This window comes from Phalangium opilio, unplaced genomic scaffold (genome assembly GCF_054372755.1).
Source record: "Phalangium opilio isolate 3A_F unplaced genomic scaffold, DU_Popi_V2 ptg000093l_1, whole genome shotgun sequence".
NCBI lineage: Eukaryota > Metazoa > Arthropoda > Arachnida > Opiliones > Phalangiidae > Phalangium > Phalangium opilio.
In genome coordinates, this window is record NW_028324198.1 from 2,644,170 (window position 1) to 2,784,919 (window position 140,750).

A 140,750-nucleotide genomic window follows, 5' to 3' on the forward strand; every position below is an offset into this window, starting at 1 on the left:
GGTCTATGTCCATTCCGGCTTCTTCTCCATCGTTATCGTTTGGTTTTAAGATATACGCGGCGATCGGCTAGGGTTACGAGAAACGTCTAACCTCCCAATGGCAGGGCTTCCACCATCGGTTCACGCGAATGCGTTTTTTATCTATTATTATAATGGAAACGAATCGTATATATACCCCAAAATTTGAAGAAAGCGGGCAAGAGGGGTACCCTTCACTTTAAACGTAAAGTTATTTAAAAGGGTAGGACACGTGTGACACGTGATATTATTTAAGCAGACAGTGTCTGTTGCATTTGGACAACCGCCATTTGTTTTTGGAGCGCCTAGAATGTTGTTGCGCAAAGATAGGGCAAAATTTGTATACCCGCGCATTCAAGTTTACTTGCCATATCAACAAGAAAAGTCGAAAGCACTCACGCACTGTGTTTGTAACGCGTAGGAGAATTTAGAAATAAGAGAGAAGCAACGGTTTTAGGTTTTTACCGGCTTTACGTGTTTTTCTCTTCGCATTGAGTTCCGATTTTAATTTTTTTTTGTTTAGACAATATAAGGAAGGAATAGCAGATAGACCAATTTTTTAAAGGTTTGCTGTTAATTTCAACCTCTCACGGCTTATACAACTCTGCTGCTGGAAAACGACCCTTATACTACTTAAGAAACTGTTTCACGTTTTTACCAGTGGGCAGCTGTCCGAATCGAGCAGGGCGGCTGAGCCGCTCCCAAACAAATAACCTTGAAAGATAATAGGCCTATTTCATGTTTTTATAGTTTGACCTTTCAGAAACAGTACGAATCTGTTTGAACGTTGGCCGAATCTAACTCAATTCGGTTTTGGCAGAATTTAATGTGGCCGCTATATATTTATATTGCAGATGTGTAAAATCAGTTTGGTGGAATCTGTTTTAATTAATTAATTCTGGTTCTGTGGGCATGCTTTATTTATATATAGACCAGGGTTGGCACGCTGGTATCCAGACCGGTTTTATCCACCTGGATTAAACCGGTTTAAACCACGTTGAAAAATCCACTGTATTTTTCAAAACATATGATAATAGAGTACAGCGCAGGCACCATAAAGTGAGATGGAAGGAAAAGTTTGACCCACATGTATTTACCTCTTTATTTCATCGAAATGGTCCATTCCCATATATTGTGGATTAGTTTGACGCGCCCTCCTCCCACTGCCCCACCCAAAACTCGTGAGACTGAGTTGAATTTTTCGCAACGCTAAATTGTTGGGTGGGACGGCGCATTTAGAAAAATCTTTATCAGACCCTACCCTATTGAAGATCAGAAAAAAGCCTACCCGCGCCCGACCCTTCCCTATTGAAGATAATAAAAATGTCTACCCAGGCCCGACCCTGACCTATTGAAAATAATAAAAATGTCTACCCAGGTAGATGGTATGATAACCTTACCTGACCCGACCAGCAAAAATTTTAAGTAATTTTCTAGCCCAACCAGACCTAGGATTTTTTCGACCCGATATAGGTCGGGCTGGATTGAAAAATCCCGATTAAATCAGGAGCACTATTCATCTCTAAAGGAAATGCCTATAGTTTTATCAACTTTTTATGTTCAATAAAAATGATTCTCAATCAGACGGCCTAGTAGAAGACAATTATCGCACTAAATGTAAAAAGAAGTGCTAAAATTAAGCACTAGAGAGTAGTTTAAAAAAGGCGGATAAAACCAATAAAATCCAGTTTGAACCAGCAAAAAACCATACCAGTTGCTTTTTCAAGAAAAATCCGGATTTTCGCCAACCCTGATATAGACCGTAAAAATAACACAGTTGGAAAATAATGATAATGTTTATTCAATTTTATTTTGTTTTCTTCTTCAAAGATAATCATTCGGCACATTTTAAAGGAATCAGTGCTAATAATTAACTAATACTACAATTTATACTTAATATGCTACCAGTAACCGCCATTATCGAACACTTCTCTTACTCGATTGGGCATTGACTCATTGTAGGATTGGAATAATTCCTCCTTCAGCTTTAGATCTCGCCAAGCATTTTGCACAGCCTCCAACAACTCTTGGACATTTCTCACGTTTCTGTGATCAATAACACGAACCATTTCCGCCGCATGTCGCATCCCTTAGCAGGCCAATTCATGACCTTCAAATAAAATAAACCCTTAACTACAAGGTCTCAATGTCCAATTGATTTAAATACATATACAAAAGTAAACAACATAATTTACTCTAAATCCATGGATTTCCCTAAGCCTTTCCCATGCTTGGGTTGCGATTCTTGCCGTGTGAATCGGGGCTCTGTCGTGCATAAAGTCGAAGTCCCCGTTCGGAAACCTTTCCAGGATGCTTGGAAGGCCATCGTTCTCCAATAACTCGACGTATTGTTGCGCGGAATTTCTCCCTTGGATGTGAACAAGACATCCGGAGTTAGCTGCCGATAGCCAGCCCCAGCAGTTTACGGAAAACCGACCGCTTCTTTGAACCTCGGTTACGTATGGTTCGTCGAAGCGAGTACCGATTGGTCTTCTAACCCAGATCTAAAATATAAAATATTGACAAATGCTTAAACTATTATTCTAATTACTCGTTAAAAACACTCATTACCTGGCATTGTGCCCAACAACGAAGCCTTTTTCGTCAAATCCGAGAGAGTGTCGATGTAATTGTAACTTTCTATCGTGAACTCCGTCCGCAAGAAGCAACCCAAGTAGAACAGAATGAAAGTCACTCCGATCAGCCTGTTTTTTATTTTCTATTAATTTCGATGGCATCGGGTTTTCAAGGGTTCAGCCTTTCCAAAAACGTCTTACTCGTCGCTCTATCTAGTATAGAAAAAAAAAATGGCGACCGAATGAAAACGGCCGGAAACTTTTGTTCGCGACTGTACTGATAGAAAGGAGCTACGCGGACGTCACGTCAATATTTTAGTCTAAATTGTATAGCTTTAGCTAACGAAGTAAGAGATACAAGGGTGTGATGCCATGACAAAGATTGTAGTAGCAGATTATTTCCGATGGACCCAGACTAGAATATTACAGATGCTTTCACGCAAATTTTGAAACCTATTTGCATATTGCTGGGTTGATTCGATTACTTCTTAAAGTAGTCGGAAGGATCTCTATGAGCCCTTGACGATTACTTTCAAGGATTACTTTTTTGTTCGGATACAACTCCAACAACTCCTAGTTCGAATCCGAAGTTCCGAACTCGGATCTTTATAGAATACTTTTCAGAATGTTTCGGATCTTTCTTAAGTAATCGTAGTCGGACTCGGATGCCGCATACTGGGAGGGGGGAGAAGGTATATCTTTCCTCTTTTAGAATAGAGGGCCGATGCCGTCTTGCCAACTCATTGCTTTGGCACTAGCCAGTCGCCACCAGGCAGGCCGGCAGGGGTAGGCACTCTTACCCTTCCCTTTCCTTTGGTCCTACTGAATACCTCGTATTGTTGAAATATAAAGGGAAAGTTTCATTAAAAAAATTGTTATTTCTTTGGTTTTCGCTCTACTCGGCTTATCAGACAAAATTTATTATTATTGAGAATATTTTTCACTTCAGTTTTGTTTTATTCTCAACTTATATACAAAAATTCCGTTAATTTCTCTCATGTTTCTCAATTTCATGAACTTTATTCTCGGTTTTTCACAGTGAGATTCATCCTTTTCATTTTTATGGTTTTAGTTCGATGTTTCTATTTAGTTTCAAATGGTAATGAAAAAGATGTTTTTCTCCTTGGTCGAAAACTCGAAACTATTGTGTTATTTATTGTTATTGCTAGTGAAAGTTGTTCAGATTCTCTACTTCATGTCCTTCTGAGTGATGAAATAACTGTTGGAAACAAAAGAAGTGATATTTGAAAGTATTTCTAAAACACCGGAATGTTTGTTCAAAACAATATTCATTTAAAAGTGGAACGACATCAAATTTCAAAAAACATCCTAAAATTCAAATTGTGTCGAAAAATAGCGCTTCGAAAACGAAACGAAATTTCGATTGTTCCGCTTCGACATCAACCGAAAGCGAGACCGATGCTCCCCAATTCAAATCACTCAATTTACAACCAACTGTTTCAGGCTTGTTTACCAAGCAGGTAAAAGCGTTTCATCTCCCTCCTGAAAAGGTCAAAAAATTTAGATGAATGTATCATAAGGATAGTGTGTGTCAGGATTACCAACCGATCAGTATTGTTCAAGACGATGGTTTTCTTCAGTTATTGAAAGAGGCGGCCCCTGGCTACAAAGAGCCAACGAGAAAACATTTAAGTAACACGTTAATCCAAAACAAGTAAAAACACGTTTCCGGAAAAGTGCGAAACGATATTCATGCGGCGCTTGCCTTTGGCTTGACTACCTACGGGTCCAGGGCGACAGATAATTACGGAGATCAATTTTTTTTATCTAAAACGAGCTACTCTTACTGCTGAAAATATAACCGACCACTCAGAAAAAAGCCTGGCCAAAGAGATGACCGATTGGAAAATTAATGACCGAGTTAAATCAATGCCAGTGATGTACATGCAGCGGTAACAAAAGAGCTTAAAATGAAATTGCATGGATGCTTCACCTATAAGCTAAATTTGGTAGTCAGAGAAGTCATCAAAGAAGAAGAAATAAATAACATGAAGAATACAGTGAAAGCTATCGTAAGTCACATTAGACGAAGCATAAAATCTGCACATCGATTAGTGGTTACGCAAAAGCAATTGGAATTGCCTCAGCACAAACTTATAATGAATCAATGATATTGAATATCGATGGAATTTCAAATTGGACACGTTTTCCCGTTTTCTTGAATAAAATGCATCTCTTATTGCGACAGCAGAGTCCTTGAATTTGAATTTGAACTTCCCATCTGCTGCCGAAGTGAAAGCCTTCGAAGAACTGGTTGACATTTTAAAAACCGTTCAAAGAGGCCACCGCCATCATGTCTAGCCAAAAATAATTTATCTCTTTACGAAGCTTATGATGAAATAATGGAAAATGCTAAATGCGTGGAAAAACTTGGAATTGACGGTAGGATAAAGGTGAAACTTTTCACAGAAGAGCTCCTTAAGGAGAAAGTCTCGTTTAAAGGACAAACAATTCAATTTGATTTGGATGTAACATCATTTTTAAATGAAACAAATAGCCTTTCAAAAGAAATACACAATCATCTAGTCATGCTTGTTTAAAACAGCAAAATTAGGAAAACCATTTCTGTGTGTGTTGTGAGGCTTTAGCCTTCCGACTTTGATAGTTTAGATGCACACGGAGTTGATCAACTGTAAACCATATGGGAATATTTTGCGACACTCTACGCAAGTAAAAATGATGTTACCTTCAACTGTCTTTTAAAGGAGTTCAGAATTTTCAAGAGGACTGTTTCCACTGAATTTCCCAGCGAAATAAAACAAGTTGGGAAACCAAAATAAACCTCTCCGAGCCGAGACGAATTTACTTTCTAAACACAGGTCCACCAGGCAATGAGAAAAACCGGAAATACATCATTCAAATTGGCGAAATATTGCCAAGGTCTTTAGCAAAGGCTTAAGCTTTTAATAATTTCCTTTGTATCCTCATTAATTCTAATGAGGACCTAAATGTATCACTGAAGGTTGTATTTAACTTTCGGCTCACTCTGAACCGTTAACACCTCCTATAAGAGGAGGCGAAACAAGGTCATTTCTAGTTTAAATCTAGGGTATCTCATTTCACAGACCCAATAGTTTCACACTTGTGGATAGATGAAGAATTAAGACCCATATTATATAATGAATATAAAAAATGCGATTACACTATATATAAATGTAGTAAAGCTGAATTATAAAGTAAACACCAAATTTGAAATGTTAATATCAAAAGATGTTCTTGGAATATTAAGATGAAACAGAGCTTTATGGCTACAGAAGTACTTAAAGAATCGTAATGCCGAAAAATATTTAAAATATTTAAATTTAATATTCTGCAAAAAGGAAATGTTATCGTTTTGTAAGAGATCTTGTCATCCTACTCGCTTTATATTAACTTTGATGTGCGAGTAGTGTTTGGATTCGGATGCAATCTTCGTTACTCGTTCTATATAAACTCTCACTTGTGACATTACATAGAAATAAGTTTATCTTAAATAATTAATTAAATATAAATGATATTAATTATTTTAATCGCCAGTAAATAACTTTAAAAATAGTTAAATCGTTTAAAATAAAGTTGTTCCTATTATCTTTCGAAACTTTGCTAATATTGACGTTTAAAGTGAAGGGTACCCCTCTTGCCCGCTTTTTTCAAATTTTGGGATATATATACGATTCGTTTCCATTATAATAATAGATAACAAGTTGGGAAAGCCAAAATATTACCTCTCCGAGTGGAGATGACTATCACTACCCCTTAAACAACCTAAATATATGCATCTATCGTTTTTTTTAATTCTTTGCAAGTGCAGGAAATCAATTTTAAAATAGTCAATTGTTCAAGCCTTTTCAATATCTCTCAATTGCTGTGGAAACTCTACTATCTCGCTATACCTCAACCGTATTCTTAGTCTACCAGTATGATTTGTAACATTTGTCCATATCAAAGCTGAATCATACCTCGCCACACAAAAAGCAAATGTCCCCAAAACATGGAAGCCACAACACAATCACACATAAGCTAGGCTCCCACTTAACCAAAATAATTATTAAACAGTTAAATACTCACAAAGATTGGCAAAATCAATCTCCTTCAGTAATACGTAGCGCTTCAATATATTATTTTCCGAACAAAATTAATCGAGCAAATTTAACGCTGAACTTCTTCTCTTGAAATTCTATCAAAGAGTGATTCAACTGTTTAAAAAAAGGTTTTTTTCGCAAATAGGGCGCTATCATATCAACCGCAATTCCGTCATATTTAAAAAATATACATTGCCAACACTTTTTTAGACACAATAGTGGAAGTTTTAGCCTCATTTAAAACATGTAAAACATTATCTCATCTACAAATAGCTTACACATGTCTTTTTTACCAATACGTAGCCGTTTGGATTTTTCTAAAGCAATCTTAGCACCAAAATATTTTTTTGAAATAAAATAAATGTTCTATATTGTTCATTTTTGAAAATACATTTTTAAGCGTTTATAATGATTACTCTCTACACCTACACTAATCTTACACAAACACAAGGAGTATAAATCCACTAGTGGAAGCGGTGTTTTTATTGAAAATATATATTTTTAAGCGTTTACCATGATTACGCTCTACAGCTTCACTAATCTTACACAAACAAGGAGTACTATAAACCCACTACTGGAAGCGGTATTTTTATTCAAACGTAAAACAATTTCGCTTAAGTTAATCATCTCTAGGCATCGTTAAAAATGTCTCTATCACTCCTAGGTAACTGTATGCACAGGATTTTACGACATTGTAACTCAAATTCATCTGATTATGTTTTATCAAGGTTAAAGGTTAAAGGAGTAAGATGAAAGGAGTAGAAGCTTATCTGTCTTAGGAAATATGAAATTTTATCTTAACAGTTCGTTAAATCATAAGTTTATAACGAAAAAACGCGGAAGGGGAAAACGAGCAGACAACAGCGATTTTTGGTGGTAGAAGGTTAAGAGCGCCATCTGTCGTGTTAGCCAAAGTTGAACTTACTCTCGAAACGCAATGAGAAAGTGGATAAAATAATGCCATCAGCTATTTAACTGCGTCGATATATTTAACGACTTGACCCATGACATGCGCGTAACACTGGCTTTTATGAATCCTATTTATTGTTGGATGCTAGGAAACTTGGTAGACGTAACAGTCTGTACTAGTACCCAAGCATCCTTCAATAAACGCCTGGCAACATTGTGGTACGCATGGTACAACTAAAAAATAGGATGTGTATTTATCTTTCGACTCACTCCAAGCCTTTAAGCCCTCATTACAGAGGATTTGAAACACTATCGTAATTCCTAGTTTCTCGAATCTCTACGTTCCTGTCCATTATGAACAGTGCTGAGAGAATGATATATCAGAAAGAGCCATTCAAATCGAATTGCCCAAAATATTATCCATATTTTCATTTCATATAACAGAGAAAACAAATTATTATGGTTCTGAGAGGAGCTTCCCATTTTGGTTGTTGTTCTCAAAAATATATCGCAATGCACGGGCCTCGATAGATATAGGAGGCAAAGAAGGAAATATATCACAACGCACGGGCCTTGTTGGATATAGGAGGCAATGAAGGAAATATATCACAATGCCTGGGCCTTGATAGATACAGGAGGCAATGTAGGAAATATAACGCAATGCACGGGCCTAAATAGATATAAGAGGCAATGTAGGAAATATAACGCAATGCACGGGCCTTGATAGATATAGGAGGCAATGATTTAACGACTTCGGTACTTGGGTTTATCTTTAATATTTAAATAAATATAAATATTTTTAATTATTTTAATCGCCAGTAAATAACTTTAAAAATAGTTAAATCGTTTAAATTAAAGTTGTTCCTATTATCTTTCGAAACTTTGCTAATATTGACGTTTAAAGTGAAGGGTACCCCTCTTGCCCGCTTTTTTCAAATTTTGGGGTATATATACGATTCGTTTCCATTATAATAATAGATAAAAACGCATTCGCGCGTGGAAGCCCTGCCATTGGGAGGCTGGACGTTTCTCGTAACCCTAGCCGATCGCCGCGTATATCTTGAAACCAATAACAGATAAAAACGCATTCGCGTGAACCGATGGTGGAAGCCCTGCCATTGGGAGGCTAGACGTTTCTCGTAACCCTAGCCGATCGCCGCGTATATCTTGAAACCAAACGATGACGAAGGAAAAGCAGCCAGAATGGACTGACTGGCGTGCATGTGGAATGGGCAAAGACCTGAAGATGGTGGTGCATAGAAGCTGGTGTCAATGTGTAATTGACGAAGAACAGAAGATGGTGGTGCATAGAAGCTGGTGTCAATGTGGAATTGACGAAGAACAGAAGATGGTTGTGCTTGGAAGCTAGCAAGTACAGACTAGTGTCCATGTCATCAATTTATCTTAGAGCCAGTTTTATGCATAAGCCTTTGCTTTTTTACCTAGCTTCTCATCTGCTGGGAACCACACCCATAGAAAGTGAAACCAAAACTTAAACGTTTATGTATACCTTCAGTTTCTTTGTTTGAATATAAAAGAAGCAAGTGTTTTGGGGCGCTTGGAGTTCAAAAACCTTATATATTAAAGATTTTAAATATTTTTGGTTGTGAAAATAATACTGAATTCCAAAATAGATCTCAATTTGTTTTAATTTGAGAATTTTTATGCGGTTTCAAACATTTTAAGAGAAAAATGTGTCAAGTAATACCCTTTAGAATGGTATGTTTTTCTTTTTCCTTAAAAAATCTGTAAGTGTATATTTTTCATTAAGATTTTTGTAATTTAAGAGATAGTAATTGGCCACATCGAAGATATTAACAATGAATATTAATAAATGCTTTAATTGATGTAAATATTATACTCGCCCTGACAAATTTTACTTTTTGTTAAAACCAATTAGCTAGGCAGCTAATATTTTCATTCGACTAGTCGTGTCATATAGAATACATTGTTTAATATTTGAAATTATTATAATTGACCTGCATGTTACTTGAAACATTCAAAGTACAAATTCTTAAGTGTTGTTCATTGAAAATGTATTAAAGAAATTTCAATACTAGGTATCAGTATCCTTTACTATAAGCGAATGAAGCCTCGAGTTAAGGCTAGATCGTCGCAAAACCGTCGGGCCTCGAGTTAAGGTTTGATCGTCGCAAAAGCGTCGGGCCTCGAGTTAAGGTTTGATCGTCGCAAAAGCGTCGGACCTCTTGCTGACAGGCGGTTAAGTCGACTTTCAAACGTGTTGGATGAGGGTCGTATTACATTCGTGTCGTAACAGTCGGTAAACCAGTGGGCCGTAGTCCCACCGGGCGGACATTTCGATTCTCAAACCCTTACTCTACCAGCCCTTTACCGACGATTTACCGTTCCTATACTAAAAAGCCGCGAAATCGTCGGATTGAGCGCGGCTTTAGGTAGGCATAATGACGCCGACCTATAGTCGGCCAACAGTCGTTTTATAGTCGCCTCATAAAAGTCTGAAAATCGGCGGGCCGTCGTCCCGCCGGGCGGACATTTCGACTCTCAAACCCTTACTCTAACAGCCCTATACCGACGATTTACCGTTGCTATACTAAAAAGCCGCGAAATCGTCGGATTGAGCGCGGCTTTAGGTAGACATAATGACGCCGACATATAGTCGGCCAACAGTCGTTTTATAGTAGCCTCAAAACAGTAGGAAAACCGGCGGGCCATCGTCCCTCCAGGCGGACATTTCGACTTTCAAACCATTATTCTCCCGACTTATTTGTGACTTTTTACCAACTCGTCGGTAACACACAAAGCCGACCATGTAGGCCCTACGTCGGCAGTGCTACTGGGGTAGCAACGAGGTTCAAAGCTCAGCGAGATAAAAGATTATTCGCGAGTAAAACTCTTCATACATAATGATTAGTCTATCTAGCTCTTCAAAACAAAATTCTCCTAGATACGTTGAGTGAAAATGGTTTTCACGTGCACGATGATTCCTAGTATCTGTATTCATTCCTGATATATACGATTCTCTGAGAGGGTTTTATTATCTCGATTGAGCCATGCTGGCATAGAAGGGTTAGTGGCGCGCACGTGACCCCCTTTCCCCAAATCGAAGTAATTGACAACGACAGATTGTGGGACCAAAAGGGTTGTGAAGAAAAACGGCGGGAATTGGATTCATCCTATCACTCTAGAAGCGCCCTCTATGAAATCTCCAAAAACTTTTCTAGCCACACTGCTGGCTGCTGCGCCCATGCTGCGACGCGACAATTACCGTTATGTTCCATACCCCCCTCCCCCGCCCGCAATTCTACATATAGACATTCATGTTTGATATAAGTGTAATCATAAGTTTATAAGATATGTTCCATCCATATGTCTGACACTACTTATACTTCGTAATGCTGCTGAGAGACTTACAGCACGAGGTAACTAGTTCGAGAACGACGGAAGCGAGTCCTAAGTACACTCGGTGGTTAATTTTGCAGGACTTCCATCTGGTCATATTAAGTCTGCCGTCCTAAGCCTTTGACAGCGCCTCACCAGGCGTCGCTTTACAAGAATCTATGACCTACCTCACTCACTACATGACAAGCTCCAGTTTCTAAGTTACCAGTAACAAACTTATGGAAGGAATATATCTTATGAACTAATGGTGTAATATGTTTTAGACTAAGGGTAAGGAAGGTGTAAATATACCATTCGTAATTTGTTCTCTGATATTAAAGTTAAAGTTATGATACGCCTTGAAAACATCAATTTTATAAACCGATAATTGCAATCCTGTTTTCCTGTTTAGTACATTCAAGTCGGAACTGACATATAAAGACGCCAAACTATTCTATTAACAAGTTCGTTGATGAATTAAAAACTATAACTCGATATGCTTACCACATTAAATTAATATTTAGTAAATACACTTTTATGTGCAAATTTTTAACCACATTCGTGTCATAAGTGGGATTAAGTGCGTTATTATTCCATTTACAAGAAGATCCAAAGTTATTTCTTTTCTTTGCTACATTAAAAAGGAAATGGAAAACTTGTTTATCTTTGAAAAATTCCTTTTCATTTCGTGAGGAAAGGAATTTAATTTTCATCTTTCAAGTTAATTAGTAGAAGATTATTTCGCTTATGGCGACGGCTACTGTTCCCGACAAAAACATGAGAAGAAAGTAGAAAGGAACACAGACGCTACTCAGGTCCAAATCAGTCACGCTTTTCAACGGTTTCTCCCACTTGAGCTGTTCAATTCTGTAGTCGAGCTCAAAGTCCAGATATTTGAAAACTTTCGTTTCGAATAAGGGTGCCATGCTGCAATAGAACATTCGTCAAAAACTCCATCATTTTATCATAAAATTCGTTACTGACCTCAGTTGGACGGACTCATGCAGTTGGGGACTGCTTCTCACCCAAGAGGTGTTGAAAATGGTGTGTACGTAGTCGAACGCGACGTCTTCTTGCGAATAGTAAAGTCCTCCTTTGCTCTTGATGACCTCTACGAAACTTTTGATGTCCTTTTCGAAATCGCCTAGGTCTGGCGTGCTCATCCTTAAAAATGGTACCATGGAAAGCATAATTTCAACCGTTAATATCATAGATTTTTTCCCGGAATTAACGGGTTCGAAATCTTTATCCAAAGTAACTGAAAGTTCTTCAAATAGTTTCATCTTATCGAATGCGCCTAGCCATTCCTTAACAACAGGGTCCTGGGTTGCCTGTGGATACGCGACAATGATGTCAGAAGAATTTGTAAACTTAACATACAGATGGATATTCACCGAAATTTGGAGCTGTTCGTATGTTTCCGGGAACATTAATGGTGGAATTCGCGATTTGATCAAGTCCGAGAGAGTGTCGATGCGATTGTAGCTTTCCGTCGTGAACTCCGTCCGCAAATAACAACCCAGGAAAAACAGAATGAAAGTCACACCGATCAGCCACGACGCAACGAGCAGACGACAAGTAATGTGGGGCAAAATGGAGGGAATCGCTGTAGAGAACAAAATCATCCATTTCGTTTTACCATGTGTGATTAAAGCGCCAGCCATCTTTCGTTATGGGGACATAATCTTTGGTAATTGAGTTCCTCATAGAAAACTGGTTCGCTCAAGGGTGAATTGTTATCAGCTGTTTGGGGTGCGCTTAATCGCTTACGTTCGAGGCAGAAGAGCGACGCGTTCTCCCAGACATTTTCCAGAGTTTCTCGGGCCATTTTCTTGACAAGTTTCTTAACGGGCACCGTTTTGTGTTTGTTGGTTACGATGGAGTGAACGATGAGCAAAAGTGACAGAAGCACCAAAGTGAACACAATTAAAATCAGCACCTAATTGAACCGAGAATGGAAATTAATCAATTGTGTGGTGAATGGAATATTTATTGAGAGAAATTTACTGGAGTGTCCATGTTTAAGAAGGACAAGGAAGTGGACGTGACTCTCTTCGGGGGCGCTGAAAGGATTATCGTCTTAGTTTCTCCATAGGGAGAAGACGGAGTGAAATATTCCAGTCGGCCATCGAGAAGTGAGCGTGGCGTGTCCACCGTGAAGATATTATTGTCCTAAAACCATCGTAAGGATTAAGTAGTTATACTTCTTAGTTACGTAATTAACTAAAGCGTTTTAATCAACTACAGTGAAGAATTCATTCGTAGAGTCGATGTATAATGAATTTATGTGTAAAACTGGAACAGGAGACCACTTGACTCTGTAAACAAAGCGACAAAATGAATTAAAATATGACCATAATATAATCTCATAAGTTTTTATAAACTGAATGATTTTCGTTTCTGAGAGATAATTAAGATTACAATTCAAGTATTTTTCGTATATTTTTGTCTGTAATCACTTTTTCCAACGGTTTCACCCGTCTATTAGATTACATTTTGAGTTTTCCACATTTCGCAGACCAATTTTGTCAAAAGAGCGAACGAGCAAGATTCAGTTATCGCGATAAGGCAATTCTTTCTCGCTCGCCCCAATTAATAGTCGTCTAATAGAGTTTCAAATAATGAAATTTACTTCATGTTCAGGGATCGATTTAAATAATCCGCCATTATTTTGAAACAGGGTCTTTTGCTTTTGATTGTATTCCATACCTGACAATAAATGGAAATACAATCGTCATATAGAAAATGGATCAACAATAAGAATGAATGATTATAAACTCACTTCAATTACTGCGTACTCAATTTTAGTCTCATTGGTGAACCTATAATAAAAATCAAGGATAAATAACATTTATGATATGAAAATATAAATTCTATACCTGTATTTGAAATATCGATTATTTCCGAGAAATTCCATTTCGTTCAGCGTCATTTTGGGCTCCACTTAAACCATAACGTGTTAAATCCGAAAGGTGACGACATAAATTACAACAAATCTTTCAAAATTTTCAAGCCATAATCATTTTATATCTTTTCAAGACAATTTCCTACTCTCCTTTGAATACCCTGTTTGGCGTGTAAGATATGTCGAGTCTCGTACCGAACAGAGTTTGCCTTAGGAATCTAAAATATTATCTTAACAGAGATTTTTGTAAACAAAACACTCTCGCTAATGTTTCTGTTGCCAGGGTAACTGAAATGAAACTGCTGAATAAATAATTTATATAAACAATATTTTTGATTAAAAATCAAGTCTAGACTAGAATATAGTTGAACATGAAAATATTTAGTTTGGAAGAGAAAAGGTTTTGTACGGCAATACTTAATATTTCTAAGACTGAATTCTGATTTGCAGGGTCGCGTTACGTACCATTACGTTTGGTCGATATTTCAACAAAGTTATTTATTATTCAGGTAACATTTTGTAGCGAAAATATTTCTGAGATTAAATTCAAACCAAAATTAAGAACAGCGGCTCAAATTGTCAACTGGTGATACAATTATCCGTAAAAAGGTCTTACTTTCCCAGCCGCCATTTTCTAAGATGACTGGCCGGATTACAAAACATCCAGAGAGGCAGAACCGAAGTTCTGTTCTATGAGAAACCAATTTTGAGTAGAAAATGGAACTTCTATGACACACTCTATTTCTTAATTTCAAATTAAAAATATATTTTCATTTAATCTAGGAGGATATAGGGGTGAAGGAGTCTTCGACTGCCCGATTTCCCATTGAAACGCGCTTACAGATTATCGGCCGTGGTTTCTGCCCCGTTCTCTCTCGTTCTGGGAGATTCATAGCCGCGCAACTAGTTCCGCGCACATCGTCATCGGGCGTCGTCTTTTCTTTTGATTTAATTTTTGGTAAAGGCTGTATTTTTTAGTGCTTTAACGGAACATTTATCATTATTTAATTTTTTATTAATTGTAAATTATGGTTCTTTTATAATACTGTTGTAGAGGGAACGCTTTTTTACTCTATCCCTAAACCAAAAACTTAAGTAAAAAAGTGTTTAAGATGGATTAAAGCCTGTGGGAGAGTAGAGTTAACACCCGATAACATTAAAAAATATCATTCTTTCCCCAAATCTCTTACTTTTTACAACGCCGCCTACATATAGGCGGCGTTGCTTCTAAGGCCTAAGCTAGCATGAAAAACCCGCTCTTTTTTGAATTGGGATTTGTATGGTCACGTGATGCGCGTAACCAAGGTCACTAGGTGCGCGTGAACGAATCTCCCATGGGAGAGGCCGAAACCTGAGCTCTAAGATCGGGCAGTCGAAGACTCCTTCACCCCTATATCCTCCTAGATTTAATGAAAGCATGTCCGATAACAAACAGTTATCTCGCTTGGAGGGTCAACTACATCCCCGAGTCTAGTGAACCGATTTAACTTGACCTTTGATCTGTTTCTCAAGTACTGTTTTTTTTTAATTAATGGCTGACGTGCTTACGCTTTTACGCCCTCTGCGGGACGTTTTAGGGAGAAACCACCACCAAACTCTTTACCTCCTAGGCTCCTACCAGTGTATTGGCTAGCCTTGGTGTTCCAAATCAAAAAATTCCAAGCTAGTTTTTCGCGTCATCTATTAATTTTTTATGATTATATTGTCAAGCACTTAATCACTTATAATTATCACAATCAAGGCCTTTAACGATTTAATTAAAATATAAATTTTTTAAACAAATAATTAATTTTTTTTTAACGTCAAAAAATCTTAATTAAATTTGGAAAATATATGGATGTATGCTTTTGGTTTCATCAAGAAAATTGGCGATAGAATGGTATGTCGTCATTTTTGTGACACTTTTAACTAGTAGAGAAAAAGCACATTTGTGGTTTCCGTTTGAAAGTTGAAAGGAATTGCCAAAATCCAACTTGAATTTCTTGCAAATAAGCGATAAAATATATGTAGGCCTATGTATACTTCTTTTCAAATCTAATATGTAATAAATGATTTCTGACAAAAGCATCAATTAATATAGTTGCTTTAGAATATAAATTAAGATTAAACACTTTCGCACGAGTAAAGTTAGTTACAATTATTGTATTTTCAAAGATTAAATTGTAATAACGGCTTGAAGGCATTCGATAAAGCCCTGACCAATAATAATTATTCAAAGCACAATTGATACCGTCCTTAAAACTATTCATGGTTTAAATTCATGGGAATTTTTTGTCGATATTCCCGAGTTATAGAACTTAACCTAGCCTGAGCTTCAAAAGAATTAACAAAGAAATATTTAAATGTATACTATAAATTAACTTTGTTTTATGTATAATAAACTGAACCGATAACTGATATTTTATCTGGGGCTCTAATTCATATATTGTTTTCGTTAATGTTATAAAACAATTAACCATGTAATGTACATAATTCTATTGGGCGACTGAAAGATTTCTTATGACACTAATCATTCTTAGATTCTCAGTTAATCCATTACAGATTAAGTGCGGGGCTTTTAAAGTTAAGTTGAGTGACTGGGCCCTCTATTTCGGCTGTTGTTGGTTTTTGCTTTGAATTTCCCCTTAGAAATCTTGGCGCCAGTATAATCGAAACGCTCATTAAAAGCAAAAGTAACTCTTTTTCATAGAAACACGCAAGCAAAAAAGTTTCGGTTTAGTGATATCGAATCTGGGTGCACGGCAGTGCACCCGCCAAGTTGTCGTGCACTACCAGCAATCCTTTACCCGAAACATTTCAGCCTCATTTTGACCCCCTCGTAACTCGGTACTGGGGAGTAGTACACCACTCATATTTGCACCTCAAGGGCACAGTGTTAATCCTAGGAAGTCCTCCAACTTCCAGCTTTCTACACTGTAAAAAAAAGGGTTCTTCGAGGGTTTTCAATAGAACTCTTACGTCCTAGTTGGAACGCTACAGGTTCCCAGACGTGGATGAAGGTTCACAGTAGAAAAGGAAGGTTCTTAGCAGATCGTATCTTATTAAAAGGGTTCTTGTAATAACGTGTGGGGTTTTAATAGATCCTTGAAGGTTCTTGAAAGAATATTCTGGATCTTGAAAGATCCTTGAACGTTCTTGAAAGAACATTTGGGTTCTTGCGAGAGCCTTCACGGTTCATGAGAGAACATTCAGGTTCACGATAGATCCTTGAGGGTTCGTGAAAGAACATTTCGGTTCTTGATAGATCCTTGAGGGTTCATGAAAAAAATACGGGTTCTTGAAAAATCCTTAAAGGTTCGTGAAAGAACACTGTTTGAAAAAAAGGTGTTTCATGGGTGTTTTTAGAGTGTTTTGTAACTGGGATGGTACTTTCTCCGTAAAAACGTGCTAGTTGACTCTTTTTAGGTATTTTTTAAAGCAAATGGCGATTCACTGGTACTTAGAAACACCTTTAGGTTTAATTAACTCTTCCAGGTGTGCTTTAATCTGCAGGGTGTTTTTGTTTCAGTTGGAAGGTGTTCTATCAATGGGTGCTTAGAAAAACGGCACGGTGTTAATTGACCCTTATTGAAATGTTTTTTAACGGAAATATAAGCCGCGTTTACACGAGCTTGCACAACCGTTGCCAACGCATTGGACACGATTACACAACCGTTTTAACCGAATCAATTCCGAATCGCATTGTTGTTTAATATAAAACTGTTTGAATGGTGGGGATTAACACCTTTGGGCTTTGCTTAACACTTTTTACCTCTCCGAGTGACGTACGTCACGGAGAGGTATAACACCGGCCGTGTCTGTCTGTCTGTGTGTCTGTCACGCCCCACGTGACCGCGTTCGCAGAGAAAACGTGTTCCCAATTTCCGGACTGCATTGACAGTTCACGGAAATTTGGGTTTGTCTCCTCTTGCTATTCTACTTGAGTTCCAACACCACCAGCTTTGGTTTTCGTCCACTCGACATGGACACTAGTCTGTACTTGCTAGCTTCCAAGCACAACCATCTTCTATTCTTCGTCAATTTCACCTTGACACCAGCTTCTATGCACCACCATCTTCTGTTCTTCGTCAATTCCACATTGACACCAGCTTCTATGCACCACCATCTTCTGTTCTTCGTCAATTCCACATTGACACCAGCTTCTATGCACCACCATCTTCAGGTCTTTGTCCATTCCACATGGACGCCAGTCAGTCCATTCTGGCTTCTTTTCCTTCGTCATCGTTTGGTTTCAATATATACGCGGCGATCGGCTAGGGTTACGAGAAACGTCTAGCCTCCCAATGGCAGGGCTTCCACCATCGGTTCACGCGAATGCGTTTTTATCTATTATTACAATGGAAACGAATCGTATATATACCCCAAAATTTGAAGAAAGCGGGCAAGAGGGGCACCCTTCACTTTAAACGTCAATATTAGCAAAGTTTCGAAAGATAATAGGAACAACTTTATTTTAAACGATTTAACTATTTTTAAAGTTATTTACTGGCGATTAAAATAATTAATATCATTTATATTTAATTAATTATTTAAGATAAACTTATTTCTATGTAATGACACAAGTGAGTATATATAGAACGAGTAATGAAGATTGCATCCGAATCGAAACACTACACGCACATCAAAGTTAATATAAAGCGAGTATGATGATAAGATCTCTTACAAAACGATAACATTTCCTTTTTGCAGAATATTAAATGCAAATATTTTAAATATTTTTCGGCATTACGATTCTTTAACTAGTTGTGTAGCTATAAAGCTCTGTTTCATCTTAATATTCCAAGAACATCTTTCGATATTAACATTTCAAATTTGGTGTTTACTTTTTAATTCAGCTTTACTTCATTTATATATAGTGTAATCGCATTTTTTATATTCATTATATAATATGGGTGTTAATTCTTCATCTATCCACAAGTGTTGAAACGATTGGGTCTGTGAAATAAGATACCCTAGTTTTAAACTAGAAATGACCTTGTTTCGCCTCCTCTTATAGGAGGTGTTAACGGTTCAGAGTGAGCCGAAAGTTAAATACACCCTTCAGTGATACATTTTAGGACCTCATTAAAATTATTGAGGATACAAAGGAAATTGTTAAAGGCTTAAGCCTTTGCTAAATACCTTGGCAATATTTCGCCAATTTGAACTATGTATTTCCGGTTTTTCTCATTGGCTGGTGGACCTGTGTTAAGAAAGTAAATTCGTCTCGGCTCGGAGAGGTTTATTTTGGTTTCCCAACTTGTTTCCTCATATGGTGTGTTTTTAAGTTAAAGGTTTTTCAATATGAACTTAGATCGTGAAGGGTGAAGAGAGAAATATCTATTAATTCTACCTGCATTGTGAAACATTCTAAAAATATCCCAAAGATTTTAATAATCAAAATTAATTTATAATTCTTCGGACTACCTTACACTAAATATTAGAAGGAACTCATATTTTTTTTATTTTTAAGTCATTGGGAAATAATTCTCGGAGACTTCAATATGCTGGAATGTCTTCAAATTAGAGGAATTCATAAAATGACTTGAATTTTCCCTTAACACAGGTTTTTACCTCTCCGAGTGACGATGACGTCACGAAGAGGTATAACACTGGACGTGTCTGGGTGGGTGTGTGTGTGTGTCTGTTGTTACACCCACGTGACCGCGTTCGCAGTTTCCAAATCGGAGCAAACGTGTTCGCCATTTCCGAACTGCTTTCACAGTCACGGAAATGGCTCCTCTACTTGAGTTTTCACACCACCATCTTCTGGTCTTTGTCCATCCCACACGGACACCAGTCTGTACTTACTGGCTTCTAATCACCACCATCTTTTGGTCTTTGTCCATCCCATTTGGACACCAGTCTGTACATACTGGCTTCTAGACACCTTCATCTACTGGTCTTCCGTCTATTCCACATAGACACCAATCTGTCTCATTGGCTTCTAACTCTATCGTCATCGTTTGGTTTAAGACATACGCGGCGATCAGCTAGGGTTACGAGAAACGTCTAGCCTCCCAAAGGTGGGTTGTCCACCAAAGGTTTTCGCAATTGCGGTTGTTCTTGCTTTAATCTGTAGTTCGACACCCTTATATACTACCTATTTGAGTAAGGGGAAGCAAACGGCGTATGGTTCATTTCAAACGCCAATATTAGTCAAGCCTCTCAAGAATGTTTAATTGTTCTTTATCAAAACGATGTAACGCTCAATAAAGCGAACAACTAACGAAGAAAATATTTAATATTAATTATATTTATTTAAATATTTAAGATAATCTTGTTTCTCAACTCAAAATTAATACGGAAAGAATTAAAAAGCAGTCTATGTTTTTACCTCTCCGTGTGACGTAGTCCAGGAGAGGTTCTGTAACGGCCGTGTCTGTCTGTCTGTGTGTCTGTCTTTCTGTCCGTTGTTACACTCATGTGACCGCGTTCGCAGTTTGCGTATCGGAGCAAACGTGTTCGCCATTTCCGAACTGCTTTCACAGTCACGGAAATGGCTCCTCTACTTGAGTTCTCTCACACCACCATCTTCTGGTCTTTGTCCATCCCACACGGACACCAATCTCTTCTTACTGGCTTCTAATCACCACCATCTTTTGGTCTTCGTCCATCCCACACGGACACCAGTCTGTTCTTACTGGCTTCTAATCACCACCATCTTCTGTTCTTTGTCAATCCCACATTGACACCAGTCTGCACTTATACTGGCTTCTAACACCACCATCCACTGGTCTTTCGTCTATTCCACATAGACACCAATCTGTATCATTGGCTTCTACTCCATTATCATCGTTTGGTTTTAGGATATACGCGGCGATCAGCTAGGGTTACGAGAAACGTCTAGCCTCACTAAGGTGGGATCGCCACCAAAGGTTTTCGCAATTGCGGTTTTTCCTTACTATTTTAATGGAAACGAATCGTATATATACCCCAAAATTTGAAGAAAGCGGGCAAAAGGGGTACCCTTCACTTTAAACGTCAATATTAGCAAAGTTTGAGATGATAATAGGTATAACTTTATTTTAAACGATTTAACTATTATTTATGTTAATTATTGAAGATTAAAATAATTAAAAATAATCATATTTATTTAAATATTAAAGATAAATAATAAGAGAGATATTATCATCGCCTCCTATGTCTACCAAGGCCCGTGCATGCGATATATTTCCTTCATCGCCTCCTATATCTATCAAGGCCCGTGCATTGTGATATACTTTTCAAAACAACAACCAAAATGAGAAGCTCCTCTCAGAAACATAATAATTTCTTTTCTCTGTATATGAAATGAAAATATGGATAATATTGAGCTCCTTCTTTAATGGTATGAGTCTTTGCCTGTCTATTAATATTTTACGTAGGAGTAATACAATTTTAGCAAAGTCTAGAGAGGATAAACATAAGTGAGATTGTTTCGAAAAAAAAAATACTGTTTCCACTAATGGGTTTATACTCATTGTTACTGTTGTATAGAGTAATCATGATAAAAGCTTAAAAAATTACGAGAGGACAGACCTTTTTTATCCTCTTGTTTTATTCTTAATAAGAATATAAAACATTTAATTTGTATCAAAAAATATTTTTTGGTGCTGAGATTGCTTTAGAAAAATCCAAACGGTTAGGCATTGGTAAAAAAGACATTTGTAAGCTTTTTGCAGAGATGATAATTGTTTTACATGTTTTAAATAAGACTGAAGCTTCCACTATTGTGTTTATGCTCCTTAATTGTTTCACTGAAAACCATCTAGGTGTAGATAACAGCCAGACCAAAAATTTCAAAAATATATATTTTAAATCTAATCAGATACGCCCACCTAGTTGAAAATTGACCTATTAAATTTGCGGGAGCCATTCTTAAGAAGTTTTCTTTGCTTGTAGGTGGTTAATTTATCTACCAGAAAATATTTGTGTTTGGAAGTTGGATATTAAGTCCAATTAAGTGGTTGTAAAGAACCAGAAGGTTTTTGCCGCTTCTTTTAGTGAGTATTCGACTTTTTTATGTAAAATGGAGGAAGATAATGTTGAGAGTAAGGATTAAATGCGGAAGCGCAAAGCGCGGGAAAGGATGAGGGCAAAAAGGTCGACGTTTTCATTGGATACTTAAGTTTATATAATCATCTCGACACGGAGAGGTAATTTTTGGTTTTCCCAACTTCTTGTCTGTGTGTGTCCGTCCATTGTTACACTAGTGCGTCGCGTTAGCAGTTAGCCCTGAGCTGATGTGTTAAGAAATCATACAGAACCTTAATATTCCCTTTTTCCATAATATAAAGTGAATATGTGGAAGTATTTTTCGTAATTACGATGCATTTAGTAGTTTTGTAACTTGAAAGCACAGTTTCATTTTGATATTCCAAGGACATTTTTTAATATTATTATTTAAAATGGCTGTTTATATATTACTTAAGCTATACTACATCTGTATATAGAATAATCCTTGCTTTAGTTATATCAAGAAGAACGCTAAGGCTCACACACTGTCGGTTAAATCAAGTATTATCCGTAACAGGCCTAGTGAACTAAAGAGTAAATAATTGAGGCCCAAGGTGTAGTAAACTATGGGTGCAGATTTTCGTGTCTGTATTGAAGAGACATTAACGGTTCAGAGTTAGCCGAAAGTTAAATACACGCTTAAATAATAAGGTGTAGATATAATAATCGAAGAAAAGATCATGGTGGCAAATAGACCAGTGAAAGGGCTGATGGTAAACGGGTATTAGCTACTGAGTTTTCATTCTTTTTATGGTACGCAAGATTTTCAGTGGCGTTTAGCCACAAATCAGCTTTGGTGTTATTTAACCTTAACACGCATAACACTGGTAAACAGCTGAAGCGTAGACAATTGGGCCTTTGCAAACACATAAAGGTTATATCTCTCCAAAATTTATACACTTCATTTCCTATTCTTTTCGCCATTGACTGATTTCCATGTGTCCAAGATTTATCCTTATTTGATGTAAAATGTCGTCTGCTTTACTATATATATTCGCAATGCTTGGAATACTGCTTCAATAATTTGTAAATTTTTACTTCAAAAAAAGAGAAATATTTCCATATCTAGGTAAATAAGTTTGCAGTAGTAGACCTCTTGACTCGGAGAGGTAATATTTTGGTTTTCCCAACTTGTTTTCATGTAAACTGAATTTTCTTCATTTTCCGCTTGAAAAAACACGCGTGAGTTAAGAGCTTACTTAAATCGACCCGACTTTTATGCCAAGGTATAAAATAAGACTGTGTTACAAAACTTCCAAGAAACCAAAATTTCATCCAATTATACTATATTTTCATTTTAAGCAAAAACATTTATGCACGACGATATATATTAATATATTTTGATTATATTTAATTATATTTAACTATACTTATTATCATTCTTGTTAATAATCTTGATTTTTAATGATTTATTAGTAGCGCCATTAGGATTCTAATAATTGAAGCTTGAGCAATTCACAATGAAATTACCTTTAAACTATCTAGTCCATACTAACGAAAAAACTAATGTGATTTAGCCTATCCTTAAAGTTGTCATTTAACAAGTCGACCCAATGGCTCGTAATAGCAGCCACATCGTTATCTATTTGATTAGCACACAAAAATTCAAAGACCCTAAAAAAAAATCAGAAGTGTCCGACCCCACAGTTAAAAATTCAAAAGTATCCGACCCCACAGTCTCCCCCGACACTTCCACAATTAAAGCCAATAAGACTATGATGTTTCCGACGTAGTACAGAGAAAGAAGGCTTTCGATTTCCTTCACAGATGAGATCGAGAGAGTATCGCGCTTTGTGGAGGTGATGGAAAAAGAGGTCATTTTCCATGATTAAATCTATCCTGATATGAAGATTAATGTGTTATTAATTACACGGTGACAGAAGAATCTCTGATTCTTTTGTCTTACATCAGGTTAACTTTCTCCATGAACTTTGATTGCGAAAAATTGTAGGAAACCGCAAAAGACAAAAGCGTATTTTCTATGGACGGCGAGAAGTAGAATTTGTTTGCATAATTTATTTTATTTTCCATGTGTTGATTTTCAATCAGAAGAAATTGCATTATCAGTGTCCCCGACGTTTCTTTATACGTTGACGAACTGGTCTCATAAAACCCCGTCTTCAATCGGAAGTATTGAGCTTTCTGGGATGGAGACATTGACCTATTAATGAGATTAATAATTCTATTTAAATCATCCAATAATTTTAGAAGCAAAGAAAATATGTTTACTTGATCGTGTTCAATTACCGATCGGTATGTCTCTTTCTTTACTTACGTTTTTGCGAAAAGATCCTAATTCGTCAGTGCCGTCCCAGAACCAGGCGTTACGAAAACCTTTCTTTAGGAGTTGGTCAACAGTGTCGACAGTATCATATTCCTTCTCAGTGAAATCCGACTTCAGGTTGCCTGATATTTCGAAGAAAATGAAAGTGGTAGCGATCAGCCAGGACATGGCTGCTACGCGCCACGTAATCGCTTTCTCGACACGGTTGTTCGCTGTGACCAGAATTGCAAGTATAATTTTACTACAGCATTTAAATTCGAATTGGCTTACGCTCGAAGAAAAGGAGGAGTAAATTCTTCCAGATCATTTCGACAAAACACATGACGAATGCTCGCCCATCTTTGGGCGTGGCCAAAGCCAAGATGATGGAAACTGCCAACAGACTCACTGCCCAAGTTATCGAGAACTGCAGTTCATGTTGAAAGAAGTTATTATTGTATTTCCCTGGAGTATACGGATTAAGTTTATGTTACTTGTCCTTCCATGTTGAGGAAAGACAGAGATGGTTTCTTGGTCATTTTCGGGATTGAAGAGACGATAAAGGTCGATGCTGAATCACAAACGGTCGTGATTCGCCATTTCATCTCCGGGGAATACAAAGTACCGATTTGGAAAGGAAAATAAATCATGTCCATTCCCTGAGAAAAGAATACAAAACAATATGTTACTTTTTTAATTGATCAATTTAGAGCTGCAGAAGGATAAGCCACAAGAAAGTTATATCTATTTGTTAACATTATCAGAAGTCCATTAAACTAGCCAAGGAAGTAAACAATTACAATAGCTGGTATAGCGTACGTCTCTGCTGGGGTAAGAATTCCTTCTAACTCCATGGATAGGGGGTTAAATTTTTCCCCTTTCCTAACTTTGTTAGAAATCTCGACCTCCTCTCTAGGAAGTCTTTCTTGACGTGAGCGGGGCCTACGAACGCTGGATTTCTAAAGGGTAGATTGTTTGCTTTATTAAAAAATAAAAAGAGGTCGTTAATTAGTTTTTTTCAATAGGTTTATGAAGAGCAGAAATATATTACCTAAGGTAATATATTTCTGTGAAGAGTCATAAAAAACTGAATGACCTTGACTGTTCCAAAATTCACAGCCTCATCCCTTCTCCTGATTCTATGCTAAAGAGGGCTCGATTTTACAGTGGAAGGGGGCGTTTTCCGGGCCTTTTAGAGATACAGTGTTATTTTCAGCCAATAGCTATTCTCTCTCAATAGGGCAAATTTGGCGTAAGATTCGCTCCTAAACCGGAGATCCGAGAAAAGTTATCGCGAGGTGGCGATTGTGTCGCCCTTCTTCAGTATTACTACACAAGAGAGGGGAGTCCCAAACCCCGCTTTTGGTTACTTCCTAGGCTAATTTAATGGACTTCTGACATTATACGTTACAGTACTCTATGGTTAGAGTGCAAAAGCTTCTTTTTAGAGGGGGCCACTTATATTCTAGGCGGCATACATGAGGGACCCCGATGTTCGATTCTTGGGAAAAATTTTTTTTGGTTCCTTTCAAATCACAATATAGGTCAGATGCAAATAATTTACGTATTGATCGAACTCAAATTGCCACTCCTGGCTTGCACGTGCAAATATTAACTTCTACTTTGCGCCTGCCACGTTGAAATTCTTCGAGATTGAAATTCTGTTGATTACCGTTGAAATCTCACTCCGATTTCGAAACGTCTGTAAAACTTCTAGAGCTACGGACACGAGTTCGACGCTTCCAATAAAGTATATACATTAATCATAAAACATTTTAAGATGAAGAGTAATAACAGTTTACCTAATGTTAAATCTTTTACGGAAAAACTCCATAATTGAAGCGTAGAAATATTTGGCGGTCTCAAATCTCTCAGTTTCCTAAGCGAAAAACAAAATTTAGAACAACGTTATCGCCAAATTTAATCTTTCAAGAAGAATTTCGATTTTTAGTTTTGGAGCCGAGTTTAAAGATGCTTTTGTCATTGACTAAATACTCTTACCTCAACTACTCCAAACTGCATATCCTTCATGTTGAATGATCTTTCAATTACGGGTGTATGAATTTAGGGATATTATTCAGTGGAACAGAAAAACTGCGTAACGAACTAACGATAAGACTCTATATGCATATTTGAGAGACCGCGGAAGTGTTTCCAGGACTAAATGCGAAACATTCGTGCCAACAACAACCGTAGAAGTCGTATAACTAGCGAAGAGTACGCTTTACCATATCTTTAGATTTAGAATACTCAAAAAACCAAAAAAATACCTATTGTCTTAAAGTTATTTACTTACAGCAAGATATATTTCGTGTACTCTTAATGCGAGAACTCGAATCTCTAAGCGCCTCTCTTTATTTGAATAGTGCGACCAGTAATAGACGTGCCTGAGCCAGTCTTGTATATCTTCCACGTTGCACTTGGCAAAGCCTTGCCCCATACCATTATGCTCTTTTCTCAAATAGAAAGAAACGTTATGAAAATTTAATTTTTTAAAGGCCTTTTCCTCCCTATTCACTTTAGTTCCCTCTTTTTAGCCCAAGGAAACAATCATGACCACTGATCATAGTGAGTAAATATCGATATCGGCTTTAGCCTGGTATCGGCCATCTCTAGTCATAGTTACAGAAGAATCTCTGATTCTTTTGCCTTACATCAGGTTGACGTTCTCCATGAGCTCTGATTGCGAGAAATTGTAGGAAACCGCAAAAGCCAAAAGCGTATTATCTATGGACGTCGAAAAGTAGTATTTGTTCGCGTATTGTATTTTATTTTCAATTTCTTGATTTTCAATCAGAAGAAGTTGCATTATCAGTGTCCCAACGACCATGAACTTTCTCTTGTCCCCGACGTTTCTTGCTACGTTGACGAACTCTTCTCCGAAAACCCCGTTCGCAATCGGAAGTATTGAGCTTTCTGGGATGGAGACATTGACCTAGAAATGAAATTTATAGTTCTGCTTAAATCGAAGCAAAGAAAAAATTATTACTTGCACGTGTTTCTTGGTGTATTTCTGCACTTACCTTTCTGCGAAAAGATACTAATTCGTCCGATTCCTCCCAGAACCAGACATTTTTGAAACCCTGTTTGACGAGTTGGTCGATGGTGTCCACAGTATCGTAGTCCTTCTCAGTGAAATCCGACTTCAGGTTTCCTGATATTTCGAAGAAAATGAAAGTGGTCGCGATCAACCAGGACATGGCTGCCACGCGCCACGTGATCACTTTTTCAACATGTCTGTACGCTGTGATCAGAATTGCAAGTCCAATTTAAAGTGTGGATTTATTAGACCATTTAAATTCGAAGAAACTTACGTTCGAAGAAAAAGAGGAGTAAATTCTTCCAGATCATTTCGAAAAAAGTCATGACGAACGAGCGGCCATTTTTGGGCGTGGCCAAAGCCAAGATGATGGAAACTGCCAAAAGACTCACTGCCCAAGTTATCGAGAACTGCAGTTAATGTTCAAACAAATTGTTATTATATTCCTTAGGAAGATATGGAAGAAGTTCACGTTACTTGTCCTTGCATGTTGAGGAAAGACAGAGATGGTTTCTTGGTCATTTTCGGGATTGATGAGACGATAAAGGTCGAAGCTGAATCGCAAACGCTCGTGATTCGCCATTTCATCTCCGGGGAATGCAAAGTATGGATTTGGAAAGGAAAAAACATCGCATCTATTCCCTGAGAAAAGAATAGTAAACCATATCTTACTTCTTTCACTGATCAATTTAGAGCTGTAGGCCTAGATGGATATGCCATTTTTAATAGTATACGCTTCAGTAATTCATGGTTGGAATGCAGAGGGTTTTTTAGATTCAAGGCTACTTAAATGGGGAGCCCATAATTTACCTCAAGTTCTTTTTTTATATATAAAAAATATTTCTTATCCAGAATTGGTTCATATCAAATCATAATATTAGGTAATGGATTAATTCTCAATTTAGGATTTAATTACTGTCAAAATGCTACTCCTGCCTTATACCTGTAAATATTAACAGGTGGTTCGTGGTAGGCCTGCAGCGCCTGCCACGTTGTTGCGCGAGATTGAAATTCTGAAAATTACCGTTGAAAACTCACTGCGGATTCGAAACTTCTGTAAATCTTCTAGAGGTACGGACACAATTTCGACGCTTCGTGTAAAGTATATAAATTATTCATACAACATCTTAAGATGAAGTGTAATAGATGTTTACCTAATCTTAAATCTTTTACGGAAAAACCCCGTCAGCGAAGTGAAGAAATATTTGGAGATCTCAAATTCCTCGGTTTCCTATAATAAAAGCAAAGTTTAGAGCAACCATTTTGCGCAAGATAATCTTTCAAGAACAATTTCGATGTATAGTTTCGGAGCCGAGTTGAAAGATGCTTTTGTCATTGACTAAATACTTTTACCTCGACTATTCCGAACCGGATATAATTCATGTTGACTGATCTTTGAATTACACCGAATCAAACGGGCGTATGAGCGTAGGAATATAATTCAGTAGAACAGGAGAAAGCGGGCACGATGTTCAGAACTATATGTGCCTATTTGAGAGACCGACAAAAGTTGTTCCAAGACTAAATGCGTACCATTCGTACCAACAACAGCCTTAAAAGCGCATAGTGCACGTTACCAAAAATTTAATTTAGGAACGCTATTGAACCTATTTCCCCACAGCTTTGCTATTTATCTACCCTTAATTTTATCACGATATATTTGCTTTGCATTCATAATTAAATATTGAGACGAGCTTAATTATGTGAAGATATTATTGCCGTTGTGGGTTAAGTACCTTTTATATTTATAATATCGATCCAACTTCGTACGCGCTTGGGGTTGGCTGAAAAGGGATACTGGAGGATATTAAAGAAATCAAATATGTTACGTAAGAGTAAATGCGTCCAGGGATAGATTTAATTTTAGAAGTAGGAATGGAGAACGGTTAGTATTTACTTCAGTCCAACTCATAGCCCAGTATAAAGCCCCTCCCTCCAAGTTTAAATTATCTTATTGGCTCATGCAAAGTACGTTTTGATGACGTTGCTGACCTATACGGCGAAAAATAAGTAATTCGGTTTTACCTCTGTCGCTATGACCCGCCTCTTCTTTCAGAACCCTACGTCCCGTGGAATGGGGTCCGGGACTTTGACGCGCGCCCAGATTACTCTGTTCTCCATTCCTACTTCTCAAATTAAATCTATCCCTGGTGGAATATAATATAATACAACAATTTTTTTAAAGTTCGACATTATTTCTACATTACCTTTAGATAATTTTACACTAAAATACATTACCCTTTAACCTAGTTACCAAATTTATTGTTCAAGTTATTTAAATCATCCAATTAGGGTGGACGCTGGTTTCATCTAATATTTCTCTTAAAATGTTTACTTGCTTGAGATTAGATTTAGCGATCGATTTTTGTATTTCTGCTCCTACCTTTCTGCGAAATGAAGTTAATTCGTCAGTGGCATCCCAGAACCAGACATTTTTGAAACCCTGTTTGACAAGTTGGTCGACGGTGTCCATAGTATCGTATTCCTTCTCGGTGAAATCCGACTTTAGGTTGCCTGATATTTCGAAGAAAATGAAAGTGGTCGCGATCAACCAGGAGATGGCCCCCACGCGCCACGCAATCGCTTTCTCGACACGGTTGTACGCTGTGACCACAAATACGAATCGGTTTTCAAGTATGGATTTATTACACTATTTAAATTGAATGGCGCTTACGTTCGTAGAAAAAAATTAGGAAATTCTTCCACATCATTTCGACGAAAGTAAGGACTAACGGTTGGCCATTTTGATTGTTGGGCGTGGCCAAAGCCAAGAGGAACGACACTGCCAAAAGGCTCACCATCCAAAATATCGAGAACTACAGTTAATGTTGAAATTATATATCTACCTCGAGAACATAGAATAAAAGTTAACGTTACTTGTCCTTCCATGTTGAGGAAAGACAGAGATGGTGTCTTGGTCATATTCGGGACTGAAGAGATGATGAAGTTCGACACTGAGTCATAAACGCTCGTCATTCCACATTTCATCTCAGGTGTATAGAAACTATCGACTTGTATAGGAAAAAACATCACGTCCATTGTCTAAAAAAAATAAATGAAGGTTTTAAATCGAAGCAATTATTATGCTTAAAATGATTTTAAGAACAAGTTTTCTTAAAACGACTTAACTAAAATTAAGTTGTATTACTGACGGTTAAAATAATTAATATCAATGATATTTATTTAATTATTTAAGAAAAACTTTTAAGTAGGTAGATAGCCCTCGTCTCGTCTCGGAGAGGTTTATTATGTTTTCCCAACTTTTTACCTCTCCGTGTGACGTAGTCCAGGAGAGGTTCTGTAACGGTCGTGTCTGTGTGTGTGTCTGTCCGTTGTTACACCCACGTGACCGCGTTCGCAGTTTGCGAATCGGAGCAAACGTGTTCGCCATTTCCGAACTGCTTTCACAGTCACGGAAATGGCTCCTCTACTTGAGTTCTCACACCACCGTCTTTTGGTCTTCGTCCATTCCACACGGACACCAGTCTGTTCTTACTGGCTTCTAATCACCACCAGCTTCTGTTCTTTATCAATCCCACATTGACACGAGTCTGCACTTACACTGGCTTCTAACACCACCATCCACTGGTCTTCCGTCTATTCCACATAGACACCAATCTGTATCATTGGCTTCTACTCCATTATCATCGTTTGGTTTTAGGATATACGCGGCGATCAGCTAGGGTTACGAGAAACGTCTAGCCTCCCTAAGGTGGGATCGCCACCAAAGGTTTTCGCAATTGCGCTTTTTCCTTACTATTAAAATGAAAACTAATCGTATATATACCCCAAAATTTGAAGAAATCGGGCAAGAGGGGTACCCTTCACTTTAAACGTCAATATTAGCAAAGTTTGAGATGATAATAGGTATAACTTTATTTTAAACGATTTAACTATTATTAATGTTAATTATTGAAGATTAAAATAATTAAAAATAATTATATTTATTTAAATATTAAAGATAAACCTCTCGTGCAAAGAGAGAGATTATCATCGCCTCCTATATCTACCAAGGCCCGTGCATGCGATATATTTCCTTCATTACCTCCTATATCTATCAAGGCCCGTGCATTTCGATATACTTTTCAAAACAACAACCAAAATGGGAAGCTCCTCTCAGAAACATAATAATTTCTTTTCTCTGTATATGAAATGAAAATATGGATAATATTGCGCTCCTTCTTTAATGGTATGAATCCTTGCCTGTCTATTAATATTTTACGAAGGAGTAATACGTTTTAGCGAAGTCTAGAGAGGATAAACATAAGCGAGATTGTTTCGGAAAAAAATACTGCTTCCACTAATGGGTTTATACTCCTTGTTACTGTTGTATAGAGTAATCATGATAAAAGCTTAAAAAATTACGAGAGGACAGACCTTTTTTATCCTCTTGTTTTATTCTTAATAAGAATATAAAACATTTATTTTGTATCAAAAAATATTTTTGGTGCTAAGATTGCTTTAAAAAATCCAAACGGTTAGGCATTGGTAAAAAAAACAAATGATATTTTTCAAATCTAATGAGATAACGCCCACCTAGTGGAAAATTGCCCTTTTTTATCCGCGGGAGCCATTCTTAATGAGAATTTCGATGCTAGTAGGTTGTCAATTAAACTACCGGTATATTATTGTTGTTGGAAATTGGATATTAAGTCAAATTAAGTGCTTGTAAAGAGCCAGCAGGTTTTTGCCGCTTCTTTTTGTGAGTATTTGATTTTTGTATGTAAAATGGAGCAAGATAATGTTGAGAGTAAGGATGAAATGCGGAATCGCAAAGCGCGGGAAAGGATGAGGGCAAAATGGTCGACGTTTTCATTGGATACTTAAGTTTAAATAATCTTCTTGACACGGAGAGGTAATATTTTGGTTTTCCCAACTTGTTAAGTCTTAGAAGTAACGTAAAAAGGAAATATTTTTCCACAATACTTGACGATCATTCTGTGCCTAAGCTTCCGTGGCGCAATGGTTAGCGCGTTCGGCTGTTAACCGAAAGGTTGGTGGTTCGAACCTACCCGGGAGCGTTGTTTTGAAGTCTTAGAAGTAACGTAAATAGGAAATATTTTTCCAAACTACTCTACGATCATATTTTGCCAAAGCTTCCGTGGCTCAATGGTTAGCGCGTTCGGCTGTTAACCGAAAGGTTGGTGGTTCGCGCTAACCATGGAGCGTTGTTTTGATATCTTAGAAGTTACGTAAAAAGGAAATATTTTTCCACAATACTTGAAGATCATTCTTTGCCTAAGCTTCCGTGGCGCAATAGTTATCGTGTTCGGCTGTTAATCCAAAGGTTGGTGGTTCGAGCCCACCCAGGAGCTTTGTTTTGAAGTGTTAGAAGTAACGTAAAAACGAAATATTTTTCCACAATACTTAAAGATCATTCTCTGCCTTAGCTTCAGTGGCGCAATGGTTAGCGCGTTCGGCTGTTGACCGAAAGGATGGTGGTTCAGGCCAACCCGGTAAAGTTGTTTTGAAGTCTTAAAAGTAACGTTAAAATTAAATATTTTTCCACAATACTTGAAGACCATTCATGATAAGCTTCCGTGGCGCAATGGTTAGCGCATTAGGCTGGTAATTGAAAGGTTGGTGGTTCGAGCCCACCCGGGAGAGTTGTTTTGAAGTCTTAGAAGTAACGTAAAAAGGAAATATTTTTCCTCAATACTTGAAGATCATTCTTTGCCTAAGCTTCCGTGGCGCAATGGTTAGCGCGTTCGTCTGATAACCGAAAGGTTAGTGGTTCGAGCCCACCCGGGAGCGTTGTTTTGAAGTCTTAATAGTAACGTTAAAAGGAAATATTTTTTCACAATACTTGAAGACCATTCATGATAAGCTTCCGTGGCGCAATGGTTAGCGCGTTCGGCTGTTAACCGAAAGGTTAGTGGTTCGAGACCACCCGGGAGCGTTGTTTTGAAGTCTTAGAAGTAACGTAAAAAGGAAATATATTTCAACAATACTTGACGATAATTCTTTGCTTAGGTTTCCGTCGCGCAATGGATAGCGCGTTCGGCTGTAAACCGAAAGGTTGGTGGTTCGAGCCCACCCAGGAGCTTTGTTTTGAAGTGTTAGAAGTAACGTAAAAAGGAAATATTTTTCCACAATACTTAAAGATCATTCTCTGCCTTAGCTTCAGTGGCGCAATGGTTAGCGCGTTCGGCTGTTAACCGAAAGGTTGGTGGTTCGAGACCACCCGGGAGCGTTGTTTTGAAGTCTTAGAAGTAACGTAAAAAGGAAATATTTTTCAACAATACTTGACGATAATTCTTTGCTAAGGTTTCCTTCGCGCAATGGATAGCGCGTTCGGCTGTAAACCGAAAGGTTGGTGGTTCGAGCCCACCCAGGAGCTTTGTTTTGAAGTGTTGGAAGTAACGTTAAAAGGAAATATTTTTCCACAATACTTGACGATCATTCTTTGCCTAAGATTCCGTGGCGCAATGGTTAGCGCGTTCGGCTGTTAACCGAAAGGTTGGTGGTTCGAGACCACCCGGGAGCGTTGTTTTGAAGTCTTAGAAGTAACGTAAAAAGGAAATATTTTTCAACAATACTTGACGATAATTCTTTGCCTAAGATTCCGTGGCGCAATGGTTAGCGTGTTCGGCTGTTAACCGAAAGGATGGTGGTTCAGTCCAACCCGGGAAAGTTCTTTTGAAGTCTTAAAAGTAACGTTAAAAGGAAATATTTTTCCACAATACTTGAAGACCATTCATGCTTAAGCTTCCGTGGCGCAATCGTTAGCGCGTTTGGCTGTTAACCGTAAGGTTGGTGGTTCGAGCCCACCTTGGAGCTTTGTTTCGAAGTCTTAGAAAAAAGGTAAAAACGTCATATTCTTTCAAAATACTTGACAATTATTTTGTGCAAAGCTTCCGTGGCGCAATGGTAAGCGCATTCGGCTGTTGACCGAAAAGTGTTGGTTCGAGCCCACCCGAAAGCGTTGTTTTGAAGTCTTAGAAGTAACGTTAAAAGGAAATATTTTTCCACAATACTAAAAGATCATTCTATGAATTAGCTTCCGTGGCGCAATGGTTAGCGCGTTCGGGTGTTAACCGAAAGGTTGGTGGTTCGAGCCCACCCGGGAGCGTTGTTTTGAAGTCTTAAAAGTAACGTTAGAAGGAAATATTTTTCCAAAGTACTTGACGATCGTTGTTCGCTAAGCTTCCGTGGCACAATGGTTAGCGCGTTCGGCTGTTAACCGAAAGGTTGGTGGTTCGAGCCCACCCGGGAGCGTTGTTTTGAAGTCTTAGAAGTAAAGTAAAAAGGAAATATTTTTCCGAAATACTTGAAGGTCATTGTTTGCGTAAGTTTCCGTGGCGCAAGGGTTAGCGCGTTCGGCTGTTAACCGAAAGGTTGGGGGTTCGAGCCCACCCGGGAGCGTTGTTTTGAAGTCTTAGAAGTAACTTAAAAAGGAAATATTTTTCCACAATACGTGAAGATCTTGTTTAAATTTCCGTGGCACAAGGGTTAGCGCGTTCGGCTGTTAACCGAAAGGTTGGGGGTTCGAGCCCACCCGGGAGCGTTGTTTTGAAGTCTTAGAAGTAACTTAAAAAGGAAATATTTTTCCACAATACGTGAAGATCATTCTTTGCCTAAGCTTCCGTGGCGCAATGGTTGGTGGTTCGAGCCCACACGGGAGCGTTGTTTTGAAGTCTTAGAAGTAACGTTAAAAGGAAATATTTTTCCACAATCCTGGACGATCATTCTTTACCCAAGCTTCCGTGGCGCAATGGTTAGCACGTTCGGCTGTTAAACCGAAAGGTTGGTGGTTCGAGCCCACCCGGGAGCGTTGTTTGAAGTCTTAGAAGTAACGTAAAAAAAAATATTTTTCCGAAATACTTGAAGGTCATTCTTTGCGTAAGTTTCCGTGGCGCAAGGGTTTGCGCGTTCGGCTGTTAACCGAAAGGTTGGTGGTTCGAGCCCACCCGGGAGCGTTGTTTTGAAGTCTTAAAAGTAACGTAAAAAGGAAATATTTTTCCGAAATACTTGAAGGTCATTCTTTGCGTAAGTTTCCGTGGCGCAAGGGTTAGCGCGTTCGGCTGTTAACCGAAAGGTTGGTGGTTCGATTCCTCCCAGGAGCGTTGTTTTTGAGTCTTAAAAGTAACTTAAAAAGGAAATATTTTTCCACAATACGTGAAGATCATTCTTTGCCTAAGCTTCCGTGGCGCAATGGTTGGTGGTTCGAGCCCACCCGGGAGCGTTGTTTTGAAGTCTTAGAAGTAACGTTAAAAGGAAATATTTTTCCACAATACTAGAAGATCATTCTTTGAATTAGCTTCCGTGGCGCAATGGTTAGTGAGTTCGGCTGTTAACCGAAAGGTTGGTGGTTCGAGCCCACCCGGGAGCGTTGTTTTGAAGTCTTAAAAGTAACGTAAAAAGGAAATATTTTTCCACAATACTTGAAGATCTTGTTTAAATTTCCGTGGCACAAGGGCTAGCGCGTTCGGCTGTTAACCGAAAGGTTGGGGGTTCGAGCACACCCGGGAGCGTTGTTTTGAAGTCTTAGAAGTAACTTAAAAAGGAAATATTTTTCCACAATACGTGAAGATCATTCTTTGCCTAAGCTTCCGTGGCGCAATGGTTGGTGGTTCGAGCCCACCCGGGAGCGTTGTTTTGAATTCTTAGAAGTAACGTTAAAAGGAAATATTTTTCCACAATACTGGACGATCATTCTTCACCTAAGCTTCCGTGGCGCAATGGTTAGCGCGTTCGGCTGTTAAACCGAAAGGATGGTGGTTCGAGCCCACCCGGGAGCGTTGTTTGAAGTCTTCGAAGTAACGTAAAAAGGAAATATTTTTCCACAATACTTGACGGTCATTCTTTGCCTAAACTTCCGTAGCGCAATGGTTAGCGTGTTCGGCTGTTAACCGAAAGGATGGTGTTTCGAGCCCACCCGGGAGCGTTTTTTTGAAGTCTTAGAAGTAACGTTAAAAGGAAATATTTTTCCACAATACTTGAAGACCATTCATGATAAGCTTCCGTGGCGCAATGGTTAGTGCGTTCGGCTGTTAACCGTAAGGTTGGTGGTTCGAGCCCACCCGGGAGCGTTGTTTTGAAGTCTTAGAAGTAACTTTAAAAGGAAATATTTTTCCACAATACTTGACGATCATTCTTTGCCTAAGATTCCGTGGCGCAATGGTTAGCGTGTTCGGCTGCTAACCGAAAGGATGGTGGTTCAGGCCAACCCGGGAAAGTTCTTTTGAAGTCTTAAAAGTAACGTAAAAAGGAAATATTTTTCCGAAATACTTGAAGGTCATTGTTTGCGTAATTTTCCGTGGCGCAAGGGTTAGCGCTTTCGGCTGTTAACTGGAAAGTTGGTGGTTCGAGCCCTCCCAGGAGCGTTGTTTTGAAGTCTTAAAAGTAACGTAAAAAGGAAATATTTTTCCACAATACTTGAAGATCTTGTTTAAATTTCCGTGGCACAAGGGTTAGCGCGTTCGGCTGTTAACCGAAAGGTTGGTGGTTCGAGCCCACCCGGGAGCGTTGTTTTTAAATTTTAGAAGTAACGTAAAAAAGAAATATTTTTCCACAATAATTGACGATCAGTCTTTGCCTAAGCTTCCGTGGCGCAATGGTTACCTACTCGGCAGTTAACCGAAAGGTTGGTGGTTCGAGCCCACACGGGAGCGATGTTTTGAAGTCTTAGAAATAACTTAAAAAGGAAATATTTTTCCACAATACTTGAAGATTATTCTTTGCGTAAGCTGCCGTGGCGCAATAGTTATCCTTATCAGCTGTTAATCGAAAGGTTGGTGGTTTGAACCCACCCGGGAGCGTTGTTTTGAAGTCTTAGAAGTAACGTAAAAAGGAAATATTTTTCCACAATACTTGAAGACCATTCTTGCTTAAGCTTCCGTGGCGCAATGGCTAGCGCGTACGGCTGTTAACCGAAAGGTTGGTGGTTCGAGCCCACCCGGGTGCGTTGTTTTGTAGTCTTAAAACTAACGTAAAAAGGAAATATTTTTCCACAATACTTGACGATAATTCTTTGCCTAAGTTTCCGTGGCGCAATGGTTAGCGCGTTCGGCTGTCAACCGAAAGGTTGGTGGTTCGAGCCCACCCGGGAGCGTTGTTTTGAAGTCTTAAAAGTAACGTTAGAAGGAAATATTTTTCCACAGTACTTGACGATCATTCTTTGCCTAAGCATCCGTGGCGCAATGGTTGGCAAGTTTGACTGTTAACCGAAAGGATTGTGGTTCAGGCCAACCCGGGAGCGTTGTTTTGAAGTCTTAAAAGTAACGTTAAAAGGAAATATTTTTCCACAATACTTGAAGACCATTCTTGCTTAAGCTTCCGTGGCGCAATGGTTAACGCTTTCGGCTGTTAACCGAAAGGTTGGAAGTTCGAGCCCACCCGGGAGCGTTGTTTTGAAGTCTTGGAAGTAACGTAAAAAGGAAATATTTTTCCACAATACTTGAAGGTCATTCTTTGCGTAAGATTCCGTGGCGCAAGGGTTAGCGCGTCCGGCTGTTAACCGAAAGGTTGGTGGTTCGAGCCCACTCGGGAGCGTTGTTTTGAAGTTTTAGAAGTAACGTAAAAAGGAAATATTTTTCCACAATACTTAAAGATCATTCTTTGCCTTAGCTTCCGTGGCGCAATGGTTAGCGCGTTCGGCTGTTAACCGAAAGGTTGGTTTTTCGAGCCCACCCGGGAGCGTTGTTTTGAAGTCTTAGAAGTAACGTTAAAAGGAAATATTTTTCCACAATACTAGAAGATCATTCTTTGAATTAGCTTCCGTGGCGCAACTGTTAGCGCGTACGGCTGTTAACCGAAAGGTTGGTGGTTCGAGTCCACCCGGGCTCGTTGTTTTGAAGTCTTAAAAGTAACGTAAAAAGGAAATATTTTTCCACAATACTTGAATATCTTGTTTAAATTTCCGTGGCACAAGGGTTAGCACGTTCGGCTGTTAACCGAAGGGTTGGTGGTTCGAGCCCACCCGGGAGCGTTGTTTTGAAGTCTTAGAAATAACTTAAAAAGGAAATATTTTTCCACAATACTTGAAGATTATTCTTTGCGTAAGCTGCCGTGGCGCAATAGTTATCCTTATCGGCTGTTAATCGAAAGGTTGGTGGTTTGAACCCACCCGGGAGCGTTGTTTTGAAGTCTTAGAAGTAACGTTAAAAGGAAATATTTTTCCACAATACTTGAAGACCATTCTTGCTTAAGCTTCCGTAGCGCAATGGTTAACGCGTTCGGCTGTTAACCGAAAGGTTGGAAGTTCGAGCCCACCCGGGAGCGTTGTTTTGAAGTCTTTGAAGTAACGTAAAAAGGAAATATTTTTCCACCATACTTGAAGATCATTCTTTGCCTAAGGTTCCGTGGCGCAATGGCTAGCGCGTTCGGCTGTTAACCGAAAGGTTGGTGGTTCGAGCCCACCCGGGTGCGTTGTTTTGAAGTCTTAGAAGTAACGTAAAAAGGAAATATTTTTCCACAATACTTGAAGGTCATTCTTTGCGTAAGATTCCGTGGCGCAAGGGTTAGCGCGTCCGGCTGTTAACCGAAAGGTTGGTGGTTCGAGCCCACTCGGGAGCGTTGTTTTGAAGTTTTAGAAGTAACGTAAAAAGGAAATATTTTTCCACCATACTTGAAGATCATTCTTTGCCTAAGGTTCCGTGGCGCAATGGCTAGCGCGTACGGCTGTTGACCGAAAGGTTGGTGGTTCGAGTACACCCGGGCGCGTTGTTTTGAAGTCTTAAAAGTAACGTAAAAAGGAAATATTTTTACACAATACTTGAATATCTTGATTAAATTTCCGTGGCACAAGGGTTAGCGCGTTCGGCTGTTAACCGAAAGGTTGGTGGTTCGAGCCCACCCGGGAGCGTTGTTTTAAAATTTTAGAAGTAACGTAAAAAAGAAATATTTTTCCACAATACTTGACGATCATTATTTGCCTAAGCTTCCGTGGCGCAATGGTTGGCGCGTTCGGCTGTTAACCGAAAGGATGGTGGTTCACGCCAACCCGGGAGCGTTGTTTTGAAGTCTTAGAAGTAACGTAAAAAGGAAATATTTTTCCACAATACTTGAAGACCATTCTTGCTTAAGCTTCCGTGGCGCAATGGCTAGCGCGTTCGGCTGTTAACCGAAAGGTTGGTGGTTCGAGTCCACCAGGGAGCGTTGTTTTGAAGTCTTGGAAGTACGTAAAAAGGAAATATTTTTCCACAATACTTGACGATAATTCTTTGCCTAAGCTTCCACGGCGCAATGGCAAGCGCGTTCGGCTGTTAACAGAAAGGTTGGTGGTTTGAGCCCACCCTGGTGCGTTGTTTTGAAGTCTTAGAAGTAACGTAAAAAGGAAATATTTTTCCACAATACTTGAAGATCATTCTTTGCCTAAGCTTTCGTGTCGCAATGGCTAGCGCGTTCGGCTGTTAACCGAAAGGTTGGTGGTTCGAGCCCACCCAGGAGCGTTGTTTTAAAATTTTAGAAGTAACGTAAAAAAGAAATATTTTTCCACAAAACTTGAAGGTCATACTTTGCGTAAGATTCCGTGGCGCAAGGGTCAGCGCGTTCGGCTGTTAACCGAAAGGTTGGTGGTTCGAGCCCACTCGGGAGCGTTGTTTTGAAGTTTTAGAAGTAACGTAAAAAGGAAATATTTTTCCACAATACTTGACGATAATTCTTTGCCTAAGTTTCCGTGGCGCAATTGTTAGCGCGTTCGGCTGTTAAACGAAAGGTTGGTGGTTCGAGCCCACCCGGGAGCGTTGTTTTGAAGTCTTAGAAATAACGTAAAAAGGAAATAGTTTTCCACAATACTTGAAGGTCATACTTTGCGTAAGATTCCGTGGCGCAAGGGTCAGCGCGTTCGGCTGTTAACCGAAAGGTTGGTGGTTCGAGTCCACCAGGGAGCGTTGTTTTGAAGTCTTGGAAGTAACGTAAAAAGGAAATATTTTTCCACAATACTTGACGATAATTCTTTGCCTAAGCTTCCACGGCGCAATGGCAAGCGCGTTCGGCTGTTAACAGAAAGGTTGGTGGTTTGAGCCCACCCTGGTGCGTTGTTTTAAAGTCTTAGAAGTAACGTAAAAAGGAAATATTTTTCCACAATACTTAAAGATCATTCTTTGCCTAAGCTTCCGTGGCGCAATGGTTAGCGCGTTCGGCTGTTAACCGAAAGGTTGGTGGTTCGAGCCCACTCGGGAGCGTTGTTTTGAAGTTTTAGAAGTAACGTAAAAAGGAAATATTTTTCCACAATACTTGACGATCATTCTTTGCCTAAGCTTCCGTGGCGCAATGGTTAGCGCGTTCGGCTGTCAACCGAAAGGTTGGTGGTTCGAGCCAACCCGGGAGCGTTGTTTTGAAGTCTTAGAAATAACGTAAAAAGGAAACATTTTTCCACAATACTTGAAGGTCATTCTTTGCGTAAGATTCCGTGGCGCAAGGGTTAGCGCGTTCGGCTGTTAACCGAAAGGTTGGTGGTTCGAGCCCACCCGGGAGCGTTGTTTTGAAGTCTTGAAAGTAACGTTAAAAGGAAATATTTTTCCACAATACTTGAAGACCATTCTTACTTAAGCTTCCGTGGCGCAATGGCTAGCGCGTTCGGCTGTTAACCGAAAGGTTGGTGGTTCGAGCCCACCCGGGAGCGTTGTTTTGAAATTTTAGAAGTAACGTAAAAAGGAAATATTTTTCCACAATACTTGAAGGTCATTCTTTGCGTAAGATTCCGTGGCGCAAGGGTTAGCGCGTTCGGCTGTTAACCGAAAGGTTGGTGGTTCGAGCCCACTCGCGAGCGTTGTTTTGAAGTTTTAGAAGTAACGTAAAAAGGAAATATTTTTCCACAATACTTGAAGACCATTCTTGCTTAAGCTTCCGTGGCGCAATCGTGAGCGCGTTCGGCTGTTAACCGTAAAGTTGGTGGTTCGAGCCCACCTTAAAGCTTTGTTTCGAAGTCTTAGAAAAAACGTAAAAACGTCATATTCTTTCAAAATACTTGACGATAATTTTTGCTAAGCTTCCAAGGCGCAATGGAAAGCGCATAAGGCTGTTAACCGTAAGGTTGGTGCTTCGAGCCCACCCGGGAGCGTTGTTTTGAAGTCTTAGAAGTAACGTAAAAAGGAAATATTTTTCCACAATACTTGAAGACCATTCTTGCTTAAGCTTCCGTGGCGCAATGGTTAGCGCGTTCGGCTGTTAACCGAAAGTTTGGTGGTTCGAGCCCACCCGGGAGCGTTGTTTTGAAGTCTTGGAAGTAACGTAAAAAGGAAATATTTTTCCACAATACTTGACGATAATTTTTTGCCTAAGCTTCCACGGCGCAATGGCTAGCGCGTTCGGCTGTTAACAGAAAGGTTGGTGGTTTGAGCCCACCCTGGTGCGTTGTTTTGAAGTCTTAGAAGTAACGTAAAAAGGAATTATTTTTCCACAATACTTGAAGATCATTCTTTGCCTAATCTTCCGTGGCGCAATGGCTAGCGCGTTCGGCTGTTAACCGAAAGGTTGGTGGTTCGAGCCCACCCGGGAGCGTTGTTTGGAAGTCTTAGAAGTAACGTAAATAGGAAATATTTTTCCACAATACTTGAAGCCCATTCTTGCTTAAGCTTCCGTGGCGCAATGGTTAGCGCGTTCGGCTGTCAACCGAAAGGTTGGTGGTTCGAGCCAACCCGGGAGCGTTGTTTTGAAGTCTTAAAAGTAACGTTAAAAGGAAATATTTTTCCACAATACTTGAAGACCATACTTGCTTTAGCTTCCGTGGCGCAATGGTTAGCGCGTTCGGCTGTTAACCGAAAGGTTGGTGGTTCGAGCCCACCCGGGAGCGTTGTTTTGAAGTTTTAGAAGTAACGTAAAAAGGAAATATTTTTCCACAATACTTAAAGATCATTCTTTGCCTAAGCTTCCGTGGCGCAATGGTTAGCGCGTTCGGCTGTTAACCGAAAGGTTGGTGGTTCGAGCCCACCCGGGAGCGTTGATTGGAAGTCTTAGAAGTAACGTAAATAGGAAATATTTTTCCACAATACTTAAAGCCCATTCTTGCTTAAGTTTCCGTGGCGCAATGGTTAGCGCGTTCGGCTGTCAACCGAAAGGTTGGTGGTTCGAGCCCACCCGGGAGCGTTGTTTTGAAGTTTTAGAAGTAACGTAAAAAGGAAATATTTTTCCACAATACTTGACGATAATTCTTTGCCTAAGCTTCCACGGCGCAATGGCAAGCGCGTTCGGCTGTTAACAGAAAGGTTGGTGGTTTGAGCCCACCCTGGTGCGTTGTTTTGAAGTCTTAGAAGTAACGTAAAAAGGAAATATTTTTCCACAATACTTGAAGATCATTCTTTGCCTAAGCTTCCACGGCGCAATGGCAAGCGCGTTCGGCTGTTAACAGAAAGGTTGGTGGTTCGAGCCCACCCAGGAGCGTTGTTTTAAAATTTTAGAAGTAACGTAAAAAAGAAATATTTTTCCACAAAACTTGAAGGTCATACTTTGCGTAAGATTCCGTGGCGCAAGGGTCAGCGCGTTCGGCTGTTAACCGAAAGGTTGGTGGTTCGAGCCCACTCGGGAGCGTTGTTTTGAAGTTTTAGAAGTAACGTAAAAAGGAAATATTTTTCCACAATACTTGACGATAATTCTTTGCCTAAGTTTCCGTGGCGCAATTGTTAGCGCGTTCGGCTGTTAAACGAAAGGTTGGTGGTTCGAGCCCACCCGGGAGCGTTGTTTTGAAGTCTTAGAAATAACGTAAAAAGGAAATAGTTTTCCACAATACTTGAAGGTCATACTTTGCGTAAGATTCCGTGGCGCAAGGGTCAGCGCGTTCGGCTGTTAACCGAAAGGTTGGTGGTTCGAGCCCACTCGGGAGCGTTGTTTTGAAGTTTTAGAAGTAACGTAAAAAGGAAATATTTTTCCACAATACTTGACGATCAATCTTTGCCTAAGCTTCCGTGGCGCAATGGTTAGCGCGTTCGGCTGTTAACCGAAAGGTTGGTGGTTCGAGCCCACCCGGGAGCGTTGTTTTGAAGTCTTAGAAGTAACGTAAAAAGGAAATATTTTTCCACAATACTTGAAGACCATTCTTGCTTAACCTTCCGTGGCGCAATCGTGAGCGCGTTCGGCTGTTAACCGTAAAGTTGGTGGTTCGAGCCCACCTTAGAGCTTTGTTTCGAAGTCTTAGAAAAAACTTAAAAACGTCATATTCTTTCAAAATACTTGACGATAATTTTTGCTAAGCTTCCAAGGCGCAATGGTAAGCGCATTAGGCTGTTAACCGTAAGGTTGGTGCTTCGAGCCCACCCGGGAGCGTTGTTTTGAAGTCTTAGAAGTAACGTAAAAAGGAAATATTTTTCCACAATACTTGAAGACCATTCTTGCTTAAGCTTCCGTGGCGCAATGGCTAGCGCGTTCGGCTGTTAACCGAAAGGTTGGTGGTTCGAGCCCACCCGGGAGCGTTGTTTTGAAGTCTTGGAAGTAACGTAAAAAGGAAATATTTTTCCACAATACTTGACGATAATTCTTTGCCTAAGCTTCCACGGCGCAATGGCTAGCGCGTTCGGCTGTTAACAGAAAGGTTGGTGGTTTGAGCCCACCCTGGTGCGTTGTTTTAAAGTCTTAGAAGTAACGTAAAAAGGAAATATTTTTCCACAATACTTAAAGATCATTCTTTGCCTAAGCTTCCGTGGCGCAATGGTTAGCGCGTTCGGCTGTTAACCGAAAGGTTGGTGGTTCGAGCCCACCCGGGAGCGTTGTTTGGAAGTCTTAGAAGTAACGTAAATAGGAAATATTTTTCCACAATACTTGAAGCCCATTCTTGCTTAAGCTTCCGTGGCGCAATGGTTAGCGCGTTCGGCTGTCAACCGAAAGGTTGGTGGTTCGAGCCAACCCGGGAGCGTTGTTTTGAAGTCTTAGAAATAACGTAAAAAGGAAACATTTTTCCACAATACTTGAAGGTCATTCTTTGCTTAAGATTCCGTGGCGCAAGGGTTAGCGCGTTCGGCTGTTAACCGAAAGGTTGGTGGTTCGAGCCCACCCGGGAGCGTTGTTTTGAAGTCTTGAAAGTAACGTTAAAAGGAAATATTTTTCCACAATACTTGAAGCCCATTCTTGCTTAAGCTTCCGTGGCGCAATGGTTAGCGCGTTCGGCTGTCAACCGAAAGGTTGGTGGTTCGAGCCAACCCGGGAGCGTTGTTTTGAAGTCTTAGAAGTAACGTAAAAAGGAAATATTTTTCCACAATACTTGACGATCAATCTTTGCCTAAGCTTCCGTGGCGCAATGGTTAGCGCGTTCGGCTGTTAACCGAAAGGTTGGTGGTTCGAGCCCACCCGGGAGCGTTGTTTTGAAGTCTTAGAAGTAACGTAAAAAGGAAATATTTTTCCACAATACTTGAAGACCATTCTTGCTTAACCTTCCGTGGCGCAATCGTGAGCGCGTTCGGCTGTTAACCGTAAAGTTGGTGGTTCGAGCCCACCTTAGAGCTTTGTTTCGAAGTCTTAGAAAAAACTTAAAAACGTCATATTCTTTCAAAATACTTGACGATAATTTTTGCTAAGCTTCCAAGGCGCAATGGTAAGCGCATTAGGCTGTTAACCGTAAGGTTGGTGCTTCGAGCCCACCCGGGAGCGTTGTTTTGAAGTCTTAGAAGTAACGTAAAAAGGAAATATTTTTCCACAATACTTGAAGACCATTCTTGCTTAAGCTTCCGTGGCGCAATGGCTAGCGCGTTCGGCTGTTAACCGAAAGGTTGGTGGTTCGAGCCCACCCGGGAGCGTTGTTTTGAAGTCTTGGAAGTAACGTAAAAAGGAAATATTTTTCCACAATACTTGACGATAATTCTTTGCCTAAGCTTCCACGGCGCAATGGCTAGCGCGTTCGGCTGTTAACAGAAAGGTTGGTGGTTTGAGCCCACCCTGGTGCGTTGTTTTAAAGTCTTAGAAGTAACGTAAAAAGGAAATATTTTTCCACAATACTTAAAGATCATTCTTTGCCTAAGCTTCCGTGGCGCAATGGTTAGCGCGTTCGGCTGTTAACCGAAAGGTTGGTGGTTCGAGCCCACCCGGGAGCGTTGTTTGGAAGTCTTAGAAGTAACGTAAATAGGAAATATTTTTCCACAATACTTGAAGCCCATTCTTGCTTAAGCTTCCGTGGCGCAATGGTTAGCGCGTTCGGCTGTCAACCGAAAGGTTGGTGGTTCGAGCCAACCCGGGAGCGTTGTTTTGAAGTCTTAGAAATAACGTAAAAAGGAAACATTTTTCCACAATACTTGAAGGTCATTCTTTGCTTAAGATTCCGTGGCGCAAGGGTTAGCGCGTTCGGCTGTTAACCGAAAGGTTGGTGGTTCGAGCCCACCCGGGAGCGTTGTTTTGAAGTCTTGAAAGTAACGTTAAAAGGAAATATTTTTCCACAATACTTGAAGCCCATTCTTGCTTAAGCTTCCGTGGCGCAATGGTTAGCGCGTTCGGCTGTCAACCGAAAGGTTGGTGGTTCGAGCCAACCCGGGAGCGTTGTTTTGAAGTCTTAGAAATAACGTAAAAAGGAAACATTTTTCCACAATACTTGAAGGTCATTCTTTGCTTAAGATTCCGTGGCGCAAGGGTTAGCGCGTTCGGCTGTTAACCGAAAGGTTGGTGGTTCGAGCCCACCCGGGAGCGTTGTTTTGAAGTCTTAAAAGTAACGTTAAAAGGAAATATTTTTCCACAATACTTGAAGACCATTCTTGCTTAAGCTTCCGTGGCGCAATGGCTAGCGCGTTCGGCTGTTAACCGAAAGGTTGGTGGTTCGAGCCCACCCGGGAGCGTTGTTTTGAAGTTTTAGAAGTAACGTAAAAAGGAAATATTTTTCCACAATACTTGACGATAATTCTTTGCCTAAGCTTCCACGGCGCAATGGCAAGCGCGTTCGGCTGTTAACAGAAAGGTTGGTGGTTTGAGCCCACCCTGGTGCGTTGTTTTGAAGTCTTAGAAGTAACGTAAAAAGGAAATATTTTTCCACAATACTTGAAGATCATTCTTTGCCTAAGCTTCCACGGCGCAATGGCAAGCGCGTTCGGCTGTTAACAGAAAGGTTGGTGGTTCGAGCCCACCCAGGAGCGTTGTTTTAAAATTTTAGAAGTAACGTAAAAAAGAAATATTTTTCCACAAAACTTGAAGGTCATACTTTGCGTAAGATTCCGTGGCGCAAGGGTCAGCGCGTTCGGCTGTTAACCGAAAGGTTGGTGGTTCGAGCCCACTCGGGAGCGTTGTTTTGAAGTTTTAGAAGTAACGTAAAAAGGAAATATTTTTCCACAATACTTGACGATAATTCTTTGCCTAAGTTTCCGTGGCGCAATTGTTAGCGCGTTCGGCTGTTAAACGAAAGGTTGGTGGTTCGAGCCCACCCGGGAGCGTTGTTTTGAAGTCTTAGAAATAACGTAAAAAGGAAATAGTTTTCCACAATACTTGAAGGTCATACTTTGCGTAAGATTCCGTGGCGCAAGGGTCAGCGCGTTCGGCTGTTAACCGAAAGGTTGGTGGTTCGAGCCCACTCGGGAGCGTTGTTTTGAAGTTTTAGAAGTAACGTAAAAAGGAAATATTTTTCCACAATACTTGACGATCAATCTTTGCCTAAGCTTCCGTGGCGCAATGGTTAGCGCGTTCGGCTGTTAACCGAAAGGTTGGTGGTTCGAGCCCACCCGGGAGCGTTGTTTTGAAGTCTTAGAAGTAACGTAAAAAGGAAATATTTTTCCACAATACTTGAAGACCATTCTTGCTTAACCTTCCGTGGCGCAATCGTGAGCGCGTTCGGCTGTTAACCGTAAAGTTGGTGGTTCGAGCCCACCTTAGAGCTTTGTTTCGAAGTCTTAGAAAAAACTTAAAAACGTCATATTCTTTCAAAATACTTGACGATAATTTTTGCTAAGCTTCCAAGGCGCAATGGTAAGCGCATTAGGCTGTTAACCGTAAGGTTGGTGCTTCGAGCCCACCCGGGAGCGTTGTTTTGAAGTCTTAGAAGTAACGTAAAAAGGAAATATTTTTCCACAATACTTGAAGACCATTCTTGCTTAAGCTTCCGTGGCGCAATGGCTAGCGCGTTCGGCTGTTAACCGAAAGGTTGGTGGTTCGAGCCCACCCGGGAGCGTTGTTTTGAAGTCTTGGAAGTAACGTAAAAAGGAAATATTTTTCCACAATACTTGACGATAATTCTTTGCCTAAGCTTCCACGGCGCAATGGCTAGCGCGTTCGGCTGTTAACAGAAAGGTTGGTGGTTTGAGCCCACCCTGGTGCGTTGTTTTAAAGTCTTAGAAGTAACGTAAAAAGGAAATATTTTTCCACAATACTTAAAGATCATTCTTTGCCTAAGCTTCCGTGGCGCAATGGTTAGCGCGTTCGGCTGTTAACCGAAAGGTTGGTGGTTCGAGCCCACCCGGGAGCGTTGTTTGGAAGTCTTAGAAGTAACGTAAATAGGAAATATTTTTCCACAATACTTGAAGCCCATTCTTGCTTAAGCTTCCGTGGCGCAATGGTTAGCGCGTTCGGCTGTCAACCGAAAGGTTGGTGGTTCGAGCCAACCCGGGAGCGTTGTTTTGAAGTCTTAGAAATAACGTAAAAAGGAAACATTTTTCCACTATACTTGAAGGTCATTCTTTGCTTAAGATTCCGTAGCGCAAGGGTTAGCGCGTTCGGCTGTTAACCGAAAGGTTGGTGGTTCGAGCCCACCCGGGAGCGTTGTTTTGAAGTCTTGAAAGTAACGTTAAAAGGAAATATTTTTCCACAATACTTGAAGACCATTCTTGCTTAAGCTTCCGTGGCGCAATGGCTAGCGCGTTCGGCTGTTAACCGAAAGGTTGGTGGTTCGAGCCCACCCGGGAGCGTTGTTTTGAAATTTTAGAAGTAACGTAAAAAGGAAATATTTTTCCACAATACTTGAAGGTCATTCTTTGCGTAAGATTCCGTGGCGCAAGGGTTAGCGCGTTCGGCTGTTAACCGAAAGGTTGGTGGTTCGAGCCCACTCGCGAGCGTTGTTTTGAAGTTTTAGAAGTAACGTAAAAAGGAAATATTTTTCCACAATACTTGAAGACCATTCTTGCTTAAGCTTCCGTGGCGCAATCGTGAGCGGGTTCGGCTGTTAACCGTAAAGTTGGTGGTTCGAGCCCACCTTAGAGCTTTGTTTCGAAGTCTTAGAAAAAACGTAAAAACGTCATATTCTTTCAAAATACTTGACGATAATTTTTGCTAAGCTTCCAAGGCGCAATGGTAAGCGCATAAGGCTGTTAACCGTAAGGTTCGTGCTTCGAGCCCCCCCGGGAGCGTTGTTTTGAAGTCTTAGAAGTAACGTAAAAAGGAAATATTTTTCCACAATACTTGAAGACCATTCTTGCTTAAGCTTCCGTGGCGCAATGGTTAGCGCGTTCGGCTGTTAACCGAAAGTTTGGTGGTTCGAGCCCACCCGGGAGCGTTGTTTTGAAGTCTTGGAAGTAACGTAAAAAGGAAATATTTTTCCACAATACTTGACGATAATTTTTTGCCTAAGCTTCCACGGCGCAATGGCTAGCGCGTTCGGCTGTTAACAGAAAGGTTGGTGGTTTGAGCCCACCCTGGTGCGTTGTTTTGAAGTCTTAGAAGTAACGTAAAAAGGAATTATTTTTCCACAATACTTGAAGATCATTCTTTGCCTAAGCTTCCGTGGCGCAATGGCTAGCGCGTTCGGCTGTTAACCGAAAGGTTGGTGGTTCGAGCCCACCCGGGAGCGTTGTTTTAAAATTTTAGAAGTAACGTAAAAAAGAAATATTTTTCCACAATACTTGACGATCATTATTTGCCTAAGCTTCCGTGGCGCAATGGTTGGCGCGTTCGGCTGTTAACCAAAAGGATGGTGGTTCAGGCCAACCCGGGAGCGTTGTTTTGAAGTCTTAAAAGTAACGTTAAAAGGAAATATTTTTCCACAATACTTGAAGACCATTCTTGCTTTAGCTTCCGTGGCGCAATGGTTAGCGCGTTCGGCTGTTTACCGTAAGGTTGGTGCTTCGAGCCCACCCGGGAGCGTTGTTTTGAAGTCTTAGAAGTAACGTAAAAAGGAAATATTTTTCCACAATACTTGACGATAATTCTTTGCCTAAGTTTCCGTGGCGCAATTGTTAGCGCGTTCGGCTGTTAAACGAAAGGTTGGTGGTTCGAGCCCACCCGGGAGCGTTGTTTTGAAGTCTTAGAAATAACGTAAAAAGGAAATAGTTTTCCACAATACTTGAAGGTCATACTTTGCGTAAGATTCCGTGGCGCAAGGGTCAGCGCGTTCGGCTGTTAACCGAAAGGTTGGTGGTTCGAGCCCACCTTAGAGCTTTGTTTCGAAGTCTTAGAAAAAACGTAAAAACGTCATATTCTTTCAAAATACTTGACGATAATTTTTGCTAAGCTTCCAAGGCGCAACGGTAAGCGCATTAGGCTGTTAACCGTAAGGTTGGTGCTTCGAGCCCACCCGGGAGCGTTGTTTTGAGGTCTTAGAAGTAACGTAAAAAGGAAATATTTTTCCACAATACTTGAAGACCATTCTTGCTTAAGCTTCCGTGGCGCAATGGCTAGCGCGTTCGGCTGTTTTAAACCGAAAGGTTGGTGGTTCGAGCCCACCCGGGAGCGTTGTTTTGAAGTCTTGGAAGTAACGTAAAAAGGAAATATTTTTCCACAATACTTGACGATAATTCTTTGCCTAAGCTTCCACGGCGCAATGGCAAGCGCGTTCGGCTGTTAACAGAAAGGTTGGTGGTTTGAGCCCACCCTGGTGCGTTGTTTTCAAGTCTTAGAAGTAACGTAAAAAGGAAATATTTTTCCACAATACTTGAAGATCATTCTTTGCCTAAGCTTCCGTGTCGCAATGGCTAGCGCGTTCGGCTGTTAACCGAAAGGTTGGTGGTTCGAGCCCACCCGGGAGCGTTGTTTTAAAATTTTAGAAGTAACGTAAAAAAGAAATATTTTTCCACAATACTTGAAGGTCATACTTTGCGTAAGATTCCGTGGCGCAAGGGTCAGCGCGTTCGGCTGTTAACCGAAAGGTTGGTGGTTCGAGCCCACTCGGGAGCGTTGTTTTGAAGTTTTAGAAAAAACGTAAAAACGTCATATTCTTTCAAAATACTTGACGATAATTTTTGCTAAGCTTCCAAGGCGCAATGGTAAGCGCATAAGGCTGTTAACCGTAAGGTTGGTGCTTCGAGCCCACCCGGGAGCGTTGTTTTGAAGTCTTAGAAGTAACGTAAAAAGGAAATATTTTTCCACAATACTTGAAGACCATTCTTGCTTAAGCTTCCGTGGCGCAATGGCTAGCGCGTTCGGCTGTTAACCGAAAGGTTGGTGGTTCGAGCCCACCCGGGAGCGTTGTTTTAAAATTTTAGAAGTAACGTAAAAAAGAAATATTTTTCCACAATACTTGACGATCATTATTTGCCTAAGCTTCCGTGGCGCAATGGTTGGCGCGTTCGGCTGTTAACCGAAAGGATGGTGGTTCAGGCCAACCCGGGAGCGTTGTTTTGAAGTCTTAAAAGTAACGTTAAAAGGAAATATTTTTCCACAATACTTGAAGACCATTCTTGTTTTAGCTTCCGTGGCGCAATGGTTAGCGCGTTCGGCTGTTAACCGAAAGGTTGGTGGTTCGAGCCCACCCGGGAGCGCTGTTTGGGAGTCTTAGAAGTAACGTAAATAGGAAATATTTTTCCACAATACTTGAAGACCATTCTTGCTTAAGCTTCCGTGGCGCAATCGTGAGCGCGTTCGGCTGTTAACCGAAAGGTTGGTGGTTCGAGCCCACTCGGGAGCGTTGTTTTGAAGTTTTAGAAAAAACGTAAAAACGTCATATTCTTTCAAAATACTTGACGATAATTTTTTCCTAAGCTTCCAAGGCGCAATGGTAAGCGCATTAGGCTGTTTACCGTAAGGTTGGTGCTTCGAGCCCACCCGGGAGCGTTGTTTTGAAGTCTTAGAAGTAACGTAAAAAGGAAATATTTTTCCACAATACTTGACGATAATTCTTTGCCAAAGTTTCCGTGGCGCAATTGTTAGCGCGTTCGGCTGTTAAACGAAAGGTTGGTGGTTCGAGCCCACCCGGGAGCGTTGTTTTGAAGTCTTAGAAATAACGTAAAAAGGAAATAGTTTTCCACAATACTTGAAGGTCATACTTTGCGTAAGATTCCGTGGCGCAAGGGTCAGCGCGTTCGGCTGTTAACCGAAAGGTTGGTGGTTCGAGCCCACTCGGGAGCGTTGTTTTGAAGTTTTAGAAGTAACGTAAAAAGGAAATATTTTTCCACAATACTTGACGATCATTCTTCGCCTAAGCTTCCGTGGCGCAATGGTTAGCGCGTTCGGCTGTTAACCGTAAGGTTGGTGCTTCGAGCCCACCCGGGAGCGTTGTTTTGAAGTCTTAGAAGTAACGTAAAAAGGAAATATTTTTCCACAATACTTGAAGACCATTCTTGCTTAAGCTTCCGTGGCGCAATGGTTAGCGCGTTCGGCTGTTAACCGAAAGTTTGGTGGTTCGAGCCCACCCGGGAGCGTTGTTTTGAAGTCTTGGAAGTAACGTAAAAAGGAAATATTTTTCCACAATACTTGACGATAATTTTTTGCCTAAGCTTCCACGGCGCAATGGCTAGCGCGTTCGGCTGTTAACAGAAAGGTTGGTGGTTTGAGCCCACCCTGGTGCGTTGTTTTGAAGTCTTAGAAGTAACGTAAAAAGGAATTATTTTTCCACAATACTTGAAGATCATTCTTTGCCTAATCTTCCGTGGCGCAATGGCTAGCGCGTTCGGCTGTTAACCGAAAGGTTGGTGGTTCGAGCCCACCCGGGAGCGTTGTTTGGAAGTCTTAGAAGTAACGTAAATAGGAAATATTTTTCCACAATACTTGAAGCCCATTCTTGCTTAAGCTTCCGTGGCGCAATGGTTAGCGCGTTCGGCTGTCAACCGAAAGGTTGGTGGTTCGAGCCAACCCGGGAGCGTTGTTTTGAAGTCTTAAAAGTAACGTTAAAAGGAAATATTTTTCCACAATACTTGAAGACCATACTTGCTTTAGCTTCCGTGGCGCAATGGTTAGCGCGTTCGGCTGTTAACCGAAAGGTTGGTGGTTCGAGCCCACCCGGGAGCGTTGTTTTGAAGTTTTAGAAGTAACGTAAAAAGGAAATATTTTTCCACAATACTTAAAGATCATTCTTTGCCTAAGCTTCCGTGGCGCAATGGTTAGCGCGTTCGGCTGTTAACCGAAAGGTTGGTGGTTCGAGCCCACCCGGGAGCGTTGATTGGAAGTCTTAGAAGTAACGTAAATAGGAAATATTTTTCCACAATACTTAAAGCCCATTCTTGCTTAAGTTTCCGTGGCGCAATGGTTAGCGCGTTCGGCTGTCAACCGAAAGGTTGGTGGTTCGAGCCCACCCGGGAGCGTTGTTTTGAAGTTTTAGAAGTAACGTAAAAAGGAAATATTTTTCCACAATACTTGACGATAATTCTTTGCCTAAGCTTCCACGGCGCAATGGCAAGCGCGTTCGGCTGTTAACAGAAAGGTTGGTGGTTTGAGCCCACCCTGGTGCGTTGTTTTGAAGTCTTAGAAGTAACGTAAAAAGGAAATATTTTTCCACAATACTTGAAGATCATTCTTTGCCTAAGCTTCCACGGCGCAATGGCAAGCGCGTTCGGCTGTTAACAGAAAGGTTGGTGGTTCGAGCCCACCCAGGAGCGTTGTTTTAAAATTTTAGAAGTAACGTAAAAAAGAAATATTTTTCCACAAAACTTGAAGGTCATACTTTGCGTAAGATTCCGTGGCGCAAGGGTCAGCGCGTTCGGCTGTTAACCGAAAGGTTGGTGGTTCGAGCCCACTCGGGAGCGTTGTTTTGAAGTTTTAGAAGTAACGTAAAAAGGAAATATTTTTCCACAATACTTGACGATAATTCTTTGCCTAAGTTTCCGTGGCGCAATTGTTAGCGCGTTCGGCTGTTAAACGAAAGGTTGGTGGTTCGAGCCCACCCGGGAGCGTTGTTTTGAAGTCTTAGAAATAACGTAAAAAGGAAATAGTTTTCCACAATACTTGAAGGTCATACTTTGCGTAAGATTCCGTGGCGCAAGGGTCAGCGCGTTCGGCTGTTAACCGAAAGGTTGGTGGTTCGAGCCCACTCGGGAGCGTTGTTTTGAAGTTTTAGAAGTAACGTAAAAAGGAAATATTTTTCCACAATACTTGACGATCAATCTTTGCCTAAGCTTCCGTGGCGCAATGGTTAGCGCGTTCGGCTGTTAACCGAAAGGTTGGTGGTTCGAGCCCACCCGGGAGCGTTGTTTTGAAGTCTTAGAAGTAACGTAAAAAGGAAATATTTTTCCACAATACTTGAAGACCATTCTTGCTTAACCTTCCGTGGCGCAATCGTGAGCGCGTTCGGCTGTTAACCGTAAAGTTGGTGGTTCGAGCCCACCTTAGAGCTTTGTTTCGAAGTCTTAGAAAAAACTTAAAAACGTCATATTCTTTCAAAATACTTGACGATAATTTTTGCTAAGCTTCCAAGGCGCAATGGTAAGCGCATTAGGCTGTTAACCGTAAGGTTGGTGCTTCGAGCCCACCCGGGAGCGTTGTTTTGAAGTCTTAGAAGTAACGTAAAAAGGAAATATTTTTCCACAATACTTGAAGACCATTCTTGCTTAAGCTTCCGTGGCGCAATGGCTAGCGCGTTCGGCTGTTAACCGAAAGGTTGGTGGTTCGAGCCCACCCGGGAGCGTTGTTTTGAAGTCTTGGAAGTAACGTAAAAAGGAAATATTTTTCCACAATACTTGACGATAATTCTTTGCCTAAGCTTCCACGGCGCAATGGCTAGCGCGTTCGGCTGTTAACAGAAAGGTTGGTGGTTTGAGCCCACCCTGGTGCGTTGTTTTAAAGTCTTAGAAGTAACGTAAAAAGGAAATATTTTTCCACAATACTTAAAGATCATTCTTTGCCTAAGCTTCCGTGGCGCAATGGTTAGCGCGTTCGGCTGTTAACCGAAAGGTTGGTGGTTCGAGCCCACCCGGGAGCGTTGTTTGGAAGTCTTAGAAGTAACGTAAATAGGAAATATTTTTCCACAATACTTGAAGCCCATTCTTGCTTAAGCTTCCGTGGCGCAATGGTTAGCGCGTTCGGCTGTCAACCGAAAGGTTGGTGGTTCGAGCCAACCCGGGAGCGTTGTTTTGAAGTCTTAGAAATAACGTAAAAAGGAAACATTTTTCCACAATACTTGAAGGTCATTCTTTGCTTAAGATTCCGTGGCGCAAGGGTTAGCGCGTTCGGCTGTTAACCGAAAGGTTGGTGGTTCGAGCCCACCCGGGAGCGTTGTTTTGAAGTCTTGAAAGTAACGTTAAAAGGAAATATTTTTCCACAATACTTGAAGCCCATTCTTGCTTAAGCTTCCGTGGCGCAATGGTTAGCGCGTTCGGCTGTCAACCGAAAGGTTGGTGGTTCGAGCCAACCCGGGAGCGTTGTTTTGAAGTCTTAGAAATAACGTAAAAAGGAAACATTTTTCCACAATACTTGAAGGTCATTCTTTGCTTAAGATTCCGTGGCGCAAGGGTTAGCGCGTTCGGCTGTTAACCGAAAGGTTGGTGGTTCGAGCCCACCCGGGAGCGTTGTTTTGAAGTCTTAAAAGTAACGTTAAAAGGAAATATTTTTCCACAATACTTGAAGACCATTCTTGCTTAAGCTTCCGTGGCGCAATGGCTAGCGCGTTCGGCTGTTAACCGAAAGGTTGGTGGTTCGAGCCCACCCGGGAGCGTTGTTTTGAAGTTTTAGAAGTAACGTAAAAAGGAAATATTTTTCCACAATACTTGACGATAATTCTTTGCCTAAGCTTCCACGGCGCAATGGCAAGCGCGTTCGGCTGTTAACAGAAAGGTTGGTGGTTTGAGCCCACCCTGGTGCGTTGTTTTGAAGTCTTAGAAGTAACGTAAAAAGGAAATATTTTTCCACAATACTTGAAGATCATTCTTTGCCTAAGCTTCCACGGCGCAATGGCAAGCGCGTTCGGCTGTTAACAGAAAGGTTGGTGGTTCGAGCCCACCCAGGAGCGTTGTTTTAAAATTTTAGAAGTAACGTAAAAAAGAAATATTTTTCCACAAAACTTGAAGGTCATACTTTGCGTAAGATTCCGTGGCGCAAGGGTCAGCGCGTTCGGCTGTTAACCGAAAGGTTGGTGGTTCGAGCCCACTCGGGAGCGTTGTTTTGAAGTTTTAGAAGTAACGTAAAAAGGAAATATTTTTCCACAATACTTGACGATAATTCTTTGCCTAAGTTTCCGTGGCGCAATTGTTAGCGCGTTCGGCTGTTAAACGAAAGGTTGGTGGTTCGAGCCCACCCGGGAGCGTTGTTTTGAAGTCTTAGAAATAACGTAAAAAGGAAATAGTTTTCCACAATACTTGAAGGTCATACTTTGCGTAAGATTCCGTGGCGCAAGGGTCAGCGCGTTCGGCTGTTAACCGAAAGGTTGGTGGTTCGAGCCCACTCGGGAGCGTTGTTTTGAAGTTTTAGAAGTAACGTAAAAAGGAAATATTTTTCCACAATACTTGACGATCAATCTTTGCCTAAGCTTCCGTGGCGCAATGGTTAGCGCGTTCGGCTGTTAACCGAAAGGTTGGTGGTTCGAGCCCACCCGGGAGCGTTGTTTTGAAGTCTTAGAAGTAACGTAAAAAGGAAATATTTTTCCACAATACTTGAAGACCATTCTTGCTTAACCTTCCGTGGCGCAATCGTGAGCGCGTTCGGCTGTTAACCGTAAAGTTGGTGGTTCGAGCCCACCTTAGAGCTTTGTTTCGAAGTCTTAGAAAAAACTTAAAAACGTCATATTCTTTCAAAATACTTGACGATAATTTTTGCTAAGCTTCCAAGGCGCAATGGTAAGCGCATTAGGCTGTTAACCGTAAGGTTGGTGCTTCGAGCCCACCCGGGAGCGTTGTTTTGAAGTCTTAGAAGTAACGTAAAAAGGAAATATTTTTCCACAATACTTGAAGACCATTCTTGCTTAAGCTTCCGTGGCGCAATGGCTAGCGCGTTCGGCTGTTAACCGAAAGGTTGGTGGTTCGAGCCCACCCGGGAGCGTTGTTTTGAAGTCTTGGAAGTAACGTAAAAAGGAAATATTTTTCCACAATACTTGACGATAATTCTTTGCCTAAGCTTCCACGGCGCAATGGCTAGCGCGTTCGGCTGTTAACAGAAAGGTTGGTGGTTTGAGCCCACCCTGGTGCGTTGTTTTAAAGTCTTAGAAGTAACGTAAAAAGGAAATATTTTTCCACAATACTTAAAGATCATTCTTTGCCTAAGCTTCCGTGGCGCAATGGTTAGCGCGTTCGGCTGTTAACCGAAAGGTTGGTGGTTCGAGCCCACCCGGGAGCGTTGTTTGGAAGTCTTAGAAGTAACGTAAATAGGAAATATTTTTCCACAATACTTGAAGCCCATTCTTGCTTAAGCTTCCGTGGCGCAATGGTTAGCGCGTTCGGCTGTCAACCGAAAGGTTGGTGGTTCGAGCCAACCCGGGAGCGTTGTTTTGAAGTCTTAGAAATAACGTAAAAAGGAAACATTTTTCCACTATACTTGAAGGTCATTCTTTGCTTAAGATTCCGTAGCGCAAGGGTTAGCGCGTTCGGCTGTTAACCGAAAGGTTGGTGGTTCGAGCCCACCCGGGAGCGTTGTTTTGAAGTCTTGAAAGTAACGTTAAAAGGAAATATTTTTCCACAATACTTGAAGACCATTCTTGCTTAAGCTTCCGTGGCGCAATGGCTAGCGCGTTCGGCTGTTAACCGAAAGGTTGGTGGTTCGAGCCCACCCGGGAGCGTTGTTTTGAAATTTTAGAAGTAACGTAAAAAGGAAATATTTTTCCACAATACTTGAAGGTCATTCTTTGCGTAAGATTCCGTGGCGCAAGGGTTAGCGCGTTCGGCTGTTAACCGAAAGGTTGGTGGTTCGAGCCCACTCGCGAGCGTTGTTTTGAAGTTTTAGAAGTAACGTAAAAAGGAAATATTTTTCCACAATACTTGAAGACCATTCTTGCTTAAGCTTCCGTGGCGCAATCGTGAGCGGGTTCGGCTGTTAACCGTAAAGTTGGTGGTTCGAGCCCACCTTAGAGCTTTGTTTCGAAGTCTTAGAAAAAACGTAAAAACGTCATATTCTTTCAAAATACTTGACGATAATTTTTGCTAAGCTTCCAAGGCGCAATGGTAAGCGCATAAGGCTGTTAACCGTAAGGTTCGTGCTTCGAGCCCCCCCGGGAGCGTTGTTTTGAAGTCTTAGAAGTAACGTAAAAAGGAAATATTTTTCCACAATACTTGAAGACCATTCTTGCTTAAGCTTCCGTGGCGCAATGGTTAGCGCGTTCGGCTGTTAACCGAAAGTTTGGTGGTTCGAGCCCACCCGGGAGCGTTGTTTTGAAGTCTTGGAAGTAACGTAAAAAGGAAATATTTTTCCACAATACTTGACGATAATTTTTTGCCTAAGCTTCCACGGCGCAATGGCTAGCGCGTTCGGCTGTTAACAGAAAGGTTGGTGGTTTGAGCCCACCCTGGTGCGTTGTTTTGAAGTCTTAGAAGTAACGTAAAAAGGAATTATTTTTCCACAATACTTGAAGATCATTCTTTGCCTAAGCTTCCGTGGCGCAATGGCTAGCGCGTTCGGCTGTTAACCGAAAGGTTGGTGGTTCGAGCCCACCCGGGAGCGTTGTTTTAAAATTTTAGAAGTAACGTAAAAAAGAAATATTTTTCCACAATACTTGACGATCATTATTTGCCTAAGCTTCCGTGGCGCAATGGTTGGCGCGTTCGGCTGTTAACCAAAAGGATGGTGGTTCAGGCCAACCCGGGAGCGTTGTTTTGAAGTCTTAAAAGTAACGTTAAAAGGAAATATTTTTCCACAATACTTGAAGACCATTCTTGCTTTAGCTTCCGTGGCGCAATGGTTAGCGCGTTCGGCTGTTTACCGTAAGGTTGGTGCTTCGAGCCCACCCGGGAGCGTTGTTTTGAAGTCTTAGAAGTAACGTAAAAAGGAAATATTTTTCCACAATACTTGACGATAATTCTTTGCCTAAGTTTCCGTGGCGCAATTGTTAGCGCGTTCGGCTGTTAAACGAAAGGTTGGTGGTTCGAGCCCACCCGGGAGCGTTGTTTTGAAGTCTTAGAAATAACGTAAAAAGGAAATAGTTTTCCACAATACTTGAAGGTCATACTTTGCGTAAGATTCCGTGGCGCAAGGGTCAGCGCGTTCGGCTGTTAACCGAAAGGTTGGTGGTTCGAGCCCACCTTAGAGCTTTGTTTCGAAGTCTTAGAAAAAACGTAAAAACGTCATATTCTTTCAAAATACTTGACGATAATTTTTGCTAAGCTTCCAAGGCGCAACGGTAAGCGCATTAGGCTGTTAACCGTAAGGTTGGTGCTTCGAGCCCACCCGGGAGCGTTGTTTTGAGGTCTTAGAAGTAACGTAAAAAGGAAATATTTTTCCACAATACTTGAAGACCATTCTTGCTTAAGCTTCCGTGGCGCAATGGCTAGCGCGTTCGGCTGTTTTAAACCGAAAGGTTGGTGGTTCGAGCCCACCCGGGAGCGTTGTTTTGAAGTCTTGGAAGTAACGTAAAAAGGAAATATTTTTCCACAATACTTGACGATAATTCTTTGCCTAAGCTTCCACGGCGCAATGGCAAGCGCGTTCGGCTGTTAACAGAAAGGTTGGTGGTTTGAGCCCACCCTGGTGCGTTGTTTTCAAGTCTTAGAAGTAACGTAAAAAGGAAATATTTTTCCACAATACTTGAAGATCATTCTTTGCCTAAGCTTCCGTGTCGCAATGGCTAGCGCGTTCGGCTGTTAACCGAAAGGTTGGTGGTTCGAGCCCACCCGGGAGCGTTGTTTTAAAATTTTAGAAGTAACGTAAAAAAGAAATATTTTTCCACAATACTTGAAGGTCATACTTTGCGTAAGATTCCGTGGCGCAAGGGTCAGCGCGTTCGGCTGTTAACCGAAAGGTTGGTGGTTCGAGCCCACTCGGGAGCGTTGTTTTGAAGTTTTAGAAAAAACGTAAAAACGTCATATTCTTTCAAAATACTTGACGATAATTTTTGCTAAGCTTCCAAGGCGCAATGGTAAGCGCATAAGGCTGTTAACCGTAAGGTTGGTGCTTCGAGCCCACCCGGGAGCGTTGTTTTGAAGTCTTAGAAGTAACGTAAAAAGGAAATATTTTTCCACAATACTTGAAGACCATTCTTGCTTAAGCTTCCGTGGCGCAATGGCTAGCGCGTTCGGCTGTTAACCGAAAGGTTGGTGGTTCGAGCCCACCCGGGAGCGTTGTTTTAAAATTTTAGAAGTAACGTAAAAAAGAAATATTTTTCCACAATACTTGACGATCATTATTTGCCTAAGCTTCCGTGGCGCAATGGTTGGCGCGTTCGGCTGTTAACCGAAAGGATGGTGGTTCAGGCCAACCCGGGAGCGTTGTTTTGAAGTCTTAAAAGTAACGTTAAAAGGAAATATTTTTCCACAATACTTGAAGACCATTCTTGTTTTAGCTTCCGTGGCGCAATGGTTAGCGCGTTCGGCTGTTAACCGAAAGGTTGGTGGTTCGAGCCCACCCGGGAGCGCTGTTTGGGAGTCTTAGAAGTAACGTAAATAGGAAATATTTTTCCACAATACTTGAAGACCATTCTTGCTTAAGCTTCCGTGGCGCAATCGTGAGCGCGTTCGGCTGTTAACCGAAAGGTTGGTGGTTCGAGCCCACTCGGGAGCGTTGTTTTGAAGTTTTAGAAAAAACGTAAAAACGTCATATTCTTTCAAAATACTTGACGATAATTTTTTCCTAAGCTTCCAAGGCGCAATGGTAAGCGCATTAGGCTGTTTACCGTAAGGTTGGTGCTTCGAGCCCACCCGGGAGCGTTGTTTTGAAGTCTTAGAAGTAACGTAAAAAGGAAATATTTTTCCACAATACTTGACGATAATTCTTTGCCAAAGTTTCCGTGGCGCAATTGTTAGCGCGTTCGGCTGTTAAACGAAAGGTTGGTGGTTCGAGCCCACCCGGGAGCGTTGTTTTGAAGTCTTAGAAATAACGTAAAAAGGAAATAGTTTTCCACAATACTTGAAGGTCATACTTTGCGTAAGATTCCGTGGCGCAAGGGTCAGCGCGTTCGGCTGTTAACCGAAAGGTTGGTGGTTCGAGCCCACTCGGGAGCGTTGTTTTGAAGTTTTAGAAGTAACGTAAAAAGGAAATATTTTTCCACAATACTTGACGATCATTCTTCGCCTAAGCTTCCGTGGCGCAATGGTTAGCGCGTTCGGCTGTTAACCGAAAGGTTGGTGGTTCGAGCCCACCCGGGAGCGTTGTTTTGAAGTCTTAGAAGTAACGTAAAAAGGAAATATTTTTCCACAATACTTGAAGACCATTCTTGCTTAAGCTTCCGTGGCGCAATCGTGAGCGCGTTCGGCTGTTAACCGAAAGGTTGGTGGTTCGAGCCCACCCGGGAGCGTTGTTTGGAAGTCTTAGAAGTAACGTAAATAGGAAATATTTTTCCACAATACTTGAAGCCCATTCTTGCTTAAGCTTCCGTGGCGCAATGGTTAGCGCGTTCGGCTGTCAACCGAAAGGTTGGTGGTTCGAGCCAACCCGGGAGCGTTGTTTTGAAGTCTTCGAAATAACGTAAAAAGGAAACATTTTTCCACTATACTTGAAGGTCATTCTTTGCTTAAGATTCCGTAGCGCAAGGGTTAGCGCGTTCGGCTGTTAACCGAAAGGTTGGTGGTTCGAGCCCACTCGCGAGCGTTGTTTTGAAGTTTTAGAAGTAACGTAAAAAGGAAATATTTTTCCACAATACTTGAAGGTCATTCTTTGCGTAAGATTCCGTGGCGCAAGGGTTAGCGCGTTCGGCTGTTAACCGAAAGGTTGGTGGTTCGAGCCCACTCGCGAGCGTTGTTTTGAAGTTTTAGAAGTAACGTAAAAAGGAAATATTTTTCCACAATACTTGAAGACCATTCTTGCTTAAGCTTCCGTGGCGCAATCGTGAGCGGGTTCGGCTGTTAACCGTAAAGTTGGTGGTTCGAGCCCACCTTAGAGCTTTGTTTCGAAGTTTTAGAAAAAACGTAAAAACGTCATATTCTTTCAAAATACTTGACGATAATTTTTGCTAAGCTTCCAAGGCGCAATGGTAAGCGCATAAGGCTGTTAACCGTAAGGTTGGTGCTTCGAGCCCACCCGGGAGCGTTGTTTTGAAGTCTTAGAAGTAACGTAAAAAGGAAATATTTTTCCACAATACTTGAAGACCATTCTTGCTTAAGCTTCCGTGGCGCAATGGTTAGCGCGTTCGGCTGTTAACCGAAAGTTTGGTGGTTCGAGCCCACCCGGGAGCGTTGTTTTGAAGTCTTGGAAGTAACGTAAAAAGGAAATATTTTTCCACAATACTTGACGATAATTTTTTGCCTAAGCTTCCACGGCGCAATGGCTAGCGCGTTCGGCTGTTAACAGAAAGGTGGGTGGTTTGAGCCCACCCTGGTGCGTTGTTTTGAAGTCTTAGAAGTAACGTAAAAAGGAATTATTTTTCCACAATACTTGAAGATCATTCTTTGCCTAAGCTTCCGTGGCGCAATGGCTAGCGCGTTCGGCTGTTAACCGAAAGGTTGGTGGTTCGAGCCCACCCGGGAGCGTTGTTTTAAAATTTTAGAAGTAACGTAAAAAAGAAATATTTTTCCACAATACTTGACGATCATTATTTGCCTAAGCTTCCGTGGCGCAATGGTTGGCGCGTTCGGCTGTTAACCAAAAGGATGGTGGTTCAGGCCAACCCGGGAGCGTTGTTTTGAAGTCTTAAAAGTAACGTTAAAAGGAAATATTTTTCCACAATACTTGAAGACCATTCTTGCTTTAGCTTCCGTGGCGCAATGGTTAGCGCGTTCGGCTGTTTACCGTAAGGTTGGTGCTTCGAGCCCACCCGGGAGCGTTGTTTTGAAGTCTTAGAAGTAACGTAAAAAGGAAATATTTTTCCACAATACTTGACGATAATTCTTTGCTTAAGTTTCCGTGGCGCAATTGTTAGCGCGTTCGGCTGTTAAACGAAAGGTTGGTGGTTCGAGCCCACCCGGGAGCGTTGTTTTGAAGTCTTAGAAATAACGTAAAAAGGAAATAGTTTTCCACAATACTTGAAGGTCATACTTTGCGTAAGATTCCGTGGCGCAAGGGTCAGCGCGTTCGGCTGTTAACCGAAAGGTTGGTGGTTCGAGCCCACCTTAGAGCTTTGTTTCGAAGTCTTAGAAAAAACGTAAAAACGTCATATTCTTTCAAAATACTTGACGATAATTTTTGCTAAGCTTCCAAGGCGCAACGGTAAGCGCATTAGGCTGTTAACCGTAAGGTTGGTGCTTCGAGCCCACCCGGGAGCGTTGTTTTGAGGTCTTAGAAGTAACGTAAAAAGGAAATATTTTTCCACAATACTTGAAGACCATTCTTGCTTAAGCTTCCGTGGCGCAATGGCTAGCGCGTTCGGCTGTTTTAAACCGAAAAGTTGGTGGTTCGAGCCCACCCGGGAGCGTTGTTTTGAAGTCTTGGAAGTAACGTAAAAAGGAAATATTTTTCCACAATACTTGACGATAATTCTTTGCCTAAGCTTCCACGGCGCAATGGCAAGCGCGTTCGGCTGTTAACAGAAAGGTTGGTGGTTTGAGCCCACCCTGGTGCGTTGTTTTCAAGTCTTAGAAGTAACGTAAAAAGGAAATATTTTTCCACAATACTTGAAGATCATTCTTTGCCTAAGCTTCCGTGTCGCAATGGCTAGCGCGTTCGGCTGTTAACCGAAAGGTTGGTGGTTCGAGCCCACCCGGGAGCGTTGTTTTAAAATTTTAGAAGTAACGTAAAAAAGAAATATTTTTCCACAATACTTGAAGGTCATACTTTGCGTAAGATTCCGTGGCGCAAGGGTCAGCGCGTTCGGCTGTTAACCGAAAGGTTGGTGGTTCGAGCCCACTCGGGAGCGTTGTTTTGAAGTTTTAGAAAAAACGTAAAAACGTCATATTCTTTCAAAATACTTGACGATAATTTTTGCTAAGCTTCCAAGGCACAATGGTAAGCGCATAAGGCTGTTAACCGTAAGGTTGGTGCTTCGAGCCCACCCGGGAGCGTTGTTTTGAAGTCTTAGAAGTAACGTAAAAAGGAAATATTTTTCCACAATACTTGAAGACCATTCTTGCTTAAGCTTCCGTGGCGCAATGGCTAGCGCGTTCGGCTGTTAACCGAAAGGTTGGTGGTTCGAGCCCACCCGGGAGCGTTGTTTTAAAATTTTAGAAGTAACGTAAAAAAGAAATATTTTTCCACAATACTTGACGATCATTATTTGCCTAAACTTCCGTGGCGCAATGGTTGGCGCGTTCGGCTGTTAACCGAAAGGATGGTGGTTCAGGCCAACCCGGGAGCGTTGTTTTGAAGTCTTAAAAGTAACGTTAAAAGGAAATATTTTTCCACAATACTTGAAGACCATTCTTGTTTTAGCTTCCGTGGCGCAATGGTTAGCGCGTTCGGCTGTTAACCGAAAGGTTGGTGGTTCGAGCCCACCCGGGAGCGCTGTTTGGGAGTCTTAGAAGTAACGTAAATAGGAAATATTTTTCCACAATACTTGAAGACCATTCTTGCTTAAGCTTCCGTGGCGCAATCGTGAGCGCGTTCGGCTGTTAACCGAAAGGTTGGTGGTTCGAGCCCACTCGGGAGCGTTGTTTTGAAGTTTTAGAAAAAACGTAAAAACGTCATATTCTTTCAAAATACTTGACGATAATTTTTGCTAAGCTTCCAAGGCGCAATGGTAAGCGCATAAGGCTGTTAACCGTAAGGTTGGTGGTTCGAGCCCACCTTGGACCTTTGTTTTGAAGTCTTAGAAAAAACGTAAAAACGTCATATTCTTTCAAAATACTTGACGATCATTTTTTCCTAAGCTTCCAAGGCGCAATGGTAAGCGCATTAGGCTGTTTACCGTAAGGTTGGTGCTTCGAGCCCACCCGGGAGCGTTGTTTTGAAGTCTTAGAAGTAACGTAAAAAGGAAATATTTTTCCACAATACTTGACGATAATTCTTTGCCAAAGTTTCCGTGGCGCAATTGTTAGCGCGTTCGGCTGTTAAACGAAAGGTTGGTGGTTCGAGCCCACCCGGGAGCGTTGTTTTGAAGTCTTAGAAATAACGTAAAAAGGAAATAGTTTTCCACAATACTTGAAGGTCATACTTTGCGTAAGATTCCGTGGCGCAAGGGTCAGCGCGTTCGGCTGTTAACCGAAAGGTTGGTGGTTCGAGCCCACTCGGGAGCGTTGTTTTGAAGTTTTAGAAGTAACGTAAAAAGGAAATATTTTTCCACAATACTTGACGATCATTCTTCGCCTAAGCTTCCGTGGCGCAATGGTTAGCGCGTTCGGCTGTTAACCGAAAGGTTGGTGGTTCGAGCCCACCCGGGAGCGTTGTTTTGAAGTCTTAGAAGTAACGTAAAAAGGAAATATTTTTCCACAATACTTGAAGACCATTCTTGCTTAAGCTTCCGTGGCGCAATCGTGAGCGCGTTCGGCTGTTAACCGTAAAGTTGGTGGTTCGAGCCCACCTTAGAGCTTTGTTTCGAAGTCTTAGAAAAAACGTAAAAACGTCATATTCTTTCAAAATACTTGACGATAATTTTTGCTAAGCTTCCAAGGCGCAACGGTAAGCGCATTAGGCTGTTAACCGTAAGGTTGGTGCTTCGAGCCCACCCGGGAGCGTTGTTTTGAGGTCTTAGAAGTAACGTAAAAAGGAAATATTTTTCCACAATACTTGAAGACCATTCTTGCTTAAGCTTCCGTGGCGCAATGGTTAGCGCGTTCGGCTGTAAACCGAAAGTTTGGTGGTTCGAGCCCACGCAGGAGCTTTGTTTTGAAGTGTTAGTTAGAAGTAACGTAAATAGGAAATATATTGTTTGCCTAAGCTTCCGTGGCGCAATGGTTAGCGCGTTCGGCTCTTAACCAAAAGGTTGGTGGTTCGAGCCCACCCGGGAGCGTTGTTTTGAAGTCTTAAAAGTAACATAAATAGGAAATATTTTTCCAAAATACTTGACTATCATTCTTTGTCTAAGCTTCCGTGGCGTAATGGTTAGCACGTTCGGCTGTTAAGCGAAAGGTTGGTGGTTCGAACCCACCCGGGACCGTTGATTTGAGGTCTTAGAAGTATCGTAAAAAGGAAATATTTTTTCGAAATACTTGACGATCATTTTTTGCTAAGCTTCCGTGGCGCAATGGTTAGCACGTTCGGCTGATAACCGAAAGGTTGGTGGTTCGAGCCCACCCGGGAGCGTTGTTTTGAAGTCTTAGAAATAACGTAAAAAGGAAATATTTTTCCACAATACTTGAAGGTCATACTTTGCGTAAGATTCCGTGACGCAAGGGTTAGCGCGTTCGGCTCTTAAACGAAAGGTTGGTGGTTCGGGTGTACCTCGTATGAGCAGTTCCCACTAGAGCAGTTCTCGAAATAGCAGCCGCGATTCCAAAAAAACAGCGGTGTTCTTCAAAACTGCTGTTTTAGAAATAGCGGCTGCTGTTTTAGAAATAGCGGCCGCTGTTTTAGAAATAGCGGCTGCTATTTTGGGAAATAGCTGTGTTTGTCTTCAGTTTCGAGTATTTCTTAACAATTCAGTTATATTCGCTGTTTTCGAAAACTACCTTATTCTGTGATCATTTAGTCAGTAATGTGACCTACTAACAGATCGTGTTTTAAAGTACACTTAAATATTACACTATTCTTCAGGCTGTATCAGTTTACAATTCTAATACCAGATTAGAAAATATTTCAAGAAAGCTTATTTTATTTCGGAAGTAGATAATTGTAAACAGTATTTCTTTGGAAAAGGCATATTATTATTTGGGAAGTGAAAGAAGATCAACAACAATATTTTGGAAAAGGCGTAACATTGTTACACCATTTCCAAAATATTACTAACCTAAGTCTAACCAATCAAAACAAAACCTAAAAACCTAAAAACCCAACCGAACCAAACCCAACCCAACCCAACCTAACCTAACCTAACCTAACCAAACCTAACCAAACCTAACCAAACCTAACCAAACCTAACCAAACCTAACCTAACCTAACCTAACCTAACCAAACCTAACCAAACCTAACCTAACCTAACCTAACCTTACCAAACCTAACCTAACCTAACCTAACCTTACCAAACCTAACCTAACCTAACCTAACCTAACCTAACCTAACCTAACACTATTGGGGGTTCAAATAATCAACTTGAAGCAAACCATATCTGACCTAGTTCTATTTAAGTTCATTTTACACAGCGTACACAACAAACAACAGTCGTTTTTCGCATTCCTGTTTTTCTGCTCTTTTGAGAACTGCTGTAATGGTACGCCGCGTTTACAAGAACCGCTGTAATGGTACGCCGCGTTTACGAGAACCGCTGTATCGGTAACTGTTGTAACGGGTAAACTGCCATTTCGGGAAACCGCTATTTAGGGAACTGCTGATATGAGGACCGCTATTATGGAATCCGCTCATACGGGAACCGCTCATCTGAGGGCTTCCCGGTGGTTCGAGCCCCCCCGGGAGCGTTGTTTTGAAGTCTTAGAAGTAACGTAAAAAGAAATATTTTTCCACAATACTTTAAGATCATTCTTTGCCTAAGCTTCCGTGGCGCAGTGGTTAGCGCGTTCGGCTGATAACCGAAAGGTTGGTGGTTCGAGCCCACCCGGGAGCGTTGTTTTGAAGTCTTAGAAGTAACGTAAAAAGAAATATTTTTCCTCAATACTTGACGTTAATTCTTTGCTAAGTTTCCGTGGCGCAATGGTCAGCGCGTTCGGCTGTAAACCGAAAGTTTGGTGGTTCGAGCCCACCCGGGAGCGTTGTTTTGAAGTCTTAGAAGTAACGTAAATAGGAAATATATTGTTTGCCTAAGCTTCCGTGGCGCAATGGTTAGCGCGTTCGGCTCTTAACCAAAAGGTTGGTGGTTCGAGCCCACCCGGGAGCGTTGTTTTGAAGTCTTAAAAGTAACATAAATAGGAAATATTTTTCCAAAATACTTGACGATCATTCTTTGCCAAAGCTTCCGTGGCTTAATGGTCAGCGCGTTCGGCTGTTTACCGAAAGGTTGGTGGTTCGCGCCAACCATGGAGCGTTGTCTTGAAGTCTTAGAAGTAACGTAAAAAGGAAATATTTTTCCACAATACTTGACGATCATTGTTTGCCTAAGCTTCCGTGGCGCAATGGTTAGCGCGTTCGGCTGTTAACCGAAAGGTTGGTGGTTCGAGCCCACCCGGGAATGTTGTTTTGAAGTCTTAGAAGTAACGTAAAAAGGAAATATTTTTCCACAATATTTGACTATCATTCTTTGTCTAAGCTTCCGTGGCGTAATGGTTAGCGCGTTCGGCTGTTAAGCGAAAGGTTGGTGGTTCGAACCCACCCGGGACCGTTGATTTGAGGTCTTAGAAGTATCGTAAAAAGGAAATATTTTTTCGAAATACTTGACGATCATTTTTTGCTAAGCTTCCGTGGCGCAATGGTTAGCGCGTTCGGCTGTTAACCGAAAGGTTGGTGTTTCGAGCCCACCCGGGAATGTTGTTTTGAAGTCCTAGAAGTAACGTAAAAAGGAAATATTTTCACAATACTTGAAGATCATTCTTTGCCTAAGCTTCCGTGGCTCAATGGTTAGCGCGTTCGGCTGTTAACCGAAAGGTTGGTGGTTCGAGCCCACCCAGGACCGTTGTTTTGAAGTCTTAGAAGTAACGTAAATAGGAAATATTTTTCCAAAATACTTGACGATCATTCTTTGCCTAAACTTCAGTGGCGCAATGGTTAGCGCGTTCGGCTGTTAACCGAAAGGTTGGTGGTTCGAGCCCACCCGGGAGCGTTGTTTTGAAGTGTTAGAAGTAACGTAAATAGGAAATATTTTTCCAAAATACTTGACGATCATGCTTTGCCAAAGCTTCCGTGGCGCAATGGTTAGCGCGTTCGGCTGTTAACCGAAAGGTTGGTGGTTCGCGCCAACCATGGAGCGTTGTTTTGAAGTCTTAGAAGTAACGTAAAAAGGAAAGATTTTTCCACAATACTTGACGATCATTGTTTGCCAAGCTTCCGTGGCGCAACGGTTAGCGCGTTCGGATGTTAACCGAAAGGTTGGTGGTTCGCGCCAACCATGGAGCGTTGTTTTTAAGTCTTAGAAGTAACGTAAAAAGGAAATACTTTTCCACAATACTTGACGATCGTTTTTTGCCAAGCTTCCGTGGCGCAATTGTAAGCTCATTCGGCTGTTAACCGAAAGGATGGTGGTTCGAGCCAACCAGGGAGCCTTGTTTTGAAGTCTTAGAATTTACGTTAAATGGAAATATTATTCCACAATACTTGACGATCATTGTTTGCCTAAGCTTCCGTGGCTCAATGGTTAGCGTGTTCGGCGATTAACCGAAAGGTTGGTGGTTCGCGCCAACCATGGAGCGTTGTTTTGAAGTCTTAGAAGTAACGTAAAAAGGAAATATTTTTCCACAATACTTGACGATCATTCTTTGCCTAGGCTTCCGTGGCGCAATGGTTAGCGCGTTCGGCTGTTAACAGAAAGGTTGGTGGTTCGAGCCCACCCGGGAGCGTTGTTTTAAAGTCTTATAAATAACGTAAAAAGGAAATATTTTTCTACAATACTTGAAGATCATTCTTTGCGTAAGTTTCCGTGGCACAAGGGTAAGCACGTTCGGCTGTTAACCGAAAGGTTGGTGGATCGAGCACACCCGGGAGCGTTGTTTTGAAGTCTTGGAAGTAACGTAAAAAGAAATGTTTTTCCACAATACTTGACGATAATTCTTTGCCTAAGCTTCCGTGGCGCAATGGTTAGCGTGTTCGGCTGTTTACCGAAAGGTTGGTGGATCGAGCACACCCGGGAGCGTTGTTTTGAAGTCTTAGAAGTAACGTAAAAAGGAAATATTTTTCCAAAATACTTGACGATCAATCTTTGCCTTAGCTTCCGTGGCGCAATGGTGACCGCGTTCGGCTGTTAACCGAAAGGGTGTTGGCTCGAGCCCACCCGGGAGCGTTGTTTTGAAGTCTTAGAAGTAACGTAAAAATGAAATATTTTTCCACAATACTTGACGATCGTTTTTTGCCAAGCTTCCGTGGCGCAATGGTAAGCTCATTCGGCTGTAAACCGAAAGGTTGGTGGTTCGAGCCCACCCAGGAGCTTTGTTTTGAAGTGTTAGAAGTAACGTAAAAAGGAAATATTTTTCCACAATACTTGACGATCATTGTTTGCCTAAGCTTCCGTGGCGCAATGGTTAGCGCGTTTGGCTGTTAACCGAATGGGTGGTGGTTCGAGCCCACCCGGGAGGGTTGTTTTGAAGTCTTAGAAGTAACGTTAAAAGGAAATATTTTTCCACAATACTTGACGATCATTCTTTGCCTAAGCTTCCGTGGCGCAATGATTAGGTGGGCGTTATCTCATTTGATTTGAAAAATATCATTTGTCTTTTTTACCAATGCCTAACCGTTTAGACTTTTTTTAAAGCAATCTTAGCACCAAAAAATATTTTTTGATACAAAATAAATGTTTTATATTCTTATTAAGAATAAAACAAGAGGATAAAAAAGGTCTGTCCTCTCGTAATTTTTTAAGCTTTTATCATGATTACTCTATACAACAGTAACAAGGAGTATAAACCCATTAGTGGAAGCAGTATTTATTTCCCGAAACAATCTCGCTTATGTTTATCCTCTCTAGGCTTCGCTAAAAACGTATTACTCCTTCGTAAAATATTAATAGACAGGCAAGGATTCATACCATTAAAGAAGGAGCGCAATATTATCCATATTTTCATTTCATATACAGAGAAAAGAAATTATTATGTTTCTGAGAGCAGCTTCCCATTTTTGTTGTTGTTTTGAAAAGTATATCGAAATAAACGGGCCTTGATAGATATAGGAGGCAATGAAGGAAATATATCGCATGCACGGGCCCTGGTAGATATAGGAGGCGATGATAATCTCTCTCTTTGCACGAGAGGTTATCTTTAATATTTAAATAAATATAATTATTTTTTACTTCTCCGTGTGACGTAGTCCAGGAGAGGTTCTGTAACGGCCGTGTCTGTCTGTGTGTCTGTGTGTGTGTCTGTCTGTCTGTCTGTCCGTTGTTACACCCACGTGACCGCGTTCGCAGTTTGCGTATCGGAGCAAACGTGTTCCCAATTTCCGGACCGCATTGACAGTTCACAGAAATTTGGAAAATTGTATTTCTCTCCGTTTGCTACTCTATACCTGAGTACTCATACCACCATGTTTGGTCTTCGTCCATCCCATATGAACACCAGCCTGGTACTTTTCTGGCTTCCACCACCACCATCTTCTATTCTTTGTCAATCCCACATTGACACCAGTCTGCACTTACACTAGCTTCAAACACCACCATCCACTGGTCTTCCGTCTATTCCACATAGACACCAATCTGTATCATTGGCTTCTAACACCACCATCCACTGGTCTTCCGTCCATTCTACATAGACACCAATCTGTATCATTGGCTTCAAACACCACCATCCACTGGTCTTCCGTCTATTCCACATAGACACCAATCTGTATCATTGGCTTCTACTCCATTATCATCGTTTGGTTTTAGGATATACGCGGCGATCAGCTAGGGTTACGAGAAACGTCTAGCCTCCCTAAGGTAGGATCGCTACCAAAGGTTTTCGCATTTGCGGTTTTTCCTTACTATTATAATGGAAACGAATCGTATATATACCCCAAAATTTGAAGAAAGCGGGAAGAGGGGTACCCTTCACTTTAAACGTCAATATTAGCAAAGTTTGAGAAGATAATAAGTATAACTTTATTTTAAACGATTTAACTATTATTAATGTTAATTATTGAAGATTAAAATAATTAAAAATAATTATATTTATTTAAATATTAAAGATAAACCTCTCGTGCAAAGAGAGAGATTATCATTGCCTCCTATATCTACCAAGGCCCGTGCATGCGATATATTTCCTTCATTGCCTCCTATATCTATCAAGGCCCGTGCATTGTGATATATTTCATTCATTGCATAAACATAAGCGACATTGTTTTGGGAAAAAAATACTGCTTCCACTAATGCGTTTATACTCCTTGTTACTGTTGTATAGAGTAATCATGATAAAAGCTTAAAAAATTACGAGAGGACAGACCTTTTTTATCCTCATTCAAAAATATTTTTTGGTGCTAAGACTGCTTTAAAAAATCCAAACGGTTAGGCATTGGTAAAAAAGACAAATGATATTTTTCAAATCTTATGAGATAACGCCCACCTAGTTGAAAATTGCCGTTTTTTATCCGCGGGAGCCATTCCTTATGAGAATTTCGATGCTAGTAGGTTGTCAATTAAACTACCGGTATATTATTGTTGTTGGAAATTGGATATTAAGTCAAATTAAGTGGTTGTAAAGAGCCAGCAGGTTTTTGCCACTTCTTTTTGTGAGTCTTTGATTTTTATATGTAAAATGGAGGAAGATAATGTTGAGAGTAAGGATGAAATGCGGAAGCGCAAAGCGCGGGAAAGGATGAGGGCAAAAGGTCGACGTTTTCATTGGATACTTAAGGTTATATAATCTTCTCGACACGGAGAGGTAATATTTTGGTTTTCCCGACTTGTAGTTATTTTAATTTTCAATAATTAACATTAATAATAGTTAAATCGTTTAAAATAAAGTTATACCTATTATCATCTCAAACTTCGCTAATATTTACGTTTAAAGTGAAGGGTACCCCTCTTGCCCGCTTTCTTCAAATTTTGGGGTATATATACGATTCGTTTCCATTATAATAGTAAGGAAAAAGCGCAATTGCGAAAACTTTTGGTGGCGATCCCACCTTAGGGAGGCTAGACGTTTCTCGTAACCCTAGCCGCGTTTATCCTTAAACCAAACGATGATAATGGAGTAGAAGCCAATGATACAGATTGTTGTCTATGTGGAATAGACGGAAGACCAGTGGATGGTGGTGTTAGAAGCCAATGTAAGTGCAGACTGGTGTCAATGTGGGATTGACAAAGATCAGAAGCTGGTGGTGATTAGAAGCCAGTAAGAACAGATTGGTGTCCGTGTGGGATGGACGAAGAGCAAAAGATGGTGAAGTGAGAACTCAAGTAGAGGAGCCATTTCCGTGTCTGTGAAAGCAGTTCGGAAATGGCGAACACGTTTGCTCCGATTCGCAAACTGCGAACGCGGTCACGTGGGTGTAACAACGGACAGACACACAGACACGGCCGTTACAGAACCTCTCCTGGACTACGTCACACGGAGAGGTAAAAAATTGGTCGAGTTCCAAAAACATTTCCTACCCCTTCCCCTCAACCTAAAGTCGCGGAACACAGACGTGGGTGCTGGAATCTAGTTCGGCCGTCTACCACCGCGAGCGTCTCACGTTTTGGAGGGGAAATTTTGAAACCGCCACCAGAGGGCCAACCGTTCGTGTGTTATCAAGAATATTCACTTTCGCCGAGTGAAGAATTTGGTTAGCTCAGTACTTCTAGTCTCATCTCACTTCTGCTTACAATCATCCCACGGTTTAAAGATTTAGAATGAAACCAAAGAATTTGAGATATATCACTACCGACGCTATATACACACGCTATACCCGCTGATAAAACACGGAATTCCAATGGTATTATCTGTACTTATTATGGGAAGGATTCTATCGTAATTGTTGTGGCGAGTCTTCCTGGCGGCATATAAATATAAATTATAATTTCATTTGCCTAATTTTTTCGGGTTACCCGGAGCTCCCCCCCCCCATTCGAACTTTTTTTTGATTGCAAATTTCAATATTCGCACACCCCTACCACCATAAAACCAAAGCTGTACCAAACACGGCTGCCAAAGCAAAGCCAGTGACGTTTTCGGCTATGATTTGACGCATATATAAAGTGATGACGTCACTATGGGAGGTCCTCCGATACAACGCTGTGAACTGGATCCTGATTGGCCAGAGATAACGGCCCCTTTCATTTTGAAATTGGAATGTTTGATTATATTTTTTTGGCGCCAAATATTTTTTTTCGAAGATTCAAGTTACAATTTTATTTTATTTTTTAAGTTTTACATAAATTTGCCAAGCCCATTTAAATTACTATCCGTATTATTTATATTTTCAGAGTTTTTGACAATTTATCAATAAATGTTTGATTTTTTATTTATGGGTGAATGATCCTATAAAATTTGTTATTTTTTATTACAATACTTATAAAACATTTAATGAACACTTTTTTTTACTTCCTTTGTTTGCTTAAAACCCTCGTTTTAACCTTTAACATATTATTGCCTTTAGAAAGGTTCCTCCATTTACCACTCAGCTGCTGGCTCGACCTTTTAATTCCGAATTCATGGGCAATTTTATACCACGATCCAACACCGTATTTCTCAACACCAATAATCAAACGATCTTCTTCGTCCCCGGTCCAAGCTTTCCTGCATTGCTTAGCCTTAGGACTTCCATTATTATTTTGTAAATCTTTATTTAAGTTTTCAAGCTCGTTAATGCGTTTCCGTTCAGTATTTTCTTTATCGTCGTGATCTGGCAGAGCGACAGGTTTCAAAGGACATTTTTCTTGCTGCTTCACGGGTAAACGTGTTTCGTCATCATCTTGGTCTTGATCAGGTAACGGCGTTTCGTCATCACTTTGATCCTCATTTCCTTTGAGAGCTTTACTGGCGCTAATATCTACCCCTGATGACTTGCTTTCTTTGGAAACACTAGTTACATTAAGTTCACCGACATTCATCGATCTACCATGGATTTGTGTCGTTGATAAGACCGAGTCCGTTCTTATTTCTGAGGTGATACTACTAGAGCTCGCCATCTCCCTATTATTAAATACATCAAAAATTAAAACGAACTATATAGTAACACAAGCGCACAGAGCCTAGTACTAGACACACCGGACTAAACCTTGGACATAGGTTAAAGTATAACGAAGACTCAATTGAAAACCGTACAATTAAAAACTAAGAAGAAGCAGGCAATTTTACCCATCTAGTTCAAAACTTTCAATCACAAACTAATTCACAAGCCCGAATCATTCAAAATAAACTAAAAACACAATCGATCAGAAAAGCAGACTGTACAGCCCAATTTGAAATTAAAATTAAAAGCACTGGACTCAATATTGACCTTTGTACCTGTGAGACTGGACTCAATATTAACCTTTGCACAGGTGAAGTTGACTTATATAATGGAGGACTAGGTGTTTCCCTAAAATTTTCCACGGAGCACCTAGCAATCTCAGGTGACAATTGAAACAATTTCCTCGTTTTAGGGGCAAGAGTTCCATAATCACTGTCACGAAAATCAGTTCTTATATTTTCACCCTTTAAAAGATTGTCAAAGGCTTCTTCACATTTAGAAATTTTTCTAAGAGTGAATTTTAAACCAAGACAACATTATAAAATTGTGGGGGAAGCCAAAATTGATTTCTAACTCTACTTTCACGATTGATTTCTACTTACTCCTGCTACTTTGTTGGTGAAATTGGAAGGGTATATAATGGTAGAATTTTCTTCTTCGGGGTAGTGACAAATTTTCTCTCTTGCCTTACCAACGGGTCCACTCTACATACTTCACGGCCCAATGCCTTATTAACCATTCGCGCGACTCGTGTTCGTGCTCCTGAGGATATTTTATATGCTAATTTCTTTGGATATTTTTCCATTTTTGAAATAATTCTGGGTCTATCTGCGGGGAATTCCAGTTGGTGTTGTTAGTTGTTACTCTTTATGGATAGTGCTAACAGCAGCCTACCAGACCCAGCAGAGTAGCAACTTCACAATACGCAACTTAACTATGTTGTGTTGTAATTTTGCAAATTACACTAACACCAAAAGTTCAAAGATCAAGGCCGACTATATTAGAAGAGGCCGATGCGCGCTCCGAATTCGGTATTTTTTTGGATCTTTTGAATTCGCCAAAAACTACTACTAGAGGCGCACTTCGAGGGACGGTTTTACGTCACTCGCAGCTTTTGAAAATGTTTTCGCGCCGTTAAGAGGAGGGGAGAGGGGGTTGGACCGTCAGATGTAGTACTGTGAAGCTCTTATTGGCTAAACAACTTTGGTACCAGGGCTAGACATAAGGCACTAGTCAAGGCATTTGACTACTAAAAAAAATGCCTTGACTTACCAAAATAAATCGAAATATGGGGGTTCGCTAGTCAACTTGACTAGTAAAAAAAATGTCCCAAATATTCGTAAGACTGCTTCTTATTGGCTAAACAACTTTGGTAGTTGGTACTGGTCGGATATTTATCCGCTCGTGCCATGACTATACAAATATCCAAATTGCAGAGTAGCAGATTACACTAAAGAGTTCGAAGTTCAGGGATTTGCTATTGGTTTAAATAAGTGGGAGTGGCGTGGCGCTCGTTTTAAAACCGTGTGCGTAGAAGCTATGCGATCGAAGCGCGCGTATCAACTTCAAGCGGGTTAGACCAAGAGCCAGTGCACTACACAAGAGAGGAATAGAAGGTCGTTCCCTAAACGCCTCGGGTATTTTTCATAGTTAACTTCCGGTTTGTTCCTGGGAGTTATCCCAATGTCGAGTGCTTACAAACGGTTTTTTTTAAGCTGATGGCTGAGCTGAGCACGAAGATGTTAAACGTTGATCAGCTAAAAGGTATGTAACAAACTAATTTGATATTTTCTTAAAATTAAACCGTTAAATTGTTTGAATGTTTTGTAGTGTATTTCCGGAAACGTTTACCTGAGGTTTGTTCAAAAATTGAACGGGAACAGTTAAATTCAAACGAGAAAATAAATAATTGGAAAGTTGTTTTTGAATGTTTCTCTAAAATATGGAATACGAATCATGATACTCCGGTCGTAGATCATATATTGAAACAATTAGAGCAATTTAAAGTGCTACAGAGTACCACAGAAAATGTTTTTATCGAAAGTACTCTAGCTATTTCCTTTAATGAAAGAAAAGAGGATTTATTACTGTCGATAATATTGTCAGTAAATTCAGGATTCGCAACATTATCCAAATGTGTTCAAAGAACATTTGTGCGAAGAATTTATAGAAGGGTGTTTTCTGACCTAATTTCTGTTGCACAAATTGGATAAGAAGAATTTAAAAAAAAATACCCATGAAATGAGGGCAAAAAAAAAGCTTTGGGTGTGAAAGATTCTTCCTGGAAATCACGTAATGTTAAAATAAATTAAGATGTACTTCGGTATTCGCAACCGCCACAAAATATAGGGGGCGCTTCAGTAGTTCAAGATGGCGGATCTAAGGCAGGATGGAAAGTTTTAATAGCATGTCTGTTTTTATGTTTTTACCAAATTTTCTCATCGTTTGTTTTGATTTCACTATATTAATCTTAGAATGTTGTGTGGAAGCGGAAAGTTTAGTTTGTCTCTTAGCACTATTTTGGCTTATATTGATCTGAAAGAAAAGCAGGACAAGACCTTTGATAGGAAAAGATGCCTAATTGAAGGGGAAAAGGTGTTGAACGCTAAACATATAATCTGCTGCGGTATTCGAAAAAGAGATGCAAATTCATTAGAAATCATTGCCTTGTGCCTTAAGACAAGCGATTTGAAGAGTGAGCCACATCAAGTATGTTGCAGTTTGAAAATAAGGGAAGAATTCACGGTTAAGTGTTCGTGCAAAGCTGGCCTTTCAGAGCAGTGTAAGCATTCTCTGGCTCTCTTACTTCTGTTAAACAGAAGTAATATAGAGGCACTCGATGATTATAGTTGCACCGATACTACCCAGATTTGGGGGAAACATAAACTTGATGGTAAATTGATGTATGACCCAGTGCCGTTGGACACACTCTGTCATGTAAAACAAGCGGCAACAGTTCATCGGAAGCCTACAGAGGAAGAACTAAAGACTTTTAGGCAAAAGCTTATTGATAGTGCACCTCACTCGGCCCTTGCCTTGCATAAGAAAGGGAGAATAACAGTTGAGAGAAAGGATCCACCCACAGATCTAATTAATTCAACAGTTGCAGAGCAGGATTTACCCGAAATGCCTTCTGAAGATGCAAATTTTTCGACAAGTGACATTTTAACTTTAGCTATGGATAGTAACGTTTTTCTAGATGAAGCTTCATTGCATGAGATAGTTTTTAAGTCAGACGCTCAAAAATTATTTTATGAAAGCAATGTTAAGGTTAAGAAAGATCAAGCAATCCAAATTATGTTAGAAACTGAATTCCAAAGCGGAAGCACGAATTGGAATAAATATAGAAAATGCAGAATAACTGTTATGCTTTATACACTTATCAATTTAAAACTGAGAACTGGGCAAAAAAATCGACACTCATTTAAAAGGATTTCTTTTTAAAGGAAATGCCATCACTAAATTTGGTATCGATAACGAGAAAAACGCCTTAGCTAAATATATTGAAATTTCAAACGCTGACGTAAAATCTGTGGGGATAGTTATTAATCCACTAACCCCTTGGATAGGATTCAGTCCTGATGGAATTGTTTTTGTTGCTAATGAGCCAAAATATTTAATTTAAATTAAATGTGTTTACGAGGCCCGAAATGATTCCCTAGATAATGCATTTGCCCGCGGTAAAATTTATTATTTAACGAAAGTAAATGATACTTTGGTTTTAAAAGAAAAGCACAGATATTATGGTCAAGTACAATTGGGAATGGCACTGTTAAATTAAAAAGAGTGTAATTTCATAGTTTATGGTGTGAAAGATAATGAGATTCTACAGATTAGTGTGAAGAGAGATGAAAAAATTATACCAAAACTTTTAAAAAATTACATCTAGTGTATTTTAATTATCTATTGCCGAAAATTGCAGACAAATGAATTTATATGTATTGGTTAAAATTTATTCAAATTAAAATCGTTCTCCGCTCAAAATTGGTGTTGATAAATTGACAATGCCACAGGCGATAGTTATCATAGAATTAAAGAATGGCATTAACTCCCATTCAATTTTCTCATTAAAAATTCCAAATAATTTCACTCGTTGAATGGATCGTTCAACATGAACCCTGGCTTTAGCAATATCTACGTTGGTTGTTGCTTCCTTAGCCGTTAACTGCTTTTTGTTTTTCCTAAGAAATGGTGGTCTAACGAGCTCAATTCCCCTATTATAACATTCCTCATCTATGTGGAAACCTTTATCCACCATAACAGCATCTGTATATGGTATGAGCATGTTTAAAATTTTGCTTTCATTAGTAATGAATTTCTCAGAGGCACGTCTTCCGTAGGCTCTACTGACGAAAATTATGTTTCCAGCCGGAGCTACACCAACTAAAACCTTAGCAGTATGACAACCTTTATAGAAGGAATACGTCAAAATACTACATCTCAAACATTTAGGCTTTTCAATCGGTACTTCAGTACAATCCAAGACCAATCTTACGTTTTTATATTTTGCAAAACAAGTCGGCAGATTTTGGAGATTTTCTTCCTTACTCGGCCATTCAATTGCTGCTTTTAAAACGTCTGCCATGGCATGAACAGCCTGCTGAAAGTAACGTCTGCAACTTGTTTCAGAGATGCTTAGCATAGTAGCGATGGCTGTGTAGCTCACATTGAGTTTCATTTTCATAAGCACCAAGAATATTAAACCTTCAATTGGGAGCGAAGTTTTGATGGTAAACACAGTACGTGTTAACTCAACCAGTGTGTTGAATAGTTCGAAAGAGGGCACCCCGCACATCTTTTTCAGATCCTTATCAAAATGTTGAAGTTCTCGATATTATAAGTTTTGACTTGACAACTTTTATCAGCCTTTTCTATTGGAACTGGTGTGGACGTAGTGGGAGTTGAGGAATAAGAAACGAGGTCGTGATCAGAATTTTCTTCATTTTCAATAATACATTCCGTATTTTCGTCTCTTGATTTTGAGCCGCTAGCTTTCCTTGGACTGTTTTTCACTAGTTTTTCTTCGCAAATTCTTCTTCCTGATAATTCCCTTTTCTTCGAGCAACGTCATGGGTAAATTTTGAGATGGTACTACCAATTTTTTAAGTTTTTGTCTTTTAGCCGGTAAATCTAAATAATGCAAGTTGGAAAAGTTAATTGAAATATTTAAAAAAACGCTCCAATACAATATTCTCAGTTTAGATTAATAAATAGAGCATGGGCAAAGGCCTAAGTTATCTGGAAAGAAGAAATCTGTCCGACGGAAATGAAGCCCACAAACACGCATATAATTGCTAATCTTTTTACCAATTTTCAATTTCTGTTGCCATTCGGATCTAAGATGTTTATCCTTTGGAAACAAGGGCATTGAAAGACCTGGGATGAATTTCTTTTTCGATGAACTTTATTGAGGTACACAACAGAAGGACGGGGCCATGTTTTCTAAGCTAAGAGAGACAAACTTAACTGCCTTAGGATAGTGTTGATAAATACCGCTAGTCGGCGATACTGTCAGTGGCGGCTACGAATGTAGCCGGGTTTTTAGCAAGATCATTAAGAAAGAAAAATTGCCCGAAAGCGATTTTAGATGAAATAGAAAAACAAGGACAGAACTTATTAGATGAACATGATAAATCTGAACGATGGATAGGAATGGTCGACAGAGGAGGACTAATCAGAGTTGAATAAGTGTTTTTCAATCTTGTCATTCGAATGAAAGTAATCTCAGACAGGCACTATTCCAAATCTTTCGGCAATATCACCAATATCAATTTAAAGGTCATCGCAATAAATGAGATCCTTGAAGATCCAATTATTTTAGAAAATTGGGTGAAGATTGGTAAGATTGACACAGCTATAAGAAGTGGTTGAAAATTGTAGCCGATACATTTATGAATACTCGTGGGAAAGTTCTCGTTGGTGACGTGTTGCAGCATTACCAGCATGATACAAAAGAATCTTTAAAGGCGAAAAGTCTTTAAGAAAATCACTGCAAGAAAAATCTGAGGCTGCTTCAAAAGTTAAAGAAATTTCACAAAATATAGAATCCAACGCACACAAATACACAGGCAGCCCTTCAAAAATTACTCCTAAAAATAAAGAAAACTCCCCGCAAAAACCAAGTAAAATTGTTTTAAATAATTCTGAGTCTAAAAAGCGTAAAATAACAAGTACTGTGATAAAAGACTCAAAAATAGCGGATACTGTGATAAAAAGCTCAAAAATAGCGGGTACTGTGATAAAAAGCTCAAAAATAGCGGGTACTGTGATAAAAAGCTCAAAAATAGCGGGTACAGTGATTGAAAAACCAAAAATACCAACAAGAGCCATATTAAATACTCCTTTATTTAAAAATGCAATGGTAATTCCTCCTGTGAATCAATCCAGGATAGCTACTTCTCTAAATAAAGCAATAACTACTCCCGCAATTAGAAAAATCCCCTAATAATTACTAATGTTTTTGAGAATGGAAAAGTATTAACTCCTCTCCTTAAAAAGGCAAAGGTTCCTACTGTTATCAAAGCACTGCCTAGTACAAACAGTGACCAAAATATTCTGTTTAATACATCTACATGTATAGAAAATAATAGCTTAAATAAGGAAGATTTAAGTTTCTTAGAAAATGATCCTGACCAGGATTTATTTCTACAGTACTTATAATAAAATTTGTTTACTGATCTCATTTCTCTACTTTATTGTAATTTGGCATTTCCACCAATGGCTTCTAAAAAAATCCTTTTAATGATTCTAATTTATCAATATTTGATTGGTAAAGCCACACAGAGAGATTATTGTTTCTGCCCCCAGCTGACCTCATCCGTCCAAAGTATTGCTCTAGTGGATCCTGATTTAAGTGCTGTGTTAGCACATAGGGTGCTCCTTTACTCAAAAGAAATTTGACAATTCCAACAGTTGAGCACACTAAAACATTTTACAATTACAAAATTAATATTTCAGTAGGTCTGCTTCACCATAGAATATACACATTGTGTATATTCTATGGTTTCACATTCATTAAATCATCGAGTTTTTACCAGTAATTTTGAGACCATCAATAGCCTTTTTCGTAATTTTATGCACGCATGCGCATTATGTACGTTGTGGATAAAGTAGCAGACGACGAGTCCGCCCTATAGGGAAAATGGCTGGAGTGATTGACCGTGATATTTATTTGGATCTTTATTATAAAAAATTTAAAATATTGGAACTAAAAGAATTGCGCAATAACAAAGGAATAGCATTCAAAAGCAATTGGAAAAAACAAGCCTATGTAGATGCTCTAAAAATTCAGGAAATAGAAAATGTTCCCATTGGAAACCAAGGCTTAGAGTCTTCTGTAAGTTTTAGTTCTGAAGCTGTTAAGCAAAAGCCAGCCTTGAATCCCTTGATTCCTGTGAATGCGGTCAGAGTCGCGGAAGAATCGTCCAAGTTAAAGTGCTTCAGTAACGTCGAAAAGCAACGAATAATTCCTAATGCGAAAAGAGTCAAAAAAGAATACGTTCGGGAACTTTCTTTTGAAGGAAAATCATCCCTTCACGCTGATTTTATTTTGGAAAAAAAATATTGAACTCATTACCGTTCTTTCGAACACCGTTTGTTTTGCCTAATCCTGACGAAATAGCACCACCTGCCTGGTCTTCTGACTTGACAGTATTGCCAGAGCTGGACATAAATGATGTTTATGACTATTTTATTCATGCAAAGGTTAATATTGACAATGAAGAACGGAATGATACACTGTTAAAAAAAGGTATTTTGAAGGCACTATAAATTACCTCCGGGACTTTTTTAGTACCCATGAACGTATTCTATTAGTTGTCTCACAGTGCGGGTATTAAATGATTTCGAAAAAGGTATTTTGGGAAAATAAGGTATGTAATGAAACCTTTTAGAGTTTCAGCGCTTCTAGCGGTATTTTATCGTACCCTGGATGTAGAAAAGGACTTAACAGATCCCTTTAGAGGGATTTTTTAGCTCCGGCCTGCTGATTATTTCTAACAGTACTAGAGTAAAGTAAAATACATGATATAATGCTTCTAGCCCAAATTCTCTAACACTGCTCACTTCACCATTAGCACTAGTAATGACAGCGCAGAAGGTATCGCTGGAGGAATATTATATATAAGCATAAAGAAAAGTTTCGGTTAGGTTTATTTTTATGTTTTCCACTTAATAGGGTAGTGGTTTTCTACCCGATATTTAAATTTCAATCGCAAGCATCCTAGCTAGTGGTTTTTCTTAAATATTTAATTGCATATAATTAATATTAATTATTTTCTTCTACAGTTATGTACATAAGCATACGTTACATCATTTAAATGTGGTACAATTATGATATAAGGTATACATAATTAATATAAAGGTTTGAATCAGAGCGTACGCCTTGAGTCCCCATTCACAAAATATCCATAAATATGTGACCCTCAATTACTATTATAATGTAACAGTGCCACACCTTCCTTAACAAGGGGTAAGCAAAACTTGGGGAAATCTATAGCGGTTGATCCCTTGCTTACTTTTATGACCCTGCAAGCCTACAGCACAGACACTAAAAGGCGAGATGGATGGCAAAATTTTACATTCGTACTGCGAGCCTACAGCGTAAAAGACGAGATGGAAGGCAAAATTTACCCTCGCGTCTTTCCGTCTCAGTAACATCGAAGTTGTCTATTGCTTACCTTGTCTGAGAATGATTCAAGCCCGTGGTAATTAAGGAAAAGCTTACCGGTTTCAAATGTGCCGCCAATATTTCTGATGGCGCGAAAATATAATTTAGACCTGTTCGTGGGTTTTATTTGACACCTAATTCGGTAGCTCAAAATACCTTTAAAAGTATATTTTCGAACCTTTTTGAGTATTAACAGGTACCCTTTCGGTAATAAGGAGTACCTTTCAAAATTTTAAAGTATTATTCTGACCTTTGTTGCCTTGTTCGGGTTTAAATGATACCTATTTCGGTATCACAAAATACTTTGTAGTCCTCAAACATACCTTGATAAAGAGGTATTTTAGAGTACCTTTACACAACGGTATTTTGTAGTACCTTTATAGGTACGTCTGAGGAAACATCGAAAAATAGCTTTAAAGGTACTAGACAGTACGGTTATTTTTTACAGGGTAAGAAAAGTATTAGTCGGGCCATTGCACACAAAAAGGCTGGGGATATGCATTCAAAATTATTGGTGGCACAGGTAAGCCTGATTCTATAATGAAGACAAAATTTAAGATGATCATGTAGTTTTAAAATAATGATTTATCAATAGGTAACAAACACATTATATTACGTAAAGTCACAATGCTATGCTTCAGAAAGGAGCCTGGATTATAAGGTTGCCGTTTGTCTCAAAACTAATGGTAAAGTTTGCGCCGGTGGATGCGAATGTACAATTGGGAAGTCAGGATCTTGCAGTCACATTGGTACTCTACTATTGTGCATTGTGTCATATTGCCAAGCACGAAGTAAATCTGGGGATGGTGCATGTACTTCTAAACCTTGTGTTTGGAACCAGCCAAGAGGAAAAGCTATAGTTGCATCAGTTTTGAAACCAAGTATGTTCAAGAAACCGAAGCTTTTTGAGGAAGATTATAAATCAAAACCAGAAGACGAAGAACCATTTGATCTTGATCCCCGATTAAAACACCATAGAGTTAACAACCCACTTTCTATAGCTAAGGCTGTTTCAGAACTCAGTGAAATATTTCCAGAAACGGGTTTAAGTCACTTTTGGGATACTTCAATGTTTGTTTCTGAAGTTCCTGATGCATCTCAAGAAATAGAAATTGCTGCAGTTGAGGAAACTCTAGTCAAATCCAAAGAGAATAACCCTGAACCAAATGTGTCTGCTATAGAGACTATTGGTAAACTCCATCAGAGCAACATAGCTACAGAATCTTTTGACACTGCCACTTTCCAAGATGAATATTTTAAGCAAGCTCGTAACATTATCTTGATGCCGCGAAGAGAAAGTGTTATTGTCTCTGATGATGATTCTTGGGCTTATGTCAACAATCGTAAGATAAGCTTGGATTTAATTGAGTATTTGGAAATCCAGACCAAGGCACAAACACAGAGTCAACTCTGGTTTGATTTAAGACCAGGTAGAATTACCAGCTCTATATTCGGATTAGTTTACAAAGCAAGATGCAAAGCTTTGCCAAAGTTTACGATTGAAAAAACCTTGAATCCCAACCAGCTGTGCAAATACACAAAACTACCAAAGGCAATGCAAAGGGGTATTGACCTAGAGCCATTAGCCATAGAAAGATACCAAGATATTACTGGATTTTCGGTGGGGAAATCAGTTCTTACTCTTCATTCTAAATATAATTTTCTAGGCGCTAGTGGTGATGGCATCATTACGGACCCAAATGTTTTCTCCAAAGGAGTATTAGAAATTAAATGTCCTTCATCAATTAAGAATCATGACATTAGCCTTATGCCACCTTTGCAGATTGCGTCTCAGTTTAAAGAATTTTGTGCTGGTAAAGAAGGAGACGAGTATAAACTAAAAAAAAATCCCCTTATTATATCCAAATTTTGGGTGAAAAGGCTATTAAAAAACTAGATTGGGCATATTTTGTAATTTTGACGGGAACCAAAGAGAATAGTTGGCTTTATATTGAAAGAATTCACTTTGATTCAAACCTCTGGAAGGATATAGAGGATAAACTGGTCAACTTTTATAGGCAATATTGTTCCACACGTTATTTAAATTCTGTTGTTCTTAATGAGTTTAAGGTATTTCACCATGCGATTTCTTCCGTCTGCCAACCTTTGGGAGCTAGTATATTTTTCTCTCATGAGTATACATTTAATTAGTACAAATACATGGTTCCTATGATAAGTGGTATTTAAAAAGCATTGTGATATTTTTAAAAAAGTGTGACAAATTTTTTTGTGATACAACAAATGTGACAAAGAAATAATAAATGTTTCATTGTTAAATTTGATTTAATATATTTTACTTTGGGACTACTGGTTTGTTGATATTGGTTAGATTTGCGCAAACGCTGAAAATTTGGCTAATTATTCTCACTTGTGAAATTGGAAAAACACCGTCAAGAATGTGAAAGTTTTTAATCCGTCCAATCGATCTTTCTACGTGAATACGTAACTCGGCTATCCTCCTTGTTTCTGTTACTTCTTCCTCAGTTAATTGAACTTTATCTTTAAGGAATGGCGGGATATTCAAAGTACAATGTTTAGGCTGTAACAGATCTTCTATCTTGAAACCTTTATCAGCCATAATATTATCACCTGGCTCTAATAACGCGAGAATTCCCGATTTTTCCACCAAATATTTATCTGAAACTCTGCCTCCCCAACCAGCAGACACAAAGGATATTACACCACCGGAGTAATGCCAATTAAAAATTTTGCCGTGTTGTGGTGCTTATAAGAAGAGTAGGTTCTATTTTGTGTTAACATATCTTTCGACTTCTCTCTATAAATACTTCAGTTGCATCGACAATGATGCGTGTGTTTGGATATTTTCTTAATTTCTTTGGCATATAATTTTCTACTAGCTCCTTACTGGGGTAAGGGCATAACTCCTTTAACTCCTTGTCTAGGAGACATATCCACGTCGTGAAGATTTCTGAGAAAGTAGCGATACTTATGTTAAAACGATCTGCGATGTCTTGCGTTAATAACCCCAGTTTTAGTCTCATAAGGACAGCCAGGAACTTATTCACGAGTGATAATTTCCTATAGCCAATATGTTTTCGTTCTCCATCAGTGTTAGTCTTAGAAGTTAGCACTCCGATAGTAGTTCATACACCCAGCCTTTTCCTTTAAATAACTAAAAAATAAGAAATACAAGTGCATGTCTCACTCCACTCTTAAGCGTTAAAAGAAGGTTTCTAAAAATGTTACTTAAATAACCACATAAACACAGCAAAAGTCGGCCTTCCAGTGTAAAACCGAGTTACGTTGTCATCATCTTGGATTTTTTCTACTTACCATTTTTTTCCTTTAAGGTCATCATTCTTCTCTTCAATTTCACGGTTTTAAATTTTCTTCCATAACCAGATCAATCAATGTTTGCGTTCCTATATCTTTAAAATTTAAAACTATATCTTAAGACAATTCCTACAAGTAAAATTAGAGCAACCTGTTGTAAAAAACCTTACTTTGAAATGATTTCTCAATTTTTTCAAGTGTCACGGGTTTTGAAGGTATATCACTATCACCCAAAGAAATTAAAATTTTGGAGGAAATTGGGGATGCTACAGATTTGAATGTGAAAAACGGTAAATCGCATCACGAAGATTTTTGATCTTTAAATCATATCTTATCAAATTGTATTTTTTTACTTTAAATTTAGAAACAAAATCTAGGGTTGCACTTCTTCTCATTCCCAGCATTCATAACGAAAATTTTAGCCGCATGTTTTTAAAAGAGAACAACATTAATTATATCGATGTCGAACCTGTACTAATTTATGGAAAATCAATTCTTGGCAGCAGAACGTACAAGTTATATGTCGATAGAGTGAAAATATTGGAGGCTAGTGAACTGTCATCTGCTATTCCAACATGGTTTTGCTCGTTTTGGATTTTCAATATAAACTACATCGATGGCTTTTTAAAAACCTCCATGGTTTACGGATTCCTTATTTTGAACACAACCAAATCTAAAAATGCTAGCGGAAAAAACCTTTCGTCGAAATTTTAATAAACGTTAAATTTCTGAAAAATTAATTCCAGGATTTTATCTGAAACTTGAAAATAAACAATTTGAAATGGAAAATAGTTATAGATGCATTTTAATTTGTGAAACCCATGGAGAGTAAGATTTAAGGCGACGCGTAGGGGGAGTAATGGCGGCGCATAAGGGGAGTAAAGGCGACGCTTAAGGGGAGTAATTACACCTCACTTGGGGAACAATCTCGAACACAGCGAATTTATTGCGTGCAATATATGGTGTCATCTCAAAACATTAAGGGAATATGGAAATCAACCGGTAGTGTTATGACACTCTTCAAGGATTTTAGTTATTAGTCCAGGAGACAGAGGCTGGTTTCGAGCATAACCGTCGGATTCGGTATGACTAGGGTTTTTTGATCGATTCTTATATTTTCCAGAGAGCTGATCACGAATCTACCGGGTGCCAGGTCGAGAAACTTGAGCATTTTCGGTTATGACATCATCAAGATGGCCGCCGGTCATCTAACATAAAATTAGTGTTATCTCAATAATTATTTGTCATAAAAAATGTGTTTCTGGTATCGTTTAATAGATTTGGCCTTATCAAGAACAATATGTTATTAAACTTATAATATCTGGCAATAGGGGGCGCTGTCATAAGTTCAATTTTATCATCAGCGATTTTTACAAACAATATAGCCTTTTAATATAACATTTAAAAGCATTTCGAGCTCTTATATTAATTAAAAAAATGTTTATGACCTTCTATTTCCTTTGCTAGTTGATTTTTCAGTATATGGTGGGAACTCGGGGCATAAAGCGCCGATGACTCACGTGTCCCTGTGTTTTTTTTTCGCGTTGAAAATTTATAGCGTGTACAAACGCCTTTATTGCCAAGTCGATTTTAAAGCAGTCTCATTTCAGTGAGCATAGTAAGCCTGTCTAAAATGACTTTCACTTGAACGTTTTTAAAGAACTGGATCGAAATGTCAGAAACTGATGTTAAGAAATGTTTTTTTTTTGAGTGTTAACAAAGAGGGTAGAAATAGGGAGAGTTGAAGATAGCGGCTTTGGCAAGGCATTTTGCGTGTTCTCGCTTTTCTTTTTTATTTATTTGTTATTTTTTACTCCTAATATCCGGTTCACCGAATTTCAACCAATAAGAGAGCAGAGAAAGATGCAAGCGCACACCAGAAGCTTAGAGGAAAACTTTCAAAGCGAGAACACTCCAGCCCAGCCTTCTACTCCCCCACTTTATACCCTGTTTGGTGTGAAAAGACGGGAAAGCTAATTAGTGCAAGATTATTGGCTATCTTCTTTAACTAAACGGAGGAGGAAAAACGTATAATCAAGTTACAGCGGACGATACAGACATTTTTCTACTCCTGATTTACTTTGCTTGGAAGTACAAGATAAAGACAACTGTCTCCATGAATCAGTTTGATGAACGGGTAATTGATATAAATAAAACCGTTTCCAATCTAGGTGACAGAGCAGGGTCGATTTTGCCATTTCATGTCCTAACTGGGTGCGATTCACTTTCTTATCCTTTTGGGAAGGGTAAAGTTATTGCCTTAAAAACGTTATTTAAAAGAAACATTGACCTCTCCTTAATCTTTGACGAGGACGCCTCAGAAGAAACTTATATGAATTCGGGAAAAGCTTTCATGATAAGTTTATATGGAGGTATCAAAGAGACAAGATATGAGCGCATTAAGGTTTGAAACTTTTAGCAGAAGGAAGGACCCACCAAAAATTAAATCTATTCCACCCACCAATGAAGCTACAATTCAGCATATTAAACGTGCTCGCCTTCAAGTAATGACTTGTGTGCTGCTGACAAGCCTGGACCTCCAAAATTAGATATTAGAAGTTACGGATGGCAAATAGACAAAGGAGTTCCTGTACCGAAATTTGGAACATCAGCTGTAACCCCTGAAGGATTATTTAAAGTAGTTGCTTGCTCTTTCCACTCTAAGAATATGTGTAAAGGAAAACGATGCACCTGTAATTCCTCAGGTTTATCGTGTACATCATACTGCAAATGTGAAGGCAGTGATAACTGAAAAAATCCAAATTCAACCAGCAACCCCGTTATAGAAGTTGATGAGGATGAAGGTGATGATGAATAAAAAATATTGTTCGAATTAACTTATAATAATTGAAGTTGTTATTAGTAAGTGTGTCCTGAAGAAAGTTGAAATAGGTTTATTTTCCTTAATGCATCTAAAGCCTGATGCCCGTTTATTATCAACAGTTTCATACACACGCCTCATTAGAAACATTGGCGCGTAAGTTTCCATTATTTATTTAGCTAAGGTCATAAATACACAGTTTTATTAAAATGAAATCTCGAGATGATATTAAATGTTGTATTATAAACCTATGATGAATTGAAACTTATGACAGCGCCCTCTTGTGTCAGATATTGTTAGATTAATAACATGTTTTTGTTGATAAGGCCAAAATTTATCAAACGATACCAGAAACACATTTTTATGACAAATAGTTATTGAAATAATACTTATTTTATGTTAGTTGACCGGCGGCCATCTTGATGACGTCATAACTGAAAACGCTCAGGTTTCTCGACCTGGCACCCGGCAGATTCGTGATCAGCGCCCTCGAAAATATAAGAATCGATCAAAAAACCCTAGTCATACCGAATCCGACGGTACACCCCTCCGTCTCCTGGACTATATTGCATTGCTTGCACGTTCATTGGATTATTCAACGACAGTGTAAGTTACCATAGTTTCAATGGATTCTTTCTTTCATACCATGAAATGGCGTTTAAAATGGGTTTTTATTTACGGACTATTCTGATCTGTTTGCTAGTGATTTGGACGTTGATTGCGTATTTTTCACGTTGTTTGAATTGAAGCTATAGAAAGCCGTAATATTAGTTTGCTAGTGATTTGAACGTTGGTTGCTTTGCTTGCACGTTTATTTGCATTGCTTGCACGTTCATTCAATTATTTAACGACAGTGTAAGTTACCATAGTTTCAATGGATTCTTTCTTTCTTATCATGAAACGGCTTTTAAAATGTGTTTTTATTTACGGACTATTCTGATTTGTTCGATAGTGATTTGGACGCTGATTGCGTTGTTTTCACGTTGTTTGGATTGAAGCAATAGAAAAGTCAAAGTATTAGTTTGCTGGTGATTTGAACTTTGGTTGCTTTGCTTGCACGTTGGTTGCTTTGCTTGGACGTTCTTTGGATTTCTATCTATATTCTATTGTTTGTTCTTTACATACCGACGGACATAAAAATGAATAGAGCTATAGAAACTGAAACTTTATTCCTGAATAATGATGATCCCACTCAACACCGAGTGGTTCCTATGCCTGGAGATGGTTCATGTCTCTTTCATTCAATATCATTTTCTGTGTTTGCGAATATTGAGTCGTCGTATGACATTAGGCGTGCGATAGTGAACTATGTGTTTGAGCATTGGGATCAGATGCACCTTTATACGTGTGACGAGCATGGAGACCCTTACAATAACGCTGATCTGTACGCGACGGCAATGCTGCAAGCTTCCACGTACGGATCTGTATCTGAACTTATGGCGGCCGCTGCTTTGTATCCCTACACTTTCGAGGGATGGCCATTTGAGAGGACATTTTGGTGATAATCGAGGGAACCCAGTGAAACGTTTACGTTTCTCTGGTAATTTTTTAAGAGGTCATTTTGAAGTGCTCATCCCTCTCCCTAGTTCTTCTCTAACGACTAATGAAGCTTTCACGCCAGTTGATAAGTCTTCCAAACATATTGGGATTGGGAGACCCAAAAAGATTAAAAGAGGAAGGCCTAAAACCTCAGAAATGACACGTTCTCAACAACTTAAACAAGCAGCTTACCACTATCGGCAAAACAACCCTAAAAAACGAAAAGATACACTAGCTCGTTATTCTTCTTCACACCCGGAAGTTAACAAGGCAGCAGTAGCGCGCTACACTGCTTAGCTTCCGCAAGTCAATCGTCAAGCCGTAGCTCGCTACACTGTTTCACATCCGGAAGTCAATCGCCAAAATGTAAGGCGCTACACTGCTTCGCATCCGGAAGTTAATCGTGAAGCTGTGGCGCGTTACAACGACTTACACCCTGAAGTTAATGTTGAGTCAGTCCGAAGAAAAAGATCAAGCAACAAACTACAGTTGCAATTGAAAAATTTGGAAAAATTTACTCAAGCTCTAACTATAAAAATTAAGGACAGGTTGAAAGCAGAAAAATTAATAAAATGGACGGTTCACACTAAAAAATTGGCTCTGGGGAACTTTAACAAAACAGTTGAAAAATTAAGACAAAAACTAAAAATATCATTAGAAAAACTGACCGCATGTCCTGCAGATAGTACTTTAAGTGACAAATTAGAAGCTTTTCTTGGAAAATCGGAGCACCGGGATAACCAGGAGCCATATTTACCTAAACGTTAGATCACGCGAGACAGTCGCATGAATATTTTGCTCCGCGATTACTAGAATAAACGGGAAAAGTTTTTTAAGCTCCTAGAATCTATTACATGCAATGGATCGCAACACCCTAAAAAACAGTGTTAACCCTTGGTCATCTGAAATTGAAGAAATTAGAAACGGTTTCCTCAATGAATTAAAAAATATACAAGACGAAGTCGAAAATATGAAGATGCACTTCTCATCTAGACTGATTAATCAACAAAAGGAAATAGCTGAATACAAACTGAAGACGAAAACCATGGAAAAACAGATAAGTGATTTAAAGCAAGTGACTCATGAAAGCTTATCAATAATGGAAACGAAAATATTAGCTAATACAAATGCTTTAAAAAACAAAGGCCCTAGGTCCTTTAATCCCCTACCAATTACTGCCCCTCTCAACGCACAAATGTCCGCGATGTTAACAAATCCAAAATCCGGATGCGTTGCTCACTACCCAAGTGGAGTATTTGAAACCCTTAACATTAATAACGTGGGCAAAGTCGAAAATGATGTCCTCGGAAACGGACTAAAAAACCCCAAACCGCCACAAAATAGTCGTGTAATTAAAAACAACACAGTATATGGACAAATGCCTACTGATAAGGCCGTGAAATGTAAATTGACTTTAACTGATAATACCAATACTAACGACTTTTTTATTGGAAACTGCGCTCCCTCTGTATCTGTAATTCAAATGGAATCATTCTTAACGCGCAAAGGGCTTACTGTTAAAGCACTAAGAGTAACAGCTAAATCAACCCCACAATACAGATGCTTTGTTGTCCAATCCTCTTCCGACAAGTCCAGTTTCCTATCTGCAGACACATGGCCGGAGGGCATAACCTGCAGAATACTAACAGGAAACCGACAGGAATCCATTAAAATAACAGGAACTAATAAAGATGAAGCGACTGAACTGTTAGTTTATTGCCCCTCAAATAAATACTGCGTGTTCAATTGCCCTAAGACCACGACAATTGAAATTATACTTGACCACATGCACGAGTTAGGTATTAAAACTAACCGAGTCTCTCAGAATGAGCAAGCACTGGGATGGACGAAATCTTTCTTAATAGAATGTGACAAGCAGTATGAAAAGTCAATCCTAGACGCAGCCAATTGGCCAAATCCAATAAAAATTAGAAGATATCGTGCGCCAAAAAACAACACAGTTGATAAAATTGATGAGGTGTGACCCATTAATAACAATAACACCTCATCAACACGACCAAATGGACTACACGTAGCACACATAAATATACGTAGCCTTAAATCACACATCCACGACATTGATAACATCCTACGATCTAACGACATCGACATCTTGGGGATAACAGAGACATGGCTTACGGACAATGTACCCGACTCACTAATTAATATTAATGGATATAATTGTTATTGAAATGACCGTAGAAATAGGCGTGGTGGGGGAACCTGTATATATTTCAAGGATTATTTAACACTATACTTAAATGAAATCATAAGCATATCAAACTACCCGTAAGCGTGAATCGGCGGGAAATTAGCCACAGGCATTGTCTAGGTAAAACTCGCGACACAAGTCTTCCTGGTGGCACAAAAGGGAAACTTTATTCAAATCGCGCAAGGGATGCTACCGGAAGCTTGTGAATAAATACAAGGATTAATGTGAATCTTAAACTTACCTATTATAAGCTCTACCTCTATTAATACTTGTAATCATATCAAACATTGTCGTCTGCTAGTGGGGCTAAAACGTGGATTTGAAGGGATGCGGCAACCTACACTTTTATCTTTTGTACTTATCCTATTCATAAGAAACCAGTTGTACTGAGTACACTTATCACTAAGAGTTCTTCCCATTTTCTTTAAAAATTCGAGATAATTTGCTGTTCCTAACAACTTAAGTCTTAAAAGCCCGTACTAAACCGATTACCGCTGCCATTTATTGCAGAAGCAGACGACTGCTTAGATTTCCGTGTTATAAGGTGCTAGGGGGAATCGGGAAGGAGAGAATTGCTTCGTTTTCCCTCTAGGTGGCGTAGAACCTCAAATTTCTCTCTGGCGCCCTTGTACAATGGTGATTACCCGTGGTCTTATTGTGAATTCACGCTTACGGGTGGTTTGATATGCTTATGATGAAATAGACAAAAATCTTTTTGACAATTCACTCAGTGACTCTCCGCCTGAAGTGACGTGGTGCACCTTACAACAACCAAACTCTAAGCCCCTTCATATCTGCGTAATTTATGTCCCACCGGAAACCAACATAGGGACCAACCTGAAAACACTAGTGTCACATGTACATGGGGATATATCACACGAATGCATAATGCTTGGCGATTTCAATTGTGATTTATTACAAAGCCCTCTGTCTGTGAAAACGAGGTCACTTAAACAAATATTTACTGAATACGAGCAATTAATTAAACATCCCACACGAATCACATTAACCACAGCCACGCTTATTGATCATATTTATGTGTCTCATCCCACGAGAATCACACAGAGTGGTATAATTCAGTGTGGGGCATCGGACCACGATATTGTACTCTGCATAAGGAAAAAGACTTGCCCTCGTGTCAACAGAATTATATCGATAGTTAGAGACATTAAAAACATGGATGTTGACAACTTCATATTAAGCCTCTCAACTAGTCTTCATAATCGAACATTTAACGAAGTCAATGAAGGTGTCAACATATTAAACACAACAATAACTAACCACCTAAACAAGTTCGCACCCTTGATTAGTAAACGTAAATTCACAAATCCCCCACCCTGGCTTAACAATACTATCAAACATATAATGCACTTACGTGATAGCGCTAAAAATAAATGCAAATTGTTACCCCTATGGGTTGAAAACTATCGTATTCTCAGAAATCAGGTTACAAACATGGTTAAATCAGCCAAAGCAAATTATTTCCGCCAAAGGATAAATAACGCAGCGAAGTCGGCGGATATTTGGCGTGCCCTAAAACCACACCTCAAAACTAGCAAAAATAGTGGAATCCAATCTCTCAAAATTGGAAATGATATTGTACATGACAAATCTAGTATTGCTAATTCCATGAATGATTATTTTATAAACGCCCATGCACAGACTTCTCTTAAAATTCCATATAATGACCAACCCAAACTACGAAAGACATTCACTATTCAGAACGTTAGTGTGGAAACTGTTTTTAACTACTTAAAAAATCTACGTAGTAGCAAATCCTGTGGCACAGATGGACTGTCCGTGGCACCAATACTAACAAAGATAATCAACTTATCAATAACCAGTCAGGTAGTCCCCATGGCATGGAAGGAAGCAAAAGTGATTCCCTTATACAAAACTGGAAACGCCCAAGATCCAAGTAATTATCGCGGAATTTCAATTCTGCAAACATTATCCAAGATACTTGAACGCTGTGTGCACGACCAATTGATTACGTATTCCATAAATAATAATATTTTATACAAAATGCAGTCTGGCTTCATTCGGGGCCACTCCACAGAATACTGCACCCTTAACCTGCATGAACGAATACTTGATGGACTAGGAAATAAGAAATATGTGGGAGTTGTCTTTATCGATCTCTCAAAGGCGTTTGACTGCGTGAATCACAAACTATTATTACAAATCCTGTTGGAAGCAGGTATTGGTCCTGAGGCAGTGGAATGGTTTCGATCATATTTAGAAAATCGTAACCAAAGGGTCTTTGTAAATAATGTCTACTCAAAAATAGGATATATAACATTAGGAGTACCGCAGGGTAGTATCCTAGGACCCCTGCTATTCAACCTCTATATCAGAGATAACCATGATTGTCTTACCTCCGCCACATCCATTGAATACGCCGACGATAATGCCCTAGTGGACTCTGATTATGATATTATGAACCTAATCACTAAGCTAGAACGTGACGTTAATGCCTTAATATTAAAACTAGAATCGAAGGGTCTGATATTCAATGTGAAAAAAACGGTTTTTATGATCTTCTCACCTACAGACAAAAAAAGACAGAACATAAGTCACTTACACTCTCTAGGTCTACTCAAAATTGAAAGAGTCAAATCCTTCAAACACCTAGGGTTATACTTTGATGAACAATTCACATTTAAAGCCCATATTGATTACACATACAAGAAAGTAAACAAACGTAGTTGGCTTATAAGACCATTCTACTCGTATCTCGACCAGCACACTCTACGGATATTATACAATGCACTCATTCAGTCCATTTTTAATTTCGCAGACATTTTCTATAACAACGCACGTAAGAGTCAGCTGAAAAAATTACAAATACTACAAAATAACGCCGCTAGGGCTATAAATCATAAACCTAGGAGGTCATCGGCTACTGAATCTAGAAACCAACTAGGATGGCTCAACCTAGAACAAATGGCAAAAATACATTTACTAACCCTAATGTTTAAAATATATAATGGTAAAGCACCCGAATACATTCTAGACCTATTTCAAGCAGCCCGAAATCAAAACCATAAGTGCCCAACAAGAGGTAGCTTTGTCAACTTCGTAAGAGAGCCGGAAAATAAATGGACCAGTAAATCCATCAAATCCATTGGAACTAAACTCTGGAACGCAATTCCAACGGACTTAAAAACTTTAACTTCATTCAGTATTTTTAAAGATAGAATTTCAGAGCACATAAAAAAGGAAATGATAAATGAATAACTACTTTAACGTCTATACTTTATAACGCATTGTAATCAATACATATTCTTATGTTTTCAACTTAATTCCTATTTCAATTGAATTTTAAATTAATTCATTCTCAAATCTTTTAACTCAATCCTAATTTTGATGAATTTTAAATCAATCACATATTTTAATTGTACTTTGATTTCAATCTGTATTTTAAATTAATTTAGGACGCTCACGCAAACCAGTAATTTATTACTGATGAGCATATCCCAATAAAGCTTTTTATTATTATTATTTTTATTATTATTATGCACACGAATCTTACAAAGTCTATGAAGCTAAAGATAAAGCTATTGAAATTGATAATGCGGGCAAAGCGGTCTTTGGACACGTCAAAAAAGATTCCAAAGGTCTAGTCTGGGCTTGTTGTGGTGATTTGTGCGCGTTAGATGAATACGTTATTGTACAATTAAAAAAGTGTTTCGCAAACTGGGTGAACAAAACCACAGTTCAGTATTACTCATCAATACAAAAAGGACAACTGCTTAAATCTATAGCTTATGTCAAAGGTGTAAAATCGCATTTTCCACGCCTCAGAACAATAATAAGAGAAATGTATGAAGTACAGAGCATTTGTAAGCTTTTGAAGAATATAGATGAATCGTTACAAGCGACAGACGTCGAAAAATTGAAGGAATATGGAAAGCAACAAACAGTTGGAAATACGGATATGGAAAATATAAATTCCAATGAAATTATGGAAGATGATATCATAGAGAAGCATAGAAACGCTTTCAAATCCTTTAAACTCAAGTGTCTTGATACTCCAAAGCTTGAGTGTATGTCATGTATCAAACTTTGTTGTTCAAGAGATGTTTCATCTATAGAACGTTTACGAAAACCTATAGACACTAGTGTTTGGAGCTATCTACTTGACTACTACAAAAAAATAAACTAAATTACAGTCTGCACATTTGTCATTCGTGTTTACGAAAAATTCGAGCAAATCAACTGCCATCAACCTGTGTTTTGAATGATTTGTACGTTAGTGCTATCCCACCACAGATAAGCGTGTTAAATTACTATGAGAAGATTTTAATCCAGCGCGCCAAAGCATTTCAGGTCGTAATGTCAATGAGTCCTGTCGCAAACAAACATTTGCCTAATCAACATTTGGTGAAAAAAGTAAAAGGCAGAACTTTCCACCTTCCATTGCCACTTGAAGAAACGCTTAAAAAGATCTGCCTGCCAGAAGATCCGATTAACATCAACCCTGAGCTCTATATCGTGGTTCGTGGTGTGCCAACAAAGTCAAAAATTGTGTGGGAAGATATTGTAGATATCAACAAGGTTTATGCTGCGTTAGAATACCTCAAAAGTGTAAACGCTCACTATTCTCAGATAAAACTCCCACGATCGCCTCATCAATTCATTAGCTCTATAAATGAAAATGTCCAACATATTGTGGACCGGCCAGAACTTCAGGTAGATGACGTTGTTGTGGGGGATGGTGCACTCCTATCCCAAATTACCATTGATAAAGAGAGGGATTATGACCAATACACCATTTACCCTTTGCATGAGAGGAGAAGAAACGTTCCAATTTCAGAGCTCTACCAAATGCTTAAGGTTAATGCTGCTCCCATTGATTCAAGAGATAAAGATTTAGATGTAAAGTGCTTCCCCGACCTTTATGTAGAAGGTAAATATGGCCAGTTTCAAGTTCGTCAACAAAGATTAACATCAAGTGAATTTATAAAAGCTAGATTAATGTCAAAACACTGTCAGTTTCGCTTAAATCAACAATATCTCTTCTTTTTACTAAATGATGCTAATCTGCGTCAAATAAATTCTGGCATTTTCTATAAAATGAACTGTGTCAATCAAAAGGAACAAAGTACAGCTCAACAATACTTTGAGATGCTTAATAAAGATGAGTTGGAAGGCGACCTAACTGCGATATTTGGTAGATAGAGGAACACCGAGCAGTACTGGAAAAAACCTCGAAACGATGTTAACTGTATGACGCAAAATTACGGGCCAGCAACGTGGTTCCTTACCATAAGTCCTTCTGAATGGATGTGGGATGACTTACGTGAATACATTATGGAAGTCAACGGTCCTGAAATGGCAAACAAAAGCGTTTCTCAGTTAGTTGCGCTTGACCCTGTCTCCACTTCCCGCTTCATTGAAAACAAGATTAAAGCTATGTTGGATTTTATTACGTCATCAGATGCCCCGCTCGGTAATGTTGTACATTACTTTTGGAGACGCGAATATCAATCGCGTGGGGCGCAACATTTCCATTTAATGTTGTGGTTTAAAGACGCCCCTATCCTTCACGAGTCTTCACTTGCAGAGGTTGCGTCATTTATCTCTAAGTACGTAACTTGCGTTATACCCAACAAAAACCTTTCGCCAACTCTTCATCAGCAAGTCACGTCATACCAAACCCACAAACATAACAGCTATTGCATGCGAAAAAAGAAAACCAGAAAAGGTTTTGTATCAGTTTGTCGATTTGGATTCCCACGCCCAGTCACTGAACTCCTTACCATAAGAGATATCGTTGAATCAATTGCTGCGAGAAAAACGTTATCTTCCAACAGTAGACTCTACAGTATTGTTCGAAAAGAGGAATGCGTGATGGTTAATGACTACAATGCAACAGTTTTGCTTGCGTGGAATGGAAATATGGACATTCAATATGTTGGTGAAAAAACCGCCATTTTAAATTATTACGTAACAAAATATACAACCAAAAGTGAGAAAACTCATGCAACTGATATGTTTGAGGACATAAACTCTACAAAAACGTTAATAAGTCGATTATTTAACATCGGTCTTAGAGTGTTGTCTAGCAGAGAGTGTGGAGCCCTGGAAGCTAGTGACACTCTGCTCGGAATTTCTCTCTATGGCACTGACCCCACTTCAACGATTAGATGGCTTGATGTCAACATTTATCGAAATCGCCGCGTTAAGTCTAAAGCTGATATGATGATGCTTGAACCAGAGTCTACTGAGATTTATTACGAGTCTTGGATTGACGACTATTATCCTAATAGGCCCAAAGAATTAGAAAACAATAACTTGCATAGTTTCGCTGAAAACTATGATATAGTTAAATCGCGCCCAGTTTCTACCAAAGTCGAGTATTATGTGCTTGATGAGAGTAAAAGATTCTTGAAGAGAAGGGATAAGCCTTACCTCATTAACCACTATTTTTACGACGTAGAGCAAGTACCCGAAAAGTATTTCTTCTCATTGCTTCTTTTATTCAAACCATGGCGCTCCTTGGAACAACTGAAGATGGGTTGCGATACTTACACGGATGCCTTTAATATAGCAAAAGATGATTTAAAGGAAGGTGTTGCTTATGGAAATTCACTGATGGAATTGAGGTACAAGATTCAAAACGCATGTGACATGATAGAGATGAAAGTGGCTGAAATTAACGAAGAGAGAGAAAACGTTCATGATGAGGGCCCCGAAAACCCCTTGGATTTCGAAGCTTTGGAGGCTGCAAATGCGATGAACGACTTTCAGGGAATCAATTTCGCGGAGGTTGAAAATTCTGATATTGATCTCCAAGGGATGATAGAAAAGCTTAATAGTGATCAAAAAGGGTGTTTGATATGATCACAAAAAAATGGATAATATTAATGATATTGGTGTATTACGTTGCTTTATAAGTGGAACTGGCGGCACGGGAAAAAGCTTTTTAATCAAAACCTTTCAAGTCTGGGTTCAATTACATTTAAAAAAGAAGGTGGCGGTCAGTGCACCAACAGGCATAGCTGCGTTTAATGTTAATGGGTTGACAATACATAGACTTTTGCAGCTACCTGTAGAACATAAACAAACGCCGAAACACAAGCCACTCTCGGATGAAGTCCTTCAAGTATTGAGATCCGATTTGAAAGATGTGGTACTGTTTATCATAGACGAAGTGTCGATGATATCCAATATTACTCTAACATACATTCATTTACGCTTGTCCGAGATATTCGATACTGCCGAAGACCAAGATGGATGGTTCGGTAAAAAACACATTCTTCTATTCGGAGATCTTTTACAGCTTCCACCCGTAAGAGAGAAATCACCTTTTGAGAAACTATCGACCGCTGAAACTAACAAGCTGTTAGGTTCTTTAAGTATGCCCAATCTTTGGGCTGAATTATTCATCTATGATGAACTCACCATAAATATGAGACAGCTCGATGACTCTGTCTTTATTGAAATGTTAAATAGAGTAAGATTAGGCGTAATTACACGCAAAGACCGCGATATACTCTCAAAAAAATTGATTACTTTAAATTCTAATTCCAATCAAAGCAATTTATTTGAAATTAGTGAATATCTCTCTAAACTTCCCGATGATACAGTTTGCCTATTACCGACCAAAAACATGTGCCAACAGTTAAACAGTGCCATCCTCAAATCTCTTCCTCACCCAGAAATAAAACTTGCTGCTGTAGATAGCATAGATTGCCCCAAGTATCTGTCAAAAAGGGCACGTGAATGCATAAAAAAATATCAAGTTGATGCTTCCATGACAGCGGGGCTAGAAGAAAGCATAGTCATTAAAATTGGGGCAAAAGTGATGTTAAGAAGAAAAATTGACGTCACTCTTGGCTTAGTGAACGGTTCAATAGGTTTAGTTCAAGGCGTAAAAGTTGTCTCTAAAGATGCAAATAAAATTCATAAAATACAAATTAAATTCAATAACGATCATCTATACGAGCTAGCTCCAGTTAAACTAAGTTTGAAATTATTCCAAGGGCTTATGTTCATCGCGAACAATTTCCAATATGTATAGCCTATGCGATAACCATTCACAAAAGCCAAGGCTTAAGTTTAAAGACAACCCTACTAGACATTGGTTCTTCTATGTTAACGTCCGGTCAAGCGTAGGTTGCACTGTCAAGGGTGACAAGTCTGGACGGATTGCACCTAATCAACGTTGACTTTGGTAGTATCAAAGCTCAGGAGGCCGCAATTGCTGAATATGATCGATTAAGGAGCATTTATCGCCCAGACTTATCAAAGATTGCTACACCAAAACCGCTGAGAAAAACCTACAGAGATAGGGAGTGGGATTTGAAAAAATCCGTTGCCGACGTGCAAGAGACAGTACCGGAAAATAAAAAACGGAGGATTGCCTCCAAAAAAACCAAAAAAAAGTGACTTCAACATGTAAATTACAAAATAATAATAAAATGTAAATAAATTACATTTCATAGTTAATAACCAATATTTTCTGACTCTATCGATAATATACATCTTTGTATATATGAATAATATGTTAACTTGCCTATCACACAATACGTGCATAACGAATAAAAAAATCTCTCTTTATGCATTCAAGCTAAAATTGGTGTATATTCATGGACCTCGTGAGAATTCTTAGAATCCAAATTTTGCAACACGAGGAAATCAGTCCCAATTCCGTCCCATATCATTTTCAGATGTACACCCGCGCGAATACCACACCGTCAGATTTTGTGGCAGTGGGAACCCTAACCACTTTCCACACCTCGAAACAACCATATCTTTTACCGCCTCTACCACCCCCATCGTAGACATACATCATACGATGTCGCCAAAAAAGGGCTTCCTACAAAAAGAAGTGAGATCCCATCAAAAACATTTAACATGTACAAAAATGGGCCAAGTCTCGCTTCGTGCCCTCTCCACCGTAAAACGTTCTGAGATCCCATGTACAGCCAAGTCTGTCATTTTCTTCTCATTCAATCGCCAATTGAACAATTATGTTATAAATTAAGTCCTTTTCCTAATTAATAACTAAATTTCTTTGACTGTATCATTATTATACATCTTTGTTCGTAATAAACGTGTACATAGGGTTATGCATTACTCACCTTATAAACTTGTGCATAGGGTTATACATTGTTCACCTTATAAACTTGTAAATAGGGTTATGCCTAACTCACCATATAAACTTGTATACATAGGGTTATGTCTGACTCATCTTATAAGCTTGTACAAGAAATTCACGGTTTCCAAAAATAACTACAATGAAAGAGGAAATAGACCATCAAAATTGACAGCGAACTTTCTAGATCTATCCTATACCACATTATTCACAGTGCAAAATGAAATACCTAGCAACGAAAACTTTTTCCAAGATACCAGAGAAATACTACGCTTATTTAGACCACCAAGCAAGAAGACCTTGAGTCACTATCCTGGTACCTGGCCCGAGAAACTTCTAGAAAATTTTTTTTAACCCTTAAACTGACCAATCCGTATTTGGTCCCAAAACAAAAAGTTTTGCCTATTCGCTGACAACATGAATCCGCCCGGCTACGTCATAAATATGGTCCATTATTCGCCAAACCGAAGTCAATCAACAAACGTCATTGTCCCAGAGATCCTTGCGAGAAACTAGAAGTTATATATACGAAGTCCCTCCTGTCCCACCCTCAGTCGATTCCTGAACTGCTTAACGAAACCCTGTCGGCTCACCCTTAAGAAACCCTTAGAAAGTCCGGAGTATTATTTTATATCGGAGATATTTTTTATTCATTTTGATACCTTTATTTTTCATCAATTTGAATCCCCAAATTTTAGGAAGAGAATCGGAGAGATTTTTTATTCAATTTGATACCTTTATTTTTCGTCAATTTGAATCCTTGATTTTTTGGAGAAACTCGGAAACATTTTTTTTAAACCCCTAAGTTGAAGAAGAGAAGGAGCGCGAGTGCGCGAGACATTAAAAGAAAAAAGAAAATAATTAACCCTTAAATCGCGAGAAAAGAAAAAAGATCCTGAATTAAACCCTTAAATCGAGAAGAAGAAAAAAGATCCTGAACCCCTAAGTTGAAACTGGAAAAGGAGCTACTTGGCGTAAGAAATTAAAAAAACTTGAAACTATTTTGATAAACTGACTTGAAACTATGGTTAAAGAACTTAGATTATGGTTAACGGATTGATTCATTTTTTTTAAATCCTAACTTTCTATTTTTGAACATTATTGTTTTAGTGCATAACTGCACGATTTTTACCCAAACACCCCTAAAATTTAAATTTGAAACTTAAAGGAGACATTCCATAGAGTATATTACTTTTGATTTTTGTTTAATTTTTTATTTTTGACCCTTAAAAAGTGTGTGAAAATTTATGAATAAGATTGAATATTATGTTGAATATTAAAATTTGGATTAGAATCTATTTTGACTCTCAATTGACACATACCATCAAAACGCGATCACTTTTGATTCAGAAATTTTATAAGCCCCTCGTTCCCGTTAAAAGGCCTTAACTCTCCACAAATGACTGCATTCTAACATCTTGTCTAGCGTTAGCGAGGTTGAATCATAAGTGAAAAGAGGTAGGTGTTTGTCTTGCATCTTCCTAAACCCCTCTAGTAAGACGTCGAACACCCAACCCCACCCCCATAAACAACAAATGAAGAAAAGAGCATAAAGAAAAGGCTTATAAACATGATTCAAACAAGTTGGGAAAACCAAAATATTACCTCTCCGTGTCAAGAAGATTATATAAACCTAAGTATCCAATGAAAACGTTATTATGTTTCTGAGTTGGGATTTCCCATTTTTGTTGTTGTTTTGAAAAATATATCGCAATGCACGGGCCTTGATAGATATAGGAGGCAATGAATGAAATATATCACAATGCACGCGCCTTGATAGATATAGGAGGCAATGAATGAAATATATCACAATGCACGGGCCTTGATAGATATAGGAGGCAATGATGGAATTATGTCGCACGCACGGGCCTTGGTAGATATAGGAGGCGATGATAATCTCTCTCTTTGCACGAGAGGTTTATCTTTAATATTTAAATAAATATAATTATTTTTAATTATTTTAATCTTCAATAATTAACATTAATAATAGTTAAATCGTTTAAAATAAAGTTATACCTATTATCTTCTCAAACTTTGCTAATATTGACGTTTAAAGTGAAGGGTACCCCTCTTGCCCGCTATTTTCAAATTTGGGGTATATATACGGTTCGATTCCATTATAATAGTAAGGAAAAAGCGCAATTGCGAAAACCTTTGTGTTATATAATAGATATATAATAGACATAATAATAGACATAATAATAGACATAACAAGTTGATAGATAAGATAAGATCACGCGGGGACAAAGGGCAGCTTTCCTTTAGTCTAGCAATGTAAATATAATCAGATGTCGTTTGGATCTTGGGGAATGAAGTTAATGAAGTAACGAGTCTTAACATATCTGTGAGTCCATTATATCACATTATGGTGTCAGAAGTACGCGAACCTTTGTTCTTATACGCGCCGATTTAGTCTTCTCGCCTCGTATTACTAACGCCCATACTCCAGTCGTGCCGTGTTTATAAGTGCGGATAGAATGACATCCACCACATTCAAAAGCCCGGATACCTTCAACCCCGGGTCCGTGAACCCTTCCGTAGCTTGGACCGAATACAAGAATAGTTTTAAAATATACGCCTTAGCCGCCAAACTAGCCACAGAAGATCCCGATGTCCAAATCGCAATATTTCTGCACATTCTCGGCCCGGCCGGAAGACGTGTGTACGACACTCTGACAATCCCGACTCCACCAGCGCTAACACTAGAGCGGATTTATGACGCGTTCGACACATACTATGAACCGTACAAGAATCTCATAGCCTCTCGGTACACCTTTTTCACCACTAAGCAAGGTCAACATCAACCTTTCGATGCATACCTCACGGATCTCAAAACGAAAGCCCGCCAGTGTGAATTTGGAGCCTTGTCCTCATCTCTCGTATGCACGCAAATCGTGTGCGGCATCCGCAAAGAAGACCTGCGAAAAGAATTATTGGCCGAACGCCACCTGACTTTGGATCTCGCAATAGCAAAATGCCAAGCGAACGAAGCCGCAGCGCAACACGCAACAACCATAACCCTCTCAGCAGAAAAAGATCAAACACCGGCTGCATTGGACGCCATGCATCAAGGTCGCCCACAACAACGTTATGGACATCAACAGCGACCAAGCAGTGGAAATAACTACCGCGCACACAATAGGCGCGGCAATACGCCACGTGCGGAGACAAACAACCGACTTCCGGTCACAACGCCACATAATCAACATCCATACCACCGACAGCAACGAAGTACAACGTACCGACAAAACCAGCATGTTTGCCAGAACTGCGGGACTCCCCACCCCCGTCAAGACCGCTGCCCAGCGACAAACTCACAGTGTTACCAATGCTCACGATCAGGACACTGGACCTCTCACTGTCGCGCGCAAAATGTACACGAAACAACAGCATACAATGATGAGCCTGACTGGTCCAGAAACCAACAGCTAAATCACACACCCTACGGCGCGGAAGATTACATACAGGACGAATTCGGCGAAGCAGATGATTCCAGCCTGTCCCAGAGATATTGCAACGAATTGACCGTATTTTGCCACGATATGACAGCGCTGCCAGCAGAAAGAGACGAATGGATCGAAACTATATACTTTGCAAATTTTCCAGTCCAAATGAAACTCGATACCGGGTCCCAAGTAAACATAATTCACTCTGGCATTTATGATAAATTTCCAATAAAACCGAAACTCCACATCCCGCCATACACCGTACGCACCTACTCGGGTCATTTCGTCGACATCATCGGAGTAATTTACGTCAGATGCGCGTCCTTCGTAACCGGATCGGACCAATGTTTCTACATCACTCCCCAAAAGACTGTCCCCATCCTCGGTGCAAGAGCAACTGTCGAACTGGGTCTCATTCAACGGAACATGAAACCGCGCAAAAACTCACAGCCGGCAAGGTCCACCACCACTCTACAGCACCAACACCCGATAGGAAAAGTAACAGACTCAATACAGCGAGAGCCAACCAGAAACACGACATCGTCCATCATTATCAATCGTCCGGCGCAAGAAAAAGTAACCATACCGGAACCAATGCCGCCTCCACATAAAATCGATGAAATGACACCAGGAGAGATTATAAACATGTACCAGGACATTTTCGATCGGATAGGGAAACTCCCTGGTAAATATAAAATCCATCTCAAACCCAACGCCACACCATCGATAAGCGCTCCACGCCAAATACCATGTGCCCTACAAGACCAAGTCGCCCAAGAATTATCGCGACTGCAGTCCCTTGGGATCATAGTACCGGTTACCGAACCTACGGACTGGGTCCATCCAATGGTGGTCGTTCGCCAAGAACACAAGCCGATTCCTGTCCGTATATGCTTGAATCCACGGAAACTCAATGACGCAATAAGATTGGAACCGTACCCGACACCAACAGCACAGGAAATTTTCTCTAACCTACATGGTGCGGAAATATTCACGGTGTTGGATGCGCAAAGCGCTTTCTGGCAAGTTGAACTTGACGAGGAAAGTTCATTTCTCTGTACATTTGCTACCCCCTTTGGTCGATTTCGTTTCGTACGATTAGCCTTGGGCATATGTACATCACCATCAATTTTCCAACGAATCATGCATTCAATTTACCCTCCGTCACAATTTCCGACGACGCATATTTCAACTGATGATTTCCTGATAGCGACGAAAACAAGCGCACACAACCGGACCTTGGTCACAGTCCTAGAACGGGCACGACAAAACGGACTCACGTTCAGCTCGACTAAAATGCAACTTGCTGTCCAGAAGATTACTTACCTAGGCCTCACCATCACACCAATTGGCCTTGGTGTAGCACCGTCAAAAATCCAGGCAATTCAGGCAATTCCACCGCCAACGGAAAGAACTGCGCTGCAACGTTTCCTGGGGATGGTAAACTTCCTCGCTAAGTTTGTTCCCCAACACTCAACCGAGGCAGCACCTTTGCGCGCCCTGCTAAAGAAGGGAGTCTCCTTCTCGTGGGATGCAAATGCTGATGATACCTTTCATAGCCTGAAACAATTAATCACCACCGCGCCTGTTCTAGCCTTCTTTAATCCAAAAACTCCCTCGACGATATCAGTAGACAGCAGCAAAATTGGAGTCGGCGCCGTCCTTATGCAAGAAAACAGACCAGTAGAATACGCCTCAACTTCCTTTACAACAACGCAGCAAAATTATGCCCCAATTGAAAGAGAACTTCTTGGCATCTTGTACGCGTGCGAACGATTTCATTACTACATCGTCGGAACCAAATTTACAATAGAAACCGATCATCGTCCATTGGTCGCCGTGGTACAAAAACCGCTTCACATGTTATCTCCGCGCCTCCAACGTCTCGTTCTCAAGCTGTCACGGTACAACTTAAAGGTTGTTTACGTACCTGGAGCCCAATTGTATGTCGCAGACACCTTGTCCCGGGCCCCACGCCAGGAGAAGGATATCAACACGCCATACTTAGAAGGGCCATGCGTCATGGTCCACGCAACGCAAACCGCCCTACCTGAGAACAAGATATCTAAACATCGAAATGCGATTGCGACAGACACCATAGCACAAACGTTAATGTTATACATACGACAAGGATGGCCGACAGCGATCAATAAGTTGCATGAATCATTAAAACCATTTTGGGGAATACAAGAGGAAATGCACGAAAGCGAAGGACTGATATATCGAGGAGAGCGACTATACATCCCGACTAGTCTGCGCGCCAGCGTATTACAAGAGATCCACGCGGCGCACCAAGGCATTACAGCCTGCCTTGCTAAAGCTCGCCTGCACGTTTTTTGGCCTCAGATGACCCAAGAAATAACAGACTACATAAAACGCTGTGAAACTTGCCAAAAACGGGAACGCGCAAACGTACCATTACCGTTGCATCCACATCAGATTCCACAACGACCTTGGGAAGTGTTAGCGACCGATCTTTTTCAAATAGAGGACAAAAAGATGATAATTTTGGTAGACTATTTCTCAAAGTTCGTCGAACTACAAGAACTAAAATCCACAAACGCCGACGCCGTAATTAACTTCCTCAATCCTCACTTTGCCCGCCATGGAGCGCCACAAGTATTGATATCAGATAACGGTCCGCCATATAACTCCTGTAATTTCCGACATTTTCTCGAACAATGGGGTGTAAAGCATACCACATCCAGCCCCCATTACCCACAATCAAACGGCATGGTCGAAAGAACCATACAAACCATTAAAAATATGCTAATTAAAGCCATTCAAGAAGGAAAAGACCCTCAACACACGATAATGGAATACCGAGCGACACCAATTGGACAATTGCCGTCACCGGCTGAGATGCTTATGGGGAGAAGAATCCGAACACCACTCACCACTTCAACTGCAACCTTACGACCACATTTCCCAACTAAGCACATTCAGGAGACCTTACAAGACAGACAAAACACGATGATCATAAACCAACGTATGGCAAGAAAACCAGTTCCATTACACCTAACTCCAGGCACCAAAGTGTACCATTATATCCGACCTAGACAGTGGGGTAAAGCCACAATAATATCGGCAGCCCCGGAACCTCAGTCCTATATAATTCAGACAGAAGAGAACCAGATCTTTCGACGCACGCGGCAACATCTACGCCCGGAGCACATACCAATGCGGCATTGTTCACCTGCAGCATCAAAATCTACCGCGCTTCATGCATACCAACCACAATCAAGCACAGAGACAATGGTAGAACACCAGCATCAAGCCATAACAAAACGGCAGCGAACTCCTGACCCAGCGGCAAACCAAGATCATCTCCAAGAGCAGACACCAGGATTAGCGACGATAGGCAGAGGGCAAAACCAACTCCAGACGCAAGAAGGAAATAGATCGCCACCACGCCCGAACTCCCAAAACATCGCAATTCTAAGATCGAGACCAGTACCATTCCCAAGAACATCGACCAGATCCAGGAATAACATTAACCCCCCTGCTCGCTATCCGGATGTAGAAAGAACCAAAGACCGGAAGGACAATTAAGAATCAGACAATCATGATTTTAACAGACAATGTTTAATTTTAAATGTAGATAAGAAAATTTAATAATGTTGTAAAAGTTTTAATTCATCTTTGACAATATGTAATATCGAACTTCGTTCTGCTCAATATTTCGAAAGGGAAGGATGTTATATAATAGATATATAATAGACATAATAATAGACATAATAATAGACATAACAAGTTGATAGATAAGATAAGATCACGCGGGGACAAAGGGCAGCTTTCCTTTAGTCTAGCAATGTAAATATAATCAGATGTCGTTTGGATCTTGGGGAATGAAGTTAATAAAGTAACGAGTCTTAACATATCTGTGAGTCCATTATATCACATTACTTTGGTGGCGATCCCACCTTAGGGAGGCTAGACGTTTCTCGTAACCCTAGCTGATCGCCGCGTATATCCTAAAACCAAACGATGATAATGGAGTAGAAGCCAATGATACAGATTGGTGTCTATGTGGAATAGACGGAAGACCAGTGGATGGTGGTGTTAGAAGTGTAAGTGCAGACTGGTGTCAATGTGGGATTGACAAAGAAGAGAAGATGGTGGTGATTAGAAGCCAGTAAGAACAGACTGGTGTCCGTGTGGGCTGGACAAAGACCAGAAGATGGTGGTGTGAGAACTCAAGTAGAGGAGCAATTTCCGTGACTGTGAAAGCAGTTCGGAAATGGCGAACACGTTTGCTCCGATACGCAAACTGCGAACGCGGTCACGTGGGTGTAACAAAGGAAAGACAGACACACAGACACACACACACAGACACGGCCGTTACAGAACCTCTCCTGGACTACGTCACACGGAGAGGTAAAAACGTAGAAGCTGTACGAAACAACCCTAAGTGCACACGCACAACAGACTTTGAAATGGAAAAATGTATAAAAGATTGGTTTCGGCATTCTAAGGACAGACATGGTGGCCGAAAAGAACGGGAAAAGAAGAAATTAAATCAGTCTTTGTAATAGTGAATAATAAAATGAAATTTTCCCTTGTCTTGAATCAGATAATATGGTGTACCATGACGCTCTAGATACTACATATCTGTGAATTTGTATTTGCATAATCAAACATTTTGTTTTTCCTCAATGTATGCTGATCATTGTTTAACTCGAAAAACACTACAATTATGTCTTTAAATTAGGAACATATTTATAAGCCTATTACAACTTTCGAGACTATTTACTCGCAGAGACATATAGTCGGAGGCTATCGATTTCCAGTCGCTTTGCTGAAAAATAATAAAATATCACGATTGTAGGAGGTGTTTATATTGCCTACTAGGTTTCACTCGGTAATATGACGTTCCACAAAAATGACTACATATTATTTACTACTCAGTTTCTAGTCGGTAAAATGACGCTCCACAAAAATGCCAACATATTATTGACTACTCAGTTTCAAGTCGGTAAAATGACGCTCCACAAAAATGCCTGCATCTTATTGTCTACTCAGTTTCAAGTCGGTAAAATGACTTTCCATGAAAATGCCTACATGTTATTGCCTACTCAGTTTCAAGTCGGTAAAATGACTTTCCACGAAAATGCCTACATATTATTGCCTACTCAGTTTCGAGTCGGTAAAATGACTTTCCACGAAAATGCCTACGTATTATTGCCCACTCAGTTTCAAGTCGGTAAAATGACTTTCCACGAAAATGCCTACATATTATTGCCTACTCAGTTTTGAGTCGGTAAAATGACTTTCCACGAAAATGCCTACATGTTGTTCCCTACTCAGTTTCAAGTCGGTAAAATGCCGTTGCACAAAAATGCTTTCATCTTAGCGTCTACTCAGTTTCAAGTTGGAACAAGTTGGGAAAGCCAAAATATTACCTCTCCGAGTGGAGATGACTATCACTACCCCTTAAACAACCTAAATATATGCACATATCGCTTTTTTTAATTCTTTGCAAGTGCTGGAATTCAATTTTAAAATGGTCAATTGTTCAAGCCTTTTCAATATCTCTCAATTGCTGTGGAAACTATACTCTCTCGCTATACCTCAACCGTATTCTTAGTCTACCAGTATGATTTGTAACATTTGTCCATATCAAAGCTGAATCATACCTCGCCACACAAAAAGCAAATGTCCCCAAAACATGGAAGCCACAACCCAGTCACACATAAGCTAGGCTCCCACTTAACCAAAATAATTATTAAACAGTTAAATACTCACAAAGGTTGGCAAAATCAATGTCCTTTAGTAATACGTAGCGCTTAAATATATTATTTTCCGAACAAAATGAATCGAGCAAATTTAACGTTTAACTTCTGCCTTTGAAATTCTATCATCAAAGAGTGATTCAACTGTTTAAAAAAAGGTTTTTTTCGCAAATAGGGCGCTATCATATCAACCGCAATTCCGTCATATTTAAAAAATATACATTGCCAACACTCTTTTAGACACAATAGTGGAAGTTTTAGTCTCATTTAAAACATGTAAAACAATTATCTCATCTACAAATAGCTTACACATGTCTTTTTTACCAATACCTAGCCGTTTGGATTTTTCTAAAGCAATCTTAGCACCAAAATATTTTTTGATACAAAATAAATGTTCTATATTCTTCATTTTTGAAAATATATTTTTAAGCGTTTATAATGATTACTCTCTACACCTACACTAATCTTACACAAACAAGGAGTACTATAAACCCACTACCGGAAGCGGTATTTTTATTCAAACGTAAAACAATTTCGCTTAAGTTTATTCTAGAGGGCCGGTAGGCCCTTCTAGATAAGATCCCACACCCTCCCGTAATGTTAAATGAAAATTCACAGATTTTCGCCGATTTTCCCTTAGGAATAACATGGGGTTTTTGGTGCTCCTGTACATCGAATCATTTAAAAACTACTTGGAAGTTAGCTTTCGGAATACTTTTAAATTAACAAGTTACTATTCAAGGTGTGCCTTTTTCAAGTTTCATCAAATTTAATTAAGTCTAAGTATGTTAATTTAATTAAAAATGTAAGTACCTCAAAAGATTATTCTACAGCAGACGACGCTAATTGTTCGTTACTCTACAGATAGACGACGCTAATTTGCCATTTCACCGCCTTGAAACTTTAACTTGATTATTTTTCAAAAATATAACACTATATTTATTAAAAACTTCTCTGGCGGGTCTAATTTTCGTTTAATTATGTGTCTCGGTTGAAATTCTATACTTAAGATACCTTTTTAATTTATATTTTAGATGTTAGTTTCGACCAAGGCTTAAGTTGCCTTACTTAGGCCATGGATTTATAATAGAAGCTTACGCTTCATGGATATTTCCCTGTAGCCTTCAGTAAGGCATTTTGATTTTAAACACATTTATGTCACAAAATTTCGCGCGGGTGGGGACTGGGGGGCTGATGAAGTAGAAATAAAGGCAAACTTTTTTCGTTTGGCGCGCGTGCGCGCGCGCTATTCAAAATTACAACTCGATCACGTGAAAAACTTCAACCCCCCTTTGAATTTGCCTCAAATTCTACGTCAAAAACGCGCGTGCCAGGCTGGTACTATTTCAGACGAGGAATAAATTTTGTGCGCATTTTAAGGTGAGTGAAATATCCAGGAAGCGTAAGCTTCTATTATAAATCCATGCTTCGGCAGACTATTGAGTGAGTCTATGCAATGGGTGATTGTAAAAGCTGGAAGGATAGATGGATCAGTGTTGGAAATAAGGATATTTTTAAAAGTGGACCTGTGGCCTAGGTATTTTAATTAAAATAACTGTCCACGGTGCCAATCACTGTAAACGTACAAGGGCAGTGCACGCAATGTCATGGATAATTGCAATCGTAAAGTGGACTGTAAAAGATACGGCTTTGGTAGTTTAAATCGTGGCAGGTTTGTTTTGAAGGTGACTATAAAGCTCGGGTTCTAAAACGAATTGTGAGCCGTATCATATAAGAATTAGTAGAAGTGTAGAACCATTTTTAACCTCGTCCTAGAAGTGAAAAATTTCGCATTTCAGGCAAATATTATTTTATAATAGATTAATACAAATAAAGACTGAAGGAACAGATATTATATAAAAAAGGACTTGGTTTGCCCAAGCCTAAAAAACAAAACGATAAGAGTTTTTTCCAGTTGACTGAAGCGCGGATATTTTGTTTTTCTATATAACTTTGAAGACAATCTGTATTTTACTACTCTTTAATTCAATCACCTGACTTTACTGCTAATGGATTTATTTCCTATAAGTTAATTGAAATAAAATATTACTTATCTCAGATTTTTCATGATATAATGTTTACGAAAATGGAATTGTTGTTGAAAAATCTGAGATAAGATATTTTATTTCAATTAATTTATAGGAAATAAATCCATTACCATTAAAATCAGGAGATTGAATTAAAGAGTGGTAAAATACAGATTGTCTTTAAAATTATATAGAAAAACAAAATATCCGCGCTTCAGTCAACTGGAAAAAACTCTTATCGTTTTGATTTTTAGGCTTGGGCAAACCAAGTCCTTTTTTATATAATCATCTCTAGGCATCGTTAAAAATGTCTCTATCACTCCTAGGTAACTGTATGCACAGGATTTTACGACATTGTAACTTAAATTCATCTGATTATGTTTTAACAAGGTTAAATCTAACTGGGAGTAAGATGAAAGGAGTAGAACCTTATCTGTCTTAGGAAATATGAAATTTTATCTTAACAGTTCGTTAAATCATAAGTTTATAACGAAAAAACGCGGTAGGGGAAAACGAGCAGACAACAGCGTTTTTTGGGGGTAGAAGGTTAAGAGCGCCATCTGTCGTCCGTGCCAAAGTTGAACTTCCTCTCGAAACGCAATGAGAAAGTGGATAAAATAATGCCATCAGCTATTTAACTGCGTCGATATATTTAACGACTTGACCCATGACATGCCCTTAACACTGGCTTCTATGAATCCTATTTATTCTTGGATGCTAGGAAACTTGGTAGACGTAACAGTCTGTACCAAGTACCCAAGCATCCTTCAATAAACGCCTGGCAACATTGTGTTACGCATGGTACAACTAAAAACTAGGATGTGTATTTATCTTTCGACTCACTCCAAGCCTTTAAGCCCTCATTACAGAGGATTTGAAACACTATCGTAATTCCAAGTGTCTCGAATCTCTACGTTCCTGTCCATTATGAACAGTGCTGAGAGAATGATACATCAGAAAGAGCCATTCAAATCGAATTGCCGAAAATATTATCCATATTTTCATTTCATATAACAGAGAAAACAAATTATTATGGTTCTGAGAGGAGCTTCCCATTTTGGTTGTTGTTCTCAAAAATATATCGCAATGCACGGGCCTTGTTGGATATAGGAGGCAATGAAGGAAATATATCACAATGCGTGGGCCTTGATAGATACAGGAGGCAATGTAGGAAATATAACGCAATGCACGGGCCTTGATAGATATAGGAGGCAATGATTTAACGACTTCGGTACTTGGGTTTATCTTTAATATTTAAATAAATATAATTATTTTTAATTATTTTAATCGCCAGTAAATAACTTTAAAAATAGTTAAATCGTTTAAAATAAAGTTGTTCCTATTATCTTTCGAAACTTTGCTAATATTGACGTTTAAAGTGAAGGGTACCCCTCTTGCCCGCTTTTTTCAAATTTTGGGATATATATACGATTCGTTTCCATTATAATAATAGATAAAAACGCATTCGCGTGAACCGATGGTGGAAGCCCTGCCATTGGGAGGCTAGACGTTTCTCGTAACCCTAGCCGATCGCCGCGTATATCTTGAAACCAAACGATGACGAAGGAAAAGAAGCCAGAATGGACTGACTGGCGTCCTTGTGGAATGGACAAAGACCCGAAGATGGTGGTGCATAGAAGCTGGTGCCAATGTGGAATTGACGAAGAACAGAAGATGGTTGTGCTTGGAAGCTTGCAAGTACAGACTAGTGTCCATGTGGGATGGACAAAGACTAGCAGATTGTGGTCCTTAGAAGCCAGTTAGTAAAGACTAGTGTTGGTAGATGAATGGCCAAATTTCCGTGAACCGCGAACGCGTTCCGGAAATCGGGTATTTGTTTGCTCCGATTTGTAAACTGCGAACGCGGTCACGTAGGGTCTGACAGACAGACACACAGACAGACAGACAGACAGACACGGCCGGTGTATTACCTCTCCGTGACATACGTCACTCGGAGAGGTAAAAATGACGTTCCAAAAAAATGCCTACATATTATTCCCTACTCAGTTTCAAGTCGGTAAAATAACGTTCCACAAAATTGCCTACATGTTATTGTCAACTGAGTTTCAAGTCGGCAAAATGACGTTCCGTCAAAATGCCGACGGATTGTTGCCCACTTGGTTTAAAGCTGATTTCGTGACGCGCATCTTCTTTTCCAATTGTCGCTCGATGTGTTAGTTTTGAGTCGGTTTAGGGACGCGCAAGTTATTTTCTGACGGTCACTCGACTAGATTATTTCAGCTGGTTTAGTGAAGCACAACTCCATTTCCGACTGTCGCTCAACGAGCTATTTTTGAGTCGGTTTACTAACGCAAATCCCCTATTCCGATTGTCGCTCAACCAGTTAGTTTTGAGTGGACTTCAGGCTTGTTTATTCTTAACCAAGAGCGCATTGACTACTCAACGGCTTGGACATGAAGCATTCTGGACCGACAGTTAGTTAACTCTTTCGGGCCGATTGATCAAATTTGGTGTCGGCCCGACAAGTTTTTGCTACAGGGGATATTATCATTTTAGTACACAAACGTTACAAGTTGAAAAAAACCAAAATATTACCTCTCCGAGTCAAGAGGAGGACTACTACTACAAACTTATTTACCTAGATATGGAATTATTTCTCTTTTTTTGATGTAAAAATTTACGAATTATTGAAGCAGTATTCCAAGCATAGCGAGTATACAGTAAAGCAGACGACATTTTACATCCAATAAGGGTAAATCTTGGACATATGGAAATCAGTCAATGGAGAAAAGAACAGGAAATGAAGTCTATAAATTTTGCTGAGATATAACATTTATGTGTTTGTAAAGGCCCAATTGTCTACGCTTCACCTGTTCACCCTATATACTCATAGCTACATTCAAAACTGGTTTGCAGTGTAAACACTATCGTCTCATCTCACCTCAACAATATTCTTAGTTTGCCAACATGAGTGTTAACGTTAAATAACACCAAATCTGAATTGTGGCTAGACGCACTGAAAGTGAATGCGCACCATAAAAAGAATGCGTTTAACTTTCGGCTCACAATGAACCGTTAATGTCTCTTCATTACAGACACGAAAATCAAAACCCATAGTTTACTACAACTCAGGCCTCAATTATTTTCTCTTTAGTTCACTAGACTTATTACGGTTAATACTTGATTTAACCGATTTAGGCTTCTTTTTACAATCGCTAAAGAAAGGATTACTCTATATATATATATAAAGTTTAGCTTAAGTAATATATAAACAGCCATTTCAAATAATGATATTAAAAAATGTCCTTGGAATATCAAAATGAAACAGTTTGCAAGCTACAAAACTACTAAATACCTCGTAATTACGAAAAATATTTCCACATTATTATTAATATTAATATTATTATTAATATTAATATTATTATTAATATTAATATTATTATTATAATATTATTATTATAATATTATTATTATATTAATATTAAGGTTCTGTATGATTTCTTTACACATCGAACTGCTAACGTGGCGCACTAGTGTAACAATGAACGGAAGGCATGGACCTAGCCAATGCGGGGCCTAGGGCAGATTGCTAACGCGAGGCCCCTGATTTCTTAGTATATGTTAAAAATTATATATTTATTTATTTATTTATTAATATCAAAATCATTGACCAAATCCTCGAGGCTAGAGGACTTAGTATCAGAATTTCTTCTGCTTATATTTTGGTTCCACCCAGAATGGTGGCATGGCCTAATAGATCACGTACTCCCGCTACACAAAACTTATAGCGCATCGTCTACAGGGGTTATGACCAATCACGAACGCTTGTAATTCTCTTTTTGGGTAAGGTTTTAGTTCAGTTTTCATTGCAACATGGGCTTTCTATTATGTTCTCAGCGGTATGTTAATGTAAAGCCCACCCTACACGTTCAATAATATGCGCAAAATACGTGGAGCCCGCTGTTTTAGTTACAAAGTATAAATAAACGTTATCCAGACTAATATTTGTGCAAAGTTCAAAGCCACAAAACGTTTTAGGAAATAAACATCATTTACAATAAATTTTGCACAAGTTTTCCATTAAAAACTGAAAATATATATTGTGCGAGTTTTTTATTGGTCAATGTTATTTAAACAATTGAACGATATTTCGCATTCGAATAACATTAAACTCTGACTTTTTGACACCTTATATTTAATGTTTGGACAATATAATTGTACCCGGACTCTAAATCAAGAGTTTTATTGTGACAAAAATATTTTCAATATAATCGGAAATATCATGTGGAATTTAATCAATATATTAGTCCAATAACGTTTTAAGGGTTTTTTTCCAAATATTGGCCCTGCAATAAACCATTGGATTTTAATTTAGAAAACTAGAGAAAAGATTTGGAATAATCTATAAGATGTTGAATTTTATAGATGCCCCCCACTTTTAATTTAAGCAAAATATTGAGCGAGCAAAGGCCGCATAATCTGAATTCTCGAACAGTTGGATTTATTGAAATAAATTGAAAGGAAAAAAATTTGAAATTCTGAAGCGGCCCGATGGCCTTTGAAATTTAGCGGTCTGCCTTGCGGACAATCCGGGTCTGATGGACGTACACACAGACAAAAAATAGACTGCTTTGTAACTCTTTCCGTATTAATTTTGAATTAAGAAACAAGATTATCTTAAATATTAGAATAAATATAATTAATATTAAATATTTCTTCGTTAGTTGTTCGCCTAATTGAGCGTTACATCGTTTTTTAAAAGAACATTTAAACGTTCTTGGGAAACTCGACTAATATTGTCGTGTGAAATGAAGCATGCGCCTTTTGTTTCGCCTTACTCAAATAAGTGAAGGATTCGAATCGCTGCTGTAGATAAGAACATCGCAATTGCGTGAACCTTTGGAAGAAGACCCTGCCATTGGAAGGCTAGACGAATCTCGTAGCCCTAGCCGATGGCCGCGTACGTCTTGACCCTAATGAAGATGGAGTAAAAGCCAGTATGTACAGACTGGTGTCCATGTGGGATGGACAAAGATCAGAAGATGGAGGTGTGTAGAAGCCAGTGTATATAGACTGGTATCCATGTGGGATGGACAAAGAGCAGAGGATGGTGGTGATTAAAAGCCAGTGTGTACAGACTGGTGTTCATGTAGGATGGACAAAAGACCCGATGATGGCGGTGCTTAGAAGCTAGTAAATACAGACTGGTGTCCCTGTGGGATGGACAAATAACCAGACAATGGAGTAATAACCAGTGTAAGAGGAATACAATTTTCCAAATTTCCGGGAACTGTAAAAGCGGTACGGAAATTTAGAACATATTTGCTCAGATTTTCAAACGGCGAACGCGGTCCCCTCGGGTGTAACACCTGACAGACACACCCCCACACACAAACAGACGGATACGTCGAAATTAGAACCTCTCCGTGAAAAACGTCACTCGGATACATAACAAGCCACGGCTGCCGTGTAGGTAGCAAAAGCCGCAAAAACGTGTAAAGCATTCAAGCTAAGTAGAAAGTCGCCATGATTCAACGTTGTTTAAGTTTAAGCTCGTGAAAACTTAAATTCACTAGGTACACCAACGTGCTCATAACCCTACACCAAAATGTTCTGAACATAATATTTTGAAATAATAATGAAAGTAAAATTTTCATGATGACACCAAAGTAACGTTTCTGTTATACCAACTTTTCTACACTTGTTCAATCGATAAAAGGTAAAATTGAACTCAAACATCAAGGTTTTGTTTGATGTTTAGCAATATAAATGGATAAAGTTAAAATGGACGTTTCGTAGGTTGCCTGGTTTCTCATTTGTAACACAACAAAAGTAAGTATGTCTTTTCAATGGTATTACTAGGTTTTTCCATGTGAAATATGATTTGCGCCAAGCTACTTCTTATTTTTGAAACTTTAATAGATGTAGCCCCTAGTGAACCGAATTGTTTCACTATATATTTTATGTGTTATAATTTTTTGTGTAATTATAAAAAATGCAAAAGAAATCAGATGTGAAATATTGATACAATGCTAAGGCGTAAATGTCGATTCCTTTGCAAATTAAAAATTTAAAATGATATTTTTTTGGAAAATTTAAAAGATTCCAAAATCCAATATAATTAAATTTCTCGAAATGAAACACATATTTTATTTCGTTACTTATATTTCGATCGAAAACTGCATAATATACATATAAGCGTACCGGACTTGTCGTTTTGGCATAAAGTTTTATTTAAACATGGTTTATTATGAAGTGCAAAGAAGTATTTTGTTAGCTTAGACCTTGCACAAACATAGACGGCTATATTTAAAATTGTAATTGAAAATATAGCTCTGGAACTTCGAGCGTAACTCGAACCAGAAACCTGAAACATACTAAATAATAAAGGCTGAAAACCGTCGGCGGCGACCATTTTAGATACGTCTAACGGTTAAATGTCCAGACGGAATGCCATAAAAAATAGAATTAAAGCCTCCAGTAATAATGGGTCACTTTAGTTCTGTTCGTCTGTTACTAACACATCCACGTCACTCTAATTAAAGGTATTTGCGATTACTAAATGTTTTTGTTTTCAAAGCCCATAAATTGTGAAAACTTTATCCCAGAGAAGCATGAAAGTGTTTGGCGGCGAAGGTTTCCACCCTACTTTTGTGGCTGCACCTCGTATGAGCAGTTCCCTGTAGAGCAGGTCTCGAAATAGCAACCGCAATTTCAAAAAACAGCGGTGTTTTTCAAAACTGCTGTTTTAGAAATAGCGGCTGCTATTTTGGGAGATAGCAGCGTTTGCGTTGAATTTGGCGCATTTCTTAACAATACAGTTGTTTTCGTTGGTTTCAAAAATGTGACGTACTAACGGATCATGTTTATGAATTTTTCTAAAGGTACACTTAAATATTGTACTATTGGATGGATGGAAAATATTTCGAGAAAGGTGCTTTTAGTTCGGACGTAGATAATTGTAAACAGTAATTTTTGGGAAAAGGCATATTACTATTTGGGAAGTTAATGAAGATAAACAAAAATATTTTGGAAAAGGAGTAGCATTGTTCCACCATTTCCAAAATATTGCTAGCCTTAAGCTAACTAAACGAAACAAAACATAAAAACCCTAAATTTACCTAACCTAATATGACCTGCTATTTAGTTGAAATAATAAATTTTAACCTAACCAAATTATCCATATCTGACCTAGTTCATATAACCCTGTTGGCCAGCTTACACCAAAATAAACAACTATCGTTTTTTACATATATGTTTCTCCGCTCTTTAGAGAACTGTTGTAATGGTACACCGCGTTTACGAGAACCGTTGTATTGGTAATTGCTGTTATGAGCACCGCTATTATGAAATTCGCTCATACGGGAACTGCTCATGTGAGGGCTTCCCACTTTTGGTGCGCCATAAAGTCGGCAGTAGCGATTATACTGCATACCTTAATACTGTCTGTATAAAGTATCTAGTGAAATCTTTAAAGCCGAAGTCTTTTTGAAAGACTTATACTTAAGTATCAATCATGTCCGGATCATTTAAACTTGGCGTTCTATTTGATATGGTAAGAAAAAATTTGCTTTCAGGCGAGATTCAAAATAGATACTAGAAACAATTTATCTTAAAGCGTGTATAAGATTTTAAATATTAACCATATATCATCAATTTCAATAAATGAAAGTCTATTTATAATATTTAATAAGACAAAATACACAAAAAATATGATGCTATAGAGTTAAAAAATATTTTTTTTTTTTTAACTTTCATTTTTAACTTCAAACGTTAGTGATTTTGTTTATATTATCGTAATCTCTTTGTCGAATACAGCAATATAAACCCAGGATGCCAAATTCCGCACAATTTGAAGGGCTCGTTTGGGCACAGTTTTTACATCGAAATTTTAGTTCAACATTTTTTAGCATAACCCATTTCTACAATGATTTAGGCTTAAATTTGTTTCGGTTAGGGTTAGGCTTAATATAGAAGCTTGCTATTAAACTTGATATTTGACCCTTGCAATATTACTATCGATATAGAGAAGTGTATTGATATACGTCGATATAGAGAAGTGTATTGATATACGTCGATATAGAGAAGTGTATTGATATACGTCGATATAGAGAAGTGTATTGATATACGTCGATATAGAGAAGTGTATTGATATACGTCGATATAGAGAAGTGAGCATGAAAACAAGTGTGTTTTTGTTAAAAAAAACAAATGAAGAAATGCATTTTTTAATTTCCATTGTAAAAGTGCATTAAAAATAAATCGATCGTTAAATAGCATCGAAACTTTTATTATGGAGCAACCTGGAGTCTACCCATTGAACCAAATTCCATTGGAACGAATCCCATTCGTCCGAAAATTTCTAGCCAGTATTTTAAAATCTAGCCCAATGGCGGTTTTCTATTAAAAAGGAATATTTTCCCATTCAATCGAGTCCCATTGGAACGAATTCCCTTCAACCGAAAGTTCCAAGCTAGAATATTAGTGTATTTGATTTCGAATTTGTCTGCGTCCTACCGTGGTCTAGTGGTAAAGCGTCGGATCGTCACGCAGAAAATCTTCGTTCGAATCTCCATCAGGAAGGTGAGTTTACTAAAAATGTTAGGTTAGGTTTGGCTAAGTTAGGTTAGTAATATTTTGTAAATCATTTAACAATGTTACGCCTTTTCCAAAATATTGATGTTTAACTTCATTAACTTCTCAAATAATATGCGTTTTCCAAGTAATTATTGTTATGTTAGGTTAGGTTTGGTTAAGTTAGGTTAGTAATATTTTATAAATCATTTAACAATGTTACGCCTTTTCCAAAATATTGATGTTTAGCTTCATTGACTTCTCCAATAATATGCCTTTTCCAAAACATTACTGTTATGTTAGGTTATGTTTGGTTAAGTTAGGTTAGTAATATTTTATAAATCATTTAACAATGTTACGCCTTCTCCAAAATATTGATGTTTAGCTTCATTGAATTCTCAAATAATATGCCTTTTCCAAAACATTACTGTTATGTTAGGTTATGTTTGGTTAAGTTAGGTTAGTAATATTTTATAAATCATTTAACAATGTTACGCCTTCTCCAAAATATTGATGTTTAGCTTCATTGAATTCTCAAATAATATGCCTTTTCCAAATCATTACTATTATGTTAGGTTATGTTTGGTTAAGTTAGGTTAGGAATATTTTATAAATCATTTAACAATGTTACGCCTTTTCCAAAATATTGATGTTTAGCTTCATTGACTTCTCAAATGGCATGCCTTTTCCAAAACATTACTGTTACGTTATGTTATGTTATGTTAGGTGTGGTTTGGTTAGGAGGACGTCTCTTCCTATTTGGAGCGGTTATACACTTCAAGTAAGTGTATCCCTTATGGAATGAAACAATAAATAAATAAAACCATCAAATTCTACTCTATTTGAGTCTTTTTGGGTATAAATATTGGGTTAATTGGAATAGGAGAACTGGGAATTGGGTTGAATGAGGTTTGGGTAAATGGGAATAGGGTGTTTTAAATTGAGTGAAATGGGGAGTAACCTTAATTAGTACCCAAAAGGTTATAAGTGCAATATGACCTTTAATTTTTCATATATTTACGTACAAAATATAAAAACATTAATTGGCTAAAACATTTTTATAAGAAGATAACTATAGAGTATTTTTAGACCAAATTACTGCAATAATTTACCGCCAAATTCGGCTACTTTTCGGTCCAATGGGATTCTGTCCAATGGGCCAGGAGCATTAAACCTCACACTCATAGGCGTAGAGTTCTATAGGCCCGTGGGGCCCGAGCCCCCCCAAAAATTTTAGAAGTGGAAACGGGCCCCTCCAAAAATTTGTCATCCATAATATCGAAATCATGAAGATAGTGTCCTCATAAAAATAATTTTTGCTTTTAACTGACTGCAAAAAAACCATTAAAACCACTACAGAGCAGTGTTTTTCGAACAGATAGTTTTATTTTTTTTCTGTAAAATGTAAACAAGACGACCCAAGGGCTGGGCCATAATAGTAGCCACATGCCCACACCGTTATCTTCTGAATTTTTCTTGCTTCAATAAATTTACTCATGTTATAATTGAAATAGTGCGACATAAACAGAAAACTTGAAATTTACTTATGTTATAATTGTAATAGCCCGGTTCCGAGAAGCTTTTCCTTTAAAAATTCCCCACAATTTCTGTGAATGTTAAATAGAGGAGTGGGATTGAAAGCGTGAAATACTTGTCGACGGGTGATAGGAATTTATTATTATTTAAGGCTATATATTATTATTATTTTAAGGCTATATCATAATCTTCTCTCTCTCTCTCGCTTGAAACATAGTGCAAATGTGAAACAAACAAGGCTTAACCTTACTAGTACAATTTAATGCAATGCTTAATCCTCTCATATTCAATCTTACTTCAATGACGAACGAAAAATATCACCTCACTATAATCCTCTCCCATCAGCTCCCATTGACTTTCCCTTCAGTGAGGAACGAAAAAATTTATACCGCCAAAGGCAGTTCAAAAAAGGCAGTACAGAGATATTCCTACATTGCCACCGCAAACAGGGCAGGTCATACTAATGTCCACATCGTAGATGTACATCATACGATGTGGCTAAAAAGTGTAGTTTCTAAGAGATTTTTTTCCATTTCGTTGATAAAGTGAGTTGACCGGTCAAGGCAGAAGCGGCTGGCATCCCATCCTAACCAAATTAGCTGGTTTTCATGGTTTTCACGTCAATTAAATTTAGATACTACAACAATTTCGTTGACCGTTGACACAAATAATGGAAGAAATGAGGGATGGGATTGAAAAGTACAACTGGTCTTCTGAAAAAACCCCGTTTCTACCATGCTCTAGTCTAGTATAGTCTGAAGCCGATTAGGCTTTACACATGAAGTAAGTAACATGTGCCATTGTGCCTGGAGGAGCTACACGATATTCTCTAAGCTCCTAGAAAAGAAACCACCTTATGCGGAGGAACATTATTCGGTAAGGCGGCTCCTTCGGATCCTTGCGATCCTTCCGCTTTAAGAACCGATATACCAGGTACATTATTTAGGGAACTACCATAAAGACTGAATATTCTTTAGTTAAAACTATACACAATGCCAAAGATTATTTGGGAGTATGGTACGAAGATCTTTCAATCTGGGTAGCTTTTGCTTGGACTATTTAAGACGCCGTGTATCTGTTTTATTACGAGGATTTTTTACTGTTCTCGCGGCTACGGTGAACCCAGCCGCTGGCGGCTCGGGAATCGGGATACCGCCGATACCTAGCCGAGGCTTAGAGTAGTTTTCAAGTCTACTATTATTCTCAGAGCTATTTTTCTGTTGAAATTAAAAAAATTCTTATAATATTTAGTTGAAGACTTATTAAATGACTCGAAAGTTTTCGAAACTTGAGCTTTAAAACGTTTAATATAATATAACGACTAACGAACGATACCGCAAATTTGCCTTTCAAGCTTTCCGGTTATGTCGCCGGCGAGGTCGAGTCAAGGTCCCATGCAAGAAAATAGTAATAGCCGCCGCCGATTGGTCTGGCTTTAAAGAAGCTATCTACGGTTTGGGGGCTTATGATTGGTTAAAAGCTTTTTTGTTCGTCTGTTTAGTTTTTACTTCGGGTATGTCATAAATCTATGGCCAAAGCTATGGAAAAGTGGGACTTACGCACTTTATGTGTGAAGAATAATCCGCTTTTGGAATAGTGCGACGAATGTAAGGACAGGGATAATAGATGCTTTAAGAGGGATTCAATGGGAGACGAAAATTACGACAGAGTTATCGGCGTGTCATGCGCAGTACAGTCTACCGGACTTCTAGATTTTAGTGCAATTCAAAGCCAAATCAAGGATGATGGCGGGAGGATGCGAAATCTGAGAGAAATAGGCGCGCTGTGGAACGCCTTAGGTCCGATGGAACGCAAAAAATGGGGCAAGATGGCGCGCGTTATAGATCCCCGTTGAAAAACCCTCTGCCGCAGTCTCGTCTGAACGTACGTGAAAATGCTCGAGCTGATCATCCCTCTTTAAACATCTAGTATCCCTGGTAAGGCGCGGCGCTGGCCAACTCCGAAGAGTAGATAAACAATTTTCAAAATATTTTCCGAGGCACAAGTATAAATTAGTCTTATGGGTTAAGTCGCTCTCATGGATTCCTAAGTTGATGATTTTCCCGAGAGTTAAAGTGGTCTCGGAATTTTTGTAATGATTTTTACATTCGCATTTTAATGAGCAATTACGGATAAATTTGTTTTAAAACGGCCTAGATTATCTTTAGAGGAAAACATAGTACATGAATATACTTAATAAATATACTATATAATGTAGTATATATAAATTTATTACTTAATATTCGTTAGGAATTTATATACATCATATGCATGCATCATGTATTGGTCCAGGCCGGTTGGGCCGGGCCCCACCAAACATTTACGAAACTCTACGCCTATGCTCACACTTTGGCTATAATCAGTCCCATGGGCCAGCAACATGATTTTTAGGGTCTTAAAATGTGATCAACAAGAAAATAAAAAAGTTTCATTCTCTAACTGTGCAGAGAGAAGTTATGTAAAATTGTCCGAAAATGAGTTTCGCAAAATCATGCGGGAAGATGCTATAGGTTTTTAAAGTGTGAAAAGTAAAACTGTGCGGAAACGGGCCACCACCATATAAAATATTCAAAATTTACACGTTAAAAACTGTTTCGAAAAACAACTTCTATTCAAAGATTCTAGTTGCTTGATGATAAAACACAGGAAATGATGAATTCATATCCAGCTATTATGGATGAAGAATTATCTGAAAGAATGTGAAATTTGTAGTTGTTTATACCAAGAATTTTCCCGCAAATCTTGGAAGTTAACAAGGGAAAGGTGTTATTTTCAGGAAGCTCGAGATAGAGTAACAAACATGCCCCTGCACGTTTTTGTGATGCAATTATGAAATCCTACTGCGCAGTGATTTATATACGTTATGCAATCAGCACGGAATAATTCCTAGTTAAGGGAATCTAAATATTCAGAAAGTGATTTTCAGTTTCGGTTCACCAGAAAGGACACCTACTGAAAATACATCTCGAACAGTACCATGCTTAAAACTGAACACGCTGACCAAAATTGGCCAAAAATTAGTGGTTGAGCTATCAGTCAAAATAATACAGTCATTGTTTATTGCCAATGAAATAGATTCATGGTCTAACCCGGTTTCTCCTTTCCATCAAAACTTGCAGAGGTTAACGGTTAACGGTAACAGTTATTATAGGCGCTGTCGGTTAGCTGTGGCATTAGAGCTAGCTCGCCACCACCCTTCTACTAACTGTAATGGGACAAACCAGTAAACAATCCGCAGGCATAGTGTGGCTATCCCTTCTTAAACAAACCTTTATTATTATTAGAGATTATTATTTTTACTTTGTTAGTGTTATTAATAATCATAACACCTAAGTTAAAAAAGTCCCTTTAACAGGATCTGTTAAGTACCTTTCTACTTATTCGACGCCCTTAGATACAACCTGTAATGATGAAGCGCTGAAACTCTAAAAGGTTTCATTATATACCTTACACTAGCTGTTACCAGCGGCCTGTAATAACAAGTTCCATCTAAATGATATAAAAAAATGGGTAGATATTACTGTTGACTAATATTTTTGAAAACATTTTTCTTAGTACGCGCTACTACTTATGTGTAACGGTCCTGCAAATTTTCAGCTTTTTAGGGAAATTGGTTTGGGCTGGGAGTTGATTATCAGTCAGTCTGTATTATCAGTCAGTCTGTCCAGGGTTGGCAAGTTTTTAACAAATTGTTTTAAACTTTGGTTTAAAACTTGTTTTAAACAGCCATGAAAAAAAATTATTAATTTGTTTAAAACGTTTTAAACAAACATTTTAAAACATGTTTTTTATGGAAAGGAATTTCGAATATTTTTAACTCGTTTTATTTGAAAATGAGCGAAAATATTAAATAATAGAAATAATAAGCTTCAGTCAAAACCTTGCAATAATTTGACTGTTTCATATGAGTGTTTAATTGTTTGGAAACCCTACCAGTTGATTTATCCGTTATCAATCTGTATTGAAGACTGATATTCAATAATTTGATTAAGAATAACTTATTTTGTCGTCTACCTAAGGTAAAGGAACAACGTTTTTCTACACTGTTGGTACATTTTACTGTTCTAAAGTGATTACGCGTAATATTTAAAGCCGGGCCCTTGACAGTGCTAAAATTAATACGCTTAATCCGTAAACGGAAAACATGAAGCGCCTACAAAGTAGAAAGGGGTGGTGAAGTTTCAAATGTGTGAGTTCTGACCAAGAAACTCTGCAGTATGGAAGCGAAAATTCCTTAAAAGTGGCCCCAAAAGAAATTAAGCATTTGGACATTTGGGGTTAAATGAACAATTTTACCCATCACCCTCATTTTGTATGCGCTATTAAAAATTACATTTTCCTTTTGAAAAGATCTCTTGCTCTTTTTAAACAGTCAGAAGAAGAACATTTCAAATATTCAAATTTGAAGCCTCAACACGTACTCCCTTTTAAATAATTAATTTGATGATAAAATGTCTTCGGAAAATCTAATTTTGAATCGTGTTTTAAACAATAAAAACACAACTTTTTTTACTACATTTTTGCCAACCCTGGCAAGTACCCTTTCTTACACCTTCAAATTCTAAATTTTAGGAGCTCTTGATTTCGTCTTTTCGTGTTTTTCTTCTCAATACGTTTTCGTGATCCGTTGGCCAAGCTGTATGATACTCGCTTTGGGTTCAAGTGGTCCCTGGTTCTAATTCCACACGGACAATTTCTTACACCCTGAAATTCTAAATTTAAGGAGCTCTTGCTCTTTTTAAACAGTCAGTAGAATATTTCATATATTCTGTATTGATCGCTTAACACGCACTCCCTTCAAAATAATTAATATCATAAAATAATTTCGGAAAATCTAATTTGTTCTTGAAAAAGCTCAAATATGTTATTTTTCAATTAATTTGGAGGGAATAAATCGATTAACAATTGAATAAGTTGATTGAATTAAATTGTGATTAAAGAATAAATTAATATAAATAAAGAAAAATCGCAATATCGGATCTTCAGTCAATTGATAAACGTTACTCTCATTGTTTGTTTTTTCTGTCTTGGTCAAAACCAAGACCATTTTGTTTAATCAAGCAGGCTGTGAAAATAAGCTCTTTGCGCTAGCGCGAGTAGTGGCTTAAATGGAGAGCCGCGATGTATAATGTAGGCTATTAGTTCTGCAAGAGTGATTTTAAACATGTTTAAAACTAGGTTTTTTTGTGTTTTTTTACTGTTTTTTCTACTTGTTTAAAAAACAGTTTAAAACAACAAATCGTGTTTTAAACAATAAAAAACACAACTTTTGTTTTTTTTAAAAAAAACTCAATTTTTGCCAACCCTGAGTCTGTCAGTCAGTCAGTCAAGACTTTGATTTATAGATACAGATTTCCATAATACCTTTTTCGAAATTGTTTAATACCCGCACTTAGAGAACACTTATTGAATTTGTTCATCGGTACTAAAAAACTCGTGAAAGTATTTGAGTACCTTCGTCAATTTCACCTTGACACCAGCTTCTATGCACCACCATCTTCTGTTCTTCGTCAATTCCACATTGACACCAGCTTCTATGCACCACCATCTTCTGTTCTTCGTCAATTCCACATTGACACCAGCTTCTATGCACCACCATCTTCTGTTCTTCGTCAATTCCACATTGACACCAGCTTCCATGCACCACCATCTTCAGGTCTTTGTCCATTCCACATGGACGCCAATCAGTCCATTCTGGCTTCTTTTCCTTCGTCATCGTTTGGTTTTAAGATACACGCGGCGATCGGCTAGGGTTACGAGAAACGTCTAGCCTCCCAATGACAGGGCTTCCACCATCGGTTCACGCGAATGCGTTTTTATCTAATATTATAATGGAAACGAATCTTATATATACCCCAAAATTTGAAGAAAGCTGGCAAGAGGGGTACCGTTCACTTTAAACGTCAATATTAGCAAAGTTTCGAAAGATAATAGGAACAACTTTATTTTAAACGATTTAACTATTTTTAAAGTTATTTACTGGCGATTAAAATAATTAAAAATAATTATATTTATTTAAAGGCTTTGACTAAGTAATGATGGAACTATTATCCACTCTGTTGCATTTTTTAATGGAAAGGTTGAGGTAAGATAACACTATACCTTGAAAGAACGGCCTTTATGTAAATAGAAATGGACTAATATTTAGAGACGAGTCGGGCCCCCGATTTAATCGGGCTTTTTCGACCCGACCCAACCCAACCCAACCCTTGGGTGTGGTAAAATTAATTTCAAAATTTTTCAGGTCGGGTCGGTTAGGGTTTTCATGTCCTAAAATTAAAATCGGGCCGGATCGGGTCGGGTTCACTTTCTATTGGGTCGAGCCCGGGTCGGGCTTTTTATAGATCAGCGGTCCAACCCGACAATTTAAGGTTGGAAAAAATACAACTCAAGTCTCATAAGATTCGGGCGAGAAAGTGGGAGGAGGGCGCAACGCACTAGATGCTAAGCTCAAAATACGGGAATACTCCGTTCCATAAAAGAGGGTAGAAAAACAGTAACAGTTGACAAAAAAAATGCAACCCTGTTAATGCACGGCCTTTTGGTTATCGGTTTCGCGGCTAGGGTCCGGCTACTTTTATGATTCTTTCTCTCGTCTCGGTTGATTCGGCAAGCTTCGTTTTGAATCTTTTTGTATTGGAAATTCAAATAATTGAACGAAATGCGTTCAGTGCACAAACGACATACATTGATTTTGTATAGCTAGAACGTGTAATTCTAGAGGGCCGGTAGGCCCTTCTAGATAAGAACCGACACCCTCCCGTTATGGTAAATGAAAATTCACAGATTTTTGCCGATTTTCCCATAGGAATAACAAGGGGTTTTTGGTGCTCCTGTACATCGAATCATTTAAAAACTACAATTAAGTTAGCTTTCTGAATACTTTCAAATTAACAAGTAACTATTCAAGGTGTGCCTTTTTCAAGTTTCATCAAAATGAATTAAGTCTAAGTACGTTAATTTAAATAAAAATGTAAGTACTTCAAAAGACTACTCTACAGCAGACGACGCTAATTGCTCTACATTAGACGACGCTAAATTGCCATTTCACCGCCTTGAAACTTTAACTTGATATTTTTCAATAAATATAACACTAAAATTTTTAAAAACTTCACTGGCGGGTCTAATTTTTGTTCAATTGTGTGTTTCGGATGAAATTCTTTACTTAAGATACCTTTTAAATTTATATTTTAGATGTTAGTTTCGACCAAGGCTTAAGGTGCCTTACTTAGGCACTAGGTAGTAGGCAGACTATTGAGTGATCTTAGCTACAGAGCATCCAGTGTCGTCTAGTTTTTTTAAACAGATTCCCGGGATACACTGATTAGCCATAAAATAGTAATGGTGGTACCGTGGTTAATATTCTACAGCAGATGTTTTTTGATTAATTTTCGGGATAGTGACCAGTCTTGGAAATAGCACAGGTCCAAAACCTGTTTATTAATTGCTCGAACCAGTTTTTTATTCGAAATCCGGAGAACTTTTATGAAAATTCTGGAGGGACCAGTTTAAAAATTCTACTCCACGGATATAGACTCCTAGCCTTGACTGGTACTCATTCTTGCAGCTGCCTTCCTTACTATAACCACAGCCCACTCGATCACGCTTTGGCTTCACAAGCTATGGAAGCCAGAGTGGGAAATAAGGATATTTTTAAAACTGGACACTGTCACACTGGGCCAGCAACCCTCCTGGCCTGGAATAAATAAAACCTGGTCCATGACCATTGACCACGGCGCGTCGCCTGCTAAACTAAAGAAGTGGGTAATTAAAATAGTTGAGATAATGTCTTGACTCTGGTTACCCTTGAATTTTCTTAGTGGTCCCGTGGACCACTAACGCCCCTCCGATTTAATTTTTAAACTGGTCCAGGCAATTTTATGATAGATTAATACAAATAAAGACTGAAGGAACAGATATTATATAAAAAGGACTTGGTTTACCCAAGTCTAAAAAACAAAACGATAGGAGTTTTTCCTGTTGACTGAAGCGTGGATATTTTTTTACCTCTCCGAGTGATGTATGTCACGGAGAGGTTCTAATTTCGACGTGTCTGTGTGTGTCTGTCTGTTGTTATTGACTTACACCCCAGGGGACCGCGTTCGCAGTTTTCAAATCGGAGCAAACGTGTTCTCAATTTCCGGAAATTTCGAAAATTGTATTACACTTACAGGCTATTACTCCATTGCCTGTCTAACACCAACAGCCTCTGGTCTATGCCCATCCAACCTGGACACCAGACTGTACACACTGGCTTCTAATCACCACCCTCTTATGGTCTTTGTCCATCCTACATGGACACTTGTCTGTACACACTGGCTTCTATTCACCACCGTCATCTGCTCTATGTCCATCCCACATGGACACCAGTCTGTACTTACTGGCTTCTAACACCACCATCTTCTGGTTTTTTTTATCCATCCCACATGGACACCAGTCTGTACACCTGGCTTCTAATCACCACCGTCATCTGCTCTATGTCCATCCCACATGGACACCAGTCTGTACACCTGGCTTCTACTCCATCATCATTCTTATGGTTAAGACATACGCGGCGATCGGCCAGGGTTACGAGAAACGTCTGGCCTCCCAGTGGTGGGGCTTCCACCAAAGGTTCACGCAATTGCGCTGTTCTTATCTATAGCTGCGATTCGAAACCCTTATATACTACCTATTTGAATAAGGCGGAGCCACCGGCGTATGCTTCATTTCAAACGCCAATATTAGTCAAGTCTCTCAAGAATGTTTAATTATTCTTTATCAAAACGATGTAACGCTCAATAAGGCGAACAACTAACGAAGAAAATAATTAATATTAATTATATTTATTTTAATATTTAAGATAATCTTGTTTCTCAACTCAAAATTAATACGGAAAGAGTTAAAAATCAGTCTATGCTTTTGTCTGTGTGTGTCCGTCCATTGTTACACTAGTGCGTCGCGTTAGCAGTTAGCCTTGTGTTGATGTGTTAAGAAATCATACAGAACCATAATATTCCCTTTTTCCATAATATAAAGTGAACATGTGGAAGTATTTTTCGTGATTATGATGCATTTAGTACTTTTGTAGCTTTAAAGCTCTGTTTCATTTTGATATTCCAAAGATTTTTTTTAATATTGTTATTTGAAATGGCTGTTTATATATTACTTAAGCTATACTACATCTGTATATAGAATAATGCTTGGTTTAGTGATTTCATGAAGAAAACTAAGACCTAGACTCCGGCGGGTATATCAAGTATCTTCCGTAATAGGCTTAGTGAAACAAAGAGTATATAATTGAGGCCTGAGGTGAAGTAAACTTTGGGCTTTGATTTTCGTGTCTGAAATGAAGAGACATCAACGGTTCAGAGTGAGCCGAAAGTTAAATACACTCTTAAATAATCGGGTTAAGATTTTATAATAGAAGAAAAGATCATGGTGGCAATTAGAATAGTAAAAGGGCTAATGGTAAACGGGTAGTACCTACATACATTATATTCTCTTTATGGTGCGCATTGACTATTAGTGCGTCTAGCTACAATATAGCTTTGGTGTTATTTAACGTTAACATTCATGTTGGCAAACTAAGAATATTGTTGAGGTGAGACGAGACGATAGTGTTTACACTGCAAACCAGTTGTGAATGTAGCTATCAGAATAAACGGTAAACAGCTGAAGCGTAGACTTCATTTTCTGTTCTTTTCCCCATTGACCGATTTCCATGTGTCCGAGATTTATTCTTATTGGATGTAAAATGTCGTCTTTTTTACTGTACATTCGCTATGCTTGGAATACTGCTTCAATATTTCATAAATTTTACTTCAAAAAACAGAAATAATTTCATATCTAGGTAAATAAGTTTGTAGTAGTAGACCTCTAGACTCGGAGAGGTAATATTTTGGTTTTCCCAACTTGTTTTCTATATAATTTTAAAGACAATCCGTATTTTACTACTCCTTAGAAATTAATTCAATCTCCTGATTTTACTGGTAATGGATTTATTTCATATAAATTAATTGAAATAAAAAGTTACTTATCTCAGATTTTTCAACAACAATTCCCTTATATGTTTTTAATGGTAGAATTATTTGAAAGATAAAACACTTTCTCCCATTTAAAAAAAATAAATTTTATGATAAAATGTTTTACGTAAATGGAATTGTTGTTGAAAAATCTGAGATAAGTAACTTTTTATTTCAATTAATTTATAGGAAATAAATCCATTACCAGTAAAATCAGGAGATTGAATTAATTTCTAAGGAGTAATAAAATACGGATTGTCTTTAAAATTATATAGAAAAAAATATCCACGCTTCAGTCAACTGGAAAAACTCTTATCGTTTTGTTTTTTAGACTTGGGTAAACCAAGTCCTTTTTATATAATTTGCAATACAGGGTCAACGCTTGAACCACGTCGAACGAATCTAAACCTCTCGACTCTATCCAGCCTTACTTTTGGGCCAAAATATTTAAGGAGCAAATAAATCCATTATTCAATGAATTTTTAATGCGTCAGAGGTTTTTGGTCCGATTCCGATCCGAGCCCGTTCGTGGCTTTCGGGTCGTGACGGATTATTTAAATTCCATAAAAAATATGGGTAGATTTTGGTCGTTCTCGTTTTCAAATTTAAGAAGTTCGGGCCGAGCCGGGTTTGATTTTAGTTACTTTTTTTGGGTCGGGTCGGGCTCATTTTCAATATAGTTGAGTCGGGTCGAATTATTTTCAAATTTAATAGGGTCGGGCTCACTTACAAATTTAATAGTAGGGCCGGGTCGGGTTAAGTTACGAATTAAACGTAATTTAATTTCCAGCATTTTTCTATACATGGACGGAGGAACGTTCAATCGCGACTCTATCATTAAAGACGACTAAACGTATTACTTGTTGCAAGCTGGTCACGAAATGACCATAGCTCACAAACAAGGCATGGCGATAGACAACGTGTTTCTACCACTGGTTATTCTGGCAGCTGGGATTCTACTATCACTAACGCAATGGCGGTGGCCCAAATGGCGCAAAAAACGACCCTTAAAACAAGCTCCTATTTGAGAACAATTGTAACTCAGAGCTATTTAGTTCCATGCCTGACGTTTGTCCAACAAATAAATATTGGTATCACTTTTCGAAATGAATAAAAACATATCCATACTGAGAATCGAAAGTATTTGTTTTGAACAACAAGTTAAGTGGTAGCTGTATTAAAACTTTTCGTTTTTATTACAAGCACACTAAAAATATAATTGAATAGTGCAGAAAGCGCGAACGTAAATCAACATTACTGAACCAAAAGCATAAGGATAATTATTAAGGTTCAGAATTATCAGAAGCTCATATTAATCAAATACAAAAGGATTGTCATTAACTAAAAACTAAGGCGGAAAAAAACGAGCATTTGATTTGGTATTAGTTCTTTGTTACACTTGCTTAGAATTATGTATCGAGCCGCGTATTTTGAGTTTAGCTCGTGGATTAAAGTTGTTTATTATAAACTTCTGGTATTATTATGAAAATGGATACGTAATTACATGGTTTCTAATAGAAAAATAACACACCGTGAAGACATGAAATCTTGCGTTTTTTTAATGTCGCGGTAACCCTTCATTATAAGCAACGAAACCATGGGTTTTTTAGGAAAACATTAAAGATTTAAAATTTTTAAAAGTTAAAGGCATCGAAAGGATGCCGACTTAGAATTTCTCAACTGATTAATGTACCCTATTCGATTTGGGGTTCAGTTCTAAGCGTGCTCTAGATACGAACGGGTCAAAAGGTTCAACTGCGCTGAAAATTGGTTCGAAATATTCTATTTAACTTAAAAGAATTTCGCCTTAAAGTGAAATTAATGAATGGGCGCGAATTAAAGAACACGTAAACCTTTCGGCCAAACTTATTGTTTTAAGTAAGATTATAATGTCAACACCCTTTTTACAGAGCCTCCTAAGTTCATAAAAGAAAAAAATGACAATGACAAACACGACTGAGAACGTCCTGCGCGTTTCTCTCAGGGGGGAACCAATGTTTCTTGATCTTGAAGATGATCAGCGGTTAAAGTTTGGAGGGTATTGGGGCTCTATGTTTCGCTCCGTCTTGATTCAAATGAGAAATTCGTAAGTATCACTGTAAATTTGGACGAGATGACGTAAGTCTCTTATGGTTCGCTCGATATTCAGGGGCTTCAATCTAACAGTCAAGGATGGACCAGAAGACTATCGTGACCATATCTCAAATATGGAAAACAACGTCAGTTAAAGTGGCGACCATTCATCGTCAAAGACTAAATCATTCATCTTTCAGAAAACTGACTTTGGAATCCCGTTTTTCCCGCAGCAACTCGAGAGGTCGCCACTGGTGGAATGGGGCGGAACGACATTTTTCGATGATGTCCATACTATTTCCGGGGGCCCAATTGGGGCCAGTTACGGACCCTTTCTAATCCTGAAGACATTTCAAACTACGGTAAAGTCGTAATTAACGAATCCAATCTCCGTGGATTTTAACTCTTCATGTATTCCAGGTGTGGTTGAGCATTATGGGCTATTTCATCGTGGCGTCATTCTTGATGGGTCTCTCTCGATACAGCTACCATTCGCTATCAGTACGGACTTCAGTGACCAATGAAATACTCAATTCCTCTTTAGTCGTATTCGGTCTGGTTGTTAACCAGGGTAAGATCCGATTACAACAGGCTGCGTTTAAGATTGATTACATTTCATAAGCGCAGGAACTGAATGGACGCCTTCGATTATGTCCCAGCGCATTTTACTAAGTACTTGCATCTTCGCATCAACATCGCTAATTTTTATGGCAACCTGCAACGTTTTCTCTTTCCTCTCATCGGCTGATCGTCCCAACTACATCGATAACCTGGAGGACTTGACTTCTAGACCTGAAATAACAATTTACCAACAACGGTGGTTGCTAGTGTCGCCGCTCTTTAACGTAAGTATGAAATGGTGGGCGATAATTTAGCAATGTTGCCTCGTCGTAAACTCGCGCTTTTCAGTGCCGTAAACTGACAAAATTTTGGGAGTTAAGAAAATTTCAATTTCAATTTATTTCAAATTCATGCATACAATTGTTACGTTGATTGACGAATTTTACTAGAACTCTCCGAGAGCAACAGAGCGAGCCGAGTTTGAACAAGCCGTTAAAGGCGGAGGAATTATTGACAATTATGATGGATTGATCGAAAGGGTATTGGACGAGACTCTAGGAGGAAAAGCGGTTATAAATAATAGGATGTCTATGATTCTTAACTACATTCCTATATTCTTCGACCTGTTAGAAGAAGATGTAATGAGTAAAACATTCTTCCACATTTCTGAGGAACCAATGATGAGGGAGCAGTGGGGTCTCGTCTGCCGGAAAGGTTTGTCAAAACCCATCAAAGAACAGTTCTACGAAAGGTGACTGAGAAAAAGAATCAAATTTTTCATCAACCAGTTACGAAAAAACTGTAATTTTCAGCACTTTGCGATACACCGAAGGAGGAACGTTCTATCGCGACTACACCATTAAAGACGATTACACGCATTTTCTGTTGCAAGCCGGTCACGAAATGAACATAGCCCCCAAACAAGGCATGACGATGGATAACGTGTTTGTACCACTGATAATTCTGGCGTCTGGAATTCTACTAGCACTAACGCAATGGCGGTGGCCAAAATGGCGCAAAAGCCGCAAGATCAACCCTTAAAACCATCTTCTATTTGAGAACAACACCGTGACACAATATCAGCAATATCAATAATCACTTTTGTCACGGAACTACTTAATGTACAGACTTAAAACAAACATAATGGCTTAAATTATTGACGAGAAGCTACATAAGTCCTGTAATTACTGACCTCGGAAATCTCTTCTCCCCATTTGCAACATTTGCAGGCAGAAAGGATTTTTTGTTTTCGACCAAAATATTCGAGATTTTGAAAAGTGTCTTACCTGGCACTTCACCCGGTAATACTTTATGCAAATCCAGTTTATCAAGCATTAACTAAATATTATTTCATACAGTTACCGATTGATTTATTGAGACTGAAAAATTCGTACAATCCTTCAGTCTGAAGTATAAAATTTTTCAAAGAGTAAAAAAATAATTCCATGTAGGCCACAAATCGTCATCTAGAACGAAACCTTTTGATAAAGGTGGATCGTAGAATTTGTAAAGAAATCGTTAAAAAACCTCTTCGTTCTCCTTTTAACCCTCCTTTTGGGGAACAAAAATAGGTCGTCAAGTCATTTTAAACTTATCTAAATCTGGCCAAACCCGGAGCTGCAGATAATTCCTTCGTCCATTCCATCTGTGATTTTTTTATAAGTTTGATGCACAATGGGTTATTTTAAAATCATTGCGCAGGTGTTCGACAAAGGGTATATGCTAGGTGTTCCAGTGATTTCACTGACCTGATGCAAAAACTCTATAGAGGGTTTGGGGGGCTCTGATTCTGCCCTGTGTTGAAAATTAAGACACCTGCTTGTGTCACTTCGCATTCTCCTTCTTCAACGTCGATCAAATAAATCCTCCAAAAACCCACTGCTAAGCTATCTTTTACATAATGATTTCCTCCACGTTCTCGGTCCGTCAGATGCGTACCGCTCGTGCTAGAGAACTCCTGGTCAGCAGAACGTGTTGTTCCCCTGACTAATTGGTAGTTCTATTAACGTCTGTCTCTTTGGAACTTCTTCCGTCCTTTTTATGGATATTCGGTGTTATGAGGGGCACCAGTCACAATTTTATATACTAAAATTACACGTGACGCATTAAAGCAGCGACAGTTAGCTTAACTAGTATTCGTTGTAGAGTAATTTGGCGTAGCCCATTACTTTAATCAAGCCGGCCCATTCCAGCGCCGATATTTTCATTATTTTATCCTAGTTTTGTCCACAGTGTCGAAATAATATTTGAAACTAGTCTACTTTCCACAACTTTCTTTATGGCTAGATTTAAGGCTTAAAATTGCGAGCTAGAGTCTGACCGTTTGATATTGGACGAACCGATGGACTTGTTCTTTTTCTGTTCCGTAATTCGAGTCTTTGCTGTTGGAAACACTTTGGCTGCGTTGGTTTTCATATTTGAAGTGGTACTGCATGAGTGAAATTTTGCTCGACTATTCTAAAATAGGTACAGTCCCGGACAAAGGTTTCTGGACATTTTCATTTGGCTGCCATTTTGTTCCTAGAGTAACAAAATAGGACTTTCTAAATAGGTTGACTTCTCGAAATTGTTTTAAAATTAAAAATGACACGGTCGCAATAAAAGGGCGTTAGCCATAGCGGAAATAGTAAAGCCCCCCGATTACGACATTACGAAATAATGCTTAAAATGGATCAACAATGCTATCGTTGCAAGCGTCTTGTCACGTAGAAAAGTTATGACAAAAAAAGTGACGTTCAAAACAATATCAAATAAGACTAACGATTATTTATTTCTTCTATATCAACTTATCTCAGTAGTAAAACATTACGATCAGAAAAACAGGATTCAAGCCATAACATAGTTTTACTCTGAAATTATAGAAATGAGGTTTTAAGAATTACGTTCAGTAATGTGGCGATTTATTAGTTAATTGCCAATAGGGTCTCGATTTTGAAAGGACAATAGGGTTCCAACTTAGAAATAATGGTTTTGGATGAAGCTTTGGAGAAATAAAGGTTTTGGATGAAGCTTTGGAAAGTAGAAATTTTGAATTTGTGTGCAGGATAGTGTTAAGTCCGTGAATTTGGAATAATAAGCAAGTTGTGATTGCTAAAGTGGAAGGATTTTCGACATTTAAAATTTTGCAAATATTCTATAATGCGCGAAGTTTGCGTTTTGGGTTGAATTCTTCTGTGGCTTTTCTGTAGTAAATGTTTTAAGCTCTTAAATAAAAAATATTTTGTGTAGCTTCCGGAAGGGTGGCTTTCGATGATTAATGTTTTTGTGTCTTTTCGGAAAATAATGTTTGGTTGGAATTTGAAAGGAAATGTTTTGAGTGCTTGGAGAATAAATATCGTGGCAGAACTCCTGTTTGCAGAATAGGTGACGTGTCTACCATGGAAATGTAGCGAAGAATCGGGGATGAAGATTCACGATGACATGAATTAGAGAAGAATCTAACAACGACAAATTCTTGAAGAAGGATACGAGTAATAATTTTTATTGTGAAATGGATGGTAATCTCCGAAGATAATGGTTCGAATTATTATATTATTTAAATTAAAAAGACTCATTCGCCCTAATGGCATGCAAATATTGATATTCGAATACTTCTCCTTTTGTCTGGAAGTTTAATTTTTCCACCACTTTTGAAATTAGACAACTATCTCTTTAACTTTTAGAATGCCATATATTTTTTGTTAAATCTAAGGTTAATTATAGAACGTTGTATTTAAAAAAGTAGTCTTCAAAAAATGAATGAAATGGATTTTTAATGTGTATATAAAAAACTATATAAGTAGTTCACTGGAATTTACATAGTCATCAACATTATAATAATAATAATAATAATAATAGAGGCTGGGCTCCATGAAACGAGAAATAAATACCTTTTGTATTTTATTTCCGAGTAGGTAGGCAGCCTTGTTTTTTAAGCTTACAGCATGGCAAGCACTTAATTCATCAACCACGCCAAAGTGTATAATCACGGTAAACAAGTGCCTGCCTACGTTGGATATGATGTTACGATTTACGTTTATTCACTAATGAAAATATTCAGGAATTTTATCATGAATATTTGGAAAAATTTAATCATGAATATTTTTGAAAATTTGATCATGAACATTTTTAAGAATCTCATCATGAATATTTTCAGGAATTTAATCATGAATATTTTCAAGAATTTAATCATGAAAATTTAGAAAAATCAATCATGATAACTAAGAAAAAATCCATCTTGAATATTTGAAAAACAGTTCTTCATGAATATATAGAGAAAAAATGCATCATGAATACTTGGAAAAAAATACATCTTGAATATTTTCAAATTATAACGAATGGTATTATAGATGTTAAGCCTAAAAGTGTCTGACTTTTACTAGACGTCCTTAAGATTTAAATTGAAAGTCCCAATGTAAAAAAAAACTCGATGTCTTAGATTAGTGGTGTCTTAGAAATTTGAGTAACAAATAGGGCATTGTAGAACATGGGTTTGATTTATTGGTCTTCCAGTACTAATTTCTGTATTAGTATACTTACGACGGTTTATTAACTTATGCAAAAAACGCGATACAGGATTGATTGACGTATAAACAGCTGGTAGTGTGTTCAAAACCTGTTCAATATCTCGATTTACATATTAGAACTGAAAAATTGCTTTTAGGTTATATCGATTCACATGGGTATACGGACTAAACACTTCCAAGACAAAGAACCCCAGGCATAATCTCCCATTACTGAAATTGTACAAAATCCTCGGTTGTTAACCCTATCCGAGAAAAGTGAAAAATCCCCCGATAATTATCCCCATCATAGAAAAATAAAATATCAATATAATCCGAAACACTTCAGCAATCCGGTAGTGCAATAGATCAGGCGTTGGATTATTTCTAATTAATTTGTTGACTTTCATTCATTTCAAGGGAAAAATAAGTTCAACCACTGAAAGAACACTTATGGGAGTTTTAGAATTACTCATACCATTCACGGGGTCTCAGGAAACTCTTTGCCAAATTTCAACCTTCTGTTTTGGATAAAGAATGCGCGCGAGGAAATTTGTTTTCACGCTATAGGATAGGCAACTGCCCTATCTCCGACAGCAGCTTATTCTGTATATACTCTATTTTCAGCTTCGGTTGTTAGCACGCGCAAAGCTAGGTCTCTATGTTATGTAGGTTTGTGCGTGCTGACAATAGACGAAGAAAAAAAGGATTATAAATATCCGCGAGATTTTTATCTCAAATGCACGGACCTGTAGGCTTTAGTTTCAAATACGTGCATAGTCGTTTGTAATCAATTGGTGGGTCCTTCAAACATTATCAAGGAACGTTGTGCTATTAAAAATAGCGAA

The 140,750-nt window shown here is 39.0% G+C and overlaps 3 protein-coding genes, 1 long non-coding RNA gene, 43 other non-coding genes and 1 pseudogene across 47 annotated transcripts; 45 read left to right on the top strand and 3 right to left on the bottom strand.

Moving 5' to 3' along the window:
* The first annotated feature begins 32,811 nt into the window (after positions 1-32,811).
* Positions 32,812-32,884, top strand: TRNAI-GAU (transfer RNA isoleucine (anticodon GAU)). Its single transcript has one exon. It is a non-coding gene; the product is annotated as a tRNA-Ile (tRNA).
* Positions 32,885-33,103: 219 nt separating this feature from the next.
* Positions 33,104-33,176, top strand: TRNAY-GUA (transfer RNA tyrosine (anticodon GUA)). The gene has a single exon. It is a non-coding gene; the product is annotated as a tRNA-Tyr (tRNA).
* A 3,935-nt stretch (positions 33,177-37,111) lies between these two features.
* TRNAD-GUC (transfer RNA aspartic acid (anticodon GUC)) lies at positions 37,112-37,184 on the top strand. Its single transcript has one exon. It is a non-coding gene; the product is annotated as a tRNA-Asp (tRNA).
* Positions 37,185-40,331: 3,147 nt separating this feature from the next.
* On the top strand, positions 40,332-40,404 carry TRNAD-GUC (transfer RNA aspartic acid (anticodon GUC)). Its single transcript has one exon. It is a non-coding gene; the product is annotated as a tRNA-Asp (tRNA).
* A 1,244-nt stretch (positions 40,405-41,648) lies between these two features.
* Positions 41,649-41,721, top strand: TRNAD-GUC (transfer RNA aspartic acid (anticodon GUC)). Its single transcript has one exon. It is a non-coding gene; the product is annotated as a tRNA-Asp (tRNA).
* Positions 41,722-41,794: 73 nt separating this feature from the next.
* On the top strand, positions 41,795-41,867 carry TRNAN-GUU (transfer RNA asparagine (anticodon GUU)). The gene has a single exon. It is a non-coding gene; the product is annotated as a tRNA-Asn (tRNA).
* A 74-nt stretch (positions 41,868-41,941) lies between these two features.
* On the top strand, positions 41,942-42,014 carry TRNAN-GUU (transfer RNA asparagine (anticodon GUU)). Its single transcript has one exon. It is a non-coding gene; the product is annotated as a tRNA-Asn (tRNA).
* Positions 42,015-42,087: 73 nt separating this feature from the next.
* TRNAD-GUC (transfer RNA aspartic acid (anticodon GUC)) lies at positions 42,088-42,160 on the top strand. Its single transcript has one exon. It is a non-coding gene; the product is annotated as a tRNA-Asp (tRNA).
* An 809-nt stretch (positions 42,161-42,969) lies between these two features.
* TRNAN-GUU (transfer RNA asparagine (anticodon GUU)) lies at positions 42,970-43,042 on the top strand. The gene has a single exon. It is a non-coding gene; the product is annotated as a tRNA-Asn (tRNA).
* Positions 43,043-43,700: 658 nt separating this feature from the next.
* On the top strand, positions 43,701-43,773 carry TRNAN-GUU (transfer RNA asparagine (anticodon GUU)). The gene has a single exon. It is a non-coding gene; the product is annotated as a tRNA-Asn (tRNA).
* A 73-nt stretch (positions 43,774-43,846) lies between these two features.
* Positions 43,847-43,919, top strand: TRNAD-GUC (transfer RNA aspartic acid (anticodon GUC)). The gene has a single exon. It is a non-coding gene; the product is annotated as a tRNA-Asp (tRNA).
* Positions 43,920-44,139: 220 nt separating this feature from the next.
* Positions 44,140-44,212, top strand: TRNAD-GUC (transfer RNA aspartic acid (anticodon GUC)). The gene has a single exon. It is a non-coding gene; the product is annotated as a tRNA-Asp (tRNA).
* Positions 44,213-44,286: 74 nt separating this feature from the next.
* Positions 44,287-44,359, top strand: TRNAN-GUU (transfer RNA asparagine (anticodon GUU)). The gene has a single exon. It is a non-coding gene; the product is annotated as a tRNA-Asn (tRNA).
* A 658-nt stretch (positions 44,360-45,017) lies between these two features.
* TRNAN-GUU (transfer RNA asparagine (anticodon GUU)) lies at positions 45,018-45,090 on the top strand. The gene has a single exon. It is a non-coding gene; the product is annotated as a tRNA-Asn (tRNA).
* A 73-nt stretch (positions 45,091-45,163) lies between these two features.
* On the top strand, positions 45,164-45,236 carry TRNAD-GUC (transfer RNA aspartic acid (anticodon GUC)). The gene has a single exon. It is a non-coding gene; the product is annotated as a tRNA-Asp (tRNA).
* Positions 45,237-45,456: 220 nt separating this feature from the next.
* TRNAD-GUC (transfer RNA aspartic acid (anticodon GUC)) lies at positions 45,457-45,529 on the top strand. Its single transcript has one exon. It is a non-coding gene; the product is annotated as a tRNA-Asp (tRNA).
* Positions 45,530-46,631: 1,102 nt separating this feature from the next.
* TRNAN-GUU (transfer RNA asparagine (anticodon GUU)) lies at positions 46,632-46,704 on the top strand. The gene has a single exon. It is a non-coding gene; the product is annotated as a tRNA-Asn (tRNA).
* Positions 46,705-47,362: 658 nt separating this feature from the next.
* Positions 47,363-47,435, top strand: TRNAN-GUU (transfer RNA asparagine (anticodon GUU)). Its single transcript has one exon. It is a non-coding gene; the product is annotated as a tRNA-Asn (tRNA).
* Positions 47,436-47,508: 73 nt separating this feature from the next.
* TRNAD-GUC (transfer RNA aspartic acid (anticodon GUC)) lies at positions 47,509-47,581 on the top strand. The gene has a single exon. It is a non-coding gene; the product is annotated as a tRNA-Asp (tRNA).
* Positions 47,582-50,585: 3,004 nt separating this feature from the next.
* On the top strand, positions 50,586-50,658 carry TRNAN-GUU (transfer RNA asparagine (anticodon GUU)). Its single transcript has one exon. It is a non-coding gene; the product is annotated as a tRNA-Asn (tRNA).
* Positions 50,659-51,904: 1,246 nt separating this feature from the next.
* On the top strand, positions 51,905-51,977 carry TRNAD-GUC (transfer RNA aspartic acid (anticodon GUC)). The gene has a single exon. It is a non-coding gene; the product is annotated as a tRNA-Asp (tRNA).
* Positions 51,978-52,050: 73 nt separating this feature from the next.
* TRNAN-GUU (transfer RNA asparagine (anticodon GUU)) lies at positions 52,051-52,123 on the top strand. The gene has a single exon. It is a non-coding gene; the product is annotated as a tRNA-Asn (tRNA).
* A 74-nt stretch (positions 52,124-52,197) lies between these two features.
* On the top strand, positions 52,198-52,270 carry TRNAN-GUU (transfer RNA asparagine (anticodon GUU)). The gene has a single exon. It is a non-coding gene; the product is annotated as a tRNA-Asn (tRNA).
* Positions 52,271-52,343: 73 nt separating this feature from the next.
* TRNAD-GUC (transfer RNA aspartic acid (anticodon GUC)) lies at positions 52,344-52,416 on the top strand. The gene has a single exon. It is a non-coding gene; the product is annotated as a tRNA-Asp (tRNA).
* Positions 52,417-53,225: 809 nt separating this feature from the next.
* TRNAN-GUU (transfer RNA asparagine (anticodon GUU)) lies at positions 53,226-53,298 on the top strand. The gene has a single exon. It is a non-coding gene; the product is annotated as a tRNA-Asn (tRNA).
* Positions 53,299-53,956: 658 nt separating this feature from the next.
* On the top strand, positions 53,957-54,029 carry TRNAN-GUU (transfer RNA asparagine (anticodon GUU)). Its single transcript has one exon. It is a non-coding gene; the product is annotated as a tRNA-Asn (tRNA).
* A 73-nt stretch (positions 54,030-54,102) lies between these two features.
* Positions 54,103-54,175, top strand: TRNAD-GUC (transfer RNA aspartic acid (anticodon GUC)). Its single transcript has one exon. It is a non-coding gene; the product is annotated as a tRNA-Asp (tRNA).
* A 220-nt stretch (positions 54,176-54,395) lies between these two features.
* On the top strand, positions 54,396-54,468 carry TRNAD-GUC (transfer RNA aspartic acid (anticodon GUC)). Its single transcript has one exon. It is a non-coding gene; the product is annotated as a tRNA-Asp (tRNA).
* Positions 54,469-55,570: 1,102 nt separating this feature from the next.
* On the top strand, positions 55,571-55,643 carry TRNAN-GUU (transfer RNA asparagine (anticodon GUU)). The gene has a single exon. It is a non-coding gene; the product is annotated as a tRNA-Asn (tRNA).
* Positions 55,644-56,301: 658 nt separating this feature from the next.
* Positions 56,302-56,374, top strand: TRNAN-GUU (transfer RNA asparagine (anticodon GUU)). The gene has a single exon. It is a non-coding gene; the product is annotated as a tRNA-Asn (tRNA).
* Positions 56,375-56,447: 73 nt separating this feature from the next.
* Positions 56,448-56,520, top strand: TRNAD-GUC (transfer RNA aspartic acid (anticodon GUC)). Its single transcript has one exon. It is a non-coding gene; the product is annotated as a tRNA-Asp (tRNA).
* Positions 56,521-59,524: 3,004 nt separating this feature from the next.
* On the top strand, positions 59,525-59,597 carry TRNAN-GUU (transfer RNA asparagine (anticodon GUU)). The gene has a single exon. It is a non-coding gene; the product is annotated as a tRNA-Asn (tRNA).
* Positions 59,598-60,257: 660 nt separating this feature from the next.
* TRNAN-GUU (transfer RNA asparagine (anticodon GUU)) lies at positions 60,258-60,330 on the top strand. Its single transcript has one exon. It is a non-coding gene; the product is annotated as a tRNA-Asn (tRNA).
* Positions 60,331-60,549: 219 nt separating this feature from the next.
* Positions 60,550-60,622, top strand: TRNAD-GUC (transfer RNA aspartic acid (anticodon GUC)). The gene has a single exon. It is a non-coding gene; the product is annotated as a tRNA-Asp (tRNA).
* Positions 60,623-63,480: 2,858 nt separating this feature from the next.
* Positions 63,481-63,553, top strand: TRNAN-GUU (transfer RNA asparagine (anticodon GUU)). The gene has a single exon. It is a non-coding gene; the product is annotated as a tRNA-Asn (tRNA).
* An 805-nt stretch (positions 63,554-64,358) lies between these two features.
* Positions 64,359-64,431, top strand: TRNAN-GUU (transfer RNA asparagine (anticodon GUU)). Its single transcript has one exon. It is a non-coding gene; the product is annotated as a tRNA-Asn (tRNA).
* A 364-nt stretch (positions 64,432-64,795) lies between these two features.
* Positions 64,796-64,868, top strand: TRNAY-GUA (transfer RNA tyrosine (anticodon GUA)). Its single transcript has one exon. It is a non-coding gene; the product is annotated as a tRNA-Tyr (tRNA).
* Positions 64,869-64,924: 56 nt separating this feature from the next.
* On the top strand, positions 64,925-64,997 carry TRNAK-CUU (transfer RNA lysine (anticodon CUU)). Its single transcript has one exon. It is a non-coding gene; the product is annotated as a tRNA-Lys (tRNA).
* A 220-nt stretch (positions 64,998-65,217) lies between these two features.
* TRNAI-GAU (transfer RNA isoleucine (anticodon GAU)) lies at positions 65,218-65,290 on the top strand. Its single transcript has one exon. It is a non-coding gene; the product is annotated as a tRNA-Ile (tRNA).
* Positions 65,291-66,631: 1,341 nt separating this feature from the next.
* On the top strand, positions 66,632-66,704 carry TRNAI-GAU (transfer RNA isoleucine (anticodon GAU)). Its single transcript has one exon. It is a non-coding gene; the product is annotated as a tRNA-Ile (tRNA).
* A 72-nt stretch (positions 66,705-66,776) lies between these two features.
* Positions 66,777-66,849, top strand: TRNAY-GUA (transfer RNA tyrosine (anticodon GUA)). The gene has a single exon. It is a non-coding gene; the product is annotated as a tRNA-Tyr (tRNA).
* A 52-nt stretch (positions 66,850-66,901) lies between these two features.
* Positions 66,902-66,974, top strand: TRNAK-CUU (transfer RNA lysine (anticodon CUU)). Its single transcript has one exon. It is a non-coding gene; the product is annotated as a tRNA-Lys (tRNA).
* A 2,125-nt stretch (positions 66,975-69,099) lies between these two features.
* TRNAY-GUA (transfer RNA tyrosine (anticodon GUA)) lies at positions 69,100-69,172 on the top strand. Its single transcript has one exon. It is a non-coding gene; the product is annotated as a tRNA-Tyr (tRNA).
* An 8,656-nt stretch (positions 69,173-77,828) lies between these two features.
* Positions 77,829-78,672, bottom strand: LOC149640306 (uncharacterized). The gene has a single exon (XM_089850671.1). The coding sequence runs from the start codon at positions 78,660-78,662 to the stop codon at positions 77,829-77,831; it is 834 nt and encodes a 277-aa protein (XP_089706797.1). The 5' UTR covers positions 78,663-78,672.
* A 6,127-nt stretch (positions 78,673-84,799) lies between these two features.
* On the bottom strand, positions 84,800-85,639 carry LOC149640307 (uncharacterized; annotated as a pseudogene).
* Positions 85,640-99,497: 13,858 nt separating this feature from the next.
* On the bottom strand, positions 99,498-100,198 carry LOC149640308 (uncharacterized). The gene is made up of 3 exons (XR_016372205.1): positions 99,923-100,198; positions 99,812-99,841; positions 99,498-99,741 (listed from the first exon to the last, which is right to left on the bottom strand). It is a non-coding gene; the product is annotated as an uncharacterized LOC149640308 (long non-coding RNA).
* Positions 100,199-103,984: 3,786 nt separating this feature from the next.
* Positions 103,985-108,505, top strand: LOC149640309 (uncharacterized). The gene has a single exon (XM_089850672.1). The coding sequence runs from the start codon at positions 103,985-103,987 to the stop codon at positions 108,503-108,505; it is 4,521 nt and encodes a 1,506-aa protein (XP_089706798.1).
* Positions 108,506-135,800: 27,295 nt separating this feature from the next.
* On the top strand, positions 135,801-136,693 carry LOC149640310 (uncharacterized). Its single transcript, XM_089850623.1, has 2 exons — positions 135,801-136,172; positions 136,234-136,693. The coding sequence occupies exons 1-2, from the start codon at positions 136,006-136,008 to the stop codon at positions 136,460-136,462; spliced, it is 396 nt and encodes a 131-aa protein (XP_089706749.1). The 5' UTR covers positions 135,801-136,005; the 3' UTR covers positions 136,463-136,693.
* Positions 136,694-140,750: the final 4,057 nt, after the last annotated feature.

Bases quoted from the DNA above. Each gene is read 5' to 3' on its own strand.
- LOC149640309 (XM_089850672.1), top strand. From the start codon at position 103,985: ATGACATCCACCACATTCAAAAGCCCGGATACCTTCAACCCCGGGTCC.
- LOC149640310 (XM_089850623.1), top strand. From the start codon at position 136,006: ATGTCTATGATTCTTAACTACATTCCTATATTCTTCGACCTGTTAGAA. The intron at 136,173-136,233 runs GTGACTGAGAAA...TGTAATTTTCAG, and splicing joins AAAGAACAGTTCTACGAAAG to CACTTTGCGATACACCGAAG.
- LOC149640306 (XM_089850671.1), bottom strand. From the start codon at position 78,662: ATGTGCGGGGTGCCCTCTTTCGAACTATTCAACACACTGGTTGAGTTA.